We start from the raw sequence: 144,179 nt of genomic DNA, 5'->3' as shown, positions 1-144,179 counted from the left end.
AGACAGTTATTTAGGTGGCCTTCTCTAATCACAACAATCTGATTAGTAGAACAAATCCATTAAAGCTGATTAAAAAGAAGACAATTTGTTATGCAAATAGCTACTTAATGAAGCAAAGAATGAGCTCCCTTCTTATCACAACACTATTATTTTGAGAGACTAATGAAACTGTTATGTAACAAACAAAAGGATGCCTGCTGGCTGTCAGAATTCCACTGCGGCTGCAAGAGGTTGTAGCAGTGCAAATCGCCCATGAGCTGGGTACTACAGCAGCTGTATCAGGGCGGCACGATGACAGTGCCAAGCACACTGGCCAGCAGCATGATAATCAGATGGCTCTGGCTGGGTGCCTGCTGCCTGCAAACACTTGCCTATTCACTGGCCCTCGGGAGCAGCACTTCATTTCTGATGGACAGGGAGCGCAGGGTACACAGTGCTTTACTGCCTGACACCACCAAGGCCCAGAATTCTTTTCTGCTGCTTGTGATAATGAAAAGAGGAATAAATAATAAATAAATGGAAGTGACCCAGTCACTGCCCAGAGAGTGGTGATCCACAACAACTTTGGACAGCATAGCAATGCCCCCCAGCAGCTGTCTAAAGAATTAAGTGTCCCACAGCTGCTTAGCAATTCTGTACCTCAGAAATAGTAGCCACCACTTTATTCTTAAAGCAACCCTGTAAAGGAGTATCGCTGCTTTTCTATACCAGTGATCTCATAATGAATCACAGCAGCTTCTCTACCCTCACAGTAGAAGTCAGCACAGTTTCTGCCCCAAGAAGCCACACAAACACCTCTGCTGCCTGGACCTTAATGGTTTAGAACAGCTTTTGACCCCAGCAACCCTGTGACAGACACCATCACCTTACAGCATATATGTTATCATGCCCGGACTGGCAATTTGTGGGTTCTGGCAAATGCCAAAGTGGTAAGATGCCATAGACAGTCACCACGTTTCAGGCTGGTGAAGGCTGTTTGTGCCTCTGTGAACTCAAAATGCCAGGCTGTATTTTGAATCCAGGGCCATTTGTAATGGATTAGCCATCTTCTTTTTCCTGGTAAACCCTAAATGCCTGAGCACTGCTTCTCTATCCCTGCCTGACTGTATAGATTCTATCCATAAGCATCTCTGCTATGAATCAACAGCCTCCACCCCCCCCCCCCCTCATTAGCCCTGTAATGGTTGGCCAGTTTGCCCCTTGCTGGTTTCATTGTGTGTACTTTTATTCTGTGTTACAGTGCACAAAGAATAGCCAAGATTTCAAAGGACGGGCATCCCCAATTCAGAAGCAATAAACAGCCCAAAAAAAAGACTTTCCCAGGTCTCATGATACTTGTTCTACATGGTGCTATTCTAGGATTAGGGATTCTGAAAAAAGCAAGCTGTGCATTCTTTTGCTTTGCAACCCACAAGTAAAAAAAAAAAACAAAAAACAATTTTCAACCAGTACATTGCAATGTTCAGTAAACAACCAAGGCAAGACATACTTATTAAACCCAGGATAGCCATACATTTCATGTGTAGAGGGGGTCGGATATGCCCATGATTGAATTACAATGCAGGGGATACGAAAAGTCTGAGCAAGGAACGCATCAATGAGCCGATGGGGTCCTCGATCCTGTAGGAAAATCAAGCCTGCTTGGTCTACATCTGGGCATAAACAAGATTTTGGGCTGATACAAAGCTTGCCTTACTAACAGTGCCCACAAAATGGAACCTACCTGCTTGCTGTGATTGTGAATTCCAAGACTGAAGGAAACAAGATTTATATAATTTTCATAGTGTAAGTGAAATGTATTTTGCTTGACAAACACAATAGAAAATAATTTGGAATTATTTCTTCAGGTGACATGTCCTCTTTAAGGGCAAGGTCACATAAGTGCAGGCTGACAATCCATCTGTATGCTAAAAAATTTTTTAGTTGTGCCTGCAACCGGAAGCACTGAATGTGCCCGCAACCGACATCCGCCAACAAACACGAGACTTGGCAGGCTGACAGTCTCCCCTGTGTAACCTTGCCCTAAGTTAGGACTAAAGCAGTCTTCTAGCCAAGGAAATTATGTATATCATGTCAAGTGACATGGTAAGATAGGCCTGAGGCTCAGAAATATCTGGGTTTGTGTGCAGGTTGTGATGAGGTGTGTGTGGAATCCTCAACTGCAGAGCAAAATGGAGACATTCTTTTTAGTACATGCCACAAGGACAGGACAAACTCATACCTTAACAGACACTGAAAACAAATGGTTCTTGTGCCAAAAGTAAAATGCTGTGCCCCCAATTCTGGGAAAGATAATGAGCTTTTCACACAATATTAGTTAGGCCTCCTGTCTATACAGGACCCCCAGTAGCTGTTGAGTTTGTTGCTATGGTTTCACCTCAGACTTAGCCAGAAGTCTCACAAACAAGAACCACGAGCTATGGAAATTTGTCACCCTTCCCAGCCATCTGACATTCTGCAATACATAATTCCATTATGATGCAAGGGGGCCCAGCCAGCTGCGGGAGATTTAGTACTCCAAGAGCCAGTATATAAATTTTTAGTTACCAAGTTTCATATCTAAAGCTATGATGTAAATTTAAACCAGTGCCACAAGCTTGTTATTAATATTAAATGGATGCTATATACTAATTGCTGCTTTAAACTTTGTTACACATAAATAAAAAGTGATACTGCTTGGTGTCTACCTTGCAGCGCTGGGGTCCTGAGTTCAGGGCGCTATCTTCATGGCATTTGTATTCTCTCCCTGTGTCTGTGTGGGTTTCCTCCCATTCTCCATATACACACAGGCAAATTAATTGGCTTCTGACTAAAATTGATCGCAGTGTGTGTGAATGTGAGAGGGACCTTAGATTTTAAGTTCCTCTGGGGCAGGGACAGATGTGAATGATGAATAATCTCTGTAAAGCACTGTGGAAATGCATCAGTGCTATATAAATAACTGGAAATAAATAGATGCTTTTTTGTCTGACAAAAGTTGTTATTGCTTTGCCCCTTACTCCCGGGAAAGGCAAGGCATCATACTCCTTAAATTTCTAAGTGTGAACATGCCATGGGAATTACTTGTACAGGAAATTGTAGGACAGGCACGAGACACTGCCAAGGGTGAAGGAAAGAAGAACAAGCCACCAGAATGTCACTATCACCCCTTGCAGTCCCACTGAATATGGAAACCATAAACTGCCCTGCAAACATCATATATGGCCACATGCTCACAATATGGCAATGGACGTTTATGGAGCCCTCAAGTAAACAGTACGGGGCATATTAAACTGTAGACAAATGTCATTGGTGGCGTTGCCCATAGCAACAAATCAGATTTGAACGGTCACCTACAAGTAAAGGTGGCCATACACGTAAAGATCCGCTCACCTGGCGAGGTCGCCAAGCAAGCGGATCCTCTCCCGATATCCCCACCAATGGGTGGGCGATATCGGGGGAATTTAGGCTAATTTGGTTGTTTGATCGATTTAGAACGACTGTAATGGGCGCTGTTGGTTCAGGGACCGCATCAACGAGCCGATGAGGTCCCCAGTCCGACTGAATTTTTTAACCTGCCTGATTTCAGGCCAGTCGTTGTTGCCCCTATAGGGCAAAGGTCTGATTGGTTGCTATGGACAACATCAAAGGTGATGTTAGTCTCTAATGTTAATAAATATTCCCCATGTATAAGTATTTGTATTTCACTGGAATTAATAAAAGCTGCCTAGAGACTGTGCCGGAGTACGTTATTTTACACTGCACACCTCACTTTTGCCAGCATTACTACCACAGTCCACTTTGCTTGTCAATATCTCAGAAAAAGTGAGAATTGTCTAAAGCAGATGCTACAGTGGTATAGTTTTTGAATAGAATTTTATTTTATTAGGACATAAACAGCCTAACATTACACTTACTCATACTCGCATTAGGCTGTTTATGTGCTAATAAATACCTTTTTTTAAAAACACCACCACTGCAGCATCTACTTTGGATGATTCTCACATTTTTCACTTTTTGCCAGGTAAATTCCTGTAACCCACAAACTGGGGTCAAATTGCGAAACCATCTGATATGTTTGCCATTCTGGCTGTATTCATTCTTCACATTGTTTACATTGAATACATGATGGAGCAAAGCTAGCACACACCACTTTCTCTACTGGTCAATACTTCAGAGGACAACATGGCAAACTTCAAGCTACAACCTTTAACTGAGCCTCAAAATATAACAGGTCTTGGAGACACAATATGTTTCCAGTGCTATGCTGATAACACTTATGGTTGGACTCTCCTGACAGTTGTAGGGTCAGTTTCTAACCTATACTGCAGCTGCTTTGGCTCACTCAGTAGCTACATTAAGTAGCCCCAAGTGAAGATCTTAGCCTGCTTCTGAAGAAACAAGTAAGTAGGCATACTGGAGTATCTTTATAGCTTTATCATTGAGTTAGAGGGATGTAAATTGTACCAGTAGTCCCAAAACAGGACAAAGACTTAAATGTGTGTAGGTTAAAGGATGGGATTTGGGTATAAATAGTTTGTTTTGAATACTCTTAAAACTTTATACCGGTGCAAACCATTAATCATTATATTATGTCCTTTGGAGTTATAGATAAGTGATGTTTTGGGGGAAGGCAAATGCTGTTTCCTCCCTACTGTCTAGCCTGACCCCTAGCCAGCCCCGACCCCTAGCCAGCCCCGACCCCTAGCCAGCCCCGACCCCTAGCCAGCCCCGACCCCTAGCACCCACACATCCCAACCTACCCAGATAAGATTATCTGAGCCATAGAAAATATACCCAAAAGCAGAATAACACACATTTTTTTTGCCAATGAACAGGAAGTGGTAAGGGCAAAAGTAAATATGTAAAGTAAAAAACTTAAATAAAAAGTCTAACAAACAGATAGGAACATTAGTGATCTTGTTCTTGTCCGTTCCAGCACGTTCTGCTTCAGTTTTACCAGAACCTGTCGGCAACAGAATCACAGCCCTAAAATATCTTCCCAACCGGACCGTCTCCCACAAGCGTACCCATTAGAAGCCTTTATGTACCCGCAGTACTTACCGGACCGGCCGGATCTCCGCATCCCGCTACCTAAACCGCACCCGTACTCTGTGCCGCCAGCCCGCTGCAGCCGAGAGCCACACCCAGGGGGCGTTCTCCTCCGTCTGACACCGCCCAGCTCCCCTTTGACGCTTATGGTCCCAGTTCTAAACTGCGGGGACCGGACTGCTCGCATACAACATTGCCGCTGATATTGTCCGCAGCCTCCAATACTCGGAGAGAAGGGCACTAATGAAGGTGCCATTATAGGGTGCAGTAGGGTACAGGAGCTAGAGTTTCTGCTGGCGAGAAAGCCACGCCCACAGAATGCCGGAGAATACCAGTAGGCGCGCAAGCCACGCCCACGTCCATGTGCGCATTCCAAAATATGCCCTGCCCACAAGCCTATGTGCGGGCTAATCCTTCTGACCCGATGTGTGTGGGGTGGGGGGGGTGCCCCTGTATCAGTCAATGTGCCCGGTATATGGAATTTTTTCAGCCCTGGTATCTAGAAATAGTTAGGGAAACGCTTAGCCGCGAGTCCATTGAAAAAATAATTCACAGACTGGGGTGTGATTATACAGAATGGCCACTAGGTGTCACTATACAGTAACAGGATGATGCTGTTTATATTGAGCAATCAGTGCTCTCCAACTCCTTCCATATAGCGGGGCAGTTGTTTGTTATATTGTAAGTGTGGGGGGCGAATTGTATGTATGTATGTATGTATGTATGTATGTATGTATGTATGTATGTATGTATATCTTTATAAAGCGCTACTTATGTACGCAGCGCTGTACAGAAGAATACATTAATACAAACAGGGGGTTATTAAGATAATAATAGATAAATACAAAGTACAACAATAAATACAGATGGATACAAGATAAATACCAAGTTAAGAGTCAAAGACACAAGAGGATGGAGGTCCCTGCCCCGTAGAGCTTACAATCTACAATTTTAAGATTGTACAATCTTACAATTGTAACAAAACTGTTTCATCCGAAGAGGAAAGTAAGGTTCAGGAGTAAACATTAGCCCGCTGGTCTTTGCACCATGCAATAGTACAACGAACGGCATCCTATAACATAACTAGAAGTTGAGCAAATTCATGTTAGTGGCCCGTAATCTTTTGGAATAAGATACTGATAATAACTTACTAACAAGTTAGCAGGAACCCAATGAGGAAAACAATTCTTGAGGCATGCATAGACAGACCTACGGCCCCCCATCTGCCAAGGCCATGCCCCATTATGCCATAAAACCTACCCATAATCCACAAGACCAACCCACTTCATAAAGCCGTGCCTCTGCATGGTCTGTTAAGGTGGCCATACATGGTAAGATTGTCTTGCCATATCCCCACCTACAGGTGAGCGATATTGGGCTAATTCGGTCCCAAACTATCAACTCAGAATGGCAGGTATAGGCGCCATCGGTTTGGGGACCACATCAATGAGCCAATGTGGTCCCCGATCCAACAGAAAAATCAAACCTGCCCAATTGAGATCTGGACAATTTCAGACCAGATGTCAGTTGGGCAGGCCCATCGTTTATGCCCATACACAGGCAGATAAGCTGCCAAAATGGTCAAATGGATGGATATCAGCAGCTGGAATCTGCCCATGTATGCAGACTATGTCCTCCTTTAGTATTTACCCTCTGTACCCCTCCTGATGACAGCCCTGGTCACGTTACTGTTGACTTGGCACGTTGTTTGGGGCTGATCTTTGACTCCTCTCTCTCTCCATATTAACACCACAGTCAAAACCTGTCACTTTTTCTTACCTAATATTGCCAGAGTCCGTTCCTTTCTTTCAACTGTAACAGCTTGTTTCTTATGCATACTCTCATTCTATACCAACTAGACTACTGTAACCTGCTACTAAATGGCCTTCCCAACTCTCGTCTTTCCCCCCTACAGTCTGTCTTAAATACTGCTGCCAGCGCTTTATAAATAAAGATATACATACATACGTTACTGAAAAGGTAACACAGTTACTACAGCTTCTGTTTCAGTTTTCATCTCCTATTTTGTAAAACCCTCTAGTGGTACAAATAGGGTACTACACTGAGAAATACAGTCTGTAGGAGGAAGCGCTGGCAGCACTCAGTGGGACACACATAAAGGGTCCTCACAACATATAATTTTTGTGAATACAGCCTAGAAACAAGAGTGAATACTGCATGCAATACATTCTGACCATTGTTACTGGATATCCATGATCAGAATAGTATGGACTGCTTCAAGTCTCTTCTCGAGGGTTGTCGAGAAGTTAGTTGCTTACTAAGTGGTGCAGATTAATAGATCCTCATGCCATAGGATCTTAACGTACATAATGGGAATGATAAGCCCAATGGCGCTATATATGTGGATCACACAGTGCAACACAGTACTAATATCAAAGAGTGGTACAGGGAGTGCATGGGATCCTCCTTCAAGTTCTTCCCCCTTTCTTTAATTTCTTCTACTTACATGTCCTACATATTTGTTCCTTTTCCCTTTCCTCCTTATACAAGAAAAACCTTTTTAATATAAAAGAGGGACAGGACCTACCATAATCCTGGATCTACAAATGTAAAAGTAAAATCAGATCCTCAGATGCCCCCTACTGGTGATATTGCAAGGAAAGCCACACACAACTCCTGCTGTTATTATAGGAGATGACTTTGTTATGCTCTCTACCATTAAGATGGGTTAAACATACAAGTAGGGCTAGTTAACTTTTAGAATGTTATAGAAGGGCCAACTCTAAGCAACTTTTCAATTGGTCTTCATCTTTTATTTTCTATAGTTTTTTTTAATTCTTTGCTTTTTTCTTCTAAATCTCACCAGCTTTTCAAATGGGGTTCCTTAAAGCCGGCCATGCACACATCGATAATATTGTAAGAAACCTCGTTTCGTATGATATTCGGTGCATGTATGGCGGCTCGAAAAGGCGACCAATGTCGCAAAAGGCTGCAAATATCAGTCAACTGGTCGATTGTCAATTTTGTTTGGACGCCGTTGAAGGTGCCCAAGCAAAATCTACGTTCAGGGCTGAATCGGCAGGTGGAGGTAGAATTTCTATTGTTTCTACCTCCATATCTGACGATTCAGCCCTGAACGTCAGTGGAGGGTGGGTATGATCGTTTGTGCGAAAAATGCTTGCACGAAATTGTTATTGCTACTTGCATGACCACCTTAAATCCGACTCTGCAGCTTATCTGCCCGTGTATTGGGCCCTCTGGCAGGCCTCCCTGACAGATATCTGGCCAACAGGTGGGCAATACTGGGCTAATTCGATTGTTCTGAAGGACCGGAATCAACAACTGAAATCTGCCTGTGTATGGCCGCCTTTAGACCATACAGTTACAGGACAGGAACTGACCAGCAGGTGGCCCTGTTGTTACAAAATTCATTATACTTCCATTTAACAACTTAAAAATCTCTGAAACTGATGAAAAAATGTAAATTTTAAAAGTCCTTAGAAAAGCATGTTGAGCAATTTCAGATATTTTTTTTTAAGGTTTATTTATCTTTCAAGGGGCTGTTTATAAAACAAACTATGCTTTATAAAAGTTTTAGTATGATGTAGGCAATAGTCATTTTTTCAGTCTTCAGTCAGTCAGTCTTCAGTTTTGTTCCTTACATTTTTCATTTTTTTTTTACTTTTGTTCTTCAGCTCTCAGGCTTGGAATTTAAATGACTGTCTGGTTGCTAGGGTTGAATACCCTAACAACCAGGCAGCAGCAGACAGGGAGCCCTTGGCAATTTATCACAGCATGGTAAAGAGATGCATTGGCTCTAGGGGCAAGCTGTAAAGAGCGAGTATAGATGCAAGTCATATATAATTGCATTTTGCTGTGCAGGACAGTTTGCTTATAAACATGGCCTGCTGCCATTCATTATGTGGGCCCACTACATTCTATTACAGCCCAGGCCCCCATAAGCACCACTTGGTCCTGGCATATCCTTACACCAATCAGTTGCTGGATGTGAAATGCTCAGTGCACACCTATGAACTTAGCATTGTATATTCTGGTTTATCATAAGGACACAAAACAGCTTAAAATAAACATATTGCTAATATTAGCAGCCCTGGGGGATGTATAAGGACTGAACCCTATCAACGGCTACAAATAGGGCAACCAGGAAGGGGTGAATGTTATCATCTGGCACAACCTGTTTATTCAAGAGGTATGGGGTGATGGTGGCTACAAAGATATGGAAAGGTAAACATATGTGAATCTATTAATGCTTTAAGAGTTATAATATTAAAGGACAACTATACCTTTATTTTATACTAGTTTGATACTTATTTACTTTAATTCATTTTGATTTGGATTTTGTTCACTAGCTTCTATGAAGTTGTTACTGGCTTGCAGTACTGAGCAGCCGCTGTCTCTTAGATAGGCTGGTCACAAGCTGCTGATCACACCTCATAGCCCTCCCATTATTTTATAATTCACAAAAGTTCAGAAGGAGATGTTGCAGCAGTCCAAGGGGTGTGATGTGCTGGTGCATGGGTTCATCAGAGCAAGTCTAGACTGGGATTCAAAATAGGCCCTGGCATTTAAAGTACACAGAGCCCCCAACCAGCCAATAAATAGGGGCTGTCTGTGGCATCTTACAGCAGCCCCTCTGGTATTTGCCAGAATCCACAGATTGCCAGTCAGGGCCTGGATCAGATGTTCAAGATTATCCAACTATGTGGCACTGTGTATGGGTTGGAGATCAGATTAGAAAACTAAACATTAATACCACCAGGCCGTTTTTTTAAAAGTGCCGCCCCCCCCATCTGTAAATAGCCACTTTCCACATAAAATGCTTCCTCATTGGCTGCCCCCTTCCTTGTACCTAGGGTGAGAAGCAGAGTAGCTTAGCAGAGTTAGTGGCCTCCATGTCTGGCCAAGCCACATCTGGTGTACAGGGTCCCAGGTTTTGATTGCCGAGGTGGAAAGAACCGTTCAGAGAAAACCATTGTCATGTAGGGTTTAGTCCATACATATAAAGAGTATAGAGAAGGCAGACATACCTCTATTGTGGTATTTGTTAAGGTTCTTCTGGCTACATCTTGTGACTGGGTGCCCAGACTTCACTGATATGGGGGGGTCTACTCTTAGTGAAGTCAATCTACCTGTGCCTCAGCCACCAAAATACTGTAAACTGTTGGTGTCAGGGACTAGTTCTGACCAACTGATTCCACCTATAGCACAGAACTATCAATTGAGCTATATAAGAATGGACAAGGAAGATAAAGTACAATTAAAATCAAAAGTATTATTAAAAAATAACACACAAGGCCATGTGAAGCTGGACACATGACCTACTGGGATTCATACATCTTTTTGTTCATATATGAAAGCATGACTTGCAATGTGTGACCAGTCACCGAGGGGCTCAGTTTAAACCTACCACAGGGTAGATTTCCTCAATTATTCACAATGATGGCTGCTCACCTACATCCTGTGATGGTCATCTAGAGTTCTAAAAATAGCAGCATATGGGGTTCCAAAGAGCATGTGATTTTGAATGAACAATGTTATTTATAAATAAAATGCCCTAAAGTCACACACAGATGGTGTGTCATTAAGGTTGCTGGATCTTAATAAACAGGGTCCGACATTCTGCAGAGCAAAAGGCACAGGAATCTTACAATGGAGAGCCTGTTCTGTTTTATGATAGAGTTGGCATGTCCAACCTTTGTTAAAATCTGCCTGTGTATGGCCACCTTAACTGTCCTTCAGCCTGGGCAAATAAGCCTTCACCCCAAATCTTCCTGTAGCTGGCCTCATGCTTCCTCCATGCACAGCTCTAAGCCCCAATACCATGGAGTTTAAAGCTGCATGTTCTCCTTAATTTTAGTACTGACCTTTAAGTATTTTTGTATTTGTCCTACTTCTATTTTACAGTTAAACACAAAATTTTGGAACTTCAACAAAATTTGATTTTTAATATTTAGCCCATGGTCATTCCTAAAGATTTATAATCTTCTTACATGGGCTAGGAAACAACAGAAACAAATGGGTGAGCTGAAGTGATATATGCCCAAAGGATGGATTCATAGGCTCAGCTCTCCATTAGTGATGTGCAGGTATATCCAATTACCCGCAGGCCCTGAAGGATAAGCGGGTTTGGCTTGCAATGTGGAGTTTCTGCTGCAGGGTTTGGGCAGTTGGAAGGTTCAGCTTTTTGGTATTGCCAGACCCGTTACCTGAACCCCTGCATGTTACCTGGCAATTTAACCTTTAAAGGAGAAGGAAAGGCCAACAAAGAGTTAATCTCAAGCAGCAGGCATATCTTCAGTTGTCTCAATAGTGCCCTTAACTCCCCGTATTACACCTGTTCAGAAGATCAGAAGCCAAACAGGAAGAAAAAACGCTGAGTTGTGTAAAGAAAGTTCCCATAATGCCCCACTCCTGCACAGACACCCAGACCTAGTGAACATGCTCAGTTAGTTAGACTATGAGGAAGCTTCCTGCTGATTGGCTCAGATCTACATTCCTAAGGGGGGGAGTGAGTTCTTAGCATTCTTGAGGGAGGGGGGAGCAGGAAAGAGCGGAGAACAGAAAGCTGCGTGTCTCTGGCACAGGAATTACAGACACAACAAATCTTTTTTCAGAGAAGTCAGTGCAGCGTTTCTGTGAGTGCTTATGGCTGTATTTACATAGACCTTTCTGATAAAGCTTACTTACTTTTTACCTTTCCTTCTCCTTTAAGAGTTTGTGCTCCCTTGCTGTGCCATCTGCTCTTACGTCCCATCCATGGCAAGGAACTTGTGCATTCTGATAGGCTGCTATTCAGTGAAAAGTATCTCTCTGTGGGCTGTTCTTTTTATTAGTGACACAAATGACAAGAGAAATAGGTGGTGAAAGGAAGGGCATGGGGCACCAATACATGTGTTTTATCTATGTGTATTTTTATTTGTATTGTGCTGCTGGCTCCTTTTAGAAAATAGATTTTATTGTAGAGTATGACACGTGGGTTGGTCACTTGCATACCGAGAATACTTTGTAATCAGCAGATCATAGAGGCACATCACTAATGAATAGCATGTTAATATTGTTAAATCCTTTGCCCCCTGAACAAAGAGATCATACAGACGATTAAATAAGGCACTAAACAAATGTCACTGAGTTTATTTGGACTGGTAACGCAGAGGTCAAGCGTGTTATGGAATATGAGATCTCAAACAGCTGTGGGTTTATAGGACACCCTACTGTTTCCTCAAGCAACTCTACCATTGATCAGCTTAGCCAGTGTTGTTGAGCTGTGCTCCAAGCAATAGCATAATCCATCATTTTTGAATTTGGCCAAATACTGAACCAAATCTGAACCTTATTTAAATGTTAAAAATCCATAAATTTTCAGCAACAAAAATTATTGCTTTCAGTTGTATAGTGCTTTAAAGTCACATGACTTGGATTTGGATGAGCCCAATTTAAATCCAGTACAAAGTGCTAGAATTTGGTTGGACCCCAAACTAATCCAGCATTTGGTGCATCCCTAGTTCTTTTTCTCTTGCACAATATATTTGACTCCAAAGTTACACTTATCCCAAGGCAGCATAATTCAAGCAAATATTTTAAAGGAACAGTAACATCAAAAAATTAAAGTGTTTTAAAGTAATTAAAATATAATGTGCTGTTGCTCTGCAAAAAACTGGTGTTTTTGCTACAGAAAAGCTACTATATAAATAAGCTGCTGTGTAGCCACGGGGGCAGCCATTCAAGCTGGAAAAAAGGCACAGGTTACATAGCAGATAACTAGTAGATAAGCCCCATATAATGGGGGTTTATCTGTTATCTGCTAAGTAACCTGTGCCTTTTCTCCTTTGAATGGCTGCCCCCATGGCTACACAGAAGCTTACTTATATAAACTATATTAGTCTTTCTGAGGCAAACACACCAGTTGTAGCAATGCAGGGAAACAGTACATTATATTGTCATTACTTTTATACACTTTCATTTTTTGGTGTTACTGTTCCTTTAAGGAAATGTAAACAGTTATGCTTTTCTTTGTACCAACAAACAAAACACTTTTGAAACGGCATCCAAGAATTGAACTCTGAGTATTAGATTCCCATGCCAGCTTTTAAATTTAGGTGTGAAATATTGTGAGAGTATAAAACTAGCTGATAAAAGAACCAAACATTATAAGCAAAACAAATAAGTAAACCAGAAATAAAACCAAGAATACTGAACGGAATATGTCTGATTGCCTTTTAACATTAGTCAGCAACAGAACAATTAACTAAGACTTAAATTAGAGCTAAAAATAGGGACAAGTGAACTGAAACAAGACTCTGTGACTACGGAAAGTCTGTGTATTAAGCCTTAAATATGATGCTAAAAATCAAATCTTCAAGACAAAGCAGCTCAAAGAAGGGTGAAGGTGGCCATACACGGTATGATTTGCTCATTTGGCCATGTTGCCAAACGAGTGAAACTTTCCCCTGATGTGCCCCACCTTGGGTGGACGATATAGTGCTAATGACAATGAAGGTGATTTAAGAAACTGAAGCGAGGACAGCATCAAAGAGCTGATGCGGTCCTTGATCAGACAGGAAAATTAAGCCTGCCCAATTGACATCTGGATGATTTTTGGCCAGATTTCATCAGGGAAGCCTGTCTGAGAGCCCTATACTGGGGCAGATCAGCTACTGAAATCAGTCTGAAGGACCTGAATCGGCAGATGAAATCTGCCCGTGTATGGCCACTTTTAGGCAGCATGTGGGTCTCCACCCCTAACTATTGCACAACTCAAAGGACTACATGTCTGTGTCTGTTAGCACACAATGAGGCCTTTACATACTATACCTAATTAAAAATTTCACTTATATTCATCAGTGCTTGACATTAATATAGAAGACTCAGAATGATAAAGTTTTGTTCTTTTTGCTCACACAGAATCTAAGTTGTTGTCATACATCTACCAAAGAGCTATTGTCGAAAGCAGGGTCAAGGCAGCATACGCACATGGATTGTAAAGCTACGGACAAAAGAAATTTGGGGAGAAGGAGCAGTCTGTACCACAAGCCCTTATGTAGTGAGAGGTGGGTAGGGCTATGAACATCTCCAAGGCGGAACAGATAGGGTTGCTTTTAGGCAGCACTGGACACGGCTAGTTTCTTTAGATGATCCATAAAAACCTGCAGGCTGACATCATCGGTGAGAATGGGAGCTCCGGATTCCTGTGAGAGAGAGAGAGGGAGACAGAGAGATGTTAAACACAATTGATAATTACCTATGAATCCAACTACTGAAATTCTGTTATTTAAAAAAGTATATTTATATAAGCAATGTGTCTCTAACCAATATACAGAGGGTTTTTTCAAGAAATACGGGATAGAGAGAAACCTACAGCAATGCATACATACATAGTGCTATATAAATAAAAATATGCATACACATGTAGGGAGGTAGTGCTGGGTCCCTGCACTTACCCCCCTCCTGCTGCTGTTCCCTGTAGGGGAGCTGGCACTGAGACTTTGTGCTGTGAGCTGCTGCCTAGCAACAAGGTGAACAACAAGCTCAGGGCTGCCGGAAGTTGCAAAGCAGCCTGGGAGAGGAAGCCAGAGGGAGGAGACAGAAAGTCCCAGAGCTCCAGAAGCTGCACGTGGGCTTAGAGAGAGGAGCAGTATAACAAGAAGCTGGCCTTTGGAACAGGCTGGTACAGGGAAGGCAGACCCTGTACCTGGAGAGACAGAGATCCTGTGAGGAGTCCTGACTGGAGGAACAAACACCTGCAGGGGGATTCCATCTGAGTAGCTAAAGGGGCTAGTAGTCGCACTGCATGTCTGTAAGTGCTGGACTCGCCTGAAGATTCTGTGTGAATCGCCCAAAAAGATCCCTGGAGTGAGTATCATTAAAGTGAAACTAATAAAGGAGCGCTTGAAGATTTAAAGTATATAAACTTTCCTTTGGACTGAGCTAAAGGACTGTACATAGTTAGTGAGATAGCTTGCGCTGGCAAAGCTAGTTAGTAAGGCCCTTATTGCCACTTTGATAGGAGTGTTATATGTATTAGTTTCCCCTTTATTTCAGATAAAAGTTATTTCATTTATCAAGTACTGTGTGTGCATTATTATTGTTCCTAGTGGGGCCACCCGTAGGTGCACTCCCGGATCCCACTAGGTGGAGGCACTGCGCTAGTAAGTACCAGGTACCCAGTCTCTCCCAATACCACTGCGGAGTGATTCAGGTTTGTCCCGTGCCATCAGGTAAGCGCCACACGTGGAGTGTAACACTGTCAAAAGTGCCAGAAGCGGTGAGGATAGGGTTACATTTTGGAGGCACTGCTGAGATTCGGCTGGGACCTGGTTGCACAGAAAGTGAAACAAAATGGCATCATCTACTGAGAGTCCCCAGAGTGTTCTGGACTGGTGCAAGAGTTTGGGCCTAAACCCGAAAAAGACTGCTGTAGTGGGCCCTATGATACCAAAAACTAAAGAGGAATTTATTTACAAGATCCTAGATGCAGATGGATCTATTTATAGACCTAGAGTGGTAGCTTCGCGACAAGACCCAGATGGCATCCTCTTAAATGTGCTTGTGGATAGTCCTGGTGAGATTAATAGAGAAACATGTGCACGTGGTGTACAGGCGGAAGACCATGATTACTGGCAAATTGTCTTACCGGATGTCCCTGAGGAGAAGGAACTTAGTGACAGTGAGGATGAAGTGGGAGGCGATCTGGAGAATCCAAATCCCTTGTGCAGTGGCACCTCACAGATACCTGCTGCTGGTCACAGCCCAGTGACTAAAAGACTGTTTGATGTGATACCTGAGACAAAGTTGAAATACACTGCATCATGTGAAAGTTTGAACTCTGCTGGGAGGAGCCGACCTCTAAGTGATGTTGTTGAGGCAGCTCAGCTGGTGGAAGTCTTGGCCCAAGTCGGTGAGAATTTGAGACAGCTGGCATACAATGGAAATTATAAGAGACTAAAAATATTCTCAGGTATGGAACCTACTCCTCCAGGTGAAGAGACCTTTGAGGCCTGGAGAGATGCTGCTTTGGTTGCTATTACCGATTGGCCTGGCTCTGGTCCTGCTTTATGTCGCAAGATCCAAGAGAGTTTGCGGGGGCCTGCATTGGACCTAATTAAGCTCCACCGAGAGGTGTGCCCACAAGATGGTCCTGAGAAGTTGATAGAAGTACTGGAAGATACATATGGACCGGTGGAAGATGAAATTGAAATGTTGTACAAATTTCAGTCTTGCATGCAGAAAGAAAAAGAGAATCTGTCTGAGTACTTGAAGCGACTGCAGCAAATGCTAAAATTGCTTGTTTGCCGAAGAATCATTTCTACAGATCGTGTTGATTCTATGAGGCTACAACAGTTATTCAGAGGGGCTTTATCTATGGATCCCACAGCTGTGATGTTGAGATCTTTCTACAGAGGAAAGAAAGAACCAACTTATCAGGAGCTGATCCGGGAGATCCGAAAGGAGGAAGTTAATGTTCTGCGACGAGAGAAGAAAAGTCGTGGTTCTGAAAGGACATCCAGTGATTCGCAGAAAGCGGAAGAGATTGCTGAGTTAAAAAAACAGGTTGCTCAGCTCAAGGCTCGTGTGTCCGAAAAGGAAGAGGGGTCAACTATGTCTAGACCCTCTTCATTTCCTAAAGCAGGTGGTGCTCGCGGTGACCCACCAAAGTGCTTCCGTTGTGGCCGGTTGGGCCATATATCCCCACACTGTCCGACGCAACGTGAAAATGCTGCAGCTACAGAAGTTATTTCATATGGCTGTGCTGTGAGGAAGCCACCCCAAAAGAGGTATCGGAAGAGACGTAATCAGGTGAGGTGTTACACCTGTGGTTGGTACGGTCATACTTCCCACACCTGTGACTGGGGACGGAATGAAGACTTCACTGATGTATATGTGACATCTTTCCCATGTGAAGTGGATATTTGTGAAGAGAAATCCTGTGGCACGAGGATGGTCTCTGAGCACTCTGGCACCCCCAATAAAAGTAAGAGACTGGGCCTGGGAATGCGTAGACCTTCAGGCAGGGGAAGTGTCAGGGCAGTTAGTGAGGAAGCTTTCCCCTGTGTATCTCCCCCAAAGGTTAGGGAGAATAAGAATGGTGAGAAAGGGCAAGCGAGGACGTTGCCCATTCAATCAGGGGGAGAATGTAGGGAGGTAGTGCTGGGTCCCTGCACTTACCCCCCTCCTGCTGCTGTTCCCTGTAGGGGAGCTGGCACTGAGACTTTGTGCTGTGAGCTGCTGCCTAGCAACAAGGTGAACAACAAGCTCAGGGCTGCCGGAAGTTGCAAAGCAGCCTGGGAGAGGAAGCCAGAGGGAGGAGACAGAAAGTCCCAGAGCTCCAGAAGCTGCACGTGGGCTTAGAGAGAGGAGCAGTATAACAAGAAGCTGGCCTTTGGAACAGGCTGGTACAGGGAAGGCAGACCCTGTACCTGGAGAGACAGAGATCCTGTGAGGAGTCCTGACTGGAGGAACAAACACCTGCAGGGGGATTCCATCTGAGTAGCTAAAGGGGCTAGTAGTCGCACTGCATGGCTGTAAGTGCTGGACTCGCCTGAAGATTCTGTGTGAATCGCCCAAAAAGATCCCTGGAGTGAGTATCATTAAAGTGAAACTAATAAAGGAGCGCTTGAAGATTTAAAGTATATAAACTTTCCTTTGGACTGAGCTAAAGGACTGTACATAGTTAGTGAGATAGCTTGCGCTGGCAAAGCTAGTTAGTAAGGCCCTTATTGCCACTTTGATAGGAGTGTTATATGTATTAGTTTCCCCTTTATTTCAGATAAAAGTTATTTCATTTATCAAGTACTGTGTGTGCATTATTATTGTTCCTAGTGGGGCCACCCGTAGGTGCACTCCCGGATCCCACTAGGTGGAGGCACTGCGCTAGTAAGTACCAGGTACCCAGTCTCTCCCAATACCACTGCGGAGTGATTCAGGTTTGTCCCGTGCCATCAGGTAAGCGCCACACGTGGAGTGTAACACTGTCAAAAGTGCCAGAAGCGGTGAGGATAGGGTTACACACACAAGAAGATTGGCTTGCTGCAAGTCTTCCTCTGCACCACAGCCTTCTAAATCTATCAAAAGGGGGCCCCACCCTTGTAACAGGAACAGCTGGGTGGGGCTGAAATGATTATCACTTGTAGGGGGTCATATGACCTAGAGGTTGCCTGTGCCATTTAATATATTAATGGGGTCATGTAATAAGATGTTTGTCTACATGTAGTAACCAATTAGGTGTTTGTGTTCAAACAGCTACTAGTAAATGCTACCTGCTGATTGGGTGCTATCAATTAAAACATTACCCCCTTAGGGTGAAGACACATGGAGCTACTAGTAGCAGCTACTTGTCACGGCTACACAAATAGACAATGCTGATTATTTACTGATAATTGTCTGTACGTGTGTTTCAGCAGAGGCATTTCTCAGTATTGTATATGGCAGGTATTTTCTGGGGTTAAGTAGCTGCTACTAAGTAGCTCCATGTGTCTTCACCCTTAGTGCTTCCAACTAACAGCATTACAACTGTTGTGAACGACAAACCCAAAATGTTGGGGCGGCTGCTGAACAAGTTTGTAGTAGGACAGACTCCAGTTCACAGATAACACAATTTTAATCTGCAGTAAGAAAGGAGGGGATTGACAGCCCCACCCAGTAGTTTCTGTTTGAAAAGAGTACACATCGTCTAGAGATATTCTGAAGATATTGAGTTTTCTGTGCATTTGAAACAAAATAGAACAGATAGGTATGCAAATGGTTCTTTAGTTCTGTGCAGGATGTTCAACCACTTCCCCTGTATGAGTAGCTACTGACATTTATTGTGGTAACCTCTACAGTATCTCAGATGACACCACTGCATGCAAAAGCAGAACAGACAGGCGAGAGACACTGCGGAACATACAGTTGCTCTGCAACTTATTCAGTAATTGGCAGACAGACACATGACAGACTCATAGAAAAAGATAGATATTAAAGACAGATACATAAGACACAGCCTCTTGGTGCACTGATTTACTGTAAAAAAGAGATAAAACTGTGTGGTTTAGCTGGGACAGGCGGGTGAAAATACACTTAAAAACCAATCATTTGGGCTGCCGGCCCAAACAAATATGTATGGCCTCTAGTATAGTATCCATTTGTTCAGCCCATGGATGGCCCATGTATGGCTGCCTTTATCAGGGCTGCCTATCAGCTTGAAACCTCTTTTAACTTCTTGTTTAGAGCAAGAAATAAAAAACAAAGATATTTATTTAATCAAAACAATTAGTAAAAATGATGTGCAGCATGGGTTCTTTTCATGGAGCTTATGTTGAAATTTAAGGACCCTAGCAAACAGGAAAGGATCTTAAATGTCTTTATATTTTTTTAGATTACTCCCAGCTACATGATAAAAAAAGTTAATTTTAAGGTGTACATACAGTTCAGTGATGGTAAGGCACTAGAAGCCTGTTTCTAAGCACCTATTTACTTATGATAAATTCAGTGATGGTAAGGCACTAGAAGCCTGTTTCTAAGCACCTATTTACTTATTATAAATCAGCTTTCATAGTCTTCTACATTGGCTGCACTGGTGGTCACTCTTTCTGTGACTGAACAGGCAAATGCAAACTGAGATTTGATACATAACTGCATAAAGGTGAAGCAAAGAGTGTGTTTTTAATAAATAGCACCCTACAACTGTAACATTGAAGACAAAAGCATTGATACTGACCTGCCCCCAGCCGTACATGTTGTTATGAGTCTGGGACGGGTTGACTTTAGATAGCAGGAAGCGAGCCTGTAAGGCAAATTTAATGAAAAAGGTAAGGCCACATTGTCCTTGGTGAACATCTGTATCCAGGTAATGTTATACCATTCATTCATCATTTAGCTTTCCACCTGGAAGGACTAGTGGTGGGCCTATAGAGTTGTACAAAACATATGCAAACACGGACACCCTGCCCTTATCATTCCCAAAAGAGAGACCTACTAGGTAGCTATAAACTTACTGAAGGAATAGAAATGTTCCCTCTATGAAAAGACACTTATTATAACTAGTTTTAGTATTCTTCCTAGGCTTTGGCTTAAACATCTCTGATGTAGGCATTAGTGATGCACTGGATCTAGGGTTCAGATAGGGATTAGTCTAACCAAAATCCAAACCCTAAAAGTCATGTGACTTCAGTCATCAGCTGCTTCACATAAAGCAATATATAGGGGATTTTCGTCAGATTTCATTATACCAATTAGCATTCTGATTTGGTTTAAGATTCGGATAAGGCATTAAATGATGGATTCTTTGCACTCCTAATAGGCATAAAAGTACCAGTATTCATACAGGAATACAGTTTTAAGACATTATAATTAATAATCATAATGCCCAGTAAATTAAAGATTTTTTTTAAAAAATGCTGCCACTAGGGGACAGTTAGAGTGCAATATGTCCAATATGATTTTAGTATTTTCAGGCCTTAATGAAATTTACATGCAATATCGAGAATACTTTACTTCTTGAAATAATGGCAACACAATCGTATAAATGATCCATAATTACTTTGTGTACGGAAGGTCAGGAGTGCTAATTATAAGAGTGGAGATGTGTCCGTAATGGCTGTGTGCAGTGAAGTGCTTTAAAAAGCATTTATGTAACCATGACATGGAAGTTATTACAGTAGTCCACCAATTCTGTTCAATCTATTTTACAGACATGCATTTAGAGCTTGGTGGATAATATGCAGTTTTCAAACTTTTGTAGGCTGCTTGGGGGGCCTGGTGTTGCATATCCATATCATAGTACCCTGTGCTTTCCAGCTACTCAATGCAATTCAAGTACTTAATTACTATGGGTTTTTACCAATCTGCCCCAAAGGGCTAATGTGGGACTTCAATATATGTTTGGGAGGCAGGTTATCATTATGGAGTTATCAGTGCCCTAAAGTTTTTGCTGTGGGCTCCAGCATCATCTAGTTATGCCATTGCCAACACTTTCCTTGCAAGTTGATTGATTTTTACACCCCAGAGTAGTACGTTTTCTCTGGAATAAAAATTCCCCATTCCCTTCTTTTTCCCTTACCTGACTTCCTCCATGTTCTGTGTCTATGTATCGTGGCATGGGGAAACGGGACTGAAGGATCTCCTGCCCATCGTCAACAGGAGCTTGAAGCAGGTGTCGGAAGTTTTCATATTCTGGCATGTCTTGGTAGCCTGCTTTCTTCCACTGTGCTATAGTCTAAATGAATTAATCAAAGCCAAAAATAATTAATTAAAACAATTGAGGTTTTGCTTGCCCACGAGCTAGTAGGAGATAAATGATCTTTCACGTGACACCAGTATGGGTTTACCTCTCCAAGATAGATCAGAATTTGGAAAAAAGTGTCCATCAGAAGAATCCTATCTGGAAGAATGCTGCTACTGTCAAGCAACACGGGCTGGAAAACACAATACTGATTATATTTTAAATGTATGGGGTTTATTTGAGCAACTCAAACAAAAAATTATTGATTGCACATGTCCAAGGCAGTACATGGGTGATCCCATGAGCAGACAGAACCCTGAGCACAAAAGTGTCTAACAAAATTATTTTGGTTAAGTGTTAAAGGGAAAGTATACACCTGTTGTCAACATGAGCTGAATGAATAGGGCTTGTGCTGAACATACTTTTTGCCTATTGTTTTAATTAAGAAATATCTTAATTTCTGACACCAAACATGAATATGAAGCCAGTTTCACTTTAGCACTTCCTGTCATTTCCTTATCCTGAAGGAGCTAATAAAATTAGTTAAATGTAAATAGGGAGCTGTGAACAAATTGCCCTGTTTATAAAGGCAAGGTCAGTGAAAATAGCCCAACTTTTTAAGCAGTGCTTTATAGTAGCAAAAAATGGGAAAATATCATCATTTAAAAAAATAAAAAAAAAAATAGGCAGAATGTAATTCCAACACAAGTCCCATTTATTGTGCTCATTTTCAGCAAAGTTACTTTTAGCTGTACACTGTAGCATCTAAAATGCTGGACTAAAAATAGGATATGTTAGCAGGGGATGGGACAGTCAAGAGAAAGAAAAAAGATGATTTAGAAGGCACATGTGTGAGATGGATGGAGCCTGCAATAAAAGGGGAGAAAAGAGGAGGCAACAAATTCAAGAATATGCAATAGGTAAGAGAGACATGGGTCAGGGGTGGGGCATATGAGAGAGCTGGAATAAATACATCATTTCAAATAATGGTGCCAGTAGACCAATAATCAAATCATATGCAAACAATGATGGGCGATTGTTGTGTTTGCACAAGTGGCCTTCGACGACGCACGTCCGTGTGCAACTTCGCTATGTCTGCTGCAAACAACCAGCCTCCTTCTTTATCAGGCAGAATGTGAGCAGGGATATTCAGTGTTTGCTATTTTAATTGAGTTGATGAGGCATATCCAAGTTGTCAGCAGCAAGGTCCCATTTGTCCCACCTCCTCCCCTAGTAACTCAGTAACTAGATGCTGTAATTAGATCATGAGTTACAGCTACAGAAGCGCAAATGGTCATATGATGATCATTACCACATTTATTATTATATTATCCTTTATACATTTATTAGACTTTCATGTTTACCTGATTGCGTCTCACCTAGGAGCTAAGCAAATGCATCAGCATGACTCTGTTTATTTCACTTCCGCCTATTTTCCTAGAAAAGCTGTTCATGGTGCCTGAGCCTTATTTGGGAAATCCTCTCTAATTACCTCTATCATAAGTGCCATTTTGTGCAGGTATCTGTTGTAATTTTACTGCAATGACATTGCTACCAAATGGACAACTGAACAAACGTTACTAGTTCCAGGGGTGCAGCGCCAATCACACAGGGTTTTGTTTCTGGCTTTTTGTGTGAGCATCTTTTTTTTGAGGAAAAGGATAAAACTCTATGAAAATAATGTTGGCTACAGCACATGCAGGCAATACATCATCTCAATACAAACAGTTTTAAGGAGATAATAGTCTGCGTGTTCCATAATTAGACCAACTGTTTTACAATCAGCCAAGTCCTAAGAGGTTGAAAAGCACATTAGATGAGGGGGGAAAGCTATCCAATGAGGGGCAAGCTATACAATGATGGCCTTTCTGATGAAGGGGGGAAAACTATCCAATGAGGGGCAAGCTATACAATGAGGGCCTTTCTGATGAGAGGGGGAAAACTATCCAATGAGGGGCAAGCTATACAATGAGGGCCTTTCTGATGAGGGGGGAAAGCTATCCAATGAGGGGCAAGCTATACAATGATGGCCATTCTGATGAGGGGGGGGAAACTATCCAATGAGGGGCAAGCTATACAATGAGGGCCTTTCTGATGAGGGGGGGGAAGCTATCCAATGAGGGGCAAGCTATTCAATGATGGCCTTTCTGATGGGGGGGGGAAACTATCCAGTGAGGGGCAAGCTATACAATGAGGGCCTTTCTGATGAGGGGGGGAAGCTATCCAATGAGGGGCAAGCTATACAATGAGGGCATTTCTGATGAGGGGGGGTAAGCTATCCAATGAGGGGACCCAGTATTAATGCAATAATTTCTTCTTTACAAACGTAATAAAAACAACACAACAATTCTCTGAATACTATTACTATAACTGTCACCAATTTTCCATTCATGGATAAGCACAAAGGAAAATCTTTTCTGTAAATTCATAAACCCATTCAATGGTGATTCTGTTTGATCCTGTCACACTGTAAACACATGGCATGGCATAGATCAAATAGAAACCCAGACCCTCAGAATGTACAGTGTTGGCTCTATGGTAATTGGATGCCAACAGGCAACACTAAAAGGCTTAGAGGTTGATCAGCAGCTAGGCTGACCTGACAGGGAACTGAAGCCTGTTTTTGATTGTGTGAGTGCAGGGCTGTGATTGGCTATCCCCCTTCTACTGTGCTTCTGGCAGGGACCGTTAGGACACACCCACCCCTCATTTGTAACACTGACAGGGACCATAACAGATCTATGGCCAGCTCCAATATAGGAGCCATCTTTACAGATAGTGTTAATGTTTAGCCCAAAGTTAAACCACCACCATTTATTATTCATAACTGCCTACAAGATTAAAGGTTTTTTTTCCTTTATCCTATATGTCTTTAAGTATTCCCTCCAACAAAGCATCTGTCGAAGACATCCTATATTGACCACCACTTTAAACTGGATTTTATGGATAACAATGGCACAAAACACTGTATATATTTTTACTTTAGCACTTCTTTATGCTAAGTGCAGCCATCTTTTTTTTTTATCGCTCCCAGGTATCCCCTGACTGCCCTGGGTAAGACTTCTGTACTGTATGTGTGCCCTTCTAGAATTGACATAGAGGATACCTGTAAGGTGATTGAATATTTGGTGGCCCCATGTGGACTGCTGGCCTGCAGGAGGCTAAACAGGAGTAAACTTGTGTCTCTATGCTTCCAAAACTTCAAGCCAGAAATGTAAAAAGGGGCACCTACTTTGAGGCCACTGGGAGCAGCATCAAAGGGGGTGGTGAGCACCATGTTACAAAATGCTGCTAATCACAAGGCAGAAATGTCCAGTTCTGCAATTTAAGTAATAAATCCTCACATAGACACGGACGCTCAAGTTCATGACACATTTCAGCTAAAAGGTTAGCAACCATTTAATCACTTGTCTCAAGTTATCTGTTTTATCTGAAATCAACTACAGTAAAATGTGTTAGGTAATACCTTGAGAAAACAAGAAGCGCAATGTATGTTAATTTATCTCATTTACTAATCTTTACTGAATATTCACATTTATCTTCCTTCAAAGGGGAAGGTCGAATGGCTAAAGGTGGCCATACACACACCAATATCATTGCATGAAAGTTTCGTACAACAATAGGTGTGTGTGTATGGTAAAAGCCTTGGATTTCAGTCATCTCATTGATTGGGCAGTACTGAAAATTTTGATTGGGTGCCTTTGAAGGTACCCGAACATCATAACTTTAATGCTGACTCATCATATAGAGATAAAGAATTCAGCTCGTAACGTTAGTAGAGTGACAAATGATCTTTTCTACAACCAATGGTTGTGGGAAAGATTGTAATTGTAGCGTGTATGGCCACCTTTACAAAGGCCTGAAGCTGCTCTGGCTGCCTTCAGATGGCTTCCGTGGCAATTGCCCGACACCGCTGATACTGGTGCTTACCAATGATGTTGGCATGGGTGGTTTCAAGTGCTTCTTCAGCAGGTGAGATACGCCCCGTGTGCCATTGCCCTAATACTTCAACAGATCTACTTTCTATGGTAGTCTCCAAATTGATATGGAGAATGCATATTAAAGAAATAAAACAAACAAAACAAACACAACTAGTATCCCTAATGTTAATATTGTAACCCTTATTGTGTTTCTTTCAATACTGAAGAGCTACAGATACACATGACATACATAATTGCTCCCAGGATAAACTGCCTTGAGTACATCACGGTCTGTTTTATTGGGATGTTAAAAAAAACCTTGGGCAGTGGGCTTAAAAGAATTCCAGGATCACATTAGTCTAGAATGTATTGTGCTGGCACCTAAGAATGATGCCGCAGGTCCCCACTGAGTTTGAGGTTAATCATTAGAGTAATTAAGTTTAAAGGAAAGTATGTTCTTTCACCACAGAAAAGGTATTAGTGTGTTGGGGTAAAATAGAAGTAAATATTTAACAGCATATCAATTGATGTCATGAACCGTTACAGCAAAGCAGTAAAAACTGGAAGGAAATCATGGCTCAAACTTGTGTTGGTCTCCTATGTATTTAATAATATCTGCTTTGGCCTGAGTTTCAGGTAGGTGGTAGATTGAGGGTGCACTGTGTATGTAAATGATTTAATGTAATATGTTTACCTGCCCCATTAAGGGAAAGGAAAAACTAGAAGACACACTCTTAGGTTGGTTTTATTATTTACAGTGCTGGGTACCAGTGGAGAACCTTGACCTTGTCAGGCAACTCCTGCAAAAATGTGGCCTCAATCCTATGCTCTTGCACATGGATTGGACAGCAGAAGTGCAGGCAGGAGAGAAGTGGGAAGGATAAAGGCAAAGCACAGAAAGCCATTACTCTAATAATGATGAGCACAACACAAGCCTTCTATAAGCTGAAGTACAAATGTTAACAGCCAAAAGTGAGAAAAAAACTGTTCTCCGTGGCCAAGTTACAGATTAATGATTATGTTAGTTACAGGGATGTATCAGTATCACTTTAAATCAGTATAGAGGACTTTCATTAAAATGAGCAGTGCATCTCTGACAGCCTCTAGGGAAAATAACAACAGATGCAATCATGTGAGAAATATTTGGTAATATAAACATATCTATCACATGCATCAATGTAAACCAAAGGTTTTAAATATTCTGGCTTCCAACCAAGAAAGGCAATATAACAGGAAATATTACATTGAAAGGGAAAACTATTCCCCAAACAGTGTAGGTCTCTCTAAAAATGTATTGCATTAACAAACGCATATGTAAAACCCTCATCTAAATAAACCATTTTCATAAAGATATACCTTTTTAGTAGTATGTGCTATTGGGTAATCCTAAATAGAAAATTGCCATTTTAAGAATTAAGGGCCGCCTCCTGGGATCATAGGGTTCAAAATGCACACAAACAAACCAAGGCACACATACATGCTAGGCCTCATCAGCCAATGAATGGGCAGAGTTCTGCCTTTTGCTCCCACACTACTTTCTGTTACAGTTAGAGCTGCATTATTTCTGGTCATGTGATCTCGGAGGGAGCACACAGCCAATCACTGAATGGTGGGTCAAGGGAAAGGGTGTAAAAAGGCAATATTGACTGATATATACATTCTATTTTGGCGAGATTCTTTAATAGTTCACTATAAACTACCTGTTGGTTAAGTATTCATTCTGGGGGTATAGTTTTCCTTTAGCACAGAATATATTTTGCTACACGAGATTTAAATGTGAATACACTGTGGTATATGACATAAAGCGCTTATGGTGTTGTAGCTGTGCCAAACAGTTCATTGGACAGCTGTTAAAGGAACAGTTCAGTGTAAAAATGAAACTGGGGAAAAGAGACAGACTGTGCAAAATAAAAAATGGTTTCAATATAGTTATGCAAAAATGTAATCCATAAAGACTGGAGTGAACGGATGTCAAACAAAATAGCCAGAACACTACTATTTAGTTATGTCCTATGTGCCCCCTAAAGTCACTGATTAACTAAGAGGTTAGAGAGCTAAAAACAGGAAGTAGTGTTCTGGTGTTCTGGCTATTATGTTAGACATCTGCTTACTCCAGCCTTTATAGATTACATTTTTCTTTTATTTTGCAGAGTCAATCCATTTTACCCACTTTCATTTTTATACTGTTCCTTTAAACACACACACCTATATTCCTTCATAGAACAGTACTACCCATTGTGACCTTTATATAATGGCAAACCAGATGTTCTTGTTGCAGTCAAGGCCAATGCATAAAAACCACAATATACTTCTTATGAGGATGGTCTGGAACACTGAGTTGTGAACACTTCGGTCAGTCAACAGTGCAACTACCCTCTCTAACCTATCCAAAATGTACATATGGTAAAATAAAGAAATTTCTTCTAAGTCATACCTCTGGGGGTCCGTTAAAGGAATAGGCATACAGGATGGGCTGAACCATTATTAGGGACTGAGTGAGGTCTTGCCGCATGAAGTGATGCCTGTAATAGGAGCTCTCATCTGGACTATTATTAAACACCTGAAGGAATGGAGATCTCCTCAAGTGGAACATAAACTAGAAGACAAGGAAAGAGAAAGCATTATTATTTGTATGGGACAAAAACAACTAATTCTCAATTACAGAAAATGAGGAAACTGGTTTTGTTATTTCCCCAATCGAAATTTTCTTGTAGTTTCAGTCTTTCCTCAAATGCTGTTTTCTTACCATGTCTGGTCACAACCATCATCTTCCTTACTTTGTTATAGTCACCATAGCTACCACAGCCATATTTAGTAAAATTATTGATCAGTGACTTGCACTACTTGAGGGACGGGGATGACAAACTCATCCAGTGGCCACGGTGCCAGGTCCAAGCAATTGTGATCAACATTTACGAGGAGGGGGATTCTAAATGTTTTCTCACTGCACAAGCTGGAAGTTGCTCTGAACAGCTTCTGCCATTACCCTTGCACAGTTGGAATTCTCCATCCAACCCATTTTAAGTGTGGTGAGTGATGTCAAGTTAAAAGGTATTTACTTGTCTCTTACACCAATACTTGGACTTTGCATGCTTTTTGCAACTTCTTGCCAGTTCTCATATACTGAAAAGATTATCTCTATCTTTGTAGGAGAACTCAAGAGAACATTTTCCAAAGGTGAGTATAAGTGTATATATGTTGTGCAGCTTAGCTTTGTCTGTACATTCTTACATTCATGGACACAACCTGTACAGTATCTTGTTTACAATATCCTGTATACAGTTTACATGCCCCCCACTAGCATAGAAACGTCCTCTTGCATTGTAAGCACATATTCCATGACATTTTCCTTCTGAGATCTTTTTGAGGTGTACAGGTATTGGATCCCTTATCCGGAAACCCGTTATCCAGAAAGTTACAAATTATGGAAAGACCATCTCCCATAGACTCCATTATAAGTAAACAATTATAATTTTTAAAAATGATTTCCTTTTTCTCTGTAATAATAAAACAGTACCTTGTACTTGATCCCAACTAAGATATAATTATTCCTTACTGGAGGCAAAACAAGCCTATTGGGTTTATTAATTATTGATTTTTAGCAGACTTAAATTGTGGAGATACAAATTACAGAAAGATCCCTTATCCGGAAAACCCCAGGTCCCGAGCATTCTGGATAACAGGTCCCATACCTGTACTATATTTGTTAGAGAATTTTCACTTATATAATAAGGGACAAAAGGCATACCTGTGGGTAGAGAGAGAAAGTCTCAGAAAATTTGAAAGAGACGGGGTCATCTTTGTGGTATTCTCCAAACTTTTGACACTGGAAATGACATATTAAATTCACAGTTAAAATAACACCACAGAACAGATGACGGGACTAGTTGTTACACAAAATACACTGGAATAAATGAAAAGGCATTTTCATTTAATATCTTTGAAATCTATTTCCACTTGTGTTAAACAGAAGTAAGAATAAATATGGAGGACAATCATTTTGCCCATCAATTTCTTCGGTAGTTAGCAGCTCCGTCAGTTGAGACAATGATTTGACAACTCAATTTTTCAAATATAATAATAGAAAGCCAGTTGTACCTTGGTTTGGGAATTTTTGGACAGCGTCCCTGTTGTAACCAGACTGGCAACTTAAATTGCAATTATTAAATCTGCTATTTAAAAAAAACAAAAAACAAAAACTATTTACATCAACTCTAGTAATTTAGAACTGTAACCGGTAAATACCTCCCTATCTATAACAGAAAAGATTATGTTGTATTCAGGCAAGATTTTTTCCCATTCCCAAGAACCTTCTGGTTTTTCACAGTACAATGTATAAATAATTTGCTATGATCCCTGGTCCAAACATCTGATCTCCTCACCTCATACTTTACCTTTCCCAAGAAGAATACTTTGACCAATGTCAACATGCTTATCTTACCAATCGAATGAGCTGCCTGTCCAGCCATCGCAAGACATCGGGACCTTCCTCCGTCTCTGCCCTGTACACAGCAAGCCTAGCCATAAGTATAGCTGCTGCCTCTTGATCAAATGAAGCTGCAATGTTTTGGATCTGTGTCTGAGCATCAGCCCAGCTGAAAGAATAGAAAAATATAAAATCAGAGGAAAGCATGTATTTAAAATGAATATAAAACTGTGGAATTTTAAGATCTAAATTATATTATGTTATAAAGGTAGAGGGTCTAAAATCAGTTTCTTAGGGCAACTGCCTATTCCCTAGCAACATTTTTGGGACACATTAAACAGTAAAAAAAGATTGTAGTAGGGAATGCTTCTCAAAGTTTTCTATTGGTCTTCTAATGCATATCAACCAAGCAGCAGGTAGTATTTACTGGTCAGCTTTTGTCGATGGGTTACTAGGCCTAGGGAGGGGAGCTGCTGCCATGAGGCAAGTTGAGAAACTCACCTCAGGCAGCAGTAGCCTACAAGTTACCAGGGGTGGTAAAAAGCTACTCCTGGTAACTTCAAGAGCTGAAGTTATGATATTTAAATCATAACTTCAGCTCTTCTAGAGTAAAGGACACAATTGCGCTCTCTTCACCAATAATATGGCATCTGAAAGGCCTTAGGTTAACAAGGGACCAGCAACACACCTAGGCATACTTTTGTGCCTTTTGAGTATAGGAGCTAGGATGGAAAAAAGGGCCAGATTGGAGGCGCCCCAGGGGCAGATTCTACCAGCTAGGCCAGTGAAATACCATCCAGATGGCAACCCCTAGTGCTGCATGACAGAAGCATGAGATCTGTAGGATTAACCTGTGACTCAGGGTACCTTGAATTAAAAAAAAGGATAGTAAGGCGACATGGCATTAGTAACATGTCATGCATCCTAGGCAGAAGGCTGCCTGTGGATTCTGGGAGCTGTTATTCTTTAACAACTGCAAGTTGGACTATGAATAAAGGGACCCGACACAATTGTCTTAGACCCTCCACTAACTAAAACTAATCCTGTGCAAAAGAAATTAAGGTGGCAGCTCACACACAAGGCTCTCTAATTATTGAGGATAGGATAGGATAGGAACTTATAGGACACAGATCAGATGTATGGACATTGCCCACAGTTGCATCCCCCAGCACACTAATAAATAAAATGGTGATTTCAGCAGAGCACTTACAGAACCACCAATGCCTGGGGGTGCTAAAGTATTTTAGCATGTATTGTATTCCTTTAGCTCCAACAATAAGGGTTAATGCCATTAGGAAGGCTTGTGGTTTACCCTGTAGGCAGGAGGAAATTGAGCATTTAAGCTTTAATAGCTCAAGTGTAACTGCAGCATTCACGGTGGTATCTGGTTTCCCTCTTAGCATTTCATCTCAGAGAAGCAATGTATCCACAGCAACCAGCAGCTTGTTACATTAACTTGCTTTCAAAAACCATTTTTGCTGAAATATTTCCCTTTCTGTCCCAGATATGCCTCAAAGTAATTTGATTTTGATTTCAGCCGCGGTGCTTTTAATGGCACTCTCAAGATCTAGAATACCCCACACATAGTTTAACATGTTGGCTTTCAGTGATAGATGCACCCAACCTCACTATATTTTAATTCCAGCTTACCAGTATGCTTGAGTTTCTCTTAAGATTTTTCTCTTTACTAATGGTAAAAACTCTTTCCATCTGGCTCCTAAAAAGCACCTTTTTTATTTGCATTAAAAGAATTTGCAACTTGGCATTCACTACAGTTCTGCACAAACCCAAACCACTTGTTTACTTTTTTACCTAATTCTTGAAGTTCTAAGGGTGAAGACACACACAGAGCTACTAGTAGGAGCTACAGAAATAGACAATGCTGATCATATACTGATAATCGTCTCTAGGTGTGTTTTAGCAGAGGCAATAGACAGACTGCATTTTAAAGGGACAGTAACACCAAAAAATGAAAGTGTATAAAAGTAATTACTATATAATGTAATGCTGCCCTGTACTGGTACAACTGGTGTGTTTTCCTTAAGGTGGCCATACACGTGGCGATCTGACGATGTTTCGTACGACCATTGGTCGCACGAAACATCGTAAGATCCGCCACACACCATTCAGGGCTGAATCGGCAGGTAAGGAGGTAGAAACAATAGGATTTCTACCTCCTTCTGCCGATTCAGCTCTGAAGGGAGAATTTTGGTCAGGCGAGGTTTCGTACGATAATATCGGTGCGTGTATGGCCACCTTTAGAAAGACTACTATAGTTTATATAATAAAGCTTCTGTGTAGCCATGGGGGCAGCCATTTACAGGAGAAAGCAGATAACAGATAAAACCCCATTATATTCTACAAAGCTTATCTGTTATCTGCTATGTGCCTGTGCCTTTTCTCCTTTTTCCCAGCTCCAATGGCTGCCCCCATGTTGACATAGCAGCTCATTTATATAAACTATAGTAGCGTTACTGTGGCAAACTTACCAGTTTTACCAGTGCAGGGCAACTGTACATTATATTTTAATTACTTTAAAACACTTTCATTTTTTGGTGTTACTGTTCCTTTAACGAGATATCGGTCAGCCATCCTGTTGTTTTGGCCCTACTGAAGGTTAATGAACTGCCAACTGCAGGGAATTGCCAACTTTACAAAATATATATTCATGAATTTCCCAAATAAAAACAAGCTACATACATTTTGAAAATAGATGATGCTCTCCACAAATGGTCTAGATTTGTCAAGAGTGCAAATATATTTAGGTCATTTTTATCACGCGATGCTATTTGCCTCATTCTAGTAGATTAGGTACTTTACTTGGATTAGGTAAGTGACTTTTACTCGCATAAATACAGTTATGAAGGTACACATACTGTAGGTATCTATGCAAAACAATAATGCAAAAGTCAATAATACATGTCTATATATTACTTAAGTGATGGACATATTTTAGCTGTAAGATTCTGCCTTTATTACTTATCTCTCAGCTCTAGTGTCCAACATGATGTTCATTCTATCAACAAACTTGCAAACTGTTCATCCCATCAAAAGAAAAAATGTGCTAATTACAACTCCAGTGAGAGGGCTGAGTGAGTACCCAGGCTGGGCAAGTCACAACCTGCAATGTGTCAGGGGCAAGCTGCTTAGTACCAGCTTATGTCAGTATGTATAGAAGTTTAACCTTCTCATTGCAGCAGCCACCCTTCTATGAAATCACCCAATCCTATTTAATCATCTGGACAACCTGGCATGAGCTTCCGTTAGGTGCTATAAAACCTGGAACCATGGCCTGTGTACAGGGGTTCCCCAAGTTACAATAGTGTAGTACAAAAGCTGCTGTATTCTTACTTTCTGGCGATTGTGGTTACACGGATCCTTCTCTGGCCACTGGAGTGCTGATACTGTGTGACAAACTGGATTGCCCCACGACCACCCTGGGGAATTGGAGCATTGTGCTAAAGGAAAGAAAACATTCATTATGGCATGTGCTCAGTAAATGACTACATAAAAGATTCATTGTACATTCTATACGCGCAGGGGATTCTTACAGCAATAATGGAGCAGGAACAACACACTTATCAGTGTGGTTTTATGATCCATTGCTCCGCAAATGTGACCAGGCTCATTAAATGTGCTTAATTTCCATCAACCGTGAATGGATAAAGTATTATTGGATTACATGGCACATGAATGCAAAGACTGCATGCGGGAAAGCAAAAAACAAAACCTCACATCTGAATTTCCTCTTAAGTATAAAGCTAATACTTTCAGTTCCCTATAAAAATGAGGCAATATTCATGGAGATCCAGAGTTCACACACAATTCTTCAGAGAAGCTAAGCAAGAATTCTGCCATTCATTATAAAGGTCACTGTTTTCATGTTAGGTATACATAAAATAGGGTATACTGATCCTTCAACTATATAGAAAATAATAATAATAATAATAATAATAATATATTATATCAAATCTTGTGACTGCACAAAGAACAATATAAAAGTCTAGTGGTTAAACACAGGCATGGCCACTCTATGCGGTATGAGACCTGCGTGGCCAAACCAGGTGCTATTTATGTTGAGGTAACCAGACTAATATTTCTAATATCAGCCCTCAGGTATACAGTAAAAGTATAGTCAGACTTTGTCTGTTTTAAAGCAGATGTAGATCAGGGGAATGTTGCGGAAGTCATTTTGCGAAGTATTTTTTGCCCATAATGCACCTGCCCCTGTTCGGTGCAGAGCTCTGTGCCTTTGGGCAGCACCTGACAATGTACTGAATGCCAATGACATGTCACAGCCTGTAGGTGTAAGCCCTATTCCTGTGAAAGGCAGGTGTTGCAGAGAAGGCTCTCTTATAAGAGATGTGCCAACAAAGGTGCAACCAGTGCAAAGCAGACACTGAGCAGCACACTAGATTGGCACAATTACTGTCGGAATAGGGCCTTAAGGGGTGTACTGTGTATATCGGATACTTTTCAAATAGTTAAAGGGCTTTCACTATAAAGGGCACCACATACTCTTAAGGTGGCCATACATGTTGGGGTCCGCTAGTCTGGTGAGCGGATCTTCTCTTGATATGCAATATTGGGCTTGGCCCTAGGGCCAAATCTATCAAATTAAAATGATGGGCATAGGCGCCGTTGATCCAAGGGCAGCATCAACAAGCCGATGCAGTCACCAATCCGAATGGGAAATTAAACCTAGCCGATTGAGATCTGGCCGATTTTAGGCCAGAAATCAATCAGGTAGGAAAGTTGGGGGTGCCCATACAGTGGCAGATAAGCTGCTCAATTGGTCTGAAGGACCTAAATCAGCAGCTGAAATCTGCCCGTCTATGGCCACCTTAAGGCAAACCGTGAGCAAGGTCTTGACTAAGACCAGGTAAAAAAGGGCTACTGCACATTTAATAGTCCACCCTTCACCCGTGGGTAATTATGCTATTGCTACAGTAATTCTGGTATGTACTGATTTGTTTTTTGAACATTCCTTTGGTACTGAAAAGTCTTTAAACTGACCACTCATTAACTGACAGAGGTGCAACTCTGGGGCTGTGCAGAACCTAACAACCAGCCATTTACTTATGAAAATGATTTGCCGGTTGCTTTACTGCTATAAAATTGCACCAATGATAGCATATAAGGGCCTGTGTTTTTAGCCTGTTTGGGACTATTGCAACAAGACCAGGCAGAGTGACTTAGCCCAGGTTAAGTTATAGTAAAGCAGGGCTGCTATCCCTATTAAAAAATATGAGCAGGGAAATTAGGAATTTAGAAGTCATTAACTGTGCTAGTTAACAGTGCCAAAGACTGACTGATTACCCCCTAAAACAAATAGCTGACCCTCTGAAATTAAAAAGTTACTCTAGCAACCAGGCAGTGGTTGGAATGAGAGACTGGAAGATGAATAGAAGAGAGGGTTAAAACAGGGAGATTAGTAATAAAAAGCTATTCATAACAATAAATTGTAACCTCACAGAGCAGTGCAACCACATTTTAATTTAGAAAAACATGGCAAATAATTAAAAAATAAAAAATAATACAAAATTTCCCATAAAAAGTCCATTCTATAACATACTAAAAGTAAACCTTTAGCGCCTAAGGGCTGTGACACACGATTTGCCGAAGTCGCGGAGGTTGCCTTGAGAGGAAACTTCCACAAATTACGGTGCCGCAATTTACATTCTAGCCGGTGAGATGGCATTTCAGAGAGATAGTCGCCCGCGACACGCGGCGACTAATCTCCCCGTGTGTCACAGCCCTTAAGTGCACCAAACTCTTTTTTTAACTACAAATATCTAAAAATAACCTAGCTTTACTGACATTACACCCCCTCCCTACACACACAGAAACACACTGGGTTCCCACTGAAATGGTCACTGTATCTTTCCAACCTACAGAGTGATTGCTTTAGGGATTTTATGAAGTTGTCGACTTGTTATAATTACACTAATTAAGAGCGCTCGAATGAAGCTGACAGACGTAGATTATAATCAGTGTAATAAAACATGGGGTAAGATTACAGCAGCCCTTTGCCGTTCAACTGCTTAAAGTTCAGCCCTTTTGGGCTGCAAGAGGCACAGCAATAAAAACGCTGGGAGTTAGGAGAAGGAATAGTTTGTTTGGTTTGTGTCTCTAGGGTTTGCACACTTGTGTGCATCAGTCAGAGAGCAGGCGCTGGATAGAACAGGATGCTGCATGTCATATGATTACTGATCCATAGACAGCAACTATACAACTGGCCATTCAAGCACAGGCAGCCCCACTCTCCTGCCACTGTGGAATCTTCAGCTGCTCCCTCCACAACAGATTCCTAATTCATCCTTCTCTTTCAGACAAGAATACCACAGATTGGGTAAGTTAACTGTACTTGTACTGCGGCGCTTCCCTTCTATATTCAATTGGGGGGGATCTCCAACCGATAACTGTTTTTATAATCGATTTTCACTGGTTTTAAAGTGATCTGAAAACAGCTGTTCAGCAAATCTGATAAGCTGTTTATATTCTACACTACTAGTTCTGAATACTGAATCAATGCAGCAGAAGCCAGCTGATTAAGACCTAGAGAACAGACTTCTGCCCCATATATTTTTTAAAGTCTGAACCAGAGAAATTAAAAAGATAAACAAATACAGGTATCAGATTCATTATTTAGAAACCCATTATGCAGAAAGTTCCAAATTACGGGAAGACCACCTCCCATAGACTCCATTATAAGCAAATCATTCTAATTTTTAAAAGTGATTTCCCTTTTTCTCTGTAATACTACAACACTACCTTGTACTTGATCCCAGCATAGATATAATTGATCCTCAATGGAGAAAAAACAATCCAGTTGGGTTAATTTATGTTTAAAAGATTTTTTATTAGATTGAAAGTATGGAGATACAAATAACTGAAAGACCCCTTATCCAGAAAACCCCAGGTCCTGAATATTCTGGATAACGGGTCCCATGCTTGTAGTGCTTTCAGTAGCAATTGCATTTACAAATAACTTTAGAACAGCTGGAAAATTTTTCATGAATGTATACTGCACAGTTTCTGAGAAAAACCTTTGATTTCATTATGAGAAAAACTATTTTGGGGTGGAAATTCCCTTAAATGTCTGGTTTCTGTGCAGCTCTAAATAGAGGAAGGGTTTTTGAAGAACATGAGACTTTTTCTTGTAATGTAAATCTTTATATGTTCGCACACCAATTAACAATAACAAAATCAAAATTCAAAATTGAATGCAGATATCACATTCATTAACACATCACACCCCTCCTTTTTTCTTTCTTTTTTTAATTGCAACACATATATATAAAATACACCCTGTCCTCCTTTCCTGGTAAAAACGTTACTTAGATACTGAGTGGAAGTCAGAAAATACATGAACTTCCTGACAGCCCAGCTCATAATAGCGAGTGTGAAGCCATACGACGTATGACAAGGGAGATACTTATATTTACTGAACAGTGGACATTTAAACTAAGCGTGAGAAAGGCACTCTTCACTCTCAGCTCAGCTGCAAGATGTGATGGTTTCCATGACTGATAAAAATAAGGTATTTTATTTAGACAAATGTGGACTGACATAATCCGACTGCTTATATAAACTGCACCTAAGAAAGCATTAGACATATAGGACTGTATCATAGATGACTGACCATACAGTAGATACTAAAGTGCATTCTATTCAGTAAAGCAGATATTGTTATTTCTTGTGCAGAAACCCTGCATCATTTTTAACACAAAAAAAGAAAAGTGAAAGAAAATACAATTCTAAGGAACTTTCCCATGTACATTCATTACACCATTTTAGTTTCTCGGTTATTTCAAGTTATGCGTAAACATCATTGTAATTGAAAGCAGTGTTTGTTGTCTTGAAAAAAAGGCATTTCTCCTCCAGGTCTGTTAATTAGCTGGATTCTACTAGATTTTTTCAGGGGTCAGAACCAGCAGTGCAGAGAATAGAAACAGGCAGGGAGATATAGCTTCTAACAGCACAAATAAATGAGTTCATGTCAAAGAGGGGGGCATCTTTTCCCTTTAACATCTGCCTAGGCAGTTACTAGTATTTATTACTCAACTATTTCTAAACTATATATGATTAGGGCAAAACACTAGAAATCACCCACACTTTCTAAAGGGAGTTTAAAATTAATGGAAGCACAAAACCTGAGTAGAAAAAGCTGCATAAATATGAGCAGAGTAAAACTGTAACATATGCAAGTTTCTACAAAATGTCACTAACAACAGTTTCCACCAGCAATACAAAGTTTTGTAACCGCCAGTTTTTTTTACAGTGAACAGCAATGTAAAGAATAGAAATGGCAACTGTATTTCTGTGCTTCTCATTAAATGCTCTCATTTGATGGCCATTTCATTCTCATTAAATACCCATGTAATGAGGAATGTAAATGAAATGTACTTACTAGTGCTATTAAGTCAACATTTAAGTAAAGCTAAAGTTTAAATACACTTAAGGTCCCCATACATGGGCAGATCCGCTCGCTTGGTGATCTTCTCCCGATATCCCCCACCTATGGGTGGGCAATATCGGGAGAATCCAGGGTAATTCGATCCTTTTGCCCGAATTATAATGACGGCCATAGGAAAAGTCGGTCCGGGGACTGCATCAACGAGCCGATGCGGCCCCCAATCCGACTAGATTTTCTAAGCTGCCCGATTGAGATCTGCCCGATTTCAGGCCAGATATCGGTCAGGCAGGCCCGTAAGGAGTGCCCATACATGGGCCAATTAGCTGCCGGATCAGTCCAAGGGACCAATATCAGCAGCTACTATCGGCCCGTGTTTGGGGACCTTTAGTATAAGCAACTTTTCAACCAGTCTTTATTATTCATTTTGTATGGTTTGTGAAATCATTAGCTTGCTCATTTCTACCTTGCAACTAAGGTTAATGTCCCATGGAGTGAGTTAGTCGCCCGCGATAGGTCTCTGCTACCACAGGCGACTAACCACTACGAAATGGCTTTCCACCGGCAACAATAGTAGTTGATGGCGGAAAGGCCGACACATCGTTTTGGCTTTCTGAAGTCGCACAAGGTTTCCGGAAGGAGGTTAGTCACCCATTGTATCAGAGATCTATCATGGGTGAATCACTCCATGGGACTTTAGCCTAAAAATGTAGAATGTAGAGCAACCAAAATAAAGAGATTATACATCATTCGCATCAGTCCCTGCCCCACTGGAGCTTACAATCTCCACAATCCCTATCACATTCACACACAATAGGGCCAATTTAATCAGGACTCAGTTAACCTGAAAGTAAATGGGAATTGCCATGAAGCAGCAGGTCCTGTCTAGTGCCAGTTTATAGACAGGATCTGGTGCTTGGCAGCAAATTCCCATATACTTTGAACAGGGTGGGGGAAATCTAGTTTTTATTCCCTTTTTAAAATTAAAAAGCTTTGGTAACAAAATGCTAGAACTATGACACTATACACCAATAACTGGACTATACATTTAAAGGGGATCTCTACCCAAAAACTGTTTTTGCATAATACCAGAAAAAGGTTACTGTATGCAACTTTCCATAGAAAGTTTAATAAAATCCTTCCAATCTGTGAAATCAGGTGTGTCTGTGCAAAAAAAAAAAATACATTTACATCTCTGTTTGACAGTTCAGATAGTGGTTATGCACCTTTTGTACAAAAACCCAAATGGATGAGCACAGGTAAAAATGCTAGGTAACAGCAATATTGTATGACGACTTGTAACTGGTCTTCATGTTTCCTTGTCTGTGGTTTTTGAATCATAATTAACAACTATGCTAATTTCTAGGCAAATGTTCTACTCAGCTTTTTGCTCTCATTGATATCAATGGATTTTTGCTAAGCCCATTGTGGTGTAAAATAACTGGGTAAATTCCAGAGTATAAATTCCAGAGTTATAAATAGGTTTAGCAGAACTTTCAGAAAAAGAATTTATGTGCATAGGGAACTCTGCATTGTTTTAACTGCCACCATTCTATAAATACTGAGTTCCTTTTATACAGATTATGTACTTTTTTGGAGTAAAAATCCCACCACCTGTTTATAAATAAACTCCAAAATAGTGTGCACTTACGAAAAGCCCAACATAATATTGGTATTTAAAAATGCCATGTAGTTTTTAAATCTTTTAGGCTTTTGAGGAAGGTTCACGGATATATACCCTAGAGGAACAGTGACACGAAAGTATATAAAAGTAATTACAATATAATGTACTGTTGCCCTGCACTGGTACAACTGGTATGTTTGCCTCAGAAATACTACTATAGTTTATATAAATAAGCTGCTGTGTAGCCACGTGGAAAGCTATTCAAAGTAAAAATGGCACAGGCACATAGCAGATAACAAATAAAACACTATTATATTCTACAGGGGTTATCTGTTTTCTGCTATGCAACCTGTGCCTTTTCTCCAGCTTGTATGGCTGCCCCCGTGGCTACACAGCAGCTTATTTATATAAACTATAGTAGTCTTTCTGTAGCAAAAACACATCTTTTACCAGTGCAGGGCAACAGTAAATTATATTTCATAGAAAAACAGAACTTCCTTTAATAGGGAGACATAAGAGTCTAAAAAAAGGGAAATGCATGAAAATGTAATTTCATTACACATTCCTCATTTAATATATAGCATACATTTTGATATATAGCATCAGTACAAATAATAAATGAATAAATACGATTAGTTGCCATGACTGAATTATAAAAATCACCCCGTCTGTCTTCGCCCCGATACATTTTCATTTTAACGTTACCGGCCCTTTAAAATGTGAAGACAGTAGCATCAACATCACAACAGAAATGATGTTTGCAAAGACACAAAAAATGGATTGCTATGGGGGAAGTGGCAAAGATATAAACAAGGAGTTGTGGCAACTCTGTTTCATTGAAATACTCCAGCAGTATCAGATTGCAACAGAGCTGCAGGGGAAATATAGATTGGCCAGATAAGTTGTTTGTTGCTCACCATGATCACCATGTCGCCAAAATTATCTAGACTATCTTTGCTGCTAACAACCTCTACTCTTCTGGGAAGACTTGTAGGTGGGATTGCCTTTCATTCAGCCATTAATAAGGTTGGGCAATGATGTTACAGATCAGACTCACAATCAACGTTCCAATATAACCCAGGGGCATAGTTGGGTTGAGGCCAGACAAGTTCTGTATGGGCCACACTGTGCATGGCCATATTGTTGTGCTGAATCAGAAAAGAGCCTTGGCCCAAACTGCTGAAACAAATTAGCAACATTGCCATTGTAGTCTATAGACTTATGGTCTGCTAGGCACCCTAGCACAAACTATGGGAAACAGCATTCAGACAAATAGAGTTCTTCTGCCAAATCCACACTTTTCCATCAGACTGTGCCAGATGGTGAAATGGCATTTATTGCTTCAGACATGTTTCCACTTCTCCAATGATGGCGACCTTTACTCCACTCCAGCCGATACATGGCATGGCTTGTGGTGATGTTAGGTTTGTTTGCCTCTGACCACCCTAAAAAACTCACAAACCCTACAAATAGTTATACTGACATTCCTCTTGGAGACGCAGCAGTGAATGTCAGAATACAGGTACTTTGGTTTAAAAATGTGTTCACACACTTTCGCCATATAATTTACTGTAGGAAAAAGGCTTGGAGCAATAGCAGGGCTGGAGGAATCGGCAAACTTTTCCAAAAATTTGAAAACAGAAAAACAATAGCAGTGAAACTAAACTGTAGTGAAACTATGGAAACCCTACATGTTTATTCTGCCATGATGTAAGGTTTCGGGGGCAGGCCCCTTTCCCACTTGCAAACGATTTGTTTGGCCAGTATTGTTTTTCCTGCATTAAGCCTCCTGGTCATGTATCTGCCAAAATTGACAGGGTAGGGTAAGAGCACATTACATTAGTAACCACCATTCTCTAGATAAGGAAGGATAGGAAAGATTTCTTGCTAGGACAGATAAGTTAGATAACTTTCAAAGTATAGACATCTATATCTTTGGAAGACAGATTTCCCACTGAAAATAATGCAAGACAATGCCGGTGTTCCATTGTAAAGATATAGGAACAATCTACACTTGTTACATAAGCCCAATTGATGATTGTTTGTATTGTATTGTTTGAAGATTGTATTATATCCACTTTGCTGTTGAAGGAAAACAATGTTTACTATTAACAAGTTTTATCTGTTTTAGGTAACTGCTACATAGTACCACGTGATTAACATACTAATCTGCCTGCAGAAAAGAATGACTGCCTTATGTCTAGCTTCCCTTGATCACCTATGAATGGACCAGTTCATCTGCTGCAGCTCAACACATTGGAGAGGGGATGGTAACAGAAAGCAATGAACACAATCCCTGTAATATAATCACCTAGTCCTGAGTGTGGGCAGAAGATGCATGCTGTTCTCTCACTGTTTGCCACAATCATGATCGCTACAAGCATTGGCACAGTAGGAGCCAATGCCCTGCTCTTGGTATTATTTGCGTCTCACCTGAAGCTACGAACGGACACGTGGGCTCTCACACTAAACCTCAGCATCTGTGACTTGATTTTCGGAATGTGTGTTGTTCCGATTGCAATCTACAACAGCCTGTTCCAAGGAGGGATTTTCGCTGAAGGAGGCATTGCATGTCAGCTGCTAGGATTCCTGTTTGTCTTACTCCAGTTGGCTTCCTTGAACTCTCTGGTGTGGGCTACCATTGACAAGTTCGCAGAAATTGGCTTTCCGCTGCGATATGCCCAGCTTATTACTAAAAAGCGGATCATGTTTATCCTGGCAATCTTGTGGATTTATGCCATTGTTGTGGCTGCCCTCCCATTCATGGGTTTTGGAGTGTATAGCTTCAACAAAGATGTCTATATGTGCTTGCCAGCATTCGGGCCTTCAACCACAGCATACAGTGTATTGTTCCTGACTGTGGGAGTTCTTGTCCCAATAACAGGGATAAGCATTCTCTATCTCTCTATTATTCACATCGCCAGGTATCAAGCAAAAAGGGGGACCTTCGTATGTAACGATCAGCACTGCTATTATGTACCCATTCGCTCTTACTTCAGGAATACGCTTGTCCTCATTGTATCCGCATGTAAGTTTTTGCTCATTTTAACCAACAGCTAAACCACTAAACCATAGGCTAGGTTATGTAGCTCTAACAGCTTCCAGGTCTTATTTTCTCATTTAAAAACAACATATTTACTCACTCACCTTCAATCAAACCGCATACTAGGTTGCTGTGCTATTAACACAAGGATAAGTACACATTAAAAAAAACACACACATTTCAGCTCAAAACACACACATTATTTACTAATGAAGGTTCACTAAAATGTTATGACCTTCATAATGGAATCGTAACATCACAAAAGGAAAATATTCTTAATTACATACCTGTTGCTTCTTTCTAGTACTATTTACCCACTGATCTACTGTGGATACCTCCGTTACGTGTTGCCTAAACAATGTCCCCCCCAGTCGAAAGTGTTCAGATGAACTTTCCAAAATATATATAGTACAAGGGGAAAAATACTACAAAGGTTAATTTTTCTATGTGTTACTTAGCACGTTCATCTGTCTTACACTGTATTCCATAAAATCAATCCTTTTTATGTTAGATATTTAAGGGATAATCTAACAAAAGCTTTACTAACCCATGGCGTACAACCAGAAGGCAGCATTTACTAGTCTTTATACAATTAGCTGGACAGCTTAAGGCAATATCACAGATAGAGGCTCCAATTTATACAGGTACCAAGGCAGGGTACACAGAAACCACTGGCACAGTCAGGGAATCACCGGTGGGCCTCCTGAAACCTAAATGCTTTGCAGGGAATTCCGAGGGTGACAGCACCCAGTGCAGGACAGTGTTTCACACTTTGTTGCTCATTTTCTTTTTTTTTTTTACTTGAATTTTTATTGATTTTTCAGATTACACAGGAATAGTCAATCATTTCTAGATCAGTGAATTTTTTGTTCATTTTCTAAATGGTAGAAGACTAGCCCGAGATAATTACTGATTGATTGCAATTTAGCACCTACAGTGGTAAATAAGCCCTACAGAATCAATTTATATATTGATGTATAAATGATTAACACCCCTATGCCACAGTCCTGACAAAAACCTCATGTGTGCTATTCCCCCAAAAAAGGGATTGTTAGGTTGAGCTGGCCCATCATGAAAATAGAAATAAAACATTATCCGTCATATGAAATAAAAGGCACTAATTTTGTAACCCATAGAAATAAATAAGGCTTTTAATTTAAAGCAACTGACCAATAAGGGCGAAGACACACATGGCGATTAGTTGCCGTGACTTTTTTAAATACGCGCAGAGAAAACACTCTATAAGTTGCAGCTTCTTATGCGGTACCCTATGCCAGGAAAGTCACCGCGATTAGTCAACACAACCGTCTTAGTCGTAGTCGTAGTGACTAATTGCCCCATGTGTCTTCGACCTAAACGCTTTCTGCTTGTTTGTTATGGGTTAATGAACCTGGGCCATCTAAGTGCTTTTATTACATAAAGTCATATGGGTTTCAAAACATTTCTTAGATCCAGTATATGCCTTCCGGTGGGAATATTCTATTATTTTTGATTGGACAGGGGGTAAACATAGCAAAAATAAAGCTCAGAATAGTTTTGTATCTAAAAGTGTTAATGGTTCCACCATGTTATATAAATAGTCACAATGGAAACTTTTAACCAAATGGCCCAATATAAATATTGAAAAAAAAAATCAACCTTTAATAGGAAGCTTTAAAATTCCCAAAATGTTGAACACAGGGACTCTCGAAAGAAAAACAGTATGTTAATGCTTTCCATAGGGTATACTACTGCAGAAAGGAATATTAGATTGTCTACTTTTTTTTGTTTTGTTTTAATGATCAGCTGATACTTAAAAAATTGACTTTTGTAACTTCCTATTAGCCACTGGCACTTTAAGTGAGCAATAGGCAACCTGCACCGAGAGGGACTAAAATTTACTGGTCACCTGTTGAAAAGCAAACATCTTGTTGGTTGCTATTGGCTACTGCTCCTGGAAAACTTAAAGTTATATTTATCATGCTGTGTAAAAAGTGGAGTGAAGCATTAACAGTGATGTTGCCCAGGGCAACCAATCAGAAATAAGATTTCAACAGTTAGAAAACCAAACCATCTGATTGGCTGCTATGAGCAACATCACCAGTAATGTTTTACCTCATTTCTTACACAGCATGATAAATATACACCTTAGTGTCTTTTATTACATAGGGGGGAAAAGTTCATTGCTAAGTCTGCTGTGTCAATTGAACCAATACTAATTCCCCCCAAATGTATTATTATTATTAACATTTATTTATAAAGCGCATTCCGCAGCACTGTACAATAAGTTGATGAGAGGGCAGAGACAAAAACACTATCCCCCAAAAGTAATTTCGTATCAAGTATGGGGGACACAGCCTGACTAAGGCACACAAGCATGGCTGCCTATAGTGTTTTGTCTGTCTGCTTTTCAGGGACCAAACCAAAGAGTATTTCCAGAACTGGACAGATGGCAACACTAGGGGGCATACTTATTATAGTATGTAAGCCAACATCACCTATGTTGCCCATAGTAACCATTCAGCAGTTAGATTTTAATGGTCACCTAGAAGTTAAAGAACAAAACCAAAGACCTGATTAGTTGCTATGGGCAACATCACTGGTGATTTGCACACTACACTGAGGGGTATATTTATAACACTGTGTAAAAAGTGGAGTGAAGCATTACCGGTGATGTTGCCCAGGGCAACCAATCATCAATTAGATTTCAACAGTTAGAAAACCAAAGCAAGGATCTGATTGGCTGCTATGAGCAACATTACCTGTAATTCTTCACTCCACTTTTTACACGGCAAGGTAAATATGCCCCTAGCTGTACCTCTATTGTTACTCCATTTCCAAGTGCAATAGCAGTTGGCATTTCTGGAACTCACATAGGGTAACCTCTGGTAAATCAGGGCATATTCAAATCTGCTTGCCTATTAAAGGGGATTGAAACTCATCAAAAGAATCCCTAGAAATTAGTTTTTTTTAAAAAAATATAAATTATGGTTTTCTTATTGTTTAAAAAAATATAGCCTCCAGTTCCCTCCCAGCTGTGTTGAACAGTTCTACTTTGTGTCCGGGCTTCTCTGTGCAACAGGAGTAAGTAGGAAGTACAATGACTCCCAAGTGTGAAGTCACTCTTAGGTACTATACCCTCTTCTAATTGGCTCCCACTGCACAGAGAAGACAGCAACCACACTGATTTCTTCAGTATCAATGGTAAGGCTGCCTTAAGTGACCACACTAAATCTTTTTAACATTAGCCCCAAATAATTAATAATTTAATAATATCCGAACAGCTTGTAACAGATTACCAAAACTTAGTTGGATGAATTTCTATCGCCTTTAATATTGTTACATAGTTTTCCATTCTAGCCATAACACTTAATGGCAATCCCTTCTACACCTTATGAATTCAAAGGGTTATTACAAAAACATGTGACTTCTAATACATGGATGGGATCCAAACCCATCATCCAATAAGATCAAAAACAGAGTAAGCCCATCTTCCATTTTAAGCAAATAATTTCCTTATTTCTTTGTAAATAAAAGAGAACCAGACCTGGACTGGGATTCAAAATAGGCCCTGGCATTCCAAGTACACAGAGGCCCAAATAGCCCCCCACCAGCCCAATAAATAGTGAGTGTCTATGGCACCTTACAGCAGCCTCTCTGGATCTGCCAGAATCCAAAGATTGCCAGTCTGGGGCTGAAAAGAACCATGTACTTAATACTTACTAAGATGCACAAATTAATATCGCTGCCAAAACAATATTATTGGTTTCCTTGGGTTTTTTTTATAATCAAACTCGCAGAAAGACCCTTTATTAAGAAAACGCCAAGTTCTATGTATTCCAAATAATAAACTCAAAGAGAAAGAGCTGGTTCTGTTCACTAAAAAGTTTCTATTTGAAGGGGGAACAGCAGAAGTAAAAACAGAGGTATATGTTATGAACAAAAGTAATGATCTTTGTGTTAACTGGATGTAGCAACACAGCTTGAAAAAATGTTATTCATGCACATTTTTAATATAACTTTCTGATGTCACCCAAAGCCTATCTTAGAGAAAGCACATATTATTTTAGAGGCTTGCAATATTCTACGGGTTGTTACTAACACCAAGAGATACATTGCTTATGTGATGCCATTTATTGCCTAATGGTTTTTCCCATGTCTTCCAGTTTATTTGCTGGTGTGTTGGTTACCATCAGTCATAATTAGCTTCTATGAAACATTTTACACTTCAAATGTTCCAGTGATTGCAAAAATGGTTTCCATTTGGCTTGTGGTGCTGACATCAACATTAAATCCCTGGATCAATTCACTGGCTCAAAGGTGAGAACTTACTAATTAGCCAAAGGTTTTTGGGGTATGGCCACATAGAATGTGCCTGTGTATTATCCTTTTTTTTTTTTTTAAATATAAAAGGAATGTGCTTAAAAATAATGTTCTTTGGGCTGATTTATTGAGAATTTTTCCACAAAACTAGTCCCACCCATCTGTTCCACTTCCTGCTGTCACTTTTCAAAAGCTGTACAAGGGCAGCTGGCAGTACTCTGCCTACGATATTAATGGGGTTTTCAGTCATGCTATATGTCTCCTTTAATGCTGCCGACTTAGCCCCTTAACACGGAATCAACCATTTATTGGCCCATGTAAGGAACCTCTCTGACAGGCTGCTCACTTGACGGATATCTGGCAAAAACTCAGCCACGTATCTATAAGGCAGATTAGAATTTGCCATTGTACAAGGAACAATTGTCGTCTTCTGAAGGGTGTGCATGGCCTGCACAAGAATCCGATCATTAACATGGGGCCAAAAGATTGGATCATCTCAATTTAGCCCAGTGCATTTCAGGGAAACCCTTTGGCGTTCTCCTAAAGCAGGGGTCTGCAACCTTTAAGACATAAAGAGCCACTTGGACCCGTTTTCGAAAAGAAAAAAAAACTTGGAGCCGCAAAACCATTATAAAACAAATCTAACACTGCATATATTGTTTCTTACCTTACTGCTATATACAGAGTCCAGGCCCCCCTATAATGTGCCAGAGTCCAGGCCCCCCTATAATGTGCCAGAGTCCAGGCCCCCCTATAATGTGCCAGAGTCCAGGCCCCCCTATAATGTGCCAGAGTCCAGCCCCAGTATAATGTGCCAGAGTCCAGGCTCTGTGACTTACCCAGGGCCGGGCCAAGGTATTTTGGGACCCTGCCTAGGCAAAGGCTTCAATCAGTACCGCCCCCCCCCCCCCAGTCAGAGCATAGTCACATGTTTTACCCCACACGATGCCCAGTCACACAGAACTAATAAATGCTGCTACATAAAATTATCCCCCTCGATTCCGCCCATGTACCAATGCCAGAATCCATCCTATTGCCCCCCCCCCCGCACTGTACCTGAAGCAACCAATCACTTATTTTGACCAATATGTCCCCAACCTGCACATAAAAATATCATATTCTGCCCCAAAACCATATGTACCTGTGCCATCAGCAGCCAAGAATTGCCCCTGTCTGTTCCTTCCTGTGCCAGCATGTGTCAGAACTCAGCCGGCTAAGGGAGGGGTGGGGAGTGCTCCCGGGTCCCAGGCCAGCTACCGATTACAGTTAGCAGTACACAACGTACACACATGCTAGAGGCGGGTTGGAGTGGGCTGCGGGCAGTTTATTAAAGGCCAAGGCTGACAAGCAAACTAGTTTTAAAAAATAAATAAAACTCCCCCTTAAAGTGCGCCCCTTAGTGACTGCGCCCTAGGCAAGCGCCTACTATGCATAACCCTAGTTCCGGCCCTGGACTTACCTCCTGAGAGCGAATCCTTCAGCCCGGTCCTCCTCTTGCGCAGTCTGGCTTCAGGCTGGTCCTCCTCTTGCGCAGTCTGGCGGCGCGATGACGTCATCGCGGTCCGACGTCCTCTGTGATAGGCTGCCGGCCAGCAGCAGCACATACACCATCCTCCGCGGAGAGCAGCGCCTGAAAAGCCACTGAAAGACTAGTAGTCAGTAGTCTTTTCAGGCGTGCTGCTCGCCGCAGAGGAGCCGCTGACCGGAGCCGCACCTAACCCCAAAATGAGCCGCATGCGGCTCCGGAGCCGCGGGTTGCCGACCTCTGTCCTAAAGGGTTTGTATGGCCTGCAGTAGGATCTGTTAGTTGGCCTGGGGTCAAATGAATGGTTCATCACAACTTGGCCCAGTGTTTAAGTGACCACACTGGGTACAGTTACATTCATTTTACACTGTATGATCAGATGTTACTGTTCCTTTAACTTTCTTACTAGGACCATTAATTGTGTCTTAAAGGGGTGGTTCACCTTTAAGTTAACTTTTAATAAGTTACAGAATGCCCAATTCCTAGAAATTTTGCAATTGGTCTTCATTCATTATTTATTTTCTAAAGTTTTTAAATAATTTGCCTTCCTCTTCTGCATCTTTCCAGCTTTCAAATGGGGGTCACTGACCCTGGCAGCTAAAAATCTATTGCATTATTATAGTTAATTTTTATTAAGGCTTTCTTCTATTTATATTTCGGCATCTCATTCAAACCACTGCCTGGATGCTAAGGTAAACAAGACCCTAGCAACCAGATAGCTGCTCAAATTCAAAACTTAAACGCTGCTGAAGAAAAAGATTAATAACTAAAAAAACACATAATAAAAAAATTGTCTTAGAATATAATTATCTACATCACACGAAAAGTTAATTTAAAGGTGAACAACCGCTTTTAAGAGCTTACATTATTCTGCTACATAAAAATTGAAGCTCAAAAGCATTCAAGGGACATATGTTTCTTGCTGAGTAAAGCCAGAGCACTCTGAGCAACACAGTCATTGGAGGATCCATATAAATCAGATATGTTTTTGCAGAGGGTGGCTCTGCCGTTGTAAGTAAGAAAAGTTGGAAGAGCGTGTGGGATAGTAGGTATCCTGTGTTTTCCACAGGACGAGAATCCATCAAGTGTGGCATAAACCTTAAAGGCAAACTGAATGTGTACTAAATTTCAGAGCCCAGTACTTTCAAAATGAAAAAACAATCACAGATATGTAAGAAAAAATATAAATCAATAAATAATAAAAATATAACTATCAAAACAAATGACAACCCATAACCTCCAAAGGAACTGACTATGAAGCTGGGTTATACAATGCTGAAAATCCATTACTAATGGAGCGTGTCTTCCAATTCCTCCCGCAGGAACTACAGGAGAGCTCTACGGGAAGGCTGGAGGAAGCTAAAAAGAATATTCGAAAGCCTCGGCTCCAGCTCTGAGCGACAGAATGACAATAATGAGAGGCATTTAAATACCCAGTCACAGCAGTGTCTGCCCGGGCATAACACACAGACACTGACACAAACATGACTGCAGAAGGCAATGACTCAGGACAAGTAGAATACTAAATCTGGAGGTAATAAGCCACAAGCTTGAGAGTAATGTCCCATATAGAGATGAGTCGCCCGCAATAAATCTCTGCTATTGCAACTAATCTCCCCAAGAAGCCTTTCTACGGGCAATAAAGGGAATCGCCAATGGAAAGGGCTATGTATCATTTCGGTTTTCTGAAGTCACACAAAGTTTCCTTTGCAGGCAGCTTCATGTGGAAGTGATGCATAGGCATTTGTAAGCTCTTTTGGGCAGGGCCCTCTTCACCTCTTGTATCGGTTATTGATTGCTTTATATCTTACTCTGTATGTCCAATGTATGAAACCCACTTATTGTACAGCGCTGCGGAATATGTTGGCGCTTTATAAATGAATAATAATAATTTCCACCAGTGATTCCCTTCATCACACATTTGTCAATGGTAATTGCTATGGATAGATGTTATCTGTTAATCTGGTGCCTTAGTAGTTTCAAAGCAGTAGGGTAGGCTGTAAGGGCTCTGGCACACGGGGAGATTAGTCGCCCGCGGCAAAACCCGCCGGCGGGATGGCAGACGCGGCGCTGCGCAAATCGCCAAAAAAGACTCGCGAGTCATCTTGCACTGTTAGTAGCCTCCCTGCAGGAAACATGTTTCAGTGACAAATGAGCAGACTTACACTGCTTGCCTGCCATTGGGCATTTGAGGAACGCTCTGCACCCCTATGCAGGAAGCATGCACAATACTGTATGAGTTATAAGCATACAAAAAATACAGATGCAAAGAATTTATATTTCAGTTATACACAACAGCCTGCATATCCTGTAAATTATATCCTTATAAGTGGAGCTTAGTGATGTCATCAGTTAAAATCGGTGTTTTGTGATGGCATTTCTGTACCTCCGTGTTAAAAAATATAAAGATATTAGAAATCACCTTGGAGTTCAATAACTGTTTAAAAGCACAAGGCTGAAGGCCTTGAAGGTCATGAACTCCTTGGTGTCCTTACATTTTATAATAGGGGGTAAATATACATTTAGTATATCAACACTGATATCATATATACTGCAGTCATTACATGCAAGGCACCTGAAATGCATCGTTCTAGCTTCCAATTAAAAAATAGAATACAAATTTTAATATTTTGCCACATAACACAAACATTTCATAATAATCACTGTAATACAGGCTTTTGTCATACAAGGAGATTCGTAGTTGCTACCTGTAGCTCATCAGAAATAGGCTTCATTTTCTTCCACATGAGTGGTCTATTAGTTAACACAAGACTATTGTGCTGTGGAAAATAGCTATATTTGTTTCTAGCTAGCTACAACTAGCAAATACTCACCTCCCCGGGTTACATAAGCCTAAGCCACAAGATATCCTGAAGTTCTCATGCATGGAAATAAATACGTTTAAAAATTAACAGTGTTCTGCTTCACATTCCTTGCAGGTCAGAGAAATGAAAAAGCATATTGACCCAACGCCAGTAATACGAGAACAGTTCTAAACTGCTCAAAAACGTTTCGGATAAAGCCAACTGTTGGTCATTGCAGACCATGGAAAACATTCCAGAAGAGACAGAAGTCGTGGGAAAAACATGGCTTCCAATAGTTAGACATATGCAGGGCAGAATGAAATGCAGGAAATGATGTTTAGCTACAAACGAACCTTACGGCAAATCTCACTTGTGCAGTTCTTTAAACTGTTGTATACAATTGTATGTTTCATTGTTTAGATGTTTTTCTCTTGGGCTAAAAAAAAAGGTCTGAATTTTTTTTTACTTGCATATACTATGTATATTAATATTTATTGAGTGCCTCAGAGGGCAGCTAGCCCCATTTGTGTTCAATAAGCTGTATCATAATGTGGCAATGGGCATACAAGTGCAAAGCATTAATAAAGAAAATGATGATAAACTGTGAAACTTAGCATATCTCCATTTCCCTAGTCTTCTTTTTACTGAGATTCTGGGCTAATGCAAAACAGCTTTCTTAGCATTTCTTTTTTAATGCTGCTGAGTATCCATGACTATTTTTGGAAGAAACATCTGCGCTGAATTTGAAAAACCCATTAGAACCAATCTGGGTTTTCTCTGCGTTTAAAACATCCTGACAGCTCCAGGCTCTCTTTACAATTTAAATGCATGTTTCATTATAATGACTGGGCTTTCCATTCCTTTAGAATTATTACCATTATTAACAGAGATTCCACCACTCTTACAAGGGTTCTGAATTGCCATGCTTGAGGCAGCCAGGTGCATAGTAAAAGGTGACACAGAAAATGCAGAACACACAACACACAATGCTAGTTTACAACACTAGAGAGAAAGGTCTACAGTTTTTATTAAAGGGATACTGTCATGATTTTTATGGTGTACTTTATATTTCTAAATGACATAGCAAATAATTCACTCTACCATTGAAAATTTTATTCTTGAACCAACAAATATATTTTTTTTAGTTGTAATATTGGTGTGTAGGAGCCATCTCAGTGTGCCTGAGTCTGAGCTTTCAGAAGGAGCCAGCACTACACATTAGAACTGCTTTCAGGTAACCTATTGTTTCTCCTACTCCCATGTAACTGGAGGAGTCCCAAGTCGGACTTGGATTTCTTACTATTGAGTGCTATTCTGATATATACTGGGAGCTGCTGTCTTGCTACCTTCCCATTTTTGCCTGGGGGGGGGGGTATCATTCCAACTTGCAGCTCAGAAGTAAAGTGTGACTGAAGTTTATCAGAGCACAGGTCACATGGCTGTGGCACCCTGGGAAATGAAGAAAATGGCTAGCCCCATGTGAAATTTCAAAATTTCTTTTGAAAAACATATTTCAATGCAGGATTCTGCTGGGGAAGCTCCATTAACTGATGTGTTTCGAAATAAACATGTTTTCCCATGACCGTATTCCTATAACTATTTGAACTTACCTGATTGACAACTTCAAAGTAAACTGCCAGTGTCGTGAAAGGGTTAATGCCACAGATTTTCCACTGGCAGGTGCCGCCTGTACCAATCTCCTGTGATTTAGGACGACACAATTGTTGGAAAAACAATTAGAAAGACATCCTAAAACATAAACAACATTCAACAATGCAGAATATTTGTGTTTCCTAGGATAACTATAATAAAGCTTTTTACTTCTCAGGCTGTAAAATGTGAATATCGTTGTCAGCAGAAAACATAAAATAAAGATATATGAGACCATTACCAGTAAAACAAACTTGCATGGCTTCATAGACACTTTAACAGCTTAACTGCAGTACAGAGCTTTAGAGAGGTTCCAGAATAGTTTAGAAACTGAGCATCGGTATCATTTCACATTCCTTTTAAAATCAGAAATTGTACAAATATAAGACACAGCAGGGTACTGAATCCTGCCATGCAAAGCATAAATGGGGAGCTGGCCTATTGCATTGGCTGAGGCATTCAGCATAGGCAACTATAAAATAGCAACATCAGAAGACAGCTTTGATTCAGAATTATCCTGCTATTACGCATTAGTATAGGTCAAAAATGAAATGAATAATAGAACATATTTCCCAATTAATTAGCAGTAGGGAGAAACCCACACAAAAGTAAAACTGAAAAAGTCTGACAACCACTGCTTTAGATGTATTTAGACCCTTAACCAATTATCCAATTTTACTGAAGAATAAATCCTATTTTGAAATTTTCTTCTGTGATATTTATGAATTATTGTGTAAAGAAATGTTCATAAACAGACATAAACATACATCCAAACATGAATTTATAGAACTTACTATAGGCTTTATATTTGTGGTCATAATTAGTTCCGAAACAGCACTTACATTTTCAGACACACATGGGCCTTTGGCATTCAGGGATACACATGGCCCGATGGCACCAGATATCTTTAACTCTCTTGAAGTCTTCAAAGCACATAAATAAGAGAAAAGTGTAAATTTCAGTGCAAAACAAATACAAATTAAAGGGGCAGTTCACCTTTGAGTTAACTTTTAATATTTCATAGAATATGTTATAGAAGATCAACTTTTCAATTGGTCTTCATTTTTTATCTTTTATTATATAAAATTATTTTCCTTCTTCTTTTGTCTCTTTCCAGCTCTCAAATGGGGTTAATGACCCTAGCAGCCATAAGGGGCCCATTTACTTACTCGCGAACCGGCCGAATGCGTCCGATTGCGTTTTTTTCGTAATGATCGGTATTTGGAAAATTATCGCAACTTTTTCGTTGCCATCCGAATGTTGCGCAAAATCTGGCGATTTTTTCGTAGCGTTAAAACTTGCGCGAAAAGTCGCGCCTTTTTCGTAGCCATTCTGAAAGTTACGCAAAATGTTGCGATTTTTTTGTAGCGTTCGGATTCATTCAAGCTTCAGTATGGTGACTTTTCTTGGGCCAGGTTGGAGCTGCAGGGTGCCATTGAGTCCTATGGGAGGCTTCCAAAATCATGCTAAGTCTGAAAGTTTCGGCCGCCGCTTACGAGCGCTCAATACGAAAAAGTCGCGACAAGATACAAGCGAATCGTTATGGCTACGTTTTTTCGCGAAAATCGTATTGGTAACGAAAAAGTCGCGACAATTTCCGAAAAGTCGTAAAGGCACCGAAAAAATCGCAAAAAATACGAAAAAGTCGCAAAATGTTTGTTTTCCAATCGGAATTTTTCCAATTCGTATTCGAATTCGTGTCTTAGTAAATCAGCCCCTAAAAGTTGACACAAAGATGAGCAACCCTATTAAGTCATCCACAGCTTACTCTTTACTGGGCCATGAACTATATAATGAATTATACAGATTTATTTCACATTTCCTTGTCTACAAAATGAAAAGTGATAGAACTCTGCAATTTTATTTTAACCTACAGTGTAATATGAAGACTACATCAGCAGAGTTGATGCTGTTTCCCCCTGACAGATCCCAGAGACCTGCCAGAAGGACAACAATAGGATCTACCCAATTTGGCTATCCATGTGCAGGGCGAAATAGATCAGTTCATTGGCCCACGGGCCCAAAATAAGATGATCTATAACAAGTGATACCTAAAAGTGCTTACCTTGATTTCTAGGGTTCCACCAAATGCCATCTTGAAATTGCTCTGTGCATCTTTGGTAAAAACTCTTTGGAAGGTTTGTTTGAAGAGAGATGTATTAAAGGAATCACCCATCACCATGTATCCTCTGTAGAAAGAAAACAAAATTTACAAAATAAAAATATCACTACAATAATCAAATTGGATAGTTCTTAACTCAGTAAACTGGCAAGTACTGAAAGAGGAGCGCTTTAATATCAAAACTAGTGTTAGTAAATTAGTGATTAATACAAAGGGAAGTCACCCAATGTGTTCTAATTTGCTTCTATAAGCTAAGTACACAAGCAACAGACAATGGCAACCATCCTTTGTAAGCTCAGATAATTGCATTTTCAGTGACAGATCTCTCTGCTTTCTGGATCTTAGAGAGACAGCCTTAATAGCAGCCAACTGATTAGCAAGTCATGCGTTCAGTCCAAGAAATATAAAATACCAAGCCCTAACTTGTAGCATTATAAAAAATGAAAATGACTAAGAGGCTGATTTATAAACACAGTGCTAAATTGCACCAGGGCAATTACCAATAGCAAGTAACCAGCACTTTGTTTCCATTTTATTTAAATTATACCAGGGCAATGAAAACTAACTGCTGGTTGGTTGCTATTGGTAACTGCCCTGGTAGATTTTATGTCCTAAATAAGTTAATCAGTGAAATAAAATATCGGTCTTGTGGTAGGTTTTTTTATTAAAGCCTGTGGCACATCAGGCAAAAGGAAATCAAATGACATTTGGGTCGTCATGTGGTGGAACATATAAAAATGTACCACATGCAAAAGTTAAAGCCAGTACTGGAACTGAGGGTGGGAAGGTGGGGCACATGCTTTGGGTGCAGCAGAGGGGAAAGGACATGATCAGTGGGGGAACAACAGCCAGAGGCAGTGTGCACCGAGAGGAAAGATGGAGAAAGATGGTGAGCAGGCATGCAGGGTACCAGGCCAAGTAGTATAGTCTAGAGCACCAATACTACTTGACCTAACTATTGCTGAAACATCTATAGGAGTATGGGAATGTAGCAAATGGCAGTAGGAGAACATCATTCTGAAAATCAACTCCACCATTGACATAAACTGCTAAAGTCAAATGGTGCTATTAATTCAAGTAATTACTGGCATTTACCATAAAAAAGGGCAAAGGTTTTCTGAGATCCAGTAACTCGCAGAAATCAATCCTATTTTTGCCTTCGCCACACTAATAATTAAGCTAATTCTTGAATGGCAGGTATGGGTTACTAGTTCTGGGTAAACATTTGCCCGTGCTACTGTACGCTTGATAACCCGTGAAATAATTGGTTAGAACAAGCCAGCCTGCTGCCACCGTGATATCAGAAATGTTTCCTAGCAACTGATACATGTCTCATTAAGTCAGACACCCTATTGAACCAGTTCTGTTTGTGGCACTAATTAACTCAAACATGTTTCTCTACCTCTACCAGAAGCACTAGTGTATATGAATATTTTTGAACTGCTTGATCTCATAAACGAGCATATAAAGATTACCTGCTCTTGTTCACTGTTAACACTTTATCAGATTGAAGGTGAGCAAATACATAAGCATAGCCAGATGTTAGATAAGTCCTGACTACTCCGTACTGAAGAGTGACGTTTAGGTGTTAGGAACTGGATGAAAATTAAGTCGTTGATAAAAATGTATAGTTACCCTGTATTGTTCGGACAGCATTTCATTTCCAGCAGCCCAGTCTGATCCAATGCACAGGCATAAATATCAATGACGTGGCCAGAGGCAGCAGCACGGTGTGCAAGGGCTTCATAATGCTACACGGATAGAAAATGTACAGTTCAGCTTGAATTATTATACAAGCAACATCTGACACAAACAGGGATGCACTCAATCCACTTTTTTGGATTTGTCTGAACCCCCTAATCCTTTGTAAAGGATTCGGCCAAATACCGAACCGAATCCTAACTAGCATATGCTAATTAGGTCTTGGAAGGGCTAAATATTGTTGCGTGCAAAGCGCGCCTCGACAAATTTCCATGTTAAGGCGACAAAAAGTCACATGGTTTCTAGGATTTGGATTCGCTCACGACCATGGATTTGGCCGAATCCTGCTGAAAAAAGCCAATCTTGGCCGAATCCCGAACCGAATCCTGGATTTGGTGCATCCCTAGAAACAAAGCTAACAGATCTATGGTGTAACACTGTGAGACCTAACAACCAGCCAGCATTTAGTAATCAATGCTTTTGTGGGGTAGAAGAAGCAATACTTATTGATGATTGATTGCAAGAGGTTACTACCTGGATCCAATCTAAGTTATGCCCTAGCTAGGCTCAAAAAGTAACATAAACAAAAGATGTGGCTACATGTTATGGTGTTAGAGCAGGTTTGGGAACCTTTTATAAGGGTTGTTCACCTTTAAATTAACTTTAAAGTGATACTGACACCAGAGTAAGTAAATCTTTTTTTACATCTATCATAACATTGTCTTTGCAAGAACTTTATAATTTTGCCATAAAAATTTTTGCCTGAGGCCCTTACATAACCTGTCTGATCCCCCGTGTTCCTCTTTGAGGGGGCTGCCATATTTGTCTTTTAGCATTAGAAGCTATAACTGACAGGCTGAGAAGGGACAGTCAGGTTGGCAAAACAGTCAGGTTTATGGACTTCAAGTAACAATTACTTACAAAACCAAACCTGTCAGCGAAAAACCGTCAACACGACTTATAGGGAACTTTTTATGTATATTCATATTTTGAAAAGTAGTTTTTTCGTGTCAGTATCACTTTAACATAATATAGAGAATGCTATTCTGAGAACAGGAAAGAGGCAGAAGAGGAAGGCAAATTATTCAAAAACTAAGATCAAAATAACAAGACCAAATAACAAGTTGTTTAGAATAGGCCATGCTATAACACAAGTTGACCTTAAAGTGAACCGATCATTTAAAAAAACTGTAATGTGAATAAACATGTGAGATACATAATAAGGGGAATGTGGATGCACACAAATACAAGGTGTTTTTTGTTATATAACCCAGTATGAATTATTCTATAGCCTTTTGTACCTTGCAGCATTAATAAAAATGTCTGTGGTGTTATACAAAAAGTAGCCATAATCCTTTATATTGTGCATTATTCTACTACAGCAGACTGTATCAAACTAAAGTATGTACTCTACTTGCTACAAGAGAAGCGCTGAACCCCCCAAATCCACTGTAAGGGATTTGGCTGAATACCGAACCGAATCCGGATCCTAATTAGCATAAACTAATCAGGATATGGAAGGGTTAAATGGTGCCATGTGCAGCGTGTGTGGAAAAACTTTCCACTTCCATGTTAACATGGCAACATTTAACCCTTCCATATCCTAATTAGGATTCGGTTTGGCCAGGACCATGGATTCGGCAGAATCCGAACCCTGTTAAAAAAGGCTGAATCCTGGCCAAATACCAAACCGAATCCTGGATTCCGTGCATCCCTAATTGCTACACCTACCTTTTTAAAACTCTTACATGCTTTTAGCAAATGTAAAAGTATTTATGGAACTGAGAAGGTCACACCAAACTAATATGATGTAATCACAAAAACTACAACACATGCTGAAAGGTAAGAAGCATGATGCTTTCCCACAATAAGGAAACGGGAATCCTAGATGGTAGAAAGCCTTGTACTTCCTCAAAGCATATGTGCAAGAGGTAACATGAGATATTACAAGCTGCATGTGTGCTGAAAGTAAAAAATGCAGGACTCCTGCCACAGGAGGTGAAATTCCAGTACTTACTTTGGTTGCCTTTTTGACGTACTTGGCATTGTCCTTTTCAATATCATGCCATGAACGGATAGGGGTCTTTAGCTCATCACCCACCACCATCCCTGGACCCTGAGTGGCTGGCCCCCCGATAAACATCATTATGCGTGCGCCAGTGTTGGGGAATGTGCACTGTTTCAAAAGGAAAATAACAGTAAGCATCATTGCTATTTATCATCTGCAGTGGACTGCCAGCCCTCCCTTTATTTCCTTACTAGACTTGCACCCTATCCCATTCACGCACACTATAGACATTTGATCAGAGGTCAGTTAACCTGCCTTTATGTTTTTGAGTATTGGTGAAAACCAATGCAGACAAAGGGAAAACAAAGAAACTCCTTGCAGATAGTACCCTGGCCTGAAATAAACCTAGGACCACAATTTTGCAATGCTAACCATTGGACCCTTGTGCTGCTCTGTTTACCCAGACAAAACAGTCATGGCAGGATTTTCCAAATACACAGTCAACAAAAAGCAATAAAAAAAAGCTGAATTAAATAAAAGTAACTTTACAAAAAGTAGTTAGGAAACCAGTCTATCCAGACCTACTTACTAAGCTAAACAAATTAATAAAAAAACAACAAGAAATTAGCCATTTTAAACTCTCTCCTGTCTCACCACCCACAAAAAACTGGTGTATTCAAAATGTTTTTTCTGTTCACCTCAAGAAGTCCAACTGCTATGGAGAGGGCAGCTCCAGATGATCTGAGAGGCCTCTTGCCTTGAGGAACTGGCCATGGATCCCTTTGCAGCTCTCCTAGAAGGTCAGTGAGATTCATGTCGATGTTCTGCACTGGTTGTAAAAATCTGGGAATGACAAATAATAAACATAAGTGAGAAGCCGTAGAAAATCTGTGTTCCTGTAAGTAAATTTTAGGTTTACACAGGAAGACAAACTGTGTTCCTTATGCGAAAAAGCAGCAGTGGCGAGTAGTTACTTGCACTTAAGCACAAGCTGACAATCTGCCTCATGCCCCATGAGGCAGATTGTCAGCCTGTGTTTAAGGGCTAAGGCCCTCTTAGCTTCAGAGAAAAAATAAAGATGTATTATAAGTATATACACTTAAGGACAAATTTATTAAACGCAATCTTTTCGGAAGTGTCTTTTCAGATGTGTCTTTGTGAGTTGCTCTATGGTGGGTGCAATGTAACATGTATTTAGTGATTTATTTTTATGTAAAAGATCCTTAAACCAGCAATTCAAGCATAGTCAACAGCTATTATTTATATATTGCTCCCTTGTGTTGTGTTGTCTTTACATTACAACAAATGAGAACAAAAGAATATTATATACCAATATATATTAACATATTATTATGTTTACCTGTTGGATGGAGGGGGTTGTTGAACTTGTGGCCCACGGCCTTGTTGGGCTGCTGGAGATTTTGTAAGAGATAACATTTCCTGAAACAGAGCACAGAGACTATTTAGTAAATCAAGTTTATATTCTCAAGAATGCAATTTTAATCTAAGTCCAAATTATGTACCACTGGTCCCAACCACTGTCCTTTTCTAAAAAATGTCTTGCTTTGCATTTACACATAATTAATTAGCCTGCACTGGCAAAAATTGTGCCTTATTTCTCAAATTTGTGCTCTGATTTCTACATTTACAGTATAAAGTGCTCCATAAAAAAAAAAAATCAAGCTCAGAAGACATAACTAACATAACACAGCTATTGTGGTACCTTATCCCATTCTAATATGGAAATGGCTCCCCCTGCTGGCTAAGGGTGATGGCATGTCACCTGAAATACTGAGAACACTGAAAATCTCTGCGGGTGCAATTCATCAATCAGGTAATCGCGCAAAGTGTTTTTCAATGCAAATGCCACAATTACTACATTAATGTGTTTTACACAAGCTGATTTTCATTGTTCTGGTGTGAAGGTATTGCAGGTAATTTGTTTGCTCGCAAGTAACTATGATTTTCTACAGACGAAAGAACGCCCTGTGGGCTGGTAAAATGATTCATATAATAAATACTGGTGGCACTACATTTCCTTACAATAAAGCTCTAAAGCTCAATTACACTTCAACACAATTTCTTAATTTGTACCTGGATTTGCTTTCCAGTAAGGTCTTTATTTCCTCTAAAAACATAGCTCTTCGAGATGCCTTCACATCCCAGTTCATGTACGTGAACCATCCGTCCAAATGTTATCAGCCCCACGAGTGCTGTAGGAGGCAGCAGACTGAGGGACATTTGCATGGACTCCTTAAGAGCTTGAAGATCTTCATCTTCCATGCAAGTGTCCACAACATACAGAAAGATCAGTGGCATCTGAGGTCCACGCTAAACATGGCAACCGAGAAAGAGAGAACATTTTGTTATGTGCAATAAAGTCAAACAAAGTGTAAAGAAGGATGAAAATAAACCCAAAGAGAAGAAAAAAAGATAACTCATAGTAAATCCCAAAGGAAAATATATTTAAAAATATATTTAAACAGAAAAGAAAATAATAAAAGCCCCACTCTCCAGTCTTGAGAAACCAAAGCCCTCGTATCCCAAACAGGGTGATTATGAGTGAGTGAGTAAGTGAGTGAGTTCCTCACCTGAACCACATACTCAATACTAGAAAACTGAGGCAGAAGCTCTGCAGGTTGATTCATTTCTGAGATGCCTGCATATGTAGGGGGAAACTGGAAAAGAAAGAAAAGGTCATACTTCCTAATAATAGCAACCACAATGTAATGTAGCATTCTATCATGTTAAAATCACCTCTAGCACAAATTTATAGCAGGCAAGCTAGTTAGAAAGTTCAAATATTCCAACTTAGCTTGTGTAAGGAAAATTAGCAAATCAAAAATGGATTGGTAAATGTAATAAACATGCAAAACAACATGCATTCTTTTTTAAATGATTAGGAGTAACTCAGTGGTTACATTAGCAGAGAAGGGTACAGAGCCTTGGGCCTAATGCACAAAGATGGAAATTGCAAAATTTGTCTCACAGAAAATAAATGGTATATCAATATATGTATATATTGAATAAGCAAAGAATAAGCAAGAATTAGAGGTTCCTGGAGTGCAACCTTTTTGAAAAAGGGAAGGCACAACAGATTGCCACCCTTGCCTTAACTCCGAAAGTTCCTAACCCTAGCTTGGAGGTAAAGTGCTTAATGAAAGCAAACACTGTCAGGTTTATTGTGGTGGGGTTCCTATGCAAAAAAGCCTTCAGATTCTCTTGTTATGAGCCAATCATTGCTGATTACCTGATTTCGTTGGTAACAGAAGTTGCATGCCCAAAGTTTTGCTCGATAATCCACTTGGCTGCAAAATAAACACATAAAATATTCATGAAGGCAGGCTAACATTTCTCAATCAGACACACGCCAATAAGCTGCCAACGTGGTCTGGGGGGGTTTGTGGCCATCTTAACAATGCAGTTTATCTTGCAATTATATAAAAAAATTGCATTCAAAAACTGTTACAGTTGTTACTGCTATTGTTAGCCAATATCTTAACCAGATTTACAGCTTAAAAGAATAGTGTCCTAAGAATCAAAATTGATTACTTTTGTCTGAAAACAATGTGTAATATTGAGTAAAGCTGCCCATACATGTACCAGTACTATTGAACAATATGAAGTATAAATATTGGCATGAGTATGGTGATCCTGACCAATATCCACACATTTTGGACACTGGTTGGTTTGGGCTGGTTAAAAATCTCATCTACCCATGCACCATAATGGCCAAGTTCTTGGTGCATCAAGGCTACTCCTCCCTTCCTGCTGTTTGCCTGAGAAATTGAAACAATAGAAAGGTCCACATATGACCACCTTAACACAAAGTAGTTTTCCTTTAAAGGAACAGTAACACCAAAAAATGAAAGTTTTTTAAAGTAATTAAAATATAATGTACTGTTGCCCTGCACTGGTAAAAGTTGTGTGTTTGCTACAGTAATACTACTATAGTTTATATAAATAAACTGCTGTGTAGCCATGAGGGCAGCCATTAAAGTTGGAAAAAAGGAGAAAAGGCACAGGTTACATAGCAGATAACAGATGACCTCTCTAGAATACAATAGTGTTTATCTGTTATCTCCTATGTGCCTGTGCCTTTTCTCCCTTGAATGGCTGCCCCCGTGGCTAAACAGCAGCTTTCTAAATTTCTGAGGCAAACACACCAGTTGTACCAGTGCAGGGCAGCAGTATATTTTATTCTTATTACTTTTATACGCCTTTATTTTTTGGTGTTACTGTACCTTTAACTCTGCTTTTTATTGGCACTCATAAGACTATATCCTTTCTGGTGAAGAACACAAGTAGATAAAAATAATTCTTACAAATACTAATGGCTTTCAAAGGGAGATTTTTATCTTGATGGAGAGGCACAAGTAAATTAAACTTTAATACCAACTAATGGGTTACTCAGAGAGTATAAGCTCTTCATCAGGGTTTTTTGATGCCCAGTCTGGATAGAGACAACTAATGCTGGTAGAAGACAGAAAGCAACTGAGCACTTTTTCAAGCACCAATTAAATGTTACCACTTTGTGCTCTGTGTTCTGTCCCTGCCTACAAGCAATTTTAATTCATTTCACATTAATATTATAAGATTTTTTATTTTACTAATACCAAACCTGTATTTTCTTACTGTGACCTAACCATGTGTGTGTTGCTTCGGATCTGATGTAAACACATTTATGGATCACATGATGAGCCTTGTGGGAGGAGTTTTATTTTTAACACTGAAAAACTGTAGAGAAACACTGGCTTTTCAGCTATTCCCACTATTTATACTTATAGGAAATAATCTTAATACTTGAGTGTCTTAATAAAGGCTGCTGATATGAATTTAGTAATCCAGTTTCTGAATGTGAACTTGCAGTTATGTGTTTTTATAGGGCACTAGTTGGCACCACTAGACGGTATATATACCATATAGCAAATGCTGTACAAATGTAATATTTATGTTGCACACTGGTTAATATGAAATATTGGGGGGGGGGGGGGGGTTGCGCTGCTATTTACTGTTTGATAATGGGATATAATTTAAGTAATATATTCATATTTGGGTGGAGGGAGTTCCATGGGGTTGAGACTTTTGCATTAGGTACAGTGCCAGCATACAGCATCTACAGCACCCTGTAAATGGCTGCCACATCAGGCTCCTGCATGATCTGGTCACAGTCTGTCACACCATATTGTCAAACAGTGGCCCAGTATTGGTAGCAATCCACAGGATTAAATCTATGCAACCACTTTACAAGGATAAAGCTGCAGTAAGAAGAAGTGCAGCAGTTCAGTGTACTGCGATTGGCGCACTGTACATATGAATGCAGCCAGACTTACCATAAAGGATTGAGTACAGCTCTGCATGTAGTCCTGCTGCACAAAACAGGTTCATACTGTATAGGGGGCAAGTCTGGTCGCTCTTTTAGCGGTGTCAAGAGAGCAGCTACAGGAACCACCATCCTTGTGGCTTCCAGGCGGCTTGATGGCCACACATTCCAGCTGAAGCGAACCCCATCTCTGTCTTCATTTTGCTGAATAAATTCCAGAAAGGTGGTCATCGCAAGACACCCCTGTCCTTTAAAATAAAACAGTATACTTTAAATGGTGAAAACACAGCTATAAATTCCTGAGAGTGAGGGAAGGTTGTAGACCAATTCTAAATCTCTCCCTAACTGGTCTTCAAAATACAATAGGCCCTTCCTTTTCAATTAACTGAGACACCCCCACCCCCCAAGTTTTGGGAGGGAAGCCCCACAGCTTGGGAAACACTGATTCACAAAGAAGAATGAATAGTGCAAAATACAAAGAGATACCATAAGCAAACCTGTTTTAGTCTACTAAAAGAAGCTAATTTTGAATCTAAAATTTAATGAAATTTAGTGAAAGTATTTTCTATCCTTTAAAATGAGAAAAATGGTCAAGGGTCTAAAGAATTGCAAAGCCTTGTATATCAAGATTTTTTATAACAGCATTTAGGCACCTAGCAACATAGTAACTTTCAGTACTCTTAATTACTGTTAATTGTAGGTACTACGACTTATGTCAACAATATTTCCCTGGAGTTCAAGAAACTGAAGTGTGTATTTATATATGGTTTTCTACACAATATAAAGGCCGCTCCTTACATGATGCAACAGCAAAATAAATGGATACCAAAGGAAACTCCTACTCTACGGTAAAATAGTACACTACCGTTTCTAAAACTGCTAGACTGGTACAGTCAACATTATAAGATTTAGTGAATTTAGCAAATTTAATAGCTAGACTTCAGTCATCCTGTTATTAAATATTGTAATGGAAGTCACTGCACCAGTGAGTAACAATTGCCATAAACACCTGACGCCATTGCCAATAGCTTGTTTTTGGACCAGGTATGAAAGATTGAGTCTAAATCCATTTGCTGAATGTTATACTCAACCATTTACTTGAACTAAATTTCCCAGTGAAGTAGTTCTGAACAACTTGGTGTAGACCTGTTCTAGAGAAACAAAGGTAAACCACTTGATCTAGATAAAAAATCCACTGGGGAAAATCCTGCACTCAATTTTGACACACAGATAACCCACTAGGGAGAGTTTTGCACTAAACTGAGGTAGGCCGTTAGGTGCAGACCTACTCCAAAAAAACATAGAAAAAAAAAATAGGGAAAACCCTGGGTTCAGATACATAGGTAACCCATGGGTGCAGCCCTGATCTAGAAGTATATAGGTAACCCAGGAGGAGCAGCCCTGCATTAGAGATACAAAGCTAACCCAGGGGGTGCAGCCCCACTCTACAGATACATAGGTTACCTAGGGGGTGCAGTCTGCACTATAGATACATAGATTTCCCAGGGGGAGCAGCACTGCACTAGAGATACATAGGTAACCCACGGGGTGCAGCCCCGCAATAGAGATACATATGTAACTAAGGGGATGCAGCCCTACCCTAGAAATACATCAGTAACCAAGGGGGTGCAGTCCAGTATTAGAGATACATAGGTAGCCCAGTGGCCACATCCCTGCATTAGAAGTACATAGGTAACCCAGGGGGTGCAGCCCTGCATTAGACATACATAGGTAACCCAGGGGGTACAGCCCTACATTAGAGATACATAGGTAACCCAGGGGGTGCAGCCCTGCAATAGAGATACATAGGTAACCCAGGGGGTGCAGCCCTGCATTAGAGATACATAGGTAACCCAGGGGGTGCAGCCCTGCATTAAAGATACATAGGTAACCCAGGGGGTGCAGCCCTGCATTAGAGATACATAGATTTCCCAGGGGGAGCAGCACTGCACTAGAGATACATAGGTAACCCACGGGGTGCAGCCCCGCAATAGAGATACATAGGTAACCCAGGGGGTGCAGCCCTACACTAGAAATACATCAGTAACCCAGGGGGTGCAGCCCAGTATTAGAGATACATAGGTAGCCCAGTGGCCACATCCCTGCATTAGAAGTACATAGGTAACCCAGGGGGTGCAGCCCTGCATTAGAGATACATAGGTAACCCAGGGGGTGCAGCCCTGCATTAGAGATACATAGGTAACCCAGGGGGTGCAGCCATGCATTAGAGATACATAGGTAACCTAGGGGGTGCACCCCTGCATTAGAAGTACATAGGTAACCCAGGGGGTGCAGCCCTGCATTAGAGATACACAGGTAACCCAGGGGGTGCAGCCCTGCATTAGAGATACATAAGTAACCCAGGGGGTGCAGCCCTGCATTAGAGATACATAGGTAACCCAGGGAGAGCAGCCCTGCATTAGACATATATAGGTAACCCAGGGGGAGCAGACCTGCATTAGAGATACATAGGTAACCCAGGTGGTGCAGCCCTGCATTAGAGATACATAGGTAACCCAGGGAGAGCAGCCCTGCATTAGACATATATAGGTAACCCAGGGGGAGCAGCCCTGCATTAGACATATATAGGTAACCCAGGGGGTGCAGCCATGCATTAGAGATACATAGGTAACCCAGGGGGAGCAGCCCTGCATTAGATATACATAGGTAACCCAGGGGGTGCAGCCATGCATTAGAGGTACATAGGTAACCCAGGGGGAGCAGCCCTGCATTAGATATACATAGGTAACCCAGGGGGTGCAGCCATGCATTAGAGGTACATAGGTAACCCAGGGAGAGCAGCCCTGTATTAGACATATATAGGTAACCCAGGGGGTGCAGCCATGCATTAGAGATACATAGGTAACCCAGGCGGTGCAGCCCTGCATTAGACATATATAGGTAACCCAAGGGGTGCAGCCCTGCATTAGACATATATAGGTAACCCAGGGGGTGCAGTCATGCATTAGAGGTACATAGGTAACCCAGGGGGTGCAGCCCTGCATTAGAGGTACATAGGTAACCCAGGGGGTACAGTCATGCATTAGAGGTACATAGGTAACCCAGGGGGTGCAGCCCTGCATTAGAGGTACATAGGTAACCCAGGGGGTGCAGCCCTGCATTAGAGGTACATAGGTAACCCAGGGGGTGCAGCCCTGCATTAGAGGTACATAGGTAACCCAGGGGGTGCAGCCCTGCATTAGAGATACATAGGTAACCCAGGGGGAGCAGCCCTGCATTAGAGGTACATAGGTAACCCAGGGGGAGCAGCCATGCATTAGAGATCCATGGGTAACCCAGGGGGAGCAGCCATGCATTAGAGATCCATGGGTAACCCAGGGGGTGCAGCCCTGCATTAGAGATCCATGGGTAACCCAGGGGGAGCAGCCATGCATTAGAGATCCATGGGTAACCCAGGGGGTGCAGCCCTGCATTAGAGATCCATGGGTAACCCAGGGGGAGCAGCCATGCATTAGAGATCCATGGGTAACCCAGGGGGAGCAGCCATGCATTAGAGATCCATGGGTAACCCAGGGGGTGCAGCCCTGCATTAGAGATCCATGGGTAACCCAGGGGGTGCAGCCCTGCATTAGAGATCCATGGGTAACCCAGGGGGTGCAGCCCTGCATTAGAGATCCATGGGTAACCCAGGGGGTGCAGCCATGCATTAGAGATCCATGGGTAACCCAGGGGGAGCAGCCATGCATTAGAGATCCATGGGTAACCCAGGGGGTGCAGCCTGACACGCCGGTAGTTCCATGGGGAAGCCCTGCAATAGTTGCATTTGGCTAAACTTGGATTCTGAACTCTGCTCCCCTCTGAGTTCTGCTCTTCAGTGCCAGTCCCTGCTGCACTATTTGTTCTGACGTTTCGCCCCTACTAACACTAAGTAATGCTCACTTTACTCGCAGTTACTGCCGCAGTGCCACCCTTCATGTCACACAATCTCTGACTGCCACTTACCTCTTACTCTCCGCTCCACTAGCTCTCTCAGTCAGTCTCAGCTGCCAGCTAGCGCACCGCGTGACGTCACCAACATGGCGGCGCCCACTGCCACGTCAAGAAGCGGAATGCCTTCTCAGGAATGAGTGACAGTGAGGGCAGTTAGAGTTGGGGGGTGACTGATGGAATTCCTGCTACAGGCTGCGTGTGCATATACCATTACACTAGGGTCCATAGCTGTTGGTTAGTTAGCGTGAGGGACGTAGGCACTGCGCCAGCGCGCATTATTCCCAGCCATTCAATTCCCGCTAGCCAGATTATTATACTTTGTATATAGCGACCAAAACAAAATCCAGATGATTCTATTCAGTGCAGTAAGGTATGTGTAACCAGTTAGTTATTGCTGATAAAGTAAATGCCAAAACAGAATTATTTCTTGGTTGTTGAGGTTACACACAAAAAAAACCACTTTTTTATATGACTTTGCTACCAACATGTCGTTTGGCCAAATAGAGATAATGGGACCAAGATCAAATATGACATAGAGAGGCTAACAGGAGAGAAACATAAAACACACATTGCCTGACCATGGCCAAATATCCGTTGGTCAAGTCCTTAGGACTCTGGAGGGGTCAAGTCATCCATCCGCTTTTAATACTACAAGTATTTGGCAGACATTCTGTCAAGTTACACCTCTTTCTGGCTGCATTTCTTAAAATTGTAGAGTAATTAATAAAACCTGTTGTGAGTTGCTGAGCCTTACTGCACAGCACACATGCTGACTTCCATCCCTAGGAAGAGTAATCTGAATTGCATCTCAACAAGTTCTCACAAATATTTTTTAATGACTATTCAAAGCAATATTTAAGTGGAATAATGTAAGAATGCATAACAACGTTTCAGCTAGATATAATGGGAACCAGAAAGCATATTCACACTGGGGTGGGTTTTTATGTTGCAATGATTTTTATTAAACAGATAAAAGAAATGTACTCAATTTAACCATAGCCTTACACCAGCATAATACTATATGATAAATAGGTGCTAATATGCAATTCAAGAGAACCTTACCCATGGAACCAAGACATACTATTTGTCCAATCTTAGCTAATTAGGCACAGTGTCTCGTTTCAAGGGGGAACATAACATACATGTATTGCTGCTTTTAAGGCCCGGTGTTTTGCTGTTATAAAGACAATGTGAAATATTTTGCAAATAAGTTTCCAAGAACCTAATGCAACACTCTCCTGTAATTACCACAGGAGTGCATCGCTGCTTTAGCAGGGTACTTGGGTGGCTGCATGAGGGGAGTGGTGGCTTGCACATGTGGATGGCGGTTAGTGGCTGCTAAGGCTGGAACATTGCTGGTACTGAAGGGGTTGGTGGGATGGGATTGGTGGGAGAAGGTGCCGTGGGAACTATGAATGCTTACACTTGGTGAAAGCAGATATCTGCTTGTGTGCGGCCTCTGATGTGATACATTCAATTGAATAATAGACATTATGGTCACTTGTTTAAAGCACCATGCTTTTTTGAGGCCCGTAGTTGCACGCAGTGGTAATGGCGGGATGGGGGCTTTCCCACCATTCCCTTAAAGGAGAAGGAAAGGTTTAATCAAATAATGCATCAGTATTTCCTTCTCCATTAAAACTGGTAGAATCTTGCCACTATACCCAGAGACAGCCCCAGGAGCCATACATTATACCCTGCAAAAGTAGATAGAGAAATCATAACCATAGTCTCCGAATACATCCAAAAACTTCTCTGAATACATCCAAAAACTTTATTTCTTAAATTATAAATTGTACCCCACAACATGTACAATCTAGGGTCCACTTTTATTTGTTCATTAATGACTTACAGTAGTGGAGGGCATTGTAAATAATATAGTGTTAACAGATGACACAAAACTATACAGTACAACTTGTAGATAAGCTTGATTGTAGCAAGCAATGCCAGTCAGCAGCTGCAATGACAAACAATATTATGATCTGTATTAAAAGGGCATAGATTTGCAGATATAGAGTAATTGTTCTCCTTTACAAAGCACTGGTAAGATTCCATCTAAAATTTGCAGCTGCGTTTTGGTCTACAGTTCTCAAATTGGTTATATTGAATTAGAGTACAAAAAGTGCAACTAAGCAGAAACACTGGCTAGGTTGGGTTGTTTATGTTGAAAAGAGGTTTATAAGGGTACTTGCACATAGGTTGCCTGCAATAAATCTTCATTATCATGGGTGGCACCTGGAAAGGTTAGTCGCTGGTGATAAAACTTCACTACCATGAGCAACTAATCTCCTCAAAAATGCTTTCCCACAAGCACTAATCGCCAGTGGGAAAACATATGCAGCCCTTCATTTCTCTGAAGTCACCTGAATTTTATCATGTGGCAACTTTGGCTGACTTCAGAAAAATTAAGCACCGCATATTAGTGCGTCGAGATTTTCTCTACCCGCACCCGACCCTAACCCGCCTGCTCCCAAACCCTACCCGACCTGGCTTCCTTCCTTTATTTATAAACCTGCGTCTATAAATAGAGAAGCCGGAAGAGAGCTGCCAGCAGTGTAACCCGTGGGTATTGGGCTGGCCCGCACATCACTACCGCATATGTTTCCCAACCAGCATACATTATTGTCAGGAGGGGGAAACAAATGCGCCTCTGACAGCCTGTATTTACAGACACAAACCTGCTCTGCCCAGTTCATGCTGTCAGAGATTGGTGGGTCAGAGGTGGGTCTATAAATACTGCCGGCTGACTGGGTTGGGTTAGAAGCGGGTGGGTTAGGATTGGGTGCAGGTTGACTTTTTGTTGACCCGCACATCACTAATATATATCAGAGGTTTCATCCACAGGGGTTCCTTCTCCAGTGCTGAAGGATGACTCTTTATGAGTGCGGAGGTTACGCTAATTATGCTTCACCTCTATATGCTTCCTTAAACCTCAGTGATCACTGTTATAATTTACATTCTCTGATCTTGATAGCTTTCTTTATCATTTCCTAGGGTTTCTTAAAGCTTATATCCACACATGTAAATACTGTATAAGAGTAATTTCTCCTATCCCCAGTATATAATCTTATGGACAGAAATAGTTCAGTGTAAAAATGAAACTGGGAAAAATAGATAGACTGCGCATAATAAAAAATGTTTTTAATATAGTTAGTTAGCCAAAAATGTTATCTAAAAAGGCTGGAGTGGGCAGATGGCTAACATAATAACCAGAACTCTACTTGCTGCTTTCAGCTCTCTAAAGGTGGCCATACACGGGCTGATTCTAACTGCCGATATCGGTCCCTAAGGCCAACTCGGCAGCTTATCAGCCTGTGTATGGGCACTAACAACGGGCCTGCCCGACCAACATCAAGCAAAAAAGAGGGCTTTAACCCAATAAGTATGAGAACCACTGCTTTACAGTGATTATTATCTCACGATATCAGGATCGGTACAGAAAGCTCCCACGATTGTGTGCATTCCACTTAGAACATATCATCATCATTTTTACATATATATTGTGGGATGAATAGCTTTTCTAATGGTATGCAAATAGGATTATTATTACTGAAGAGACCAGTTTGAGCATGCAACATGTACTTAACTGAACAAACCAAACAAATGTTTGCCTGTTTTGGCCTCTAACTAAACATTAGGAGCAAGTCACTCACTAATCCTGGTCCCCTACTTGGAATTCCAGCAAAAAAGTCAAAACACGTTCAGTGGTTTACTGTTTTAGCACAAACAATCACCCTTTTAGAGTTCTTTTTAGAAGTCTGTTTTTCTCTTAATTAAGTTTAGCTAAACTATTGAGGAAGCTAACCCATGGTCACAGAGGGGCCCAGAGCAATAAGAGGCCTACAAGGAGTGGGACCACTGGTTACCTGTCAGACAAGGGTGTACGGAGCCCACTGGGGCTGCCACCTTGGGGGCCCATCCCAGTAACGAACTTGTCAAACAACAGGTGTGCCTCCTCATAACTCCACCCCCCCGCCCATGGCATTGCACACCACAGCACACGTTATGCCATAAGGGTAAAGGGCCTAAGGTGCTACCAGGGATCAGACCTAAGTTGGCAGGGCCCACCAGGTTTTTTTTTCCTTCTGTCCCGCCAGCCCAGTCTGACCCTCGTTACCTGGGTTTTGTGTGCGACCCAAGCGGTTTTGTGCATCTCACGGGTCTCCACAATGCCATGCAGGAGGGGTGGTCGGGGGGAAAAATTTTTGTAAGGGGTCAAAGTCACACAACTTTCATTTAGGTCCCCCCCTATGGTGTAGCTGTAGAGTCTCACCTCATAAGCTATATGTTACCCAAGGGAAAAATATAAATAACTGGCTGCATGGTGGCTCAGCACTTCTGCCTTGCTGTTCTGGGGTCCTGAGTTTGATTCAGGTTTGGGGACACACCAATGCTAGTGCATGGTGTGGCTTTGGACCTAAGTGCTTTTAATGGAGTCTAAAGTGAAATGACTGCATCTATTTTTGAATGACTGCAGTTGCCATATGATCTCTAGAGTGGCAACAATATTGGCCATTTATTTAGTAATACTGCAGCACTATCTATGAAGCTTAAGCAACCTTAGGAAAATGGCACACAGGGCAATATTACTATTATTATTAACATTTATTTATAAAGCGCCAACATATTCAGCAGTGATGTGCAATAATATTGAGCCTTTTATTGGCTATGCATTTTGTCGGTCTGTGGAAGGGGTTCAAGATGCACAAATTTACCTTCCCACATGTGAATGTGAATTACCTGCAAGTGCCTGGTATTGGTCAAGTTATAGTCATCACTCAAAATTTGACTATTTTCAGGCTGTCACTTGACCGTACTGGGAGACTTGTAGGTGATTACCACTCAAATTGAATAGGAATACGAAGTCAAAGTCAATTACCTGTCTTTTTGTTGCAGACTCACATTACCACAAAAAAGCCCATGGGCCTTAGGTACCAAAGTTTAAAGGAGAACGAAAGGTACTGAGGCAATAGATTAGCCACAGTTAATAGTTTCTTCCTGCGGGCATATTTGTGCGACTTTGGAAAAATCAAAGCGATGCATAGGCTTTCCACTGGTGATTGCCTTTGTTGTTGGTGGAAAGGCATTTTGGAGCTATTAGCCACCGTCAGTAGCAGAGATCTATCTCAGACAACTAAATTGCATGGGCCAGTCAAAAACCCTTCGGTTGGGTGGTTTTGGGAAGACATAACACTTTTATTAGTGGTTCACAGGTGGGTGGCAGACTGAACTCTGTCCAGACATGAGAGCCAACAATTGGGGATAGTCAATATGTTTATAATCCTTAAAAGTCAGATACCCATTCAGGTATAGGAGACCCAGAGGCAGCAGCATAATAACATAACCTTCATTAGTAGTTGAGCTTCTCACAGATAGTAAAGAATCTACCAAACTAATTGTAGGGGTATGCTATAGACCCCCTAATGTAAGCGAAGAGGAGGAGGCCCAGCTCCTGTTGCAAATAGAAAAGGCTGCTAGTTTGGGGCAAGTGATAATAATGGGGGATTTTAATTACCCTGATATTGACTGGGGCAATAGTACTGCCAGGACAGTAAATGGGAACAAGTTTATAAACTTGCTGCATGACAACTTTATGTCACAGGTTGTTGAGGAGCCAACCAGGAACAATGCTATACTGGATCTAGTGATCTCTAATGACCCAGAACGTATAGCAAATGTGCAAGTGGTTGAACCCCTGGGTAATAGTGACCATAATGTTATTTCATTTGATGTTTGGTGCAGGAAACAAATTTACACGGGGGCAACAAAGACAATTAATTTTAGGAAGGCAAATTTTAGCTCCTTAAGGGCAGCGCTTCAGGGCATAGATTGGGGCATTATGTTTTCTGATAAAAATACAGAGCAGAAATGGTTGTCATTTAAAATGATATTAAATCATTACTGTTCTCAATTCATTCCATTAATAAGAAAAAGTAGAAGTGTTAAGAATCACCCTATGTGGCTTAACTCTGAGGTAAAGAAGTTAATAGGGAAAAAAAGGAAAGCTTTTAAGAAATATAAGTCAGAGGGGACAGTAGCTGCGTTTAATGAATATAAACACTATAACAAGTGTTGTAAAACAGCAATCCGGAACGCAAAGATAGAAAATGAGGAGCGCATCGCGGCCGAGGCCAAGACTAACCCCAAAAAGTTTTTTAAGTATATTAATAGTAAAAAGATGCAGGTTGAGGGTGTGGCCCCATTGAGTTATAATAACAATATGGTTACAGCGGATACAGAAAAGGCAGATGTGCTTAACCAGTTCTTTTCTTCTGTGTATACAGTAGAGGAGCCAGTGGGCCAAGTCCCACCCAATAGCTTCACTGTTGCCTCAGCTCCAACTATACAGTGGTTGGCACAGGATATGGTGCTTAAAGGGTTACACACGATAAATGTAAACAAGGCACCGGGGCCAGATGGAATACACCCTCGGGTACTGAGAGAGCTAGGGGCAGAATTGCAGTGGCCCTTGTTTCTGATATTCTCAGACTCTCTTTCATCAGGTATGGTACCTAGGGATTGGAAGAAGGCGAATGTCACTCCCATATTTAAAAAGGGAATAAGATCTCAGCCTGGCAATTATAGGCCTGTAAGTTTGACATCCGTGGTGGGCAAGTTATTTGAAGGCTTGTTAAGGGATCACATTCAAAATTATGTAGTGGAGAATGGCATTATGAGCAGTAATCAGCATGGCTTTATGAAGGACAGGTCATGTCAGACCAATTTAATTGCTTTTTATGATGAGGTAAGTAAGAAGCTGGACAGTGGGGATTCAGTAGATATAATCTATTTGGATTTTGCCAAAGCATTTGATACCGTTCCCCACAAACGACTGCTTTCTAAGCTAAGGTCTATTGGTCTTAGTGAAGTCGTTTGCACATGGATAGAAAACTGGCTACAGGATCGGGTACAGAGGGTGGTTGTTAATGGTACATTCTCTACTTGGAGTAAGGTTCTCAGTGGGGTCCCTCAGGGTTCTGTACTGGGTCCACTTTTGTTTAATTTGTTCATAAATGACTTAGGGGAGGGTATTATGAGTAATGTATCAGTGTTTGCAGATGACACAAAACTCTGCAGACCAGTCAATTCTATCCAGGATGTGACATCCCTGCAACAGGATCTTGACCAACTGGCAATCTGGGCAGCTAAGTGGCAGATGAGATTTAATGTGGATAAATGTAAGGTCATGCACCTGGGATGTAAAAATATACAAGCCCCGTATACCCTTAATGGGACTGCACTAGGCAAATCCATAATGGAGAAGGACCTTGGAGTCCTTGTAGATAATAAACTTGGCTGTAGCAAGCAATGCCAGGCAACAGCTGCAAGGGCAAACAAGGTTTTGAGCTGTATTAAAAGAGGTATAGATTCACGGGAGGAGGGGGTTATTCTTCCCCTTTACAGAGCACTGGTAAGGCCCCATCTAGAATATGCTGTTCAGTTTTGGTCTCCAGTGCTCAAACGGGACATTATTGAGTTAGAGAGGGTCCAGAGAAGGGCAACTAAGCTGGTAAAGGGTATGGAAAGTTTCAGTTATGAAGAAAGACTGGCCAAGTTGGGTCTGTTTACACTGGAGAAGAGGCGCTTAAGAGGTGACATGATAACTATGTATAAATATATAAGGGGATCATATAATAACCTTTCTAATGTTTTATTTACCAGTAGGTCCTTCCAACGGACACGAGGGCACCCACTCCGTTTAGAAGAAGGGAGGTTCCATTTAAATATTCGGAAAGGATTTTTTACAGTGAGAGCTGTGAAGTTGTGGAATTCCCTCCCCGAATCAGTCGTACTGGCTGATACATTATATAGCTTTAAGAAGGGGCTGGATGGATTCTTAGCAAGTGAGGGAATACAGGGTTATGGGAGATAGCTCTTAGTACAAGTTGATCCAGGGGCTGGTCCGATTGCCATCTTGGAGTCAGGAAGGAATTTTTTCCCCTCTGAGGCAAATTAGAGAGGTTTCAGATGGGGTTTTTTGCCTTCCTCTGGATCAACTTGTAGTTAGGCAGGTTAGGTATAGGCATTATGGTTGAACTTGATGGACGTATGTCTTTTTTCAACCCAACTTACTATGAAAAGGCCTTGAGTAGGCAAATCAGACTCCCAGTTGTAAATGTAATTGTTGTGGGGGGAAAGTAAGATGTCCCTTCATGGGCCCAGGAAACCATAAAATAGGTGGGACTCAAGCCTTCTTCTGACAAAGCTCAGGACTGAGGGTGGACAAAAGGCAACCATGTTGTCATCTTACAAACGCTGCCTAAATACAGCTCTTTTATTTATCTCTTGAGACAAAAAGGATTTGTCCCAAAAAATCACCACCATGCCCACTAATACACTCTATAACATATATAAAAATAAAACCGCTGAGATATTGTATATTGTTATCACAAATAAGATTTAATTGTATCTGCCAGCTATACTTGCAACTATATGAATGAACGAGTTGCACCACCTGCTGCTGCACAATAATAAACCTCATATTTCATTGACCTGACATATTTATGGCAGCGGCTCTTGGAAAACACGTGACTACTCTCATCATTGAGGCGGCGGTAAGAGGAGGGGCCAATCAGAAACGCTGTTACAGAATGCGTTCCATTCATAAAGTGCTGTGAGCCTGGATCCGTCAGAGCCGGACAAGCATGGATTCTGGGCCCGAAGAGCTGATGCCCAGGCTGCTGCCGGTTGGCAACTGTGACCTCCCAGAGGATTTTGATCCAGCGGTGCCCCCTCGGACCCCTCAGGAGTACTTGCGGAGAGTGCAGTAAGCTGCCATTACGTTCTTTGCAGAGGGAATTGGGTTTGGGTAGATCTAAAGCTGCTGCCTGGGGCACCGAACTGCCGTATGTTGAGCTCTTCCTGTTGCTGCTCTTAAAGCCGGAGGGCTGCAGGGGTAGCAATTCAGTAGTACCTGTAGCATTTTGCACTCACACATTGGGGCAGGCAGCTGGGGGAATGATGTTTACATATATAGTGCCGCATATACATGCAATTTTGTCTGTGTACCGAACTTGGTTTGGCAGACATAGTGTGCCCTTCTGTAATAGACCTTATCGTCAGATTTTTCTAAAGTGCCAACATATTGTGCAAAAAGGTTGTATTCATACAGATACATACATATTACATGCAACCCAGATGATTTAAATGGTAATAAATGGGCCATGTCAGAGTCATGTTTGAGATATCTGACCAGCTTAATGTTGGCTTCTTAGTTTGATATTTTTAAAGTGTGGCTGCCTGAATGACTACAGAGACCTATAAATGAAATAGATCATGACTGGCCTGGCTTTGCTTTTGCCCAATACATAGTTACATAGGGTTGAAAAAAGACCAAGTTCAACCCTTCCAAGTAAACCTAGCACACACAAACCTAAACTGACCTATCAATACTCTCACATATAAACTATATATACAAACATTAATACTAACTGTAGATATTAGTATCACAATAGCCTTGGATATTCTGATTGATCAAGAACTCATCCAGGCCCCTCTTATAGGCATTAACAGAATCTGCCATTACCACATCATTAGGAAGGGCATTCCCCAACCTCACTGCCCTCACCGTGAAAAACCCCCTACGCTGCTTCAAATGGAAGCTCCGTTCCTCTAATCTAAAGGGGGGGCCTCTGGTGCAAAATTATGTTTTCATTCCTTGAGACAATGCCTTTTTTATACAAGACAGCACTTTATTTGCTTTAGTAGCCACAGAATGACATTGCCGGGAATTAGACAACTTATAATGTAATTTTAAATGTACAGATAAGGGGGGGGGGGGATATGGGAAGCATCTTAGGGCAGAAAACTGTATGTAGATTGTGGGGTGCCTATTCTGCAGTCTTTTGAACTCCAGCTTTCTGTTTCCTTCAACTTTTTTCTGTCTCAGGGGATGCTGGGAAGTGTAGTTAAATAACTGCGAGCTTTGCCACCTGGGTGCAAGGTGTGCACACATTTTATTTGTGCACATTTTTCAAAAACTATGCATACAAGCACGGTGTGTTTGTGTGTGAGTGAACACGGGAGTACACAGCTTAGATGTAACATTGTTGTAGTGCAAGCCTGTCCAACTGGAGGCCCATAGAGCAGATGCGGCCCTTCAAAGGATTTTTATGGCCCCCAGTCTGCTCAGAAGCTCCCTAGACTTCGTTAGGCTAATGACAGACGAGGCGTAGGGCGGATATTTTCGGAAATCGCTTGCTGAAAATTCCACCCTACGTGTCCTACATGTACCTGCACCCAAATGAATGAGATACGCTCGGGTGCAGGCACATGTAGCCGATATACGCATGAAAACGTGAGACTTTGCATTATCTCGCATTTTCATGCGTATATCGGCTACATGTCACATCCTAATTTTAACTTAATCTGGCCCTCCAACATGCTGTGCCAGATATAATTGGCCCACTACATATAATCAGTTGGAAAGCACTACCTTAGTGTATATACTGAAATAGTTATAACGCATTACAGAAAATAATTTACTTGAACTTTTTTTTTTTTTTTTTTTTATTATAATTCCCAACCCATCCCCTTCCTGCAAGTTTGTGGCCTCGGCCCAATGATTATATTAAATTTCTGTTTATTGCCATATTGCTTGGTAAGGGGCCTGCAGTTGTACCCACAATAATGTAAGTAAGTCACTAGTTAAGAAGGAACATCAAGCACACCGGACAAATGGAGTCTGCTAAAAGACGGTCTTTATTTCTTTATTTTATAATCTAAAAGTGCCTGGTAGTGGTAGGCTGCCTTGAAAATGTTATACAGGTATGGGACCCATTATCCAGAATGTTTGGGACCTGGGGTTTTCTGGATAAGGGGTCTTTCTGTAATTTGGATCTCCTACTTTAAGTCTGCTAATAAAATTATTTAAACAGTAATTAAATCCAATAGGATTGTTTTGGCTCCAATAAGGATTAATTATATCTTAGCTGGGATCAAGTACAAGGTACTGTTTTATTATTAAAGAGAAAAAGGGAATCCTTTTTAAAAATCTGAATTGTTTGATTAAAATGGAGTCTATCGGAGATGGCCTTTCCGTAATTCGGAACTTTTTGGATAATGGGTTTCCAAATAAGGGGTCCAATACCTGTAATACAAAAAGAGTGCAGTTTTGAAACTAGGCAAAAGTGAGGATTAATAGTACACTGTTTGCACTAGAGTATTGATGGGGAACTGGTTCTTTGTGATATAGTTGGCCAATATCTTGCAAGCATGTTAAAAACTAAAACTCTTGTGAGTCTTTGGGGTTGATATATGCTATATCGTAGATAATGAGATATGCCAGGAAAAAAGGGAAGCATGTGTACATTTTGTGTACTTATTTGACCTTATTAAAACTATTGCCTTTCAGGATTGAAGCAGCACGGTGTCCAGATGTTGTCATTGCACAGATTGATCCAAAAAAGTTGCGAAAGAAACAGACCGTTAGCATATCTGTGAGTAACCAGCTGTAAGAATTAAAATCACCCACCCCCCCCCCCATTATTCACCAAAAGTGGGACCACTTCTTTCTTTCCTTCCTTCCTTCCTTCTTTCCTTCCTTCCTTCCTTCCTTCCTTCCTTTTTTTTTTTTTTTCTTCCTCCTTAAGGATGCATATTGTTCAGTACAAAACGACTTTATATTGATATCCAATCTGTAAAAGTTAAAATGCAAATAAAAATCATTGAAAAAGAAAATCGCCCACCCAGTACGTCTGTGCTACATCCCCCTTAGGGATGGGGCACAATGGGTAACTGAATTGCTGTGCTCTTAAAATGTCTTTTTAATGCAAAGTCTTTTAATACAATATGAAATACACTGCTGTGGCACAGCATAGTATTAATATTCCTTCCAACTGTTTTAAAGTTGGCCACTATTCTATTTCTATTAGATTGCCATAGTGACCATTAATTGCATGCCTTCCTCATGGCTTTGAAGTGCTAAATCATTGGTGCCTGTCCTTACAGCTGTACTGCCAGGCAAGTAAAGCAGCCCTGTCTTTAAGTGTGTCGTTTATGAAGTCAGTGTTTGAGACATTGACTAAAATTCCAAGAATCCAGTGGTTCTGAAACCTGGAAGCGTGGGAAGTACAAATGAGATCACCTGCATTGTGTTCCCATCTTTGTACAGCCTCACTGACATGGTGTCGGCTTGTGAGCAGGCCGAAAATTCATGCTTTTTAGTTTTTGGGCTGTAATCCACTCAGTGTAGCTGCACACAAGCTGACTCCATGCCTGCCGTTTAAGATACAAAAAGTAGTGGATCTTTTTTTCTCCCCCTACATACAGAACACAGGCAGAGAAGATTGTATCATCCACATTGTGTGCACTTAGCCTTACAGTGTTCAGATATATTCTCTGTAATTGTTTATTTCAAGCCACTGGTGCTCAAAATGATTCATAATAAGTATTTAGTCTCCACACTTCTGTATAGTCACCTTTGGAATTGCCAGCTACATGCTAATATCACACTAGGTCTATGCCATCAAAAGATGCCAACCAAGAAGTGACATGAATGGCATATGCCTGTTAGGTAGATTCCATTCATGACACTTCCTACACACAAAAAGTGTAATAGGTGTTTTTCTGCTGGCAAAAAATAACACCTCTTCTGACATATTAAAAAAGGGTATATATAAGGCTTCTGTATTACTCAATATGCTATGCGATTGCACTTTTTCCAGCTGTCAGGGTGCCAGCCTGCTCCCGAAGGGTACTCTCCAAGCCTCCGCTGGCAGCAACAACAAGTAGCGCAGTTTTCTGCTGTCCGTCAGGTAATATTCCTGCTCTGATATTCCTACTCTGATAATTACATTTCTTTTCTGAAACAAGTCCTGTAATGGTGCCCAAGGTGTTTTGAACTGTGTGGTTGGTTGAATATTGTTCAAATAAACCAAGGTCAGTGGCCATGGACCACTTCCCCATTACACACAATATGAAACACTGAAATAGCCAAATAGCTCCCACTTGTAAAACTGTTACAGTGTTAACATTCCTCCTTTTCTTACATAGCTCCCACTTGTAAAACTGTTACAGTTTTAACAGTCCTCCTTTTCTTACATTTGCCTTGGGGAATATAGGAACTGTGGGTAAAGCTTGCACCACTAGGAGGCAGGACACTAGGGACTTTGAGTCATAAAAACTAAGGAAGTGATGAACACACACATCCTGCTGGGGAATAATAAACCCAAACCATATCAATGCCCCCTCTCTCTAATATATCAATCACATTATATTTTTCTTAGCACATTTGCCTCTCTTTAGGCTAATGTCTAAATAAGCTGTTTCTCCACCTGTGTTTCTACGCAACTGATGGGAGCAGAACTGCACCCATCAACTCTGTGTGTTAAGCGCATGGACAGGCACTGCATCAGTGTGCCTTGTTTGTGCAGTGTGCACACGGTGGATTTTAGGGCAAAAATGCAAAGCTATTCATTTTTGTAACAGTGGGTGTGCATCTGCTTCCATCAGCTGTTTCTGCGCAAACAGCCTAATGCAACATTAGCCTTAAGCTGGCTATACATGTAGCGATTTTCGATCTCCCGTGCGACCAGTGGTCGCTTCCACCCTCCAGACGTTTACGACTGAATCTGATATGGAGGTAGAAACAGCCCTGAACGTAAATTTTGCATCAAAATCTTTTAACCTGGCGAGGCGACCAATATCCGCAGCCTTTTGTGATATCGGTGGCCTCCTTAAGCCACCATACACGCACCGAAAATTGTACGATACAAGGTTTCGTACAATATCTTCGGTGTGTGTATGGCTAGCTTAAATCTTGCCAAACAAGTGGATCGTTTCCTGATATGCCCTTGAGGTGGGTTATTATTGCATCACATAACTGGATCTTACATAAGATCATTTACCCCACAGAGTCTTCACAAACACAGGAGTCACTGGAGGTCTCAGCCTTTGGACAGCAATGTTACAATGGTGAGTGCAATTATTACACTTGTGTGTGTTTTGGACTGTCGTACAAACTCTCAACTGACTTTAATATACAGAATTAAGGATAATGTGCCAATCTGTGCATTAAGGACATCCTCATGTGTGGCCATCTTGCACTATAGTAGTATTAACAGGGGTGAACTGCGGTTTAGAACTAATGTTTACTGAATGTACCCAGTGGTGTCTTTACAGTGCTGAATTTCAAAGTTAAATATTTTTTTTGTCTGATCTCCAGCCAAGCACAGAGGATGAGGAGAGCTGGAAGAAGTTCTGTTTGGGGGAAAGGCTATATTCTGACCTAGCAGCTGCCCTGAACAGTGACAGCCAGCATCCAGGAATTGATTATATAAAGGTGCGTTGTACAAATGGCTGCTTCTGTTTGGCTATTGCCAATGTATGTACAGATCCTACTTGTATTTTGTTACCCCTAGACATAATGGCCCAGCAAAATGGCACAAGTTTGTTTATATATATTTTTTTTGTTTTGTTCTACGTGTTCTTTCAGGTTGGTTTCCCACCCTTGCTGAGCATTGTTAGTCGGATGAGCCAGGTAAGACCTTCTTTGTTTTTGTTTTGTTTCATTTGCAACATTTATCCTTTAGTTTGATTCTTTTCAAAATATGGAATTCTCTGCATAAATTACAAATCTTTGTTTGCTGTGTTAGATGCAGTCAAAACTTTCTAGTGGATCCTGAATGGTTAACAAGGCACAAATGCTTTTCTAGTTGCACATTCAGAAGCTGCTCTATTTATTAAGAGAATTATTTAATTTATTCTCACAGTCCTAAAGAAAGAGGGAGATGATAGCAGAGTGGAAAACACTGGCTATAAAGAGAATTTTGAATATAAGAAGAACATGTTAATATAGGATAAAGAAAGCCCAATGGTTACTGTAAAGCTGACCTCCTAAACAAAGATGAGGTTATTTAACTTAATTACTGAAATGCTCGAAGATGGGGCCAAATACGATGAAGTTGTTTGAACCCACTGATTAGACCTCTTGGGGGCCCCAGGCAGTAAGATAAACAAATGTCCTCCTGTAAGGAAACGATGACCTGTGCCAGTCAGGATTAGGCAATAAATGGACATCGGTCTTGCCAACCATTTACTTTTGGCCAAAACAATTACAGGTACAAGTTCAGTCCTGCTATGTTTTACTCTGTTTATGTTGACATAACTGTATAGAATCTATTCATCTGTGTTTTTTATTCTGTAATTATTTTGTCTTTAAGGCGACCGTAACAAGTGTGCTAGAATACTTAGTGAACTGGTTTGAAGAAAGGAACTTTACTCCAGAGCTGGTAAAACATATATATAGATATATATCTTAATTTACAATGTGTTGTCTTTATATTATTATTATTATTATTATTAACATTTATTTATAAAGCGCCAACATATTCCGCAGCGCTGTACAATAAGTGGGTTTCATACATTGTACATACAGAGTAACATATAAAGCAATCCATAACCAATACAAGAGGTGAAGAGGGCCCTGCCCAAAAGAGCTTACAATCTAGAACCGTAGCTTATTATTGGTAGATCCCTGAATCAAAAAGAATATTCCAACAGTTGCAGACCTAAACAATTTTGTTTAACTTCTATGTGCCTACTGAGTACTGATCAGCACATAGTCACATACTTGTGACTATACTGGGTGCAGGCCCAGACTGCTAATCTGTGGCAAATACCAGAAGGGCAGCAGTAAGAGGCCATAGTCACTATTTAGTGGGCCTGTGGGGGGTGTTTGGGCCTTTCTGTGTACTTGAAATGCCAGGGCCTGTTTTGAATCTCAGTGCAGTGCAATACATGGCAAAAAAACAGTTGTAATTATAGTCTTCATCTTTCATTGAACCATTCCTCACTGTATACTTACTGTGCAAGCTCTACTCTACAGCACAATATTTGTTGCACACAACTTTTTCTGCCCAAGTAGTAATGCAGATATACTGCGGATGTCTTCTAGGGTCGTTGGCTTTACGCACTACTGGCCTGCCTGGAGAAACCATTGCTGCCTGAAGCTCACTCTCTTATTAGGCAGTTGGCACGGAGATGCTCACAAGTCAGAGCTGGGGTGGTAAGAACCTTTTTTTTTTTTTTTTTGCCATTTAAACAATATGTATAAATGTGGTCTACTTAAAAATTGGATCATTTTTCAATATATCTACCTGGAACGTTAGTGCTTCATATTGTCTTCTCTCAGCCTAAACCAGGGGACCCCAAGCCCCTGGATATGAAAGCTCCTGTTTGTTGGAATCTTGTTAGAAAAAAGAGTGGAGAAATTTTAGGACCCAAACTTTATTGTTTATGCCCCTTCATTAGCATTTCCCTGATCTGATTGGCTAACGCGATTTCAGCCCGTCAGATCAATGACCAGCAAACAGGCTGCACTGTTGAGTAGCCCATGCGCCCCACTGCACTGTGACTACGTCAGAATACTAAGCGATGTGGCCCTCCGGCTGTTAGAGAAAGAGACCAGAAGATTTATGCAGCACTACCTATCCCAGTAGACCCATTTAAAATGCTCTATTTTGTTTACTGAACCATATTACAATGTGTACATAGCCAAATCTATAGAAGCTGTTAAAAAGCTGAACATTAAATGATTCTGATTGTTACTTTAGTATTCCTCGGAGGTTTACTAACTTCATTAATCATTTTGACTAATTTCTGTTTTTTCCCCAAATCATAATGACACATTGACTATTAATGGGATGGATAACTTCTTACTTAGGTTTTAGTATGTTATAGAATGTACTATTCCTAGCAACTTTGCAGTAGTTCTTCATTATATTTTTTTTTATATATGTTTTGAATTACTTGTCTTTTTCTGCCTCTTTCCAGCTTTCAAATGAGGCTCACTGACCCCAACCAAAAAAGCTCTGTGTTGCTACAATTTTACTGTTATTTTTACTTTGTATTACTCAACTTCCGATTCTCATTGGCACATTCCAATCTGTTTAATCCACTGCCTGGTTGCTATGGCAAATAAGACCCTTGCAACTAGATAGCTGCTGAAATTCCAAGCTGGAGAGCCGCTGAACAGAAAGCAGAGTAACTTAAAAAATAACCCACAAAAAAATAAATGAGGACCAGTTGCAATCTGTCTTAGATCAATGTCTACATCATACTTAAAGGTAATTTAAAAGGTGCACAGCCCCTTTAAACCTTCTTTATTGGTATTACCAGTCCCCAAAATTTAGGTTTTGGCTGCACTTTTCAGGATTCATTCACATATCCTGAACTGGCAACTGGTGTGTGGGGTTCACTTGGGAAAACAGGCAGCTGGGATTCACCTGTTCAGAAACAACCAATTTAAACCTTTTCAGGCCAGAAGGTTGATTACAGTATGTGATTTAGTGTATGGAGCAATGTGGGAATTTCCAGAAAGCTTTCTATGATTTGCCAGGCAGTGATTTGTATGTGTGATGGGACAGCTGCTCCTTTCAGCCGATAATATGAATAACTGTGAATGTTCTTTATCCTAGGAACATAAGGAAGATGAACGGGTGTCTGCGCTGAACCTATTCATCTGTCTGGTTGGCAGGTAATGAGCCTCGCAAGGTGGAAATATTGGCTGCAATGTACTGAACTAGAAGTGAAGACTCTGAATGAAGAGTTCTAAGAACTTAAATGTTTAGAGGGTATGGGATCCCTTTCTGGAAAATCATTATCCAGAAAGCTACAGGAATGCTATCTCCGTTAGAATCTGTCTCATCTCCTTGTGGACATAGGAACACTAGGGGTTGTCCCTACCAGCCTTCTCGGAACCGGGCTGCATTCTCAGGCTTCCCCCTCTGTGGGATATTTCCAGCACCAGGATCATTTCTCACTCCTGAAGAGCAGGCCATCTAGCCGTACTCTGCACCTAATCTTCATAGTACTAACTGGGGGTGCCCCCAGCACTAGCAACTATTACTCAGGCAGTACCCCTGGGTTGCATATTACGCAGTTCTATAGGCCTCTATTCCTGGCTGTAACGGGTGGTTATTCGAGTTTACCACACTTTGGATACACGACAGTTTCACTTTTCCTCCATAGTGGGCACCAACTGTGCACTCAGGGGTACTATTGGCTGCCCACACTTGCGGGGAGGTACTGTCCCTTCCCTGCTCGACGCTCCTAATCTTCCTTTGGGACCCCATCTTGGAGATCACTGTCCTTAGTTCCCTCTGTGCATACCAGCGAATAATAGTGACAACTTATTTCCCGGGGGCATGGACTCCATTAAGTAGACAGACTCTCATTGTGCATCATGCCAGGCCACAGATGTTCCTGCAGCTTTTGTACCAGGCACTGCTGCTTCTGCTGAGACTGCCGCCTCCTGTCTACCTGAGGGTGGACATACCCCTAGCCCCTATTCCCTCTGGCTCTGGGATAATCACATCGGGTGCAGGAACTGGCCCGCTTCGCCCCTCAAATCAAGAAGGCCAGTTCTTACATTTGTGAGGCAGCACTAGACGCAGCTCAGATTTCCATAGAGCATTATCCTTGGTGTTAACAACACATTCATTCCATGATTTGTCCACACCAATGATTTCAAATTCCCTTCAATTGGGCCTGACCTCGGGCCTGAATTCTCTCAATGCCCAGATATTGCCCCTTTTGGTGCTATTACAAAAAACAACTGCTGTTGCTGCTGGATGTGAATGCTTTCGCCAGGGAGCACCCCACTTGGGGCCTACCTTCAGAAGTCCCTGACCTCCTTGGGATCTTAACTTTGCTGAGGGCACTACAAGAACTCTTATTTGAGCCCTTAGCTTCAGTTTCCCTGGTTAGTCTCACATGGACGACTGTTTTTTTTGTGGCCATATCATCTGCGCACCAGGTGTCAGAACTCTATTCTCTATCCTGTGAATCCCTCTTTCTCATTTTCCATCTTGACAAAGCAGTTCTGCACACTGTCTCCCCCCCTTCCTAACCAAGGTGGAATCACAGTTCCACATTAACCAGGAAATCACAATTCCTTCATTTTGTCTCAAACCTGGAGAGGAATTAGGTCACTCTTCATTCCCTGGATGCAGTCGGTGCTCTCAAATATTATGTCAGCAGAACCTGCAACTGTAATAGTAAATGTTAAATATTATGTTCAAATTTTGGCTAAAACAGATTGTGCCAACACTTTCCCTAAAATGAAGGCAACCAACTTGTGCTGTGAGTCGCTGACACGTTTCACTTGCTCTTACGGTCTGATTCCAGAATATTTGCAGTGCACAACTGGCAAATAGCATGGGGTTTTTTTTTGTTTTTTTGTACTGGGATAAACAGGTTAAAGAACAAGTCAACCCAGAATATAATTTTTTGCCTAATAAAAGGACACAACATTCTAAGCAACTTTGCAATCTACATTCATTGCAAATTTCTAATGGTTTTTGAGTTATTTGTATATATGATTGCTAATAAAATCACTGTTTGCCTGCCCTTTCCTATTCCCTGCCCTGGTGGCTGTGGCATATGAAACAGTGTAACACAAGGCAGCAGACTGACAGACCTGACTTGCTGGAGGAGACTGACCTTTGCAACGTTGTTTAAAAAGTAACAACCAGGAGTTCAGCAAATGCTACTTTCAATAGCAATTACATTTACAAATAACTTTTAAAGCACTAAACATTTTTAATAAATTCATATTGGAAAGTTGCAAACAGAGCATAGATCACTGATGAATCCTGCCATCATATTGCTAATTATTAATGCAGACTTCTTTCTTTCTCTTGCTTAGGTACTTTGAACAACGGGATTTGGCTGATTGTGGTGACCCATCTTGATATGATTGGGCAGCTTTACCAACCCCCCCTACCCTCCATTCTCACAGAACATCTCTGCAATATCCATGCTATCCACTTCCCTTCCATTCCAGTGGTGCACCAACTACATAGTCTTTGGATTCAGGACACTGTGTGGTTTACACCTCTTCAGTGCCAACGGCCTGGAATATGAAGGTGCAAGGACAGGCATGGGTAATCCTCTAGCCTTTTAGATGTGGAGCCGAACAAGTTGCAGTTGAACAACAGCTAGAGCGCTTCACTTTGCCCATCCCTGAGTTTGGCACTGACCAGTTGCACGTTGACCTCTTGCCTGCCATTGGCAGTTTAGTGTAATGTTTTCTCTTCCTGGAGCCTGAAGGAGCAGCAGTCTCATTTATCGTTTGTTTCTGTTTTTCTGTCCTTGTCATATATTGGCCAAAGTTGGAAAGATATTAAGTGCCTCGGTGGGTTTGTGGAAACCATTTTCCATTCATTTAACCTCACCCTGCAGTTAACCCCTTCTCTGCCAGCTGTTCATCAACAAGCTGGGATGGAGCAGTTAAACCAGTCTGTAGCATGGGAAAACTGTGAAACTGTACAATTTAGATTATTTATTTGCCTTTAATTTTGACTGTTTTCCCCCAGTTTGCCTGTTATCATCTGTGTCTGAGCTGCCTCTGTAATATGGCCTACTCATAAAGCCGGGGCTGTGAAGTGGATTCAAATACTGTACCCCTTTCCTTTGTTAGGTCTTGATTTTAAATAAAGAGAACCAAGTGCTTCCTAAAACATCTGCCTTCTTTTTAATTGGCTGGCCGGGTTGAGTTATTTTTTTAATATGGAAGACTTTCCAAATCTGTCTTACAGAGGCCGCCCAAGCACAGAGTATGCATTGACTTCTTTTAGCAGATGTGTAACATTTTCTTGCATTTCTGTACATAAATTCTTTTTTTTTTTAGATTGTGTTCTGACCTTTTTTCTTTGCAAAAGGTTTCCAAACAAAATAGAAACTGTGTCCACTTGTGCTGCATTTACTCTATTCAGTCACTCAAGCATGGTGCAAGTAGCAAATCAACTGAAAAAGGCTACAGCGGGAGGGATTTACAAAACTGGCAGCAGCAATATATGGCATCTAATTAGAATGTTGGTGATTGAGTTTCGATGGGTTATGAAGCCAGAGTAAAACATTGATTTCAGTTTAGGGTCAGTAAATGCATGGGACTGTGCAGGGCTGGAACTATGGTTAGGCAGTGTTGGGCACCAATACTACTAGGCCCAGCTCAGGGACTTTTAAATCCCATGTTTTTGTTTACGGTTGCAACCTCATCCCTTCAATACCAGCCACATATTGAATCCACATCATGCATGTTTAGTTGGCAATTGATTTAGGTGCATGCTGCAGACCAATCTGATTAATATGCAGCCACGCAGCATGCATCTAAATTAATTGCTAACAAGCCGTACAGGATGTGTATTAAGGGAAAGTGCTAAATAACTTATAGAATAGCCTTATGCACACCCAGGAAATATAACACACCATGATATGCTCCGCTTTAACACACTTAATTTGTACTGTTAACATTTGTGGTATGCAATTGTTTGTAGTGTTAAGTATAATAAAGGGTTTTTTTTTTTTTCTTGCTTTTGCATATACCATGGTGTGTATTGTGCTATTCTAGAAGTTGTATTTTGTTCCATTTTGGTCATAATTGACTTAAGGAAAATGGCATGTACCTTTGCACCCATACTATATATACAGTATGTTTCTAGTGCATGTATGGGATCTCTTATCCAGAATGCTTGGGACATGGGGTTTTCCAGATAAGGGATATTCCCATAATTGGGGTCTTCATGCCTCTACTAAAAATATATTTAAACATTAAATAAACCCAATAGGGTTGTATTGCCTTCAATCAGGATTAATTATATCTTATTTGGGGCCAAGTACAAGGTACTGTTTTATTATTACAGAGAAAAGGTATCATTTCTAAAAAAAAAAAAAAAAAGAATTATTTGCTTATAATGGGAGATGTCTTTCCCATAATTCAGAACTTCCTGGATAATGGATTTGGAAGTACAAGTAACATGTAAAACTACAAACCCAGGGACTGTAAAAATGAGTGGAAATAGGAAATCTTGAAGTGCATTAAAAAAAATGGCAAGCAGCAATAAAATACACACATGGCTACCATTTCCTAACCATTCAACGCCTGCAAAATTTAATAAAGTAATGAGCTACAATCTCAGCAGCTGCCCGATGGTGTTTCATTAGTGGTTTTATCAAAAGGCAAAAAAAAAAAAAAAATTCCTTCCCGCAGGTGTAAGGGGAGGTGTGTGTATCCAGGGTATAGAATAAACAGCTTCTATGAAATAGGACAAATAGTTTATTTGTAGGTGCTGGATGAACAGATACCAAACCTATTCTCACTTAATGGAGGTCCTGGTCCTCTAAGTCTTGGCAAAATAAAGCATTCTTGGCATAAAGTAGCTGATTTAGTGGATTCTCAACTTGTAGCTGGCCTTGCTGATTCTGCCTTATGAAGGCAGGTTTGACACCCTTTCAGTAATATGTCTGGCCGGAAATCTCCTTGCAGGTAGATGAGAATGTTGGCATTGTCAGATCTCTCATTTAGGACACTGGCCAAACACAGTGAACAATGCTAAAGTTATTCATGTGGACGGGCAAATCTCACATCTATAGGCAACCCAGCTGGCCACCTCAGCCCCACCATTGTTGCTGCCGCTACACGGATGTTTGTCTGTGTGCATTCTTTCAGGCACATTCATTTGCACACTGTGTAAGAACAAGCGTAGTTACAAGGGCACGGATTAGGGGAAGGTAACAGCAGAGGTATGTGGCTAGCCCTAGGTTCTACTCTGAGCCGGATACCTAGCAGATCTCTGCACAGCCACCAAGAGAGACAAGTCTGCATTCACGGAACATTCTGTACAGTCACTTTCTACAATACACCACCATCCAGGCAAACTATAGCTCAGCCTAACGAAATGATTTGTGCATTTGAGGACAAACAATAACACAGCCCTGATGCACACCCACCTGAGCAGCCAGTGCTATTTAATACATAATATACTTCCATAGGTTTAGACTTCCCATCACATGTGTTTTTTAGATGGCAGCTTGGTTGATTTGTCCTTCCTACGTGCCACTGCTGCCTTTAGCGCTGCTGCAATCTGCTCCCTACTGTTTAGTACATTGTACCGATTCACTGCTACCAAACGGTCAAAGTGCTGTGGCTCATATGTAAAGTTCTTTGTTCGGAATGGCGATTCCTTTCCAGTTAAGTCTACTTCTCCATTTAATTTCTCCTCTTCCGTCTTCCGCTCAACTCCTGCAAAAGGAATTAGGGAGGCTAGTGAAATATCTTTTTATACAAGTACTGGTGCGGGGTCTGAGGTTAGCCATTATAATTACTTGGTGTTTGACAAATCAGCTCCCACCACCCCAGTTGTGCAACATACATACCTGGTTCTATGAATGTGCGGAACGTGTTATTGACCATGGGGAAGTGAAGCACTATGGGAGCTCTAGGGTTATTATGGTCCATGAACACATAGCATTCCTTTGGCTGCTTCTCATCCTCATTAGTTAAGGTGATTTCAGGGAAAGGGATGCCTCTCTCTCTGCAGTAGGTGGAGGTCAAGTGCAGCACCTAAAAGAAATAAAATTGTCAGACATGCACTGAGCCCCAGTCCCATTTTACTCTCTATGTATACGCTGATCACAACCTGCACTGCCCTAAAATGCAGAGGTTGGGATCTGTACACAACCTGGAATTTGCAAATGGGAACTTGGATGGGACTCTTTTCTAGGATTTCTTTTGCTTTGCTACTTTCACTTAAACTCGATTATGCCCATTGGCACTTACAAAAACTGCTGTAAGAACCCTTAACTGTGCCATGTGTTTGTGAACAAGGACAGCTATGTAGTTGTAGTACTCATGGTTGGACTTGGAGAAAACCCAGTGGGCAATCTGTGGATTCTGGAAAATGCCAGAGGGGCTGCTGTAAGATGCCATAGGCACTCACTATTTATTGGGCTGGTGGGGGGCTGTTTAGGCACTGAAGAGGGGGTATGCATCTGGGGGAGGGGAATAGTGACAACAACTGCAAGGATTTTTTGCAGTGAAGGTGGTAGGCCCTCAAGTTGGTGGCCCTTGGCAGGCCCTGGACACCCCAGTCCCACATAAATGGTACTCCCTTCCTATAGCGGTTATACTGACAGATACATTTGATGGTTTCACTAAAGGATTAAGTGCCTTATAGCAAAAAATACAAGATTTACAAATAATAGATCCTGAGATTTGTCCTATTGCCGTTTTGGGTTCAAAAGCTATCTTTCTTTTAACTCAAGGCAGGTTTAGAGAGAGGTTTCTCACCTTCCTTAATATCAGCTATTAATCTGAGCAAATGGTTGAACTTAATGAGCATGTGTCCTTATTCCACCCTCAACTACTATTTAACCATGTAAACTGAGCTATTCCTTAGATATTCATTTGATGAAGGCACTTTTTAATCTCACACAGAGACAAATAATTCAGTAAAGCTAAATAGAGTCTCCGGTTTAAAGAGTCATTATTCTTTTTTAACAGACTCACCTCAAATGGAGCACCCCATGAGTAGTTAAAGGAGAGAATGACATCTACATCTCTCTCAGGCTGCAAAACCAGCGGGAAAGGAGAGTTAATAGAAAATCCTCCATCTACCAAATATAAGCTTTCTTCCATTGGAGTCAATTGATTGGGGAAGGCATCCAGATGAGTACCTGAATAGGGGTATATAGAGAATATAGAGAATAAAGGTATTTATGTACAATATGTCTGCTCATGTCATGCCACTCCCTATGGGGACATTCTGTATGTATGCAGACATAAAGGAAATTATATCAGCTCTTTGGCAGAAGCTGAAAAAACTACCTGCACTGCTGTAAAAGCCTCCATGGGAGGGAACAGGTCCAATTTACTTTAAGTAATTAAAAAATTGCAGTGCCCCAGCTTTATTATTCAACGCACCGATATAAGGGCAGTAAAGGTACACTTTATAGGCCATCGTTATGCTTTTTATAAGCTCTATATGCTTTTTTTATACTTAACCTCTTATTTACTATTCCAGTTTTATTGAGATTAGTACAGAATAAGTGTTGGCTGTGCCCATACCAAGAGTGAAAGAACTTGTTTCACAAACTTAAATTCATTCATGGAATTAAAAAGGACATAATTACCTGCAGCAGTATAACCAGTAAAAAAATGGTGTTAAAGCTATTTAAACCAGTGTATATCCTTTACGAGAATGAAAATATTATTTATATGGAACAGATCTCTCCAAGTCGCAGCTTACACTGTTATGTTATATCTGTAACTATTGTGAGAGAAAACGCCAACAAGCTTAGTATATATTAAATATACATAAACACTATATAAAATCAAACAGCCCCATCTTACGTCAACAATGTCATAAAACAAAATTTTTGTCCCATTGTTTATATACTGTATATTACATTCCCCCAAGAGACTGCAGAAAGCATGGAATTGTTAGGAAGCAATGCAAGCCATACCTTTCCAAGCTAAAAACTCTCGGACCCCCAAGTAGTCCTTGTAAAGATACAGTCCCCGAGTAAAGTTGTACCACTCGCCGGCAGTAAAGCGGGACTTGAAAATCTCTTGGAACATGTTAGAAACAAATCCTCCTGGCATGACTAGGCGCGTCTTCAGCCGAGATGAATCTCGCCAATGTAATTTTCGACAGTCATCTGAGATGAGAAAAAAAAAGCCTTAAATACCATATTGGCTGGTCTGTAGGGCACTGGATACAATTTGGAACAGCACCACTAATATTCTTTAGGATCCGGCACTTTATCAAGGTAATTAACCATGAAACGCCTTCCCCTGCCTATGCAAACATCTTTATGAATCAAATCGAAATAAGATTTTGTTTATACGAATGAAAGGTTTCAGATGGGTTGTAGAAAACAGGTACATAACATCGATGATGTTTTTGCATTATGGGTGAGCCATATTGGACCCTATATTGTACCTTTTTCAGAATATCAACAGCGCACTTCCCTAGATTATCGTTAAATACCAGCCCAATGGACGCAAAGGTTTCTAAACATGCTGAAGCTTTTATTCACATGCTTATGCCTATAAAACTGCTTAAGACAAAAAGATTAAGTATGAACCATGTCACCTTTGTAACGCAATATAACACCTTGAGTAAACACATTACTAAGATCCTTAGGCGTCACTCTTCACTACTAAAAGATAAATGACCCCTATTACGGAATTTGAAAGGCCTCCAGTAATTGCATACAAGAAGGGAAAAGGTAATTGTCTGATATAGGGATTAACTGTGTAGAGAGAAATAACGGAATGAAATGTAAATAGATTAGTTGATGCAACTTTTTTTAACATTTATATTAACATACAGCAGCTAAATCGCCACGATTAGTCACCGCGACTGAGTTTTAAAAGTCGCTCCAATGTACAATTAGGGGAAGTTCTTTATGACCCCAGAAAAGTGAATCCAATCAAGATTCGTGGATGATTCTTGTGCTGCTCAAAGTATGCAGTTTATGTCATCAAATGCCCTTGTGGGCTGGCATACGTCAGGCAGATAACGAGAATGGTATGTGACTGAATTAGAGAGCATAAATCAGCTATCAATACTGGCAAAAAAGCACAGGCTGTAGCAGGCCATTTTATTATAAATACAGCCATAAGCACTCACAGAAAAGCTGCACAGAGTTCTCTATCAAAAGAAACACAGGATTTCTTGTCTACTTTTTTGTAAACATGTTCTTTGGTATCAGACTTCCTTTTCTTTAGGGCTCCATCAGGTTTGGGGCATGAGTCTGCACAGCTCTCTCTTCTTCCCCTCCCTTTTTTTGCTCTCCCTTCCATATGAATTCATAAGAATTCACTCTCCCTCCCATAAGAATGTGTAATCTGAGCTAACAACAGCTAGAGCTACAGCAGGAAGCTATGAAGACCAAGCTAAAATGGCAGCTGCAATCTTAAATAAACAGAGAAAGCTTCTATGGCTCTTTACTCAGGTATGGTAAAGCTTTCTGCAGAATAAATATAGCTTTCTATGTAGGGATGCACCAAGCCCAGTTTTTCGGACTCGGCCGAACCACCAAATCCATTGTAAGGGATTCAGCCAAATACTGAAACAAATCCAAATCCTAATTAGCATACGCTAATATTTATTTTTTATCTCTTAAAAAAAACAAACACTTGCTTACCTGCCATAGATGAAGCATGTATGCCATGTGCCATTGCCCTTAGGGCTAACAGTGACATAATGAAAAACATTTTTTTATATCAAGACAATGGGGCTCATTTAGGTCCACAAGCACATTGGGTAACTTGCACTTTTCCCCACAGTGAGTTGCAGCTAAAACCACTTTCACTAAAGGTACTTGGCATTAAAATGTGCACCTTGCTCCTCCCTATAGTTTGCGCTTGGCACCACTTTTTTTTGTGCTTGTGGATGTAAATGAGCCCTAGTGTTCATCTAAATAAACCATGTAACGTATGTCCCGGAAACCATGAAACATATGTCCCAGTGAGGCTCATAGTAACCTTCCTGTTCTAGCTGCAACAAAGTTATGATTGCTTTGCACAGTTGTGCTGCAATATCAGTGCTTAGTGTCGCATCATAATCAGTATAAAATACAAAGTAATTACTGAATGTAAAATAAATAAATATAAATTTGAGTTTCCCAGGGAAGGTAAACAATAAAGGGACATTATTATCTGTACAACAGGGTGTGGGATAAAGAGAAGCAGAATTTGAGAGCAGACTGTGCATTGGTGGGTGATAACTCTAAGATTATGGGAGTTTTACTATTTACTTTGGACTGCTTCCCTTTTTCAGAAACAAGATGAATACAAATTACCTGCCTAATCCCCTTTCATGTCTAATATAATAAAGTTAATAATATTTATGCAAACTTAAAGCCTATTTAGTGCTTCTGCTGTGATGTGAGAGATTATCAGAATCAACTTACCTATTACCCTTATTGCATCTGTCAGGGAGCTGAGCCAACGGATTCCTGTGCCAGCCGCATGGGCCCAGATCTCATCAAGGTTTGCAGCAAACGCACTGCCCCAGATGCCTATTGGAGGAATAAATGGCCCAATTAGGGCAGTGACACACGGGGAAATTAGTTGCTGCGCGACAATTCTACGTAGTTGTGGGCGACTAATCTCCCCGCAATTCCATACGCTGGCACGCGATTTGCTGAAGTCGCCTTGAGAGAAAAATTCAGCGACTTCAGCAAATCCCGGCGCTGCATATGCCATCCCACTGTGTCATGGCCCTTAGAAGTTTATTTTTGTCTGTTCATCATACTACTTAGTGCTGTGCAATGTGGGAAATGAATAAAAGGACAAAGCAGCAACAGAATCTAATCATATATATTTATCTCTCTGGCATATAGCTTACACCACCATAAGGCAGAACAAAATGCAAAAAAATGCAAACCAGATATTTATTTATTGCTTCCTTGAAGGTTTAGACTGGGATTCAAAATAGGCCCAGTACACTGAGGACCAAACAGCCCCCTAAATAGTGACTGTCTATGGCACCTTACAGCAACCTCTCTGGCATTTGCTAGAATCTACAGATTGCCACTCTAGGCCTGCTTCCTAGATCAGGAGGTATGTCCTCTCCCTGGCTTTTGTCTAACCATAACTGTTATGATGAAATCTATATAAGCTTTCATGTCTATAAACTTGGCAACATCAACACTTCTGCATAACCCCCTGTTGCACCCTAGGCACTGCCTCTTCTATTAACCCTTACTTTTGGCATGCTATATGTTAGTGCACTTTACCTTGCAAATAGCAGATTTTAGGTTCTTTGCGTCTGTGTATCAGGTGACCCATAAAGAACTCACTGCCACAATCCTCAGTGCGCACAAATGCACCATATTTGCGAAACCCAACTTCATGTGGGGTGAACTCACACCATTCTGTTAGGAAATCAAAACACTATATTTATATCTGGAAACTCCACAGTTGAGCTCCCAATATACAGTTTAAAGCTCTATCATAAAACTATAAACTGTGACAAAGGGAACTCTTCGGTCAGTTCCTGTGACAACTCCATATGACTCTGGTTAAGTTATGTAATATCCATGTGCTTCATTGGTGCACCTCAAAAGGCAAAAAACACAAGTTTCATTTTTAGTAAAACTCCATCTCATGAAACTTCATCCAGTAATTTCCATAGAACCCAAGTGTTGCTTTAGTTGTATAACTATAGGATGGTAAGAGTATGTGGCCTAATGTATTGTGTTTCACTGACAACAAGACTATGCATAATAGACTCCATGACTCAGTGATCAATCTGTTGGATAAAAGCTAATTTGGCCAGCTGACTACCTAGCCAATTGTGCAACATTCAACCAAGTTTATAATAGCCCAAAAGGCTGGGTATCCTGAAAACCTGCCCACACTTGGCACACCTTTGCCTTATAATTAAAAAACAATTATCAGCAAGCACAAGCTTGCATTATAAATGTCCAAAGTATATTAAGTATAGGCTACAATAAAGGGTTAATGCAGTTCCGCAATTACAGAACTGCTAATTTAGATTAGGTTTGTTGATAACAAATATCACAGCACTTTTCTTCCTACAGGGATACAATTGAATATCAGTGATAAAGCCGGTGTGCCAGGGTCCGGCAAGACTTAGGCACCAAATATGGGCAATAAATAGAATTAGATTTTTTTTTTTACTGTGCCTGGGCAAACTTGGTGCCTTTCTTAACATATGAGGGATAATGTCCCTTAAAGGACAAGGTAAGTGCAGTTCACTGGAGGGAGGGTTCCATAATGTTAGGCACTCCCCTGTAAAATAAATCACTACGTTTTCCCCCGGGCCAGTGCTACTGTTTGGAGAAAACTGCACTAAGCAGTGGAAAAACTGTCTAATCTGTGTGCTGCCATTTTACTTACATATTTCCCAGTATAGCAGATACTTCTAGCGCAGATTCTTATACGCACATGTGCAGTAGAGTAAACCCTGCATGTTTTATTCTATTGCGCAAGCAGTTTACCCTAAAAAGGAGCACAGGCCTGAGAAAAAACGTAGCATGAAGGTTGCCTAACCTAGCCTTAACATTACTTCTAAATTCATTGTATTTAAAAGGAGTGTCTGTCTTTTCTGCCATTTTTTTTTTAATTGCCCTAGTGGTTCTTATCAAAACGATGTTAAACATTAAAATGTTGCAGAAAGGTCAGAGACGCTGCAATTCTTGAAAAGTTGAAATGAAAGTATATTGGAAATTTGCTTAGAGTTAAGTTTCTGCTGCACAGAACTTTCTATTCGGGTTAGAACCCCCTACACAGGTCTCTACAATTACAAAACAGAGATTTATTTTTAAACCTGCAAAATCTCCCCCGTTGATGTCCACGCGCACATTAACCCCAGCGTAGATGGGATAGGGGTTCTGGGACTTGGACACACAGGCCTGCTGGTCTGACAGCTTGGCAGGGTTCTCCTATAACACATTGGAAAAAATGGTATTGTCATTTGGACACAGGTTTCCTTAATTTACAGTTTTAAAGTTTTTACAGTTTCATGGTGTTAACTATTACAATGATATTCTAGAATGTCCTTTTGATTATAGTCTGTCAGCACTAAGCACCTTCTGATGTAAGAAGTATTCTATTACAAGTCCCCACAGATCAGTGAAGTTGACCATGTGGCCATCCTTCTCCATGGCTATGAGCTCCTGTGTGCAGCGTTTCAGGCGCTCAGCGGAGAATGCCCCACTCTTGCTGGCAGTCACAGATTTTCTAGCCCTGCTGATGGGATCCTGAACACTTTTTTGGGACCAATCAGGATCTTCATAAAGAGTGGACATGCACCTGGGAAAATGCCAAAGTAAGGAAATGAATGATTTCCCCTTTTGTGAAAAAAATACCACATATAACATACAATTGTAACCCAGGTCATACCAAGTTGATCCAGACACTCCAGATATGTATGTTACACTGTCCAGCAGCTTCAGCTCTTGTAAGCCCAATAGACTGCCATAGAAAGATGTCATAGCTCTCGTCCCTCCACCTGAACCCAGCACTGCAACAACAGGAACCTGTTGGGCAGAAAATAAAGAATTATCTTAAACATAATTGTTTAAACATCTCTGGTAAGCAATATGGTATTGGGACCGAGCTCCTGATGCAAGATACAGGCTGTGAAATATTATATGGGTCCCTCAAACCACGGTAGTCAGTTTATCAGATGATTCTAGCTCCTTCTTGAGAGTATAAATTAACTCCTCGGTAATATGAATGTCTTCGATTTTGTGTTTGTGTCTTTCCATAATTTAAAACGAATTTTAAATCTCTCACTCTACCCAATCAAAAGTTCGGGTAATAGAGCTTCAAGGATTACAGCATACATAGCCTCCTCCTGTCAGTGCTTGCTCATATTCTGACCTCTCCTATGCAGTGACACATGGGGGATGTAAGAAAGAAAAACTTTGTCCTTATTTTCTTGATGGCCAATGTTGGGCTTATTTAAGTGGCAATTCAAATAGATGAAGGGTGATTTTTCTCTGCTGATATAATGAATGCTGGTTTAGCAAGAATCCTAGGTTTCACTGGAACAAAATATTTCTATGAAACTCTGTGAACAAATATAAATAAACAATAAATCTTCTTCACCAAAGTTCTTGGGTATCACTGGGGCCTATGTGATGCACTAATTGGGAAATATTCACTTAACCCTTAAAGCTGATTACCGCCTGGTAATGAAAATCCAACAGAATTCACCTCATTGACACTAGAAGTGCTATCCAGCTTCAAAACCTCTTGAAGGCAACGTGCAGCAACTTTCTTTCTCTTTTCTAAATACTCTCTTTCTCCAAGGGACAGCTCAAAACCAAGGCGTATGTCAAGTTCCCGATTACTAGATGCAGAAACAAGATTGGAAAATTCTTTAACAATATAATGAATGTCTGGCTGACTGAAAAGGCAAAAACATGGGCATCAAAAGAAGAAGGCAGGCAGGTGTGCAAAAGGTTCTAGTATCCAGGTGATAATGCGTGAATCAAGACTTAGAAAAATGAATGGGAGAAAATGGGTATATGCATCATATAAAATGAAGGGTCGGTATCTAATGAGCATATTTATTTTTTATCCTTAGTTAAAATATTTCTGTTGGAATTCCCACCTTATCGGTTCATGAATCAGAGAAATAACAGAGAATAACAGAGCAAGCATTGCTGGAATGTCACTTACTCTTCCTCTGTTGTTACATTCATCTCAAGGCTGTGATCCTAGGATAAAAACAAGAGCCATTCAAAAGTTAAAAAAAGCAAAGAGAATTTTTCATATACAATAAATAAGAGCCATGATTTTCCTGTAAAGTATATCCTTCTAAAGGGTGCTTAGTGGTGTCATCAGCTATAATCAGAGCTTAGTGATGTAATTTTTGTCACATGAATCACTGAGATAATTTATAATAATAAATAATCTAGCCCCTGTTGTAAAATATTAGGATATTACAAGCCACCTTGGAGTTCCATGTGCAGTAAATATGTTGGGACACGAATGAGAATAAGCTATTTGCCCTGAGTCATGGTTTTCATAAAGGAAACATTTTAAACTTCTGGGTAGTTATTTGTTTTGTTGTTTTAAGGCTAAAGTCACACGTGTAGTCTCAAACGCAGCTGCCTTTAGGCGGAAAACAGCATAGATTAGCGAGAGGTGGTTTGACACCACAATTTTCTAAATGCCTCTTGTGACATTAACCACTTTGTCCATATCTCAAAAGTGTCCACACGGTCTGTTTTATTCCTGTCTGGTACAAATTTATAAGGTAAGAAAGAGCGGTCAAAAAAGTGCTCCACTGACTTTTCCAGTTTACCTTGGAGAGCTGTAGGTTGATCCCTTGCTCCTTCCCTTCAGGCAGTGATGAAACCGGTACGGAACTTTCTCCTACCAATAGAATTTGCTTTTCTAGCTCAGGATCCAAGTCATTCTTTAACAAACCAAAAGTGCATTGGAGATTTGACATAAAAGACATCTTTTAGATGTATCTGAAAGGGTTTCCACATGGTATCTCACCTCTCCAAGTCGCACAGTCTTCAGTAGGTGCACGTTTAACTGTGGGGCTATGTCTTTGTCAGCATGAAACACAAAGGGAGCCCCCTGTTCCTGCGATGACAGGGAGGAAAATGGAGTACATATCTGCTTTTCATAGGATCCGGGCATGGACAGCTGCAGCATCTGATTTCCTATATAGATACAGGGTATATTCAATTTCATAGCCTACAGATCAAATGTAAACAATATTCACCTTCAGAGAATGAGTTCCAAACCTAATAATAGGTTCAAGAAATCTCCAAACAGAATCCAGCATTATGTCATGCAAATCAGGAATTTCCCACCCCACCCAATCCTAACCCAATGTCATTGTACTTTTCCTTGTTAGTATTACACTGTAGTCAAAACACTCATTTGTACAATTACAGATCAGAATGTTTTTTATTTCTTTAGCATAATATAGGTCATAAAACATGGAGAGGTTTTAAAGACCAGACTTAAAGTTTCCTTGTTTCAGTGAGACAGGAATCTGGCCTTTCCTCTTTGGGCTCCCAAAAGACAAACACATGTTCTACATCAGAGATCCATTTTCATGAAATAAAAAGTGAAAAAGAAGTCACACACTCCCATCTTACCTCTTGGAGAATTTAGGTCTCCTCCCCTGTGGATATTCCCATGAACACATAAACAGGGGTGAGCCTAAAGTACAAATACATTATATTTTACATTATATTGGATGCTTAAATTAGTAGCTTCAATAGAACAAAAATATATTTTGATAATGTGAAGGAGTCTATATCTTAACATTCAGGGGCAGATTTATCAAAATGTGTTATTAGATCTCACCACAAAAAACTTTCTATTCATTCCTATGGGATTTTTAGAATCTTATTTATCAATGGGTGAAAGTTAGAATTAACCATTTTGGGTCCAAACAGAGGACAATTTAATATACCCATATTCACTACAATACATAATGTGGTTACAAAAGAAACCCTTCAATCACCTCAGAGACCCTTCTTCAATTACAATGGACATGCTTTATAAATGGTGCACACTACAGAAGAAGTTCCATTTAACTCCACATCATCACCACTTACCCCCCTGGTAATCGACCGGTCCCACCCAGACTTTCTAGGGAAACATTCTCATGGTGGACGAGTAAAGGGGTTATGACTCTGTACTCGCTGACCAGACATGGTAAACCCCTCACTAACTTCCACCACAAGAAATGTACAAAGCCATACACCTGGCTCTCTACAAAGCAACAAGCACAGCGTTGTTAACATAACACCCTAAGAGCATATATTAATGGCAGCTAGGCTAATCACAGCTAGCAACTGGAAAAAATGGGTCTTTTATTAAATTCTTTAAAAACAAAAATAATTAACATAGACTTCAAAGAAAAACTCTTGAACCACAGAACTTATGGTTGCCAGTTATTTTTCTCCCAGCAATGCCTGGATCCCAGACACTATATTTGGGTTACAAATCTGAACTTGTTGTTTGTAACTTTTTTTTTCTTTCTCAGTACTATTGATCAATAGCACTATTAAGGCAGAACGATACATCAAGCAGTCTGCTGTATGTATATCAACAAATAATATAATTAAAATTGTCCAAAAATAAACCACAATAGATAGGAAGTATCTGTATGAAGCAGAAACATCACTTACCACAAGAACTCCATTGGTGATAATCTGAGTAGGGGGTTCTTTACTGCGGAATGAAGTTGTTACTTTAGTTAAACTTGAATAATATACAGAAAACCATCATGGAAGGTAGGCAGAAATCATGCCCCCTTGCCATCCCAAAAAAATCAGTATATGGCCTCTTACCTTTTCTCAAGGGAGAATTCTACTTCCAGAGACTCCTGTAAATAACAAGATCAAAAAATAAAATACAGTAGCCAAAACATCATCCGTAGGAAATGACCCCAAGCCCAGCTTAAAGAGGTTGTTTACCTTTAAATTAACTTTAAGTATGTGATAGAGAGTGCTATTCTGAGACAATATGCAACTGGTCTTAATTTTTAATTATTTGTGATTTTTTTTTTAATCATTTAGCTTTTTGTTTAGTAGCTCTCCGGTTTGGAATTTTACCAGCTATCTGGTTGGTAGGGTCTTGTTTTCCCTAACAACAAGGCAGTGGTTTGAATGAAAAACTGGAAAATGAATAGGAGAGGGTTTCAATATAAAGATAAGTAATAAAAAAATAACAATAACAATAACTGCAGCCTCACAGAGCAAACGTTTTATTGACTGCCGGGGGCAGTGACCCCCATTTGAAAGCGGCATAAGAGGAGGGCAAATAATTAAATAACTTTCCAAAAACTAAGACCAGTTGAAACATTGCTAAGAACTGGACATTCTATAACATTCTAAAAGTTAATTTAAAGGTGAACCACCCCTTTAAAACACTACAGAACTGTGTATAAAGTATAATGCTGATAGGTATTCCATATATGGTGGGAAAGCTGTTTGGTGCCGGGTTACAAACTTAAAAAAAAACTGATCCTGGGGATTGATTTGTTTGCCCTTTTGTAGTCAGGAAGGAATTGTTCCCAGTCTGAACTGGAGACACTTCAGGTGGAATTTCAGTTGGACAAAAAGGTGAACTTGCTGTACTCGTCTCTCTTTTCAAATACTATGATCCAATGGTTCTGTGTCGCAGGAATTATTTTTCTTAACCTTAACTGCGGTAGAAGTCTCTAAAATAACTTATTCATTGTAAAAATTACATGCCAAATTCATGCGTGCACAAACACACACTCGTCCACTCACCTTTGGGCCAAGTTTGAAGACTCGCTTAGAGCTATGTCCAGGCTTTATGTGTCCTATGTCAAAAACCACAGAAGAAAGCTTATCATCCAGTACAACATCTCGGTCATAAAGTGTGAGCTCAAGAATATTCTACAAGAAAAAGAAGAAAACGTTGTTAGAAGCTTAAGCTGGAAAAGTCTGACTGTTTTACAGATGTACAAGGTAACCAAGTCATAACACAAACTGGCTGACATCACAAAAAAAAATCACTATTCCTTTTTAGTGAATAAATTAGTGGGAGCTGCCAGATTACCTTCCTCTGATAAGCCCGTTTTCATGGACAGCAGCAGTTGCCCCAATAAATCATTTCTTATAGATTTCTTAACTAGAACTGAGCACACACGGTTGAACAAACCACTGATTCAGTTAAACACGTGGGGAACTGATCAATGCTATACTGCCAAATTCAACCAATAGTTTATTCAAATCAATTGACTGCTTTCACTTTTTTCTATAATCCAGCCTGTATATAGCAATACTTTCTGTACCCCTCCCACACCCCTAAAAAGCACAGTCCCCTCCCACACCCCCAAAAAGCACAACACATTCCATTATAGACAATATCAATGAAGCAGTAACATTCTTTAGCCCAACTGTAAAGCCCCTAGCTCACACATTTCTTTTTTTTGTTTCTCTATAATTATACCACAAAATCCTCCTCTAAAGAAATAACATCAGTACAAGCTGAGACAGTGGAGTGTCGATTTAATTATACACTGTAAATTGATTATCAAAATTCTTATTTTTTACTGGCTAATTCCATTTTTATACATATATTTGTTTCAAAAGTACTGTGGGCATTCCTGCTTTTCTTCAGCCATGCTTCCTCTTCACCATATTTAGTACATTCTATCAAGTTTTCTTACTGATAGAGTATTTTCAGTGTAAAGCCCTGTTTCTTTCACACACGAAAAATAACTATTCATGCAACTGGTCACGTGAGACTTTTGCTTAAAGGAGATGTAAAGTAATTTTTTAAAAATGCATATATAGGTTCATAGTACTAAATTACACAATTTTGTAATATTTGTAATGTTTACCTGTCCTTAGATTTAAGATAGTTTCGGCAGCTTTCCTATATCTCCCTTGATCGCGATCCCCCTTGATGTTCAGTGTTGCTGGCCGTCCAACTCACATGTGATTTATTGGCAGCCCCTCCATTGCCTAACTATTACACAGGGGTCAAGGGGTTTAACCATCGCATTTGTGTAAGTACATATTTGTTCTGGAATTGCTGCCCCTCAGAGCACCAGGGAGTAGGACAACCAGCGGCCGCTGAACTTCGAGGGGGAATCGCAATCAAGGGAGAGAAAGGAAAGCTGCAGAAATTATAGCTTGTATCTAGAACAGGTACAATATTTTTAACCGACATATAATACAAAGTTATATAAAGAACCTACATATGCAGTTTAATAAATGACTTTACATCCCCTTTAATTAAGTTAGAAAGCATGATGCAGACCTATAAAAGATACACTACAGGTAGCCACTAATGTTACTTTAGGTCTATGGCACAAAGCAATTTTGTAAGTTTTCCCTGCCATGTTTTTCCATTCAAAACAATACAAACCGGCACTGGAACATGGGTGTTTTTTAAGTTAGTATCTACTTAAAACTAACAAATATTAGGGCTCCTTTAAGTCCACAGACACAGAGGGCAATTTATGCTTTTCCTCACAGGAAGTTGTGTCTAAAACCACTTTTATTAAAGGTACTTGTGTCCAAATGTGCTCCACACAATTCCATATAGTTGCACTCAGCAGCAAACATTTCTTCCTGCTTCTGTTCTGAACTGAGCGCTGCTGCGTCTGTGAACCCTAAAGCTACTGCCACATGCAGGGTTCCCTCAGCGTCAACAGATGCAGTGCACTTGTATCTAGTACGCCGAACACTGTCATAATGGTATCCTAATATTTTCACAGTGTGGTTGGAGTTGCAGATTCAGACATGGTGCACAACAGTCAGAAACAGCACAATTGCATCCAATTCAACGCCTGCTTGTAATGATGCATGATTTCTTGGGGGGGGGGGGGGGAGGAAATGGTGCACTGTGGGAGAAAACATGCTCACTTTGTCGGGCTAAGAGAATGCACCCTCTGCCAATTAACAGCCTTTAGAGTATATATAACCCGTCACCAAATGAAAAACAAGGCCCAACTCTAGCCAAACATCTATCACAGCCACAAAGCATGATTCAATATGTTTACAAAGTAACAAAATTAATATTGTAATAGGTCCCAACCATAATACAGAATAGTGTTCCTCTCATAAGTGTACTGAATTCTTGCTTTACTGAGCCCTGCATATTGTGCTCTCTTCTCTATAATAATATATATTGTAAAACATCAAAAGACAAGCTACAAATTCCTATACACACACACACTTTATTATACACTACAGGGATTCTCGCACACATGGACTTATAAACCAATAAAAATAAAGGTGCTCCTATGGAAGCTGAAAGAGGCCTGCACCCATGGGGCTTTAGTCTTGATATGCCAAACATAAGAACGGAAAGCGCTGCAGTCACGCTGTGTGACACTGACCACTGTGTGTGCAAATGAAAAGTGGAAGTTCCTCTACAACTGAACCTTGATGGTCAGCTCACAAATGTTGTGGTTCATCTTTGCTTTGTTTTTGAAGCATTCACACACAACAGCCCAGATAATTTTTTAATTTATTTTTTTTTTTTTTGCTTGGGCTTGAAATTCCAGGATGTATTGGGGGCCCTTAGACACTAAAATGTTTGTCTTTTACTGCTAAAATATAATAAAGTTGCAGTATGAAAGGGACAAAGGCAATAATTATATACAAAGGTTGAGGGATAATTGTAAATAGAGCGATTCAGATTAATAATCAGGTGGTGAACTGGGCATAGGAGTTGGGCACAACAAGGGAGAGTGATGCCCAAATTTTTGTTGCGTGTGACATTTATGGTATACCTGCCCTAAAAAAAGACACAGGACAATGAGCATATGCCAAATGAGCATGAATATTACAGTTCAGAGATACCACACAGCTGCATGCTAAGGATAAGACATTTCATTCTTTAGCTAGCATATCATAGCATTTTATAAATTACACTTTCAGTGCTGAATTATGTAATGCATTGTCCAGGGTTTCTTTACCTTTACAGCTCCATGAATGCGATATTTGAATGTTTCGTTCCATTCAGGATCACTGGAGTTGTACACCACGGCAGTCCTGGAAGCCAGAGGGGAGGCTGTGGGAAGCCGCAACTGCACATAGCAATCTGCTTTAGATACTGAAAAAAAAAAAAAAATTGTCAAAGGCAAAAATAGCAGGGAGCATCAAAAAGGCAGCAATTCACAATTTCACACTATTTCGAGTTATGCATGGAGTTTTAAATAAAAAAACAACTTAAATAAAGCCACTACAGCTCCCAGCAGCCACAACAGCTAAGGTGGCATGGAGAAGTAGCTAGAAGGACTACAATTTGGACACCCCTGATAAAAATACAAACAAGTTAGCATAATGTAATTTACAATTATTTTATCAAGGAGACTTTCTGGTCATGGGCCCTTTCTGAGGCTGGGACCAAAGGCAAAATTTACTATTTTTCCAAGCTGAAAACCAGCTGTGTGCATTCCCATTAACCCTAAACATTTTTGAGGGGTCACTTACAAATGCAAGCACATTGTGCAAAGTACAATTTCAGATGCAGTTCGCTGTTTTTTCCAACAATTCCAAAAGCATTGCAACCGAACACAGAGCAATTGTGTTCAATGCTTCAAAATGGACACAATTGCTTGTTACTTCTAGCATTCCCAGAGTAAACACTGCATCACTTCTGAAGTGTGTGTTTAACATGGCGTCTGCATCCGATATGTAGGGACCAAGTCTGGTGTGTCTGGTGTATCTGGTGATGCAAGCCGCTATGGAGCTACTGCCAGGTTGGTAGCTCCAGAAATCCTCAGCGTCAAGAGGTGCACTTAAGCACCATTTAACAGAAAGCAAGGATGGAAGCAAGTTGCACCCATACAGAAGCACAGGGGTGTGTTTGAATGCACATATCTTAATAAATTGCATCAACATGTGCTTTACATTGCATTCATTTTAAAGCAACTGCAGTTATGGATACATTCATAAATGACCTCTTGTGCTATAGTCCTGGAATCATTCATATTTTTATTATACAGTAGTTGCTGAACAAGAAAATAAAGACCCCCCAGCAGTGGAACTAATGCAGCTCCTTCCTGATTTTATACACATTTACAGCAGCAATCTGTGCATTTCTATGGCTTTTTTTGTGACTATGTTTGACTATAGATATCATGAGATGGAAGGAAAAATAAATAGTACACTCTGATATGGAATTAGAGTACGCAGAATAGAATCCACTTATTAAAGGCAAAGTGTAGTCAACCATACCAATAATAACTGGATTGGGTGAAACACTGCATATATTTGTATTCAGTTTCACTCTGTAAAGCAGTACATAAGGCACCATATACATAAACATAATATATCCAAAGAATTTCATCCCTAACCATCTGCACAGTTAGTGAGCTATTTCATTAGAATTAATCCTTGTTACAGTACCCAGTATGGCAGTCTCGTCCCACATTATCCCCACCACTTACACAAATCAGCTCCATGTATGTTCTTAGCTCCCAACACTGTCACACTCAGGTTATAATAAGGGTGGACTTCTTTCTGCAGTGACAAAGAGACACAAATATCAGTATTCAGTACTAGTATATACTCCTGCCACACCTACAGCAATAATATCATACAAACAGGTGAATGAGCTGATGAGCATTTAATTTGGCACACGATATAGACACAGCGGTATCTTGGCACGTGCAGCTTTACAGGGTGGCACCTGTCATGCAATGACTACACCTTGCCCTCAGCAGGGCCTCCCAGCATTCCACATAGACAGGCAATGGCACCTGATCCTGAACCTCGGCCAGTGGCATTTCACAGCTTCATATAGATAGCTGGGGGGCATGCTGGGGGGCATGCTGGGGCGGGGGCATGCTGGGGGAGCAGTAGTTATTGATTTAACATTATCTATTGATAGTGATCTGTTAGTTACAAGTGGCTGACAACTAAAGGACTAAGCCTAACACACACATATTTATGGGGCACCTGTAGGGACACTGCCCTGTCTCACTCAAAGTGCCCATAAATACCTTCCTCCCCATGCAGACTAATGGCATTGCCCCAGTCAATATCACCCACCTCCCATTATCATTGAGCCGTTCCCCCTCTGAGCCTGTTACTGGAATAGAGACAGACAGAAAGACAGAGACAGATGACACAAATATACAGAGACTCAGAGACAGACAGCTATAGAAAGCCATAAGTCTGCAGCCCACCTATAACATATCCCTCCCGCCCCTCGTTAGTCACCCTCCAGCTTTTGGGTCTTCTCTCCCGCCGCGCCTCCTTCTCGCCCCTCTCATTCCTGCGCAGCAGCACCGCGGCCAGAGCCGGCAGGGCCCGGGAGGAGAAGCGGGTAACTACCGCCTGGAACATGAGGAACTTCGGCAATGACTTACCTGCCAATTCCCGGCCTGACTTTGTGTGGGCGTGGATACGAGGTAAAGGGGTGGAGCTATAGGAGCTTGAGAGCTGAGGTGAGGCCAGAGGTATAAGGGGCGTGGTTAGCGTACCTGTCAGCGAGGCAGAACTTGCTGTCACACTGAGTCAAGGAATGCGCACATTTAGGCTGTGGAGAAGTTCCCAATACAGAGCTTCCCATGTACCAGTTGATAGATGAAGCAATTTCTGTGCAAATTTGAATTTGGCCCCTAACCCTTCTCCCAGCGCAGGACCAAGCCTTTTATGGCCGTTTAAATATTTACCTATCCTCATATTTCAGTGACCCTCGGTGGTGTTTTCAGGTGCTAATGTGGCTGCTATGGAACGTTGCCCCAAAAAATATTTAATACATTAATACATTAATACAGTCAGGGACCCCATTTCCATAGAAGAGGTTAAGAGGGCTATGTATACAGTGTCCATGTTGGCACATCCTGCTGCTAATTTCCAGTGACCCCTCAGTGTGAAGTTTTAAAACATACAGTTTAGATGGGATTAAAGTGCACATTCCAGACTTTGTTTTAAAGTTATTTGCATACATTTTAGTTTTAACCATGTAGCATTTCAGGGCACTATAATGTTTGGGACAATTGGCTTGCATTGGGTTGCATTGCTTCATTAGTGCAGAGATAAGATATCCCTAGGCTGCTTCTACCATTAGGCTGATGCCACACCAGGCGTATGGTGTACATGTTTGGTAAGCTGAAAAACGCTTGCCGAAAATATGCGCCATACGCACCATGTGCCCCTACCTGTGCCTGCACCAGAATGAATGGAATACGCTCGGGTGCAGGCACATGTAGCTGAAATACTCGTAAAAACGCGAGACTTTGCATTCTCTCGTGTTTTTATGCGGATATCGGCTACAAGTGCCTGAACCCGAGCAAGAAGATTAGAGACATCAGTCAAAGGTTAGGATTACACAAATCAGCTGTCTAGAATATCATTAAGAAGAAAGAATGCACTGGTGAGCTCTGTAAGGCTGATGCCACACCAGGCGTAGGGCTGATTTTTTCGGCAAGCGGAAAAACGCTTGCCAAAAATTCAGCCCTACGCCTGCTACTTGTGCCTGCACCTGAATGAATGGGATACGCTCGGGTGCAGGCACATGTAGCCGATATACGCATGAAAACGCGAGACTTTGCATTCTCTCGCGTTTTCGTGCGTATATCGCCTACATGTGCCTGCACCCGAAAAAATCAGCCCTACGCCTGGTGTGGCATCAGCCTAATGGCAAAGGAAAACCTCCACTGCTGATGGCAGACAAATCCTCACTATGGTGAAGAAAAATCTGCAGACACCTGTCCAACAGATGAGAAACACTCTTCAGAAGGCAGGTGTGTCTTTGTCAGAGACCAATACCCTCAGAAGACTTCATGAACAGAAATACAGAAGCCGCACTGCAAGATGCAAACTGCTAGTTAGTCACAACAGTGGCCAGATTAGAGTTTGCAAAAAGAGCCTGTAGAATTCTGGAAAAAGGTGTTATGGACAGACGAGCATACCAGCTCATCTGTTAAACATGGTGGTAGGGGGGGTTATGGCTTGGGCATGTATGGCTGCCACAGGTAGTGGCACACTTATCTTCATTGATGATGTAACTGCTGATGGCAGTTGCACAATGAATTCGGAGGTTTATTGAAACATCTTTTCTGCTCAAGTTCCAGTAAATGCCTCCAAACTCATTCGATGACGCTTCATCCTGCAACAAGATAATGATTCCAAACATACTGCTAAGGCAACATGGGAGTTTCTTAAAGCTAAATGGAAAATTCTTGTACAGCCAAACCTGTCACCTGATTTAAATCCAACTGAGCATGCCTTCCATATGAAGAAGAAACTTAAAGGGACAAGCCCCCAGAAAAAGCAGTTTTAAGAGTTTAAGGTGGCTGCAGTAAAGTCTTGGCAGAGCATCACCAGAGAAGATACTCAATGATACTCTGGTGATGTCTATGAATTGCAGACGTCACACAGTCATTGCATGCAAGGGATATGCAACAAAGTGCAAAACATGACTGCTTTAATATACCTACCATTACTTTGTCCCAAACCCCATGGTGCCCTCAAATGAGGGGGACTATGTATAAAAAGTGTTGTAATTTCTATACGGTGAAATGTATGCAAATACTTCAACTTTATTAAAGACTGGAATGTGCATTTTAATCACATCTGAATTGTTTGTATTAAAATTTTACACAGAACAGAGGGGAAAGCCAAAGAAAAATGTGTCTTTGTTCCAAACATTATGAAGGGCACTGTATATCTAAATGCACATTATCATTTAACAGCAAATTCTTTTCACGATAAGTACATGACAATGATTTAGCAGCTCTGTGTATGAGAGAGGAATGAAAGAGAAAGTTAGAAAGCAGGTATAAGATCTAATACAATTAGGAACTAGTGATTATGGTATAAGTATAATAATAAGATTTGAATAAAGTGTTATAATTGTACCTAATCATGATTAAGTAAAGTGATCATTAACCTATAGGATTGAGACACATACGTTTACTATAGTAGATGGATAATAAAAAGACATTGTAACGGTCACCTGGAAGAGATCTCTCCGAGCAACCAAATGCTTGTTTTTTGTGCTTGATCCAATAAAGCTTCCTTTTTTGATTAAATACTGTAATTTGCTTTTGTATTGTGTGCTTGACCAATAAAGCTTCCTTCTCTGATGAAATAAATTGCTACGGCTCTGCTGTAATTATTTGGGGACCCTACCACAAAGTACAGCACCCAACACTCCCATCAGACCTCCAGTCTATGCATAAAACTTTGTGCTCCCTCCCCCAAACCACCCCTCATTCCTCTATTTGAACAATTTTGCATTTCCATTCCCACCATACCTTTTCTCCATGCTCTATTCTGTCACCCTACCTTTATCATCCATTCTAACACTAACGCTCACTCATTGGACTTTGTAGATGACTGTGTAGATGATAGTTAAAGCTTAAACAAGTCCTGTTGTGCCGGTATTTTTGTGCTATTTGGATCGTGGTGGAGAGTGCCGACGTCTCTCTAAATACTGTGCACCAGGCGGAACAGAGTGGAAAGGCCAGGGTGTGCTGGTGAGTGTGGATTGGCATAGATGATAAAGTGTACCTCGCATGTAAATCCACAGTGAACATTTTCATTTTCACTGAGCTTTGCGCAGTGGCAGTATCATAGCCAATGAGGTCAAACTGAGGCGTGATTATTGCTAATTGTGATGAAGCTGAAGCTTGATGAAAGCGGAGGGGCTGTGTTCCCATTAGGGAAGAGCTGCTGACTTATTTTTTGTAGGGGCTTCGCACATGCTCATTATGCCTAACCATGCTTCACTTCCTTGCCATAGCCATTAGGCGGGCTGGAGGTATTTTTCTATTATTCCTTCCAGCTGCCGCCTTACCAAGGCGATTAATGGCATTGCACCCGTACACTTCTGCACCCTTTTTGTGTTTGATTTGTGCACCCTGGATAGGTGTCATAGTCCTCTGGGCTTGACCCTAGGCCAAGACATGGTAGTTTTCACCCTAGCTTCGGCGAAGGTGAATCTGCCCGCACATGCTGTTCATTGGCAAAAGCCTTGGACACATGAGCATCCGGAGCCCATACCTTCGGGTAGGACTCACAGGCGATGACTTAACATTGCGAACATTTTCATTTAATGATATTGCTGGCCCTTTACTTATATGTAGTGCTGTTGCCGATGAAGGGAACCAAAATGTTATCACACTTCTTGTGCTGGAAACCTTTGCAAAATTCTAGTTTCAGCTCAGGCTCTAGATTTTGCTGATGTGGTTGTTTTTCCAAGGTTATTTTACTGGGAGAGTAAAAGTACTTTTAATTTCAAGTCATGACATGAAGTGGATCTGCCTCTCTAATGAACCAACCCTGGCTGATGTCCCAGGGCAGAGCAGAAGATGAAACAGGATACAGAACTGGGCCATACACTCTGCATGCTGACCTTTCCTTACCTTACAGAGTTTGCCTACAAATGTACTTCTTAGATGACAGGTGAGTCAGGTAACTGCATGTTAGTAATTCACCAAATCTCTTACCTCACATTCCAAGGCAGTGATACCCAACCAATGACTCGAGCAAGATTTTGCTCACCACCACAGAAGCTAAGTTGCCATCCATTTTGGTGCCAAATAATCCTATTGGGTTTATTTAATGTTTAAATCATTCTTAGCAGATTTAAGTTCTGGTGATCCAAAAACCCTTGTCCCAAGCATTCTGGATAATAGATCCTATACCTGAACTGCTACATATGCTCCAAATGTTCTCTGTCCTGCAGCAAAAAATGCAAGTATTCCACACAAAACTGTAGCCACTTGTTAGTATTTTATTTAATTATGCAGCAAAATAAGATTTGTACCTTTATTTGTAGTGGGTGAGTACCAGACAGGTTTTAGATTTATTCTTTTTACATGTGTTGTACAAAATATTTACAGGCATGTTAAATAACTGTGCAAGGACTTTTTTTAAGCAAAATAGAGATGAAGTATTAGAGTCTCTCCTGTTCTGTACAAATGGGTATGTATTGAGGTGGGACTGGTTAATAAAAGAGCCCTGTCTGTGAAATACCATAAGTGTAAAGGCACAGGAACTAAAATATTATAGGAAAAGTGCCTTGACATGCACAGCTGATCTGCCCCTTTACTACATCCTTAGAGTTGTGTAGGGTTTAATCAGCAGTTCAGGCATTCTAAATCACAGGGTCTATAGATGAACTCCAACAGGTACAGAGTTAAGCCCACACACATCTAATCAAATAATAAAGTTACTGGGTGCTTGGAGTAACCACAGCTGCACGTGGCAACACTGATGGATAGATCTATTGCATGCCACAAACATTTATTAAAAGTCATGTTTTGTCAAACATCTTCCTCAGGTGCCTGAATAACGTGTGTGTGTGTGTACATAGGTCTTTACCATAGACAGTCAAGGAGTATGCAACAGTGCCATCTACTGACAAGAACAATTGGAAGCAATGACAAAAATTGTGACATAAAAAGCATGTTAAAGGACATATATAACACTGTATATCCTGGTGTATCCTCTGCATGTTGTAACTTCATTCTTGTTCTCTTTTACAGACACATGCAATCCTGTTCTCTACACTATCAAAAAATATATATATATTGCTCATATATATAAACAAAGATGGACTCCCTATAGTGTTCCAACATTACACCAAACACAGGTGGGTGTTTGTATAAGGCATATGTAAAATCAACCTGCCCTGGAGGAACTTGTGACAGGAACCTGGAGGGGATGGGGGTGGCTCCAATTACTGTAATATTGGTAAAAGTAATCTCTTACAACTTTTCAGCCACCCTACCACCAAGCTACAACAAAAGCTATATGGGTATGCAGCTGTCTCTTCATGTAAATTTAGGACACTGGGCAGCCTAACCGAAGCCTACATTTAGTATTACTACTGCTAAACAGGGATGTTCCCTGACTGGAGAGCACCAACACATTGCAGTGCTACACATTACACATTAAATCTGTGTAATATTGCATCCAGTATGTTTATTACAATGGCCAGAGCATTCTGGTTTAAAAAGTAAATAGTGCATTTAGATAACAAGCTTTTTAAGATGATCCCTACCAGTAACCAGTGTGCTCCTAGAAACATTGAAAGATATTCTTCAAGTACCCAAAGCCTGACACCAGGGGGCTCTAGCATCAGCTGATATTCTAGGTGCCCACTTGGCCTTTATCTGCTCTGTGCATTAAAATTCTATGTTGGAGTTGTCCCAGCAAAATACCCTAAAACTAAGATTTTACACTTAGGAAAATGACTTTTGGGTTTGTTTGTGCTGTGAAACAATGCAAGATGAAGGTTAAATTATAGCTGATAAACTGTAGGATAGTAAAGCTAAATAAAGCTGTATATACATATAATAACAGATCTGTACAGCACATCATAATGTTAATGACTGACAGGCAGGGTGTGGCAATTTTTCTGCTGTGAGATTGTCAGAGGAGACTTTGTCTGATGAGATTTTGCTGCATGGCTTGACCCAGCAAACCGGACCATCTGCAGCATATGATTTCACTGGTCATCGCATTGTGCATCTGAAAGCTTCTCGGTGCAGCCAGGCTGGCGAGATGATACAACATAGGCACATATGGCCGAGACGCACTCTCAGTGTGTAAGAACCGTTAGAGTTCAAGTCGGTCAAAACGAAAGGAAGATACCCAGCTTGATAACTGGAGGTTTATCAAGGGAATTTGTGAATGTCTCCAGTCACTGCGATACCAAGAAACGTTACTTCTTGAGAAGGTGTTCATGTGTCAACTGAATTGACATCCTTGGCACAGAAATAATGCACAACCACCCCATTCGGATACCGAGCGAAGGCACTGTCAGAAGGAGGCAGAGAGTAAGACAACAGGACTAAGAGTCAAACTGCTAAAACACTGCATAACATACTGATGCTGTATAAAAGATAACAACTTTAACAACAACGCCTTAATTTAGGACAAAAGTGCCTTCTTCATTAATCCTAAGGCCACTGCCACTCTGTGTGCCTGCACCCAGGCCGACACGATGGCTCTGAATGCAGGCATGTCAGGAAGATTTTTAGAGCGTGGGGATGGATTCTCGGCCTGTGTTTATCCCCAGGCTGAGAATCAGCACCGTGTGGCAGTGCCCTAAATGCTTACTAGCAGCTTGTTCTAGAATGAGCAGGAGAAACTGAGAAGAGACAAAAATGAACAACTGTTGGGAAGGCTCAGACTAATGTGTAAGTGTGCTGTGATCAAACCAACAACTGTTCAAAATGCTTGTTTCTATTGATGGCCAAGTTAATGCCACACAACCCAGCACAACAGATGAGTAGTTAAAGAACGTGACCTTTTATTCCAGCTTCACCCAGTCTTAGCTTTGCTTTATACCAGTGTACAGTACATAACTATACAGTATGTATGGTTAAGCAAACCATTGAAAAAAAAGCAATGCAATAATGCAGATGCGAGTACAAACCAGCACAGACACAAGGTATGCACTCCTATCCTAAATACAGACACTATGCTAAAAATAACAACTGTGTTACAATAACAAGTGAAACCATCAAGTGACGAGTCTTAACATTTTTTTTTTTTTTTTTTTTTTTAACTACAGCTTTCAGCTTTAGCCATCTTAAATGCTGAGCTATTGTGCAGTCCTTAAAGGGGTGGAATTGGCAGGTATTTTCCCTTGATGCCTGTAGGGTTGTTAATTTACTTTGAATTGTGACGTTACCATTGATTGTGTATATAGTATATTGAGATGGTTGCTCCTTTAATGTTAGCACTCCCATTATTTCCACCCCTTTGAAGACTGCCCAATAGATCAGCATTTAAGAGGGTTAAATAGCAAGATGTTTGTGCATCACTTTTAAACTAGTTTAGGACTGACGTTATGGGCACTGCCTTGACAGGCGTGTCAACATGTATGTTTGTGCAAACGATGTGACCAAATGAGTCCTGGAGTCCTGTTTTCAACAGAGTGCAGGGATTTTCCCTTGATACCTGTAGGGTTGTTGTTGTTTTTTCTTTGCATGCATTTATGCCACTTTACATTTCAGTTTTCATGAGTGCTGAGAAAGTGTAAATAAATATATATATATATATAGTATACAGACAGTGAGCCGCACACACCAGGACTTTGCAAAACATGAAAAGTTTATTTGAAAAAATGAACAACGTTTCGAGCACAGTCAGTGCTCGAAACGTTGGACTTTTTTTCAAATAAACTTTTCATTTTTTGCAAAGTCCTGGTATGTGCGGCTCACTGTCTGTATACTATTATTATTTTTGCCAGCACCCTGTGCGTTTGAGCCTTTATAGGGTGTGCTCTGTTATATATATATATATATATATATATATTTTTTTTTTTTTTTTTTAATATATAAAAATATATACATTTATTTATATTGAGAGACGCAGTAAATAAGATTAATGTTTGGTGTATTTTCCACCAGTATTAAAGGCGTTGCACACGTAGCACCAGGTTAAATGCCTGGATTTGCAGTAAGTAGTGCTGTTTTCATATTAGTGGCTTAGGAAAAGCCGGATAAATGAGTTCTGGGAGTGAATGGAGGGAGAGTAGGAAAGACCTTGCATTCTGTACCCCGTTTAATGTTTTCAGTTGTCCAGCTGTAGGTAGCTGCCTGATTAGGCTGCAGGTGAGCAGCAAATAAAAGGGCTGTGGGATTACACAGTAGTTGGGTGTTGAGTAGAGAGTTGGGGGTTGGTGTAGACTCAGAGAGAGGGGTTCACACTCAGAGTGGAGCACAGGACAGGAAGGTTGTCAGGAATTGTGTGAGGAACTCCCAAAGGGGCAGGGGGTGCTGCCTGCTACTGCAAGGAGCAAAGGGAACCATGACTACGTGTTTGAGTGCTGGAAGGTTGAGGCTTGGTGAGAAGCCTAAGTGTGCCAGAAGCTGGTGAGCTGGTGTCCCAGGAGGGGAGAGAAAACAGGGCTGAGTGAGTAGCCCAAGTGTTCGAGTCATCATGGATGTGTGGAAGCCATTGGGGAAAAGTATGGGAAAAGGTTCCAGTGTATGAGAGTTACCCTGAAAGGTGAGAGCACTCAAGAAGAGACAAATCATAACCATGTTTGATGAACTGTTGAAGTGAAGTGACTGTTATGTTTATGTTGGGAGGAGTGTGCCCCAAATAAACTTATGTTTTTGAGAGAAAAATGTGATGTCACATGTGGTGTCCCCATCTCTTGATTCTCTGCATACCTGCCTACCATAGCTAACTCCCCCCAGAATTATGTGTGCAGGCAGCCAGCATGTCACAATATATATTATATAAGAAAGTATCGCACTCGCAGGATAAAAATCCAAAATTAAAGGAGCAATACTCATTAAAGCCCTTGGGTGATAATGTGTCCAATTTTTTGATCCAAAAAATTTCTCGCTAAAAAAGCAGTCTTAATCTATGCTCTCCGCAATTTGGCATAGGCACATGATCAATGACCATATATTTGAAGGTTGGCAATCTATGGCCAACCTCCAAAAAATGTTTAGTTACAGGTTTAAGCTATTTTTGATCAAGATATGCTGTATTAATTGCTGATCTGTATGATCTGCACGCTTTTGCAGCAAGAAACTTTTTGGATAAAAAAATTGGACACATTATCACCCAAGGGCCTTAATGAGTATTGCTCCTTTAATTGTTTCCTGGATGTAAGATAAATTGAAATGTTTCTTGAAATTTGGTGTAATGATATTTATAGATTGTATATATTTTAGATTCTCAATTGTGTATTTTTAACCCCTTTCCCCCCATTATTCCCAGGCTGCTCGGTTGCCTAGGCTACCGGGTAAGTTTGGGATTCGGGGCGATAAGGGGTTAATACATTGATACGGATCAGTTGGGTGTACCTATGTATCCTTTAAATAGTGAAACTTTATGTGTACTGTTTGGGCGTGACATCTTGAGTAAGGTTCCAGACCAGAATCAAAACGTCAATGTAATTCATTTGATGTTATTAATAGAATAAATTGGATTCAAAGAATACTGGAGTGCGCAGAGTTATTGCGAATGGATATATTTTATATATCCCATATAATATTTACCACCCCGGTAAAACAAAGTGATGGAACCCACCTGTTTCCAATCTTCTTCTTGCACACACTGCAAACTTTTTCCTCCGTAATAACACACTTCACTTGCTGATGAGAAATCCTCTCCTCTTGAGCCTGCACATTAGAAAAAAAAAATTCTGTGATACTCACCATTAAATTCTTTTCTCTCAGGACATCTGTGGGACACAGGCACCATGGGGTATAGAATCTACCGGCAGGAGCAGGATACTAGAAGGGGAAGAAGAGCACGAAGCCCCTCCTCCCTTCTGCTATACCCCCATGCATATCCTGTTGCTGGCAGTTTTGTCACAAAGATAACCATGAACATAGAATCAACAAGAACTATATACAAGATGGCAGAGAGAATTCCAGGAGGCCCGCTTTGGGAGGGAAGCCCTATGTCCCACAGATGTCCTGAGAAAAAAGGATTTTACAGTGAGTATCACAAAATCTCCTTTTCTCTTGCAGGTGTCTGTGGGACACAGGGACAATGGGGACACACCAAAGCTGTCCCATGAAAAATAGGGTGGGAGAAGCGAAGTCGGAGGTCAAACAACTGATGTTTACAATACCTTTCTCCCAAATTGTGCGTCAGATGCTGAAAAAACGTCAAATTTGGTGAATTTGGTGAAGGAATGAACCAAGGACCAAGTAGCGGCCCTGCAGACTTGTTCCTAAAGGCCCAGGAAGCGCCGATATCCCTGGTGGAATGAGCCCTGATATGCAAGGATGGCGACGTCCCTCGGGCAATGTATGCTCTGCGTATGGCCTCCTGAATCCAGCAGGATATGGTGGGTTTGGAGGCCGGGGAGCCCCTGTTGGGGCCTAAAGGCAGAATGAATAGAGATGTCCTCGTACGTAGGTCTTTGGTCCGGTGTAGATAGAATTTTAGATCCCGGAACAGGTACAGAGAATGCAAAGGAACTTCCTTGGGGAAGATGGTTAAGGACAAAAGGAAGGGATGGTGATATCCTGATTAATGCGAAAGGAAGATACCCCCTTAGGAATGAAAGTGGGAAGCGTTCTGAAGACTGCTCTGTCTGCGAAAAGAAAATACCACCTTTGGAATGAAAGTGGGAAGCGTTCTGAAGACTGCTCTGGTCTGATACCAGATAGGGCTGTTGATGTGATAAGGCGCTGAACTCTGAGACTCTAGGAGCTGAAGCAATGGCCAGTAGAAAGACTGTCTCCCAAGTAAACCAGACTAGGGGAATGGTGGCCTATGGTTCAAATGGCAGGAGCTGAAGAGCTGATAGGACAAGGTTCAGATCCCAAGGTGGAATGGGGTCGCAGAAGGGAGGTTGAATTCGGGAAACTCCCTGAAGGAAGGTGACCACGTCCGGACAGTGCAGAGATCTGGGATTTAAGAGAGCCCACAGAAAGGCCCTTATCCAGTCCCAACTGCAAGAAAGACAAGAGTAGCGGGATAGAGAAAACCTGGAAGGAATGCCTGACCAAATCACACCAAGTCTTGTAAGTTTTCCATACACTGTGGTAGGTCTTAACAGCTTTCGGGCTGCCATCAGGGTGCGGATAACGTCTGGTGGAAAGCCCAAACTTGCACTTGAGTACTAAGAACTTAACAGCCAGGCCGTCAAATTCAGGAATGCCAGATTGGGGTGGTGAATCGGACCCTGAGTGAGAAGATCTGGCTCCTGAGGAAGCTGCCAGGTTTCTGACTTGTTGAGGGCCACCAGGTCGGAGAATCAGGCTCTCCTGGGCCAGAAAGAGGCCACCAGAATCACTGTGCTTTCTCCTGATGACTCTGGGCAGCAGGGTGGGGGGGAACATGCCATACTGGAGTCCCATCTGGTTGTTAGGGCGTCTGCCTCCAGGGCCAGGGGTTCTTGACACCTGGCCATGAATTGTGAAAAAACTAGCAGAAACAGGATATGCATGGGGGGTATCGCAGCAGGGAGGAGGGGCTTTGTGCTCTTCTTCCTCTTCTAGTGTCCTGCTCCTGCTGGTAGATTGTATACCCTATGGTCTCTGTATCCCAGAGACACCTGCAAGAGAAAATACCTATTTAGAATTATTACAGGGCTTGAGCAACTACTTATTGATATTTATAGTTCCTTTGTATTTTTTTCCTGGAAACAGTAACACGTTTTGGCGGTGAAAGTGTCACTGAACTTTACAGTTACATTTTTGTCTAAGCTATCACGGACTCTCATTGGCTGGCTCCAATCCAGTGGCAGAATGAGGGAGGTGGGGGCCACCACTCCCTCCCCAGCTAAGGGCCCACCACTCCCCATCAGTACCGGCAGCAATAGAGATAACTATTGCACAATGCATTCTGGCCCCCTAGCGCTCAAGTGCTGCACAACACAACCTGCCGGTGTGCTCGGGCCGGTGGGGACCAACAGGACCAGGGCCCACCGGGTTTTTCCCTAGTACACCAGCAGGCCAGTCTGAGCCTCATAACTCACATACATTTATCATTGATGTGACCTACAGCATCTCTTTAAAAGCAACAATATTTTTCCTCGTTCTTACAAGTATCCATAGTTATATGGCAGTTTTACAGCAAAACAATATATTTTTCAAAATAGGTAACTAAATAATTTGCATTTTTGCATTATATCCTGATTGTTCTAAAAAAGTGGTTTTGGAATTGGGTCATCTTAATCCCTATGAAGTATCAAAATATATTTATATTGAAACTGCATGTACAAATACATTTTTCCATCATTTTATACTCTACAAGTATGCCCTGTGGTATTAGAGAAGTAAACACAAGAGCCGATTCATACCCTTAGGAACTCGGAGTAAAGCAGATTCTTTAGAACTTGGTTGAACCTCCTTCTCTGGGCATTTTCCTCCAACACTTTCTCCAGAAAAATCTGAATCTCCTTTATTTTAGTGTTTGCTGGGAGCAAGTTTATTGCCTACAAAATACCAGAAACAAAATACTAATTTATACATTCTGACAAGTCACATTATTAGGGAACTTAACAAGACCATGGGTGTGAATATTCTTTCTTTTTCTTTTTATCTGGGTATACACAAGGATGCCAAGCAGAACTTTAAGATCCAACTGGGACTGATCCAATCACTGGCCCCAGTACCAGCCTTACCTTGGTAGTGTTCAGTTTTCCATGATGTTGTTCCAGAACTGCTAATGCTGCTTTAAGATTAGGCTGTGGCTCCTCCAGTTTTATCTTTATGGGACCCAAACAATGAAAATCAGGTGGGGAAAGGTACATCCTTATAAGGGAGAGGTAGACCTGCAGCAATGACATAAGATAAGGCTTATTATAAGAATGGATGTTCACCGAACCATGTAAACAAATAATAACCATGCAAATGATAAAAAATTATAGGGAAAAAATATATACCGCAATGGATTTTTTACTGACAACAAATGCCATAAATAGCTAAAACAAGGAAAAGCCAGCATAGTCATTACTTACGTCTCTGTTACCTTCCTTCCTAGGGTCATAGTGTTTGTGGCAGTACCTGGAAGAAAAGTAAATGAGTCATACACCAGAAATAACGGCATTTCCTTTATAAGAGAGAGAGGTCCAGAGATGTGGCAAACCTGACAATATGGCAAAGAGTGTAATTAATATACTACAAAGCACTACTAGAAGTATTTTATCTAAACACAAACTTAGCACACTGGGTTCATATAGCACTATACATGATTAGACATATACAACGTTGCCATTTCTTAAATCGTGTTCCTGTACCTTAAATGCCATCCCACCAAAATAAAGGTGTTAATAATGAAAACAACTCACTGCTCTGCCATGTTGGTATCCTCAAGGATGTGCACATAAATAAATAATGCTTGCTCATGTTTGCCCATCCGGCCCAACAATAGAGCCCTCTCCTCCAGCAATCCTAAATAAGAGAGTTAAACCACAGTCCAAGTTCAAGCCATTTCAGAAACCAAAATAAAAAATTTAATAAGGAAATTCTAGTCATTTAATTCAGCTAGTCATTGTGTGTGCTAACCATGCAATGGAACATCAATAATCCCCTTCACTGCTCACATACCATCAAATGGGAAATGGCTTATCAATTGTTCTGGCTGGTAGCAGTTTGATATATCTAAGAAATCCAAGAGTTTTCTGCGGATTTCTTCCGGCTTATCTGCCTCTTTTTTATCAGGTACCGAACCATCTTCCCCCACTTCGTTGATTTCAGGACCTGGGTAGGTTAAAATAAATACAACAACACAATCATGACAGAACTAGTTTTACACCACAGAGCCATCACTGACTGCCAACTTTGGACAAAATATGTATCCTTTAATTACATCCTATCGGAAAATATAGGACCTTCATAACTGACCTTCTTGCTTTACTGAGGGTTCAGTATAAGAGAGAAAGGACACAGCCACAGCAATGTTACCTCTAATTCCTTTTTGGCTGTGTGCACCAAAAACATTATTTTATGGGCACTTTTGTAAAACTGGTGTACGTAGTACAAAATTGTGTGTTTTAATGCAAAATTTCTTGTGTGGGGTTAAAATAAATAAAATAATAAAAATGTGCACTGCCTACTAACTTGGTCCATAGCCATACTGTATATACATGTACTGGGATTCAGCCCCCTGCTGCTCTGATTCGCTAAGAATATGCTTTGAGTCCAGACACAGATTAAAAACTTGGCATTTAAAAACACATGGTTTATAATTTATATGATGTAATATAAAGTTTATATGTTAACATGATATAACTAAAACCACTAAATACACTTCACAGATATCTGAACAGAGAGTGAATAGCAGGCACTCACAGATCCTGTACCTGTTGGCGGATCTTTCATCAGTTTCTGAACCTTCTCACAATAAAGTTTAATTAAACAATTGTGGAATTCTGGAAACTGGTCTTCCCACGTCAGGATGACATGCTCCTAGAAAGGTGTATAAACACAGTCTGTCAGACCCCTAAGATATAGAGGCAGGGTTTTTTTTTCTGTGCCTGCTCAGTTTCTTTAGTACAGAGGCAGTGAAAAGTAACCAGAGCTTTCCTCACCAAGTATGGAATTGCCAAATCAATGTGGTTTGCCAATAAAAAATCTAGGACAGGCTTCCGAGGGAGACTTTCCACTTCAGGCAGATCCTCTGTGAAAATCTAACACATAAGTAATACAGTTATTTCCAAGTGGAAGTGAAAGTCTGACTGAGTCTTAAGACACAGCTATTTGCTGAGAATGGCCACACAGTGAACCCCGAAGGAAAAGCCTCAAACTCACAGCAAGTGTGGAGATAGATTTAACCTCTTCCCAAGCTGTTCTTGAGATGGGACATCTCAAAAGAAGACTAAAAGAAGAGAGCAACTACTGGAAAAGCGCTTATGTTTTTATTCAACTGCACAACTATCTTAGTTTGCTAAACCTCCATTGGCTTATTATTCGGAGAGTCATTACTTCCTCCTGTCCTAACAGGCCAATGCCTTATACACTGCTAAAGATGACACTTTATCAATAAAGAGCAATATTTATTAATAATCCTCTTTATAATCAGGTGCATCAGGCTCTGTGCCATGTAGTTATGTTAATTGGTAATGGCAAAATGATTTTGGCAAAAGTACATGCATGAAATGTGTGTGAGGGAGAGTCATGAAGGAAGTGCCATTATATTGAGGAACTCAGGCTTAAGCCAAAAGAATAAATACACCTGGAAGTGATAAAAGGTAAATGAGGTATAGGAAGACTCAAATATTTACAAAGTTTTTTTAAAAGTTGAATTAGCTACTAAAGCATCCTATATAATTAATAATAAGCAAAGTAATGTTTAAATCAAAGAAAAAGGGGAACTGGTATTACCTTAAGTCCGTCCACTGGATGAATCCGCAGTACCCAGCTACAATGTGCAAAAATCAGAGAAATATTCTCCTCCCCTGAAGAAACAAAATGAAATAAAGTAACTAACTTAATGCTTTGTACATAGTGTATTGCACTTTCTTGTCTTGTGAAGGCAAAATATAGTTGCAATAAATTTCTAAAAATTCAGATTTTTTTCTTAGTGTTGCATTGGCAAGGAATGAAACAAGTCATGGATACTCAGTGCTCATCTGTGTTCAGTACTGTGCTGGATATAATCTCTTCATTCAGAAAAAGCAAAAGCTGAAGACTGTTATATGATCAATAATGGACTCCTGGTTGCAGTGGAAATGACTAGATACAAACTGCCTAGGATGCAATGGCAGACATGTCCTTTCTGCCTAGCCTTCATCTGGTCTCTCCCGCCCCCCACCGGCACTCGTCACCATGCACTCCCCCTCTGCAGCATCACCACGCATGTTTTCATAGGAGTGGGGAGAGCACAAAGTGGTCAGCCAGGTTGTCTTAGGCGTTAGCTGGCTTGGCCGCCTCTGTATAAAAGAACTTAATTGTGGGCCTGGGCTATTTACAGAGCTGCCAAAGACAGCTGGGATTCTTAATCACCGCTAAAAGCAGCCAAGTTGACCAAAACCCTTAAACATATTGTATAGGTGTCCATACACGGGCTGATAAAAGCTGCTGACAGTGGTGGCAGCTTATCGGCTTGTGTATGGGCCCTCCAGCAAGCATCTGGATGAAAACTGGGCAGATGGTGATCAGGCAGAGTTGAAATCCTGTTGAGGCATGGACCACATTGGTCTGTTGATGCGATCCTAGTCCCAACGGCTTGTATCCCACCATTGTGATTTGATCATTTGCCCATGAATTCGATATATCCCACCTCAAGGTAGGCATATCGTCAAAAGGTCTAGTCATTAGATGACCTCGCCAAATAAGCAGATTTTTAATCCATGGCCACCTTTAGTCTACTGATCTGTTCCTCTTTCAGTGATCACTATCTTCATAAAGCACAATGTTTACTGCTTTCACTAGTTACATCTGTTGATATACACAAGTCACAAGTACAAAGGATAATAATTGCTTACCAAGGTGCTGTAGATACTGCACTGTCCTTTCATGGCCCTTCAGTGGGGAGTTGGCTTTTATTGACTGATCTAGTAGGACCTGTAATGCTGATTACAAACAAAAAAATTAGAAGCCCAGACTAATGATAATCAAACAGCCCTAGTAAAAAGACAAGCAAAAAAATAATCTTGGAATCTACTTTTTAAATCTGTGACCTTACCCTTGTCATGCAGCCCCTTCTTTTCATAAAGGATGATTAGCTCACTGTACTTGTGTGCCTTCTTCAGGACATGTTCACTTTCCTCAACATGGCAGTGATTGTTCTCCAGTCGCAGGAGTGATGCCACCAGGGCCCCGTTAGTCTGCCCATTAAACAGAATATCGAAGATATCTAATATCTTTAGAGTTTATACCTACTTTTCCAAGAACACACAAGCTGATCTGCTGTGCATGAAGGAGAAAAACAAAGTATTTTCCCTACTTTCAAACCGATTTATCTAACACAGGGATCCCTAACCATTTATACCCACGAGCCACATTTAAATGGAAAAAGTGTTGGAGAGCAACACAAGTATGAAAAATGTGCCTAGAGGTGCCAATGAGAGCTATAATTGGCTATTTGATAGCCCTGTGTTGACTGGCAGCCTTCCGAAGTCTCTGTTTGGCAATTACACTTGTTTTTATGCAACCAAAGCTTGTCTGCTAACCAGAAATTCAAAAATAAGCACCTGTTTGAGGCCACTGGGAGCAACATCCAAAGGGTTGGCGAGCAACATGTTGCTCACGAAGTGCTGGTTGGGGATCACTGATCTAACACAAGGATTCTTAACCAATGGGTCCCCATGCTGTTTAGGGTGGGTCCCTGTAGTCCCCCCTGAATACAGTTTAGTTGCTTTCTATTGAAAACAGCCATAAAGACAAGGTGCTTACTTATTCCTAAACCATTATTAGGGTAGAGAAGCTGCTTTCTTCTCATGTACATTTGTATCTCTGACTAGAAAAGAGGTTTTTGGGCTTTTTTTTTTAAATTCAGGACCCTGTTATAGGTGTAAGATTAGGCAGCCCCCCTTCCCCCCAGTTACTGTTCTGGGTTCCCTTGTGGTGTTGTCCACACGGTCTGGTAACTACAGGACTAGAATAACCAGTCTGTACCTCTATACAGCTCATAACAATCTACCCAATTCCAGGAAATGTATGATATAGTATATAAAGACAGACCCCAAATGTAACACTTACATGCAAGTAGCACTTAAGTAGAGTGGTATCTATAATCTGCAGGAGCTTTTTTTTGGATTTGATGGTTGGAGTTCCTTCCATCAGAGGAGACGTGGTGGATTGGTGGTCAGAGTCATTCAACTTTTTAACCAGGTGGCTCCTTTTCTGTTTTATAAAGTAAAGTAGTACATATATTCTAAATTAGATCTGATGCAACCACAGTAAATTAGCAAAGATCAGAAACAGGTAATACAACTCAGATAAGCTTTCCTAGCTCTTTCCTGAGCAAAATCAGAACAGATCTGAGTTTTCCTTGTGATCATATAGGTCTCTAAACTGACCAGCAGTTACCACTGTTGTTACAAAATGTATATTAGCAGTTACAGGAAAAAAAAATTCATGTGAATGACAGAAGTGCTTGGAAATCACCCTGAGTGAATTTACTTTTATTTTGCAATTGTTACATATCCTTTCTTTTGGGCAAATTAAGAGTAGTCACATTTTACTTCCTGTTTGTACAAGCACAAATCAGTACAAATCAACAGTACATATTAACAAACCCCATCCCTTCCCCTAGCTGCTGCTGATTAGGCTGGGAGATAGGGAGCAGCTAATTATACAGAGCAATTTTCAATGTACTGGTAATTTGTTTTGATTGTCCTTGTACTAATGAAGTAGAATGTGACTTTACTTTCAAATTCAGATTTTAACTTGTTGTGGAACACAAACACTCTGTAGATCAATAACACTTTATATGAGTGTGAAGGGTACATTAATAATTACTGCAGTGCTGCTTGAAATACCCATGACTGATTTAAAAATAAGGGCATTTTCGCTCAGTACTTTCAAAGTGTATATATATGTAAATATAGCCATAAGCACTCACAGAAATGCAGCACTGAGAACTCTATCAAAGGAAACACAGGATTTCTTGTCTTCTTTTATGTAAACATGTTCTTTGGTATCAGACCTCTTCTCTTTTTACTGCTCCTTCAGGTTTGGGGCAGGAGTCTGTGCAGTTCTCTCCTCTCTACCTTTTTTGCTCCCCCTCCCATAAGAAATTACTCCCCCTCCCATAAGAATGTGTAATCTGAGCTACCAATGGCTACAGCAGGAAGCTACAGAGACCAAGCTTTCTGCAGAATAAATATAGCGTTCTAGCTTGCACTACTGTGGCTAATCTATTGGCAGTAAAATGCCAAAATGCCTTTCCTTCTCCTTTAAGCTTGTGTAAAAAAAAATGACAGTATTAAAATAAAGAAGATATTTATATGATGACAGTATCCCTTTAACATTCTCCAAATTCTTCACAATGGTTGGTAATTCTGTAAATATGTGCGAGCCTGTTTTTCAACATATCTTTCCCAAGAAGTCACAATAGATGCAGGAAACTGACACTTTGTATGGGTAGCTATGCTACGGCCACAGCTACCCTGTTTGCATGAACTGCATGTTACACCAACAGTGTAGGGGTAGATTTATCAAACATGAGTTTAGAGCTTAATATATAAAAAATTACCCACGTTCTATTAATTTATATGGGATTTTTAGAAGTTTATTTATCAAATGGTGAACTCTTACTTTCACCCATTTATTAATATGCTTCTAAAAATCCCTTAGGAATGAATAATAGAACATATAGAACATGGGTAAGTTTTTATCTATTAAGCTCTAAACTCACATTTTAATAAATCTGCCCCTTAGACTCACCTGGGTCAAGTAATCTATAAGTGCTAAGCTGGCCTTTTCTAGCTCTGCTCCAGATAGGGCAGGAACAGGGTTAGGGTACTGAAGCTGCTTCCTGTAATCAGAAGGTAGCAGATCCGGGTACATTCCGATAACGTGGGTAGGATCTAACAAAAAGGAAAAATGTAGTTGTAGACAAAGAATATGATACTCCGACAAGCATCCATCATACTGCCAGCCTTACCTGTTCCAAGCTTGGCAAAACCCTGCATGGATTCTTCAAAACGTTTCTGGCAAAATAAATTAAAGGCATACAGATTCTGGATGTGATGGATTTGCTGTAGCTTCTCTCCATCTGAGTCATCCTTCATTCTCTAAAAAAAAAAAAAGGGATCATTAAAGAAAGGACCATGTTTAGAAATTACATATAATAAATCCATCAAGTTTAACCCCTCCAAATCAACCCCAGTGTGTTTATATTTATACATATCTATATATCTATATGTACACATACCTATACTAAACTAATGGAATATATGTGCTAGAAACGTTGGATTTTGTTTTTTTCATAAATCACTTATTTGCACTAGTTCCCGAATGAGTGCAGGGACACATACCTATACTAAACTAACGCAAGACCTTAGAAGCATTATATTGCCACATTGCAACATTACGTTGCCCCTGATAAAGTCACATGATGACGAAATGTGTTGGGCCTGATTGTTTGATACGCTCATTGCACTTCGATAATTGTAAGGGAAACTTTTATTCATTAAATAAACTATCTTTGATTTTACACTATGGGAAACCACCCCCTCTGTTTTTATGTGTTCTCAGAAACATTACAGCCTTGTTTAATCATAGAAATGATTGCCGTATACACCATGAAACTCAGATAGCCTTTAGTTTTTACATTAAAGATAAACCTTTAAAATAAGTGAATTCTAAGCATGTTTGCAATTTACATTAATTTTTTTTAAGGTGCAAAGAGATTAAGGGAAATATGCACTGTTAAATATGAATTAATTTTGTTATAATAACGTCACCTGCTGGTTAGTTTCCGACCATTAAACAGCTGAGGAAATCATCAGGAGAAAGAAAGAGGACATGTCTAATGTCCCTGGTTAGGAAAAACACATTAGAAACCTCAGATAAATTTTCCCATGTTTTTCCTTACCAGAAGAGCAATAGACAATCTCCCAGCAGAAGGGCAAGACTTAGAGAACTGTGCCCCTGGAATGCAAGAAAAATGGCATACCCATGGGGCCTAGATAAATTAGGCATGTTCAACCACCATACACCACCAACAGCTTCTGGCTACAGCACACATTTATTGTGTACAAGATCTTCTGGATTTATATTCCTGCTATAATGGAGAATATGCTACAAGCAACATGAAGGTATATATTGTTCATTGGCTGTGCCAACTGACTGGAAGTTCTCTGCTGGACTTTATGGACTTTGGTTAATTCAAAAGTTACTGCTTGCCAGGCAAAAATTGTGGGCCTTGTGTGGGGCTCTTTCTGCCTCAGCAAGCTTGATATTCTAGCTTTTTCTAATAATGCAAATATGCAAATAAATTATATCTGTATAGAATATACATCCTTAAGCTGTCATTAGACATACAGATGTATACCTATATCCTCCCTAAGTACATTATACATTTAATGTGAATCCCAAAAATCCATGTCCTTTAGCCCTAAATGTGTCTCACCGCTAACTGCAGTGCGAGTTCAAACTGCTTGTCCTGTAACAGCTGCTGTATCTGTGTGGCAATGGACACTGGAACCAACCTCCAGACAAAGTGATTGCTGGCCACATATACAATATTGGGTCTGGGAAAAGTAAAGTAAGGAGACAAAAGCAGAAGGCAAAATGATTAGGGAAGATAAAATATAAAAGAAAAGCTTAATGAACATGTATTTGGGGGCAATAACTAATACAGTATGTGTTTTTTAATACTTCCCCTTCTTATATGCTAATATGGTATAATGGAGAGATTTTTGGTACATAAAAGAGGCCATACCTGTTTATTCTAACATACTGGGGTAGGGTCCCCGGCGTTCAGAGTATTTCTTAGTAGAGTTTTGTATTCCCTTACCCTCCAGATGTAACAAAACGAGGTCTTTGTAACTCAATGCTTTGTACCAACAGCCGTGGTTCAAATGTCCGGACTTCCACATACCGGGGCAAAACGGCAATTATATATGGAGGCTGATGCTCTGCGGATAATAGGAGCCAGTTACTACTACAGTGCGGTTTTTGAGGCAAAACAGAAGGCTTCTAGTACCAATTTCCTTGTTAATTTATCTTTCAATAGTCATTCACTAATACAGGTGCTTAACTGTACCAGTGCAGTACCATAGAAACCAATCATATATTTGTTTATTTTATCTTTACCTTGTAGCAGTCAAGTCAGAACGTATTGCTGGTTGCTACTGGTGACTGCCTTGGAGAAATTTAGCACCAATGTTTGTAAATGAGTCCTGCAGAGACTAAATTAGGTGCTAAACTTTACCAAGACAGTAACCAGTAGCAACCAAGCGGCAATTAGTTTTGATTGGATTGCTAAGCGAAAAAGAGAAAACACATTTGAAGGACAGCTTGTATTAAAAAAAGGTACAACGGGACAATATTTGCCACACAGGTCTTTAGTTGGAGAGCCCTGTTTTAGAACTCGGCAATAAAAAAACAAACCAGTCATTCTGAGTCACATTTTAGGTAATAAAGGTGACTCTAATAAAATCAGGATTCCATCTGAAAAGAAACACATTGTATATCATGCTATGTATGAGCCCAATCAAAACAAATCAGCAGTCCACTGAGACTTCCTCTTCATAAACAAACCCATCCCTACCCGCAGCTGCAGCCTGTTAGGCTGTAAAATAGAAGCTCTTTGTAGGTGCACTTTAAGTGGAATGGTCATTTGTTTTAATTGTACTGCAAACAGGAAATAAAATGTGGCTTTATATTTCAGTTCTACAATTTATTGCAAGAAATAACACAAACCATATATAATTCATAATTAAAATATTAGGCAAAAAGTATATCTAGTATAATTAAATCTAAAGCAACTGGACTTGTTAGGTAATCATTGAAGACGTTTCACTATTCATCCGAGCAGCTTGCATGATACTTTGGTAATCCTTTCAAAGTAACTCCACAGCATTCACACCTCTGTGAGGTTCAGATGTCTCAAATGTCACCTCTCAAAAGAGTTACAGTGCCATTTTGATTGGATTAGTGGAAGAGTTTATATGCTGAGGACTTTCCATACCAGTCAGTTGAACTGAAGAAGCTGCTCGGATGAGTAGTGAAACATCTTCAATGATTACCTAACAAGTCCAGTTGCTTAAGATTTAATTATACTAGATATACCATGACCTGGATGAATGAAAATCTTCATAGACAAGCAAAAAGTATGTTCAGCAGAAGCTCTAAATTATACTATTGTAGGAAAAGAGAGTATACAGACTCCTTTAAGTATTTATATATTGCTAAACACTGAATGGGAATGAAAACATTCGATAATCTTACCCATTGCCATTGGGATGTCAGTCCAGTTCAGAGCACATTTTGGAGTACACGTTCCTTCCTCGTTCAAAACCACCGTTAAGTCATCCTGTCCCACGGCCACCTTTCCATCCTGCAGTGGCACTGCCAGTGGCTCCAGCTGCTTGCCTGTGGGGAAAAGCTCTTTAATGGAGCCTTTCCCATCAACCTATAGAGTACATAGGCCAGTACAATTAGCCATTACAAGGGATTCAAAATACCAGTTGATAAGGATGCACACAGAGGCCTGCCTACAAAACAGGGGTGTGTAACACTGGCCCACCAGCTACGCTCAAGTTAAATTAGAAAGCTGCCCACAGATTTGTTACCACTTCTTCCTATAGGTTGTAGGTTTAATAAAAACTAAATCAAAACTCTAATTTACATATGTTAAACTGAGCTCTGCACAATTTTGTGAACCAATATAATTGTCTTCAATGGATAATCACTTTTTTATTTGATTTTTTTAAATTTAAAAATGTCATTCTTTGCCCACTGTCACAGCCTGGAGGAAGTTAATGAGGCGCATTTGATAAATTCAACACATTTTGGGGTCCCTGGTGTGACTTGGAGGGTAACTAAAGAGCCCAATACCAGCATACACTACATATTCCCTAAGCTGGAACTTATTTACAGTGGCTTGCAAAAGTATTCGGCCTCCTTGAACTTTTCCACATTTTGTCACATTACAGCCACAAACATGAATCAATTTTATTGGAATTCCACGTGAAAGACCAATGCAAAGTGGTGTACATGTGAGAAGTGGAACGAAAATCATACATGATTCCAAACATTTTTTACAAATAAATAACTGCAAAGTGGGGTGTGCGTAATTATTCAGCCCCCCGAGTCAATACTTTGTAGAACCACCTTTTGCTGCAATTCCAGCTGCCAGGCTTTTAGGGTATGTCTCTACCAGCTTTGCACATCTACAGACTGAAATCCTTGCCCATTCTTCTTTGCAAAACAGCTCCAGCTCAGTCAGATTAGATGGACAGCGTTTGTGAACCGCAGTTTTCAGATCTTGCCACAGATTCTCAATTGGATTTAGATCTGGACTTTGACTGGGCCATTCTAACACATGAATATGTTTTGTTTTAAACCATTCCATTGTTGCCCTGGCTTTATGTTTAGGGTCGTTGTCCTGCTGGAAGGTGAACCTCCGCCCCAGTCTCAAGTCTTTTGCAGACTCCAAGAGGTTTTCTTCCAAGATTGCCCTGTATTTGGCTCCATCCATCTTCCCATCAACTCTGACCAGCTTCCCTGTCCCTGCTGAAGAGAAGCACCCCCAGAGCATGATGCTGCCACCACCATATTTGACAGTGGGAATGGTGTGTTCAGAGTGATGTGCAGTGTTAGTTTTCCGCCACACATAGCGTTTTGCATTTTGGCCAAAAAGTTCCATTTTGGTCTCATCTGACCAGAGCACCTTCTTCCACATGTTTGCTGTGTCCCCCACATGGCTTGTGGCAAACTGCAAACATGGACTTCTTATGGTTTTCTGTTAACAATGGCTTTCTTCTTGCCACTCTTCCATAAAGGCCAACTTTGTGCAGTGCACGACTAATAGTTGTCCTATGGACAGATTCCCCCACCTGAGCTGTAGATCTCTGCAGCTCCCCCAGAGTCACCATGGGCCTCTTGGCTGCATTTCTGATCAGCGCTCTCCTTGTTCGGCCTGTGAGTTTAGGTGGACGGCCTTGTCTTGGTAGGTTTACAGTTGTGCCATACTCCTTCCATTTCTTAATGATCGCTTGAACAGTGCTCTGTGGGATGTTCAAGGCTTTGGAAATCTTTTTGTAGCCTAAGCCTGCTTTAAATTTCTCAATAACTTTATCCCTGACCTGTCTGGTGTGTTCTTTGGACTTCATGGTGTTGTTACTCCCAATATTCTCTTAGACAACCTCTGAGGCCGTCACAGAGCAGCTGTATTTGTACTGACATTAGATTACACACAGGTGCACTCTATTTAGTCATTAGCACTCATCAGGCAATGTCTATGGGTAACTGACTGCACTCAGACCAAAGGGGGCTGAATAATTATGCACACCCCACTTTGCAGTTAGTTATTTATTTGTAAAAAATGTTTGGAATCATGTATGATTTTTGTTCCACTTCTCACGTGTACACCACTTTGTATTGGGCTTATATATATATATATATATAAAAAAAATTGTTCGTATGTATGTATGTATAACTTTATTTATAAAGCATTACAAGTACGCAGCACTTTACAATCTTACAAAATTACACAAAGGGAGGACAAGTGTTATAATAAATAAATAAGTATAAATACACAGGGAATAAGTGCCATGTGGTATGAGACACAGTAAGACGGAGGTCCCTGCCCGGTACAGCTTACAGTCTAAAGGTCCCCATACACTATAAGATCCGCTCGCTTGGCGATGTCGCCAAGCGAGCGGATCTTTACCCGATATCCCCACCTACTGGTGGGCGATATCGGGTAGCAAGCTGCTTTAAAAAAAATAAATAATCCAATCGTTTGGCCCTGGGGCCAAACGATCGGATTACATTTGCGGCCATGGGCAGTCGGTTCGGGGACCGCATCAACGAGCCGATGCGGTCCCCGATCCGACTGGATTTTCTAACCTAGCCGATTGATATCTGGCCAATTTCAGGCCAGATATCGGTCGGCCAGGCCGCTCGTTTCTGCCCATACACGGGCCGATTAGCTGCTGAATCGGTCCAAGGGACCGATATCGGCAGCTTCTATCGGCCCGTGTATGGGGGCCTTTAGTGGTTGGGTAGCATACAGGCACAAATTGGAAGGTATAAAGAACTGTATTTTTTTTGCTAAGGCAGGACTGGCTTGCCTTGGCAGTAACATCGGTTTTCTCCACTGTTAGTTTACATTGCATGTTCCACCTAGTGCCAAAATGCAAAACCATCTTAAAAATATATTTAATTTATGGATTGGAGTGACTGTTATTTTTCAGCAAAAAAAATAAAATTGTTACTGTCTCCTTCAGTAATATCCCATAAAATCCAAATTTTGCACAAAAAAAAAAAAAAAAAAAAAAAAATATATATATATATATATATATATATATATATATATATATATATATAATCGGTTACTGCAATCAATCCTGTGCATACAAAGGAAAAGGAATATCGAATAACTCAAACTGTTTGGTTCTGGGGCTGTATCCTGTTAATTCTGGCCCCTTTTTTTGGTTGGCATATATATTCCCTGCAATAAACCATTATTGTATAATGTGTAGCCATCATCCTGCTATAATTCTAATAATACCCATGACAGCAAATATGTTCACTCCAAAGGTTGCCCTAATTGGCCTTCAACATGTTCTTCCATTATCATCACTATCATCAAGAACGGTGAATAAGCATTTACCTCATATCTAACACTACTCAGCCTTCAGCTTTAGGCCCTTTTCACCAAAGCTTTGGTACCACTAGGGGTGGCAGCTGTAAACATATGGGAACATTATGGTCTAGTTTGTCAGTTTCTAGTTATATTTCAGAGACAGCAGAGAACCAGATACTTACCCTGATCAAGTAATAATCCCGTTTAAATCCCACACAGATTGAGTTCTCACACCATGCCATAGATTTGGGAACATCTGGAACACTAAAGTCACCCTAGAAGAGTAAAAGAATCCAATAAATTGTCAAAGTAGATAGCTAATAAATGCCTTGTGACTGAGCCTTCTATTAAGCTGCCTATATGGCCTAAAAAAGAAGACAGTACCTAGTTTGGCTAAACATATGGTGGTCAAATAGCCCTGAACAATTGAATCACAGGCCAGCCAATGCCACCTACATGCAATAACTGGTTATATTAGCTAGCAAGATTTTTAACCACGCACACACTTAAAGCTATTTTGTGCAAAATCCAACAATTATGACAATCTGAAATCTATAAACATGGGCATTAAAAGCATGATGCATTTTTAAATATTAATCTGCTGATCTGATCTAATTGTAGCTTGCTTCTTGATATTAACCCTTTAAGTTCCAGCAGAATTTAACATTTCAGTTACTTGAAATGCAAGATGTTTTTTGAACATTTTGTTAATTTTAGGGGCATTTTGTGCCTCTCTCATTTTAGATACTTTAAAAGCCGGTCCTCTACTCCCAGACCCGGAAGTGCAGCAGAACATAGAATCTACGATTTGTGGCTCTTCAGTACTTTTTTCCAAATAAGTAGATTCTACATTCTGTGACACTTAAGGGTTTAAACATCAAATAAAAAGTTAAAATTTCAGACACCAAATTGATTGAGCTTTTAAAGGAGAAGGAAAGGCTAAGTCACTTGGGGGTGCTAAAATGTAAGGCACCCCCAAGTGACTTCAATCACTTACCTCGTACCCCGGGCTGGTTACCCTGTTAGGAGAAAACAGCACCAGCCCGGGGTACCTGGAGCGATGCGCTTCCTCCTTTTTTTCGCTGCGACTACATAATAGGCGCATGCGCAGTAGAGTGAAAAGCCGACTTCTCTGTTAAAGTTCAGCTTTTCACTCTACTGCGCATGCGCATGCGAGCGATACAGGAAGAAGGAAGCGCTACAGGTACCCCGGGCTGGTGCTGTTCTCTCTGACCAGGGGCACCAGCCCGGGGGAAAAGGTATGCAATTCAAGTCACTTGGGGGTGCCTAACATTTTGACACCCCCGAGTGACTTAGCCTTTCCTTCTCCTTATAAGGTCAACACAATACTGTAGCAAGCATGTTAGGTCATATTCCAGTAGCCCAAATTACCTGTAGCTCATGGAAGGCTCTGTCTTTCCAGAAATATAACTGCAGTTTTCTCTTGACAGCCACACACATCTTCAACACCTCCTCTCCAGGTCTGGACTTCTGCAGCAATAAACAACAGAAAGTGATTATGGTAAAACCTCTACTGCAAACATGTAGCTTTTCTACAGCAAAGTGTAAAGCATTACTACATGGAATGTGCTGATTTCTAACCTGCAATTTTATGCTAGTACACACATCTGCAGGGATTTGTGAATAAAATAATATAAGAAAAGTGTAAATGTTAACTGTAATTTCCTGAAACCAGCTGCCTGCATGGATCTATTTACTATGAGCCTTAAAAGACACAAAGGCTTGAAGCCTATACTACCTATGAGTGCTGCAAAACTCTGGATACCTTCTGCTCAGATCTTTGTATTAGGAAAGGAGTTTCTGATAAAATTTATCTGGCAATAATGGAAGAGAACTGACTGCCTAGGTCAGGGGTAGGGAACCTATGGCTCGGGAGCCAAATGTGGCTCTTTTGATGGCTGCATCTTGCTCGCTGCCAAATCTTTAATAAAAAAAAATAACGGGGGGGCGTGTCCTGCGCTCGGCAGATAGAAGACGTGTTCTACGCCCTCCTCCGCATCGCATCCACATCCGGCATCCTTGGCACCCACCCTACCTTGCCCCTGCGCTCAGCAGATAGAAGACGTGTTCTAAGCCTTAGAACACGTCTTCTATCCGCCGAACGCAGGCCACGCCCTCCTCTGCATCGCATCCACATCTGGCATCCTTGGGACCCACCCTACCTTGCCCCGAAGCATCCGCGGCCAAACATATTGTTTGGCTCTCACGGAATTAATTTTAAAATATGTGGTGTTTATGGCTCTCTCAGCCAAAAAGGTTCCTGACCCCTGGCCTAGGTTATGCTTCCATCCAGAGACATGGAATTTAACTCCTTATTATAAGAAAATAGGCATTAGTGTACAGTTCAGCAAGCCTTACCTGGAGGTGACAAGACAACAGTGAAGCTCCCTTTGCCTTTGAAATTGTGGTAATTAACTGGAAAGTTAACAAGTCGTGCACGCAAACATTATTATCTAATGTGAAATGAAAGAAACAAAAAAGTTATTTATATAGGAGGACTACCTAATTCATAGCCAATAAATATTCTGCCTTATCAAGTGTGATATAACTACATAACATATAAAGGGTTTATGCTATTAAAAAAAGGGATAATTATTAGGAAAAGAGTAAAATAGGATTCACTACAATTCTAGAATATGTTTCTTAACTGAAATAGCCTATTCTTGCCAATTGCCATTAGAGGCTGGGAGAAAACGAGAAAACAAAAAAAAGGAGAAAAGGAATTTGCAATTAAGATTAATAGTTAATATCAGACTGATTGTATATGGCTGATAGCACAAGGCCAAACACAAACAAAAATATGTAAATACTGAGAATTTCCACATATAACCTACTAGAATATTTAGTCAGAATCATGGTGCTTTTGGCACACAGATATTAATAACATCCCAGAACACAGATGTCTGTCTTTTGGGGTGAAAGTCAAGTCTGTGTGCAGCTGTACACCTGAAGGTATCAAATTTTAAGTCATGGAAGGCAGGTGTTCTTCCAATTAACATATTGTGGATTGTGTATTAGGAGGAAATATATAGTTATTCAGTCACACTTACTATGCTACTGCATGTACTAATCTGAGTAGTTAACCAAGTTCTATAAAATAATGTGTGCTAAGATACATAAACAAACTTAAAACAGCTTTGTTGATTAAAGGAGTAAATATCTTCCTCTGACTTCTCTCTCCTAATCTAACCATACACTTAAAAGATCCTCTTGCTTAGAGAGGTCGCCAAATGAGCAGATCTTTCCCTGATATGCCCAACTTGAGGGCCAACCAATCAGGTCAAATTAATGGGAATACAGGCTGTCAGGGCAAGGACCACATCAAGAAGTTCATATGCTCCTTGCCCCAACAAGATTTTTAAAGCTCCTCAATCAACATCTGGACGATTTTGCCCAGCTATCAGCTAGGCAGGCCCGCAAGAGGGCCCCATACACAGGCAGATAAGCTGCTCACTTGGCCTGAATGGCCCAAACCAGCAGCTTAATCTGCCCAAATATGGACACCTTTTTTCCAGTTTCACAATGCAGCTTCCACTTACCAAGCAAACTGACCAGAATCTTAAACTGAGGAACAACATGAATCTGTAATAAAAACAAATCAGGATTATATTACCTGTGATGGACAAACTCCCAAACACAATACATTCAAGCCAAACCCTCTTTACCTGCTGAATTTTCTTGGCAAAGTTCTTGTTTGATTTCTCCAAAGTCACTTCAAACTGGTTGCAGCCTAACAGGGAGAAATATAAAAATACTCATAGACAGAAATGTGTGGTAAAAAGCATCAGCCCCAAGAGTGCAAACCATTAAAAAGAAAGCAAAACATGCAACTTTATCATCATGTTATCCCACAAATCTGATTTTATAGCAAACACGTAACATATATGTAGAGTTCACAATCACATTATTTTTCTATACATTTTCTGTGAAACATATTGGCAAAGAGGAAGGTGTCATGAGAAAAAGATTTTGTGTTATTCGGTATCCTCTTTCTGAGTATACAAAGTAAAGCTTCTTTTGCAGAAGTTAAGACATAACGTGTTCTCTGCTTTCATAATATACACATAAGCAAAATAGATACACATGCTAGGCATGGATAAATTATCTAGTGCTGGCAACCCGTTGCTTTCTGCAAACTCATTGTGGGCACTGATTATAAGTATGATACCCTATGCACAGTTGAATTTTGAGCTTGCACTTCCAGCAAAAGTATGAAGGCAGAGCAGAAAAGCATGTTTCACTGGGTAATGGATCAGGTACAAGAAATCAAATTCTCACCTAGCTGAGTAAGCTTGGATTGTATTTATTTTTAGGCCGCATATTACTCTCCTTTTATAGGTGGCAGCCACTGTTACTGCTCGTACATTATATAAAACTGTGTAAGGGGGCCACAGTGAAAGAGAGCAATCAGTTTTGTAGTCTTGCAGTGAGACCACATACAAAGTTGCCAGTCACAAGCTTACACTTAAGTTGCAATATGCTGCTTTTAGAAATGTAGGATTGGTTATCCTTTGGCCAGTGATCCCAAACCAGTGGCTCGGGAGCATGTTGCTCACCAACCTTATGGATGTTGCTCCCAGTGGCCTCAAAGCAGGTGCTTATTTTTTTAATTCCTGGCTTGAAGGCAAGCTTAAGTTGTGTCAAAACCTTGTAATGAAAAACAAAGCTTCCTGCAGACTATTGGTCCACAGTGGGGATACTTCTAGCCAATCACAGTCCATAATTTGCACCCTAAGAACCTTTTGCGTGCTTGTGTTGCTCTACTCTTTTTACATTTAAATGTGGCTCACATGCAAAAAAAGGTTGGTAACCCCTGCTTTGGTCAAAACAGCTCACACACTGCTGACAAACATTTCTATAGAGGCAAAAAAGTATAAAAAACTAAAAATAACAATGTTAACTAGGGTTTTAGTCATCCGTGGAGACTGAGAAGGAGTTACACAAAATTGGTTGTGAAGTAATAGAAGAAAAAGAAGACAAAACCTGTAATACAAGGGCTGTTTAGCTAGGAGCCCAGTTGTCTGTTCATGGCATGTATTATTTGTTTGTCTCTCCATGTACAAAACTAACCTTGTTCCTTCTTGACCCTGTATAGCAGCAGGTGTCCTTGTTTAGTTCCAACGAGAAGCCATTCTTCTGCAAAAAAAATAGGTTAAAGCTGATCATGAGAACCCCAATAAAAATGTACGAAAGACAGGAAAGTGCAGGGCTGCAGTTTGGTCCAAGAAAACAGTGAGCAGTATGTCAGTGTGTAGTTAGAATAAAACTAAGATCACCAGATGGCAAATGCATTTAGACTGTTTACTACAGTATGGCCTAATAAGCCATGTTGTGATACTACTGGGTTTACAAATTAGTTTACAATTTAACATAGATTCATCATCAACATTTATCTAATCTGAATCCCTGCTGGAAAGTCTCCAGTGGTGACATTAGCCAAAAAAGCAACAACTAAAGTAAATAAAACAAACAAAAAACAGTTGAATTTGTATGAAATGAACTAGTGACACGTACATTTGAGAATGCCAATGTATATCATTTAAAAAGCATATATTTCTTGGTAAGAGGCTGTAGCAGTGGCATAACGAGATGTTACTGGGTACCACAGAAAACTCATTTTTGGCAACATGAAAAGTTACAAACATTGACCTGTTTTACCAGTATATTGAAATTGCTCATTAAAGGGGTTGTTCACCTTTAAATTAACTTTTAGTATGATGTAGAGAGTGCTATTTTACGACAATTTGCAATTAGTCTTCATTTTTTATTACTGAAAATTGCTTTTTGTTCTGCTGCTCTCCAATTTGAAATTTTAGCATTAATCTGGTTGCTAGGATCAGTAGGAAAAAATTATATATCCACAGCACACAGTTTAAGGGCTAGATCAAACATGGAAATTAGTTTAAAAATACAGGTGCCCATCTGGAAAAAGCAATACAGGTTCCCCAACATAAAAACTGCTCATCACTCAAATCCTCTGGCCCAGGACCTGCCCCGGACCCTATACTCAGGTGAAGAAACTCACGGCCAGAGAGAACCCACTTCCAAACAAGAAAGCAGCCCTGTTGACCTGGGTGCTCCTGCCCAGAGTCCGTAGTCAGGGGACAAATCTCGTCACAAAATTTCACACATCGGCAGTGCACTCCAGGTCAGCATAAAAAGCCACAACAGTTGGACCAGAGGTCACTGAGGAAGTGCGCTGTCACGAAACATGTAAGACCTCCACCTGTGTTTTTTAGATGTGCAAATACAGGTTGATCGATTTTAATAATAACTGTTGTGGCTTTTCATGCTGACCTGGAGTGCACTGCCAATGTGTGAAGTTTTGTAGCTAGGGTCCAGTATACCTTAGTAACCAGGGAGTGATTTTAGAGAGAAACTGATATAAAAATAGCAGAGGGGCTGAATACAAAGGTAATAAAAAGTAACAATAAAATTGTAGCCTCACAGAGCAAGTTTTTTTTTTATGACCCTCATTTAAAAGCTGAAGAAAGACGAATCATTCAAAAACTATAAAAGATAACAAATGAAGACCAGTTGAAAAGTTGCTCAGAACTGGCCATTCTATAACAAATTAAAAGTTAACTCAAAGGTGAACCACCCCTGTAATTACGGTCCGCTACATTCCAGGGTCTCCCCTGAAGCTGAGGGGCCAGATTCCCCTATAGCAGGGGTCTCAAACTCGCGGCCCGTGGGCCATTTGCGGCCCTCGGTACAGTATTTTGTGGCCCGCACCAACGCCTTCTCAAAAGCAATGAATGGATCGCGATTTTTATTGCAATTCAAGGGATAATGCAAGGCACGGCAGGCGGGAGCTGCTGATTGCGGAAATGACGTTATGCCATCATAACAGTTATTATGGGAAGACGTTCTGTGTGCACAATTAGCTGCTAAGGAGCTAATTGTGCACACAGAACGTCTTCCCATAATAACTGTTATGATGGCATAACGTCATTTCCGCAATCAGCAGCTCCCGCCTGCCGTGCCTTGCATTATCCCTTGAAAGCCAATTTTTTGTGAAATCCCTTATGCGGCCCAGCCTCATCCTGACTTTGCCTCCTGCGGCCCCCAGGTAAATTGAGTTTGAGCCCCCTGCCCTATAGTTACATCTCTGGGGTGCAGCAGGTTTTAGCATCAGTCTAGAGAAAACCAGTTTCCACTGCACTATTCTGTGTGTTGAGCAAAGAGAGAGGGGTTAAATGCATGGCAACGGCAGAAGCAACCCAAAAGAGAAGCAAAGGGGAGCAAAGTGCTGGGGGAGGCCTATATTAAATGTATTAGGGCCTGGGAAGTGTCTCATAGCACCACAACTGAAACTGCAACTTCCTCATAGGCTATCACATGACTTATCTGGGAACAGTCAATGCACAGATCTGAATAGAAGTGCATTCAAGTGCATTCCAGACAGGACCAGGGATCACATTAGCTCTACATCTGTTGTAGAACTACAAATATCAACAAGATGTAGGGGCAGCGTTTAAGCCATCATCTGATGGCAGAGAATTCTAAATGCACAAAAGGGTGAAAACACATCACTTGCACATGCCTTGTTTACAGAATGAAGCAATAGTAACAATGTATGAGACAGATATATAGGCACTGCCAATGGCTGCCCGTGTGCCCCTTAGCTGCTACCGCTGCCACCCAGCCCCTGTCCCCTTACCCCAGGCTGCCAGGCACTCGATCTGTAAGGGAAGTTTCTCCAGTATCAGTACAGGCTCAAAGGCGTCGTGCATGGTGGCTGCGGCCTGCTAGCCCTCCGCCACAGCTCGGTGTTTCCTACAGCACCGGCCCGGAGCCGGTGCCAAGAGCCCGTAGACGTCTGTGGTAAAGCTGAGCCCAGAGAAGCTCGGATACCGGCACCACTGACTTCCCAGGCAGCTCCCAGGCCCTAGAATACTTCTTCCTGGAACAGCTCCCTCCCCGCCTGCTGCTTTGCACTCAATCCCGCCCAGAGGGGGAGGCTACAGCCACATTAAAGTGAAAGGATTCCTGTGTAGTACTGGTAATGCCACACGGGTGTATTAGTCGCTTGTACAGGCCGCTGTGTGGCCCCCGACACGGATTAGTGAATACATTCCCACATTGCCCCTTGTTTGCTTTTATTTTTCCCTGGTTTGGGCTCTTTTCCGCATTACATCACACTCTCATCTTGTCAGATATGCCTCCTATATGCCTACTATATGCCACACTTATGTCCTCCCCCTTTCCACCCCTTGGTGCTGCCATCCCCAGTTATGCTCCTTCCTATTGTAAGACGCTCTGATGGGGGAGGGGCAGAGCCTGGAAAAAATAGAAAGCTGAAAAGCAATGTGTTTGAGGGATGTGCCTGTTGTTGAAGGTGTAGAAACAAAGAATAAACTGAAAATGGATGGTAACCCCAGACGAAAAATTGAGCATGGAGGTGGTGTTGGACTGCACAGGGAATATAAGACTGAAAGTTATAATTGAACTAAGCAGTGCTGAAAATCTATGGCACACAAGGACAAAAAGGGCAATTTGTTATATGTAAAACTTCATAACTCCTTGAGGTACTGGAGATGCTCTAAATCAGAGGTGGCCAAAACGTCGATCGCGGTCCACCAGTCGATCCCCGTGGATTTCTGGTGGACCGTGTGAAAGCTGGGAAGTGCGGCAGTTCAGCGCGTTTATTGGTTATGCGTACGTATGCTGCGTCGTGTACGTATGCGGGAAGGAGCCAAAAGTCGATCACCAGGGGAAAAGTCTGGGCACCCCTGCTCTA

General features: G+C 40.8%; 6 protein-coding genes and 1 pseudogene across 14 annotated transcripts in view; 3 read left to right on the top strand and 4 right to left on the bottom strand.

Moving 5' to 3' along the window:
- plekhg3 (pleckstrin homology and RhoGEF domain containing G3) overlaps positions 1-5,259 on the bottom strand; it is a 66,219-nt gene extending 60,960 nt beyond the window's left edge. For 2 of the 5 annotated variants that reach the window (XM_004917284.4, XM_012969107.3), the window contains exon 1: positions 5,044-5,259. In XM_004917284.4, coding sequence (XP_004917341.3) covers positions 5,044-5,218 — 175 coding nt within the window. In that variant the 5' untranslated portion in view covers positions 5,219-5,259. The remainder of the gene's footprint in view (positions 1-5,043) is intronic. The other 3 variants (XM_004917285.4, XM_004917286.4, XM_012969108.3) reach the window with 2 other exon arrangements.
- A 6,870-nt stretch (positions 5,260-12,129) lies between these two features.
- sec23a (Sec23 homolog A, COPII coat complex component) lies at positions 12,130-68,604 on the bottom strand. Of its 3 annotated transcripts, NM_001079191.1 has the most exon segments (21): positions 12,130-12,599; positions 13,002-14,198; positions 19,706-19,771; positions 21,047-21,202; positions 21,315-21,401; positions 27,563-27,724; positions 28,877-28,954; positions 29,570-29,723; positions 32,906-33,012; positions 52,879-52,968; positions 53,761-53,841; positions 54,984-55,107; positions 56,676-56,791; positions 58,759-58,917; positions 59,448-59,592; positions 60,110-60,189; positions 60,844-61,080; positions 61,341-61,427; positions 62,000-62,057; positions 64,083-64,320; positions 68,036-68,050. In NM_001079191.1, coding segments are annotated over 19 exon segments (2,298 nt in total). In that variant the 5' UTR covers positions 64,304-64,320; positions 68,036-68,050; the 3' UTR covers positions 12,130-12,599; positions 13,002-14,108.
- LOC100495677 (rhodopsin, GQ-coupled) lies at positions 35,626-51,881 on the top strand. Of its 2 annotated transcripts, none has more exons than XM_002932828.5 (5): positions 35,626-35,906; positions 41,774-42,622; positions 46,783-46,936; positions 49,787-49,998; positions 51,404-51,881. In XM_002932828.5, the coding sequence occupies exons 2-4, from the start codon at positions 41,929-41,931 to the stop codon at positions 49,950-49,952; spliced, it is 1,014 nt and encodes a 337-aa protein (XP_002932874.2). In that variant the 5' UTR covers positions 35,626-35,906; positions 41,774-41,928; the 3' UTR covers positions 49,953-49,998; positions 51,404-51,881. The 2 variants fall into 2 exon arrangements, with proteins under 2 accessions (XP_002932874.2, XP_004917337.2); XM_004917280.4 differs by having other exon boundaries at positions 41,726-42,622.
- An 8,055-nt stretch (positions 68,605-76,659) lies between the features above and the next one.
- gemin2 (gem nuclear organelle associated protein 2) lies at positions 76,660-88,485 on the top strand. Its single transcript, NM_001102758.2, is given in 10 exon segments — positions 76,660-76,790; positions 79,377-79,461; positions 80,689-80,778; positions 81,878-81,937; positions 82,188-82,304; positions 82,458-82,502; positions 83,185-83,253; positions 83,919-84,029; positions 85,441-85,499; positions 87,672-88,485. Coding segments are annotated over 10 exon segments (804 nt in total). The 5' UTR covers positions 76,660-76,668; the 3' UTR covers positions 87,718-88,485.
- Positions 88,486-90,060: 1,575 nt separating this feature from the next.
- On the bottom strand, positions 90,061-109,127 carry pla2g4f (phospholipase A2 group IVF). The gene is made up of 20 exons (XM_002932839.5): positions 108,980-109,127; positions 108,205-108,277; positions 106,729-106,865; positions 103,562-103,690; positions 102,617-102,651; positions 102,455-102,497; positions 101,414-101,477; positions 100,800-100,969; positions 100,600-100,713; positions 99,972-100,009; positions 99,504-99,639; positions 98,685-98,821; positions 98,372-98,594; positions 98,110-98,224; positions 96,554-96,691; positions 95,726-95,833; positions 93,269-93,463; positions 92,313-92,479; positions 91,181-91,367; positions 90,061-91,046 (listed from the first exon to the last, which is right to left on the bottom strand). Exons 1-20 carry the CDS (start codon positions 109,103-109,105, stop codon positions 90,811-90,813), a joined length of 2,571 nt encoding a protein of 856 aa, XP_002932885.3. The 5' UTR covers positions 109,106-109,127; the 3' UTR covers positions 90,061-90,810.
- Positions 109,128-112,319: 3,192 nt separating this feature from the next.
- LOC116407391 lies at positions 112,320-112,513 on the top strand (annotated as a pseudogene).
- Positions 112,514-113,484: 971 nt separating this feature from the next.
- Positions 113,485-143,704, bottom strand: vps39 (VPS39 HOPS complex subunit). Of its 2 annotated transcripts, none has more exons than XM_012968115.2 (25): positions 143,100-143,704; positions 140,507-140,572; positions 139,102-139,166; positions 138,976-139,018; positions 137,795-137,889; positions 136,808-136,906; positions 135,598-135,690; positions 132,052-132,235; positions 130,616-130,736; positions 130,229-130,349; positions 128,759-128,888; positions 128,539-128,681; positions 126,850-126,993; positions 125,834-125,975; positions 125,634-125,720; positions 124,531-124,604; positions 123,738-123,836; positions 123,510-123,615; positions 122,755-122,907; positions 122,496-122,598; positions 122,166-122,211; positions 121,830-121,979; positions 121,506-121,640; positions 118,775-118,866; positions 113,485-115,534 (listed from the first exon to the last, which is right to left on the bottom strand). In XM_012968115.2, exons 1-25 carry the CDS (start codon positions 143,170-143,172, stop codon positions 115,459-115,461), a joined length of 2,640 nt encoding a protein of 879 aa, XP_012823569.1. In that variant the 5' UTR covers positions 143,173-143,704; the 3' UTR covers positions 113,485-115,458.
- Between the last annotated feature and the right edge of the window lie 475 nt (positions 143,705-144,179).

The sequence above is a fragment of the Xenopus tropicalis genome, chromosome 8 (genome assembly GCF_000004195.4).
Source record: "Xenopus tropicalis strain Nigerian chromosome 8, UCB_Xtro_10.0, whole genome shotgun sequence".
NCBI lineage: Eukaryota > Metazoa > Chordata > Amphibia > Anura > Pipidae > Xenopus > Xenopus tropicalis.
Note: the sequence above shows the minus strand (reverse complement) of the source record. Positions and strands in the feature narration are given on the sequence as shown.

Coding starts and splice junctions, on each gene's coding strand:
- sec23a (XM_031890573.1), bottom strand. CDS start 64,303: ATGACCACCTTTCTGGAATTTATTCAGCAAAATGAAGACAGAGATGGG. Junction 58,918..59,447: donor TAGCAGTTGGACTTCTTGAG/GTGAACAGAAAA, acceptor CTTTTGAAACAG/TGCACATTCCCCAACACTGG. Junction 52,969..53,760: donor GCCCATGTGTGTCTGAAAAT/GTAAGTGCTGTT, acceptor CCTAAATCACAG/GAGATTGGTACAGGCGGCAC.
- LOC100495677 (XM_002932828.5), top strand. CDS start 41,929: ATGCATGCTGTTCTCTCACTGTTTGCCACAATCATGATCGCTACAAGC. Junction 42,623..46,782: donor TGTCCTCATTGTATCCGCAT/GTAAGTTTTTGC, acceptor CATGTCTTCCAG/TTTATTTGCTGGTGTGTTGG. Junction 46,937..49,786: donor ATCAATTCACTGGCTCAAAG/GTGAGAACTTAC, acceptor TTCCTCCCGCAG/GAACTACAGGAGAGCTCTAC.
- vps39 (XM_012968115.2), bottom strand. CDS start 143,172: ATGCACGACGCCTTTGAGCCTGTACTGATACTGGAGAAACTTCCCTTA. Junction 128,682..128,758: donor TTTTGCCAAGCTTGGAACAG/GTAAGGCTGGCA, acceptor CCTTTTTGTTAG/ATCCTACCCACGTTATCGGA. Junction 122,599..122,754: donor AAGCCATTTCCCATTTGATG/GTATGTGAGCAG, acceptor TCTCTTATTTAG/GATTGCTGGAGGAGAGGGCT.
- pla2g4f (XM_002932839.5), bottom strand. CDS start 109,105: ATGTTCCAGGCGGTAGTTACCCGCTTCTCCTCCCGGGCCCTGCCGGCT. Junction 100,714..100,799: donor AGACTGTGCGACTTGGAGAG/GTGAGATACCAT, acceptor GGTTTGTTAAAG/AATGACTTGGATCCTGAGCT. Junction 95,834..96,553: donor TAAAATCTGCTATTTGCAAG/GTAAAGTGCACT, acceptor TTCCTCCAATAG/GCATCTGGGGCAGTGCGTTT.